General features: G+C 38.9%; 1 long non-coding RNA gene and 101 other non-coding genes across 102 annotated transcripts; 101 read left to right on the forward strand and 1 right to left on the reverse strand.

Annotated features, from left to right (window-relative positions):
- Positions 1-18952: 18952 nt before the first annotated feature.
- On the forward strand, positions 18953-19071 carry LOC141327757 (5S ribosomal RNA). Its single transcript, XR_012355033.1, has one exon. It is a non-coding gene; the product is annotated as a 5S ribosomal RNA (ribosomal RNA).
- Positions 19072-19155: 84 nt separating this feature from the next.
- On the forward strand, positions 19156-19274 carry LOC141327758 (5S ribosomal RNA). The gene has a single exon (XR_012355034.1). It is a non-coding gene; the product is annotated as a 5S ribosomal RNA (ribosomal RNA).
- A 753-nt stretch (positions 19275-20027) lies between these two features.
- Positions 20028-20146, forward strand: LOC141326778 (5S ribosomal RNA). Its single transcript, XR_012354128.1, has one exon. It is a non-coding gene; the product is annotated as a 5S ribosomal RNA (ribosomal RNA).
- An 84-nt stretch (positions 20147-20230) lies between these two features.
- Positions 20231-20349, forward strand: LOC141327759 (5S ribosomal RNA). The gene has a single exon (XR_012355035.1). It is a non-coding gene; the product is annotated as a 5S ribosomal RNA (ribosomal RNA).
- A 753-nt stretch (positions 20350-21102) lies between these two features.
- On the forward strand, positions 21103-21221 carry LOC141327760 (5S ribosomal RNA). Its single transcript, XR_012355036.1, has one exon. It is a non-coding gene; the product is annotated as a 5S ribosomal RNA (ribosomal RNA).
- A 753-nt stretch (positions 21222-21974) lies between these two features.
- On the forward strand, positions 21975-22093 carry LOC141326800 (5S ribosomal RNA). Its single transcript, XR_012354149.1, has one exon. It is a non-coding gene; the product is annotated as a 5S ribosomal RNA (ribosomal RNA).
- A 753-nt stretch (positions 22094-22846) lies between these two features.
- LOC141327761 (5S ribosomal RNA) lies at positions 22847-22965 on the forward strand. Its single transcript, XR_012355037.1, has one exon. It is a non-coding gene; the product is annotated as a 5S ribosomal RNA (ribosomal RNA).
- Positions 22966-23049: 84 nt separating this feature from the next.
- Positions 23050-23168, forward strand: LOC141327762 (5S ribosomal RNA). The gene has a single exon (XR_012355038.1). It is a non-coding gene; the product is annotated as a 5S ribosomal RNA (ribosomal RNA).
- A 754-nt stretch (positions 23169-23922) lies between these two features.
- Positions 23923-24041, forward strand: LOC141327763 (5S ribosomal RNA). Its single transcript, XR_012355039.1, has one exon. It is a non-coding gene; the product is annotated as a 5S ribosomal RNA (ribosomal RNA).
- Positions 24042-24125: 84 nt separating this feature from the next.
- On the forward strand, positions 24126-24244 carry LOC141327764 (5S ribosomal RNA). The gene has a single exon (XR_012355040.1). It is a non-coding gene; the product is annotated as a 5S ribosomal RNA (ribosomal RNA).
- A 753-nt stretch (positions 24245-24997) lies between these two features.
- On the forward strand, positions 24998-25116 carry LOC141327765 (5S ribosomal RNA). Its single transcript, XR_012355041.1, has one exon. It is a non-coding gene; the product is annotated as a 5S ribosomal RNA (ribosomal RNA).
- Positions 25117-25870: 754 nt separating this feature from the next.
- Positions 25871-25989, forward strand: LOC141327767 (5S ribosomal RNA). Its single transcript, XR_012355043.1, has one exon. It is a non-coding gene; the product is annotated as a 5S ribosomal RNA (ribosomal RNA).
- A 754-nt stretch (positions 25990-26743) lies between these two features.
- Positions 26744-26862, forward strand: LOC141327768 (5S ribosomal RNA). Its single transcript, XR_012355044.1, has one exon. It is a non-coding gene; the product is annotated as a 5S ribosomal RNA (ribosomal RNA).
- An 84-nt stretch (positions 26863-26946) lies between these two features.
- Positions 26947-27065, forward strand: LOC141327769 (5S ribosomal RNA). Its single transcript, XR_012355045.1, has one exon. It is a non-coding gene; the product is annotated as a 5S ribosomal RNA (ribosomal RNA).
- A 753-nt stretch (positions 27066-27818) lies between these two features.
- LOC141327770 (5S ribosomal RNA) lies at positions 27819-27937 on the forward strand. The gene has a single exon (XR_012355046.1). It is a non-coding gene; the product is annotated as a 5S ribosomal RNA (ribosomal RNA).
- Positions 27938-28690: 753 nt separating this feature from the next.
- LOC141327771 (5S ribosomal RNA) lies at positions 28691-28809 on the forward strand. Its single transcript, XR_012355047.1, has one exon. It is a non-coding gene; the product is annotated as a 5S ribosomal RNA (ribosomal RNA).
- Positions 28810-29562: 753 nt separating this feature from the next.
- Positions 29563-29681, forward strand: LOC141326858 (5S ribosomal RNA). The gene has a single exon (XR_012354204.1). It is a non-coding gene; the product is annotated as a 5S ribosomal RNA (ribosomal RNA).
- Positions 29682-29765: 84 nt separating this feature from the next.
- On the forward strand, positions 29766-29884 carry LOC141326801 (5S ribosomal RNA). Its single transcript, XR_012354150.1, has one exon. It is a non-coding gene; the product is annotated as a 5S ribosomal RNA (ribosomal RNA).
- Positions 29885-30637: 753 nt separating this feature from the next.
- On the forward strand, positions 30638-30756 carry LOC141327772 (5S ribosomal RNA). The gene has a single exon (XR_012355048.1). It is a non-coding gene; the product is annotated as a 5S ribosomal RNA (ribosomal RNA).
- An 84-nt stretch (positions 30757-30840) lies between these two features.
- On the forward strand, positions 30841-30959 carry LOC141327773 (5S ribosomal RNA). The gene has a single exon (XR_012355049.1). It is a non-coding gene; the product is annotated as a 5S ribosomal RNA (ribosomal RNA).
- A 753-nt stretch (positions 30960-31712) lies between these two features.
- On the forward strand, positions 31713-31831 carry LOC141326646 (5S ribosomal RNA). The gene has a single exon (XR_012354001.1). It is a non-coding gene; the product is annotated as a 5S ribosomal RNA (ribosomal RNA).
- An 84-nt stretch (positions 31832-31915) lies between these two features.
- LOC141327774 (5S ribosomal RNA) lies at positions 31916-32034 on the forward strand. The gene has a single exon (XR_012355050.1). It is a non-coding gene; the product is annotated as a 5S ribosomal RNA (ribosomal RNA).
- A 753-nt stretch (positions 32035-32787) lies between these two features.
- Positions 32788-32906, forward strand: LOC141327775 (5S ribosomal RNA). Its single transcript, XR_012355051.1, has one exon. It is a non-coding gene; the product is annotated as a 5S ribosomal RNA (ribosomal RNA).
- Positions 32907-32990: 84 nt separating this feature from the next.
- Positions 32991-33109, forward strand: LOC141326667 (5S ribosomal RNA). The gene has a single exon (XR_012354022.1). It is a non-coding gene; the product is annotated as a 5S ribosomal RNA (ribosomal RNA).
- A 6635-nt stretch (positions 33110-39744) lies between these two features.
- LOC141327776 (5S ribosomal RNA) lies at positions 39745-39863 on the forward strand. The gene has a single exon (XR_012355052.1). It is a non-coding gene; the product is annotated as a 5S ribosomal RNA (ribosomal RNA).
- A 1422-nt stretch (positions 39864-41285) lies between these two features.
- LOC141326891 (5S ribosomal RNA) lies at positions 41286-41404 on the forward strand. Its single transcript, XR_012354236.1, has one exon. It is a non-coding gene; the product is annotated as a 5S ribosomal RNA (ribosomal RNA).
- An 84-nt stretch (positions 41405-41488) lies between these two features.
- Positions 41489-41607, forward strand: LOC141327778 (5S ribosomal RNA). Its single transcript, XR_012355054.1, has one exon. It is a non-coding gene; the product is annotated as a 5S ribosomal RNA (ribosomal RNA).
- Positions 41608-42360: 753 nt separating this feature from the next.
- On the forward strand, positions 42361-42479 carry LOC141326647 (5S ribosomal RNA). The gene has a single exon (XR_012354002.1). It is a non-coding gene; the product is annotated as a 5S ribosomal RNA (ribosomal RNA).
- An 84-nt stretch (positions 42480-42563) lies between these two features.
- Positions 42564-42682, forward strand: LOC141326803 (5S ribosomal RNA). Its single transcript, XR_012354152.1, has one exon. It is a non-coding gene; the product is annotated as a 5S ribosomal RNA (ribosomal RNA).
- A 753-nt stretch (positions 42683-43435) lies between these two features.
- LOC141327779 (5S ribosomal RNA) lies at positions 43436-43554 on the forward strand. The gene has a single exon (XR_012355055.1). It is a non-coding gene; the product is annotated as a 5S ribosomal RNA (ribosomal RNA).
- Positions 43555-43638: 84 nt separating this feature from the next.
- LOC141327780 (5S ribosomal RNA) lies at positions 43639-43757 on the forward strand. The gene has a single exon (XR_012355056.1). It is a non-coding gene; the product is annotated as a 5S ribosomal RNA (ribosomal RNA).
- Positions 43758-44510: 753 nt separating this feature from the next.
- LOC141326648 (5S ribosomal RNA) lies at positions 44511-44629 on the forward strand. Its single transcript, XR_012354003.1, has one exon. It is a non-coding gene; the product is annotated as a 5S ribosomal RNA (ribosomal RNA).
- Positions 44630-44713: 84 nt separating this feature from the next.
- On the forward strand, positions 44714-44832 carry LOC141326806 (5S ribosomal RNA). Its single transcript, XR_012354153.1, has one exon. It is a non-coding gene; the product is annotated as a 5S ribosomal RNA (ribosomal RNA).
- Positions 44833-45585: 753 nt separating this feature from the next.
- LOC141326889 (5S ribosomal RNA) lies at positions 45586-45704 on the forward strand. The gene has a single exon (XR_012354234.1). It is a non-coding gene; the product is annotated as a 5S ribosomal RNA (ribosomal RNA).
- Positions 45705-45788: 84 nt separating this feature from the next.
- Positions 45789-45907, forward strand: LOC141327782 (5S ribosomal RNA). The gene has a single exon (XR_012355057.1). It is a non-coding gene; the product is annotated as a 5S ribosomal RNA (ribosomal RNA).
- Positions 45908-46660: 753 nt separating this feature from the next.
- LOC141326780 (5S ribosomal RNA) lies at positions 46661-46779 on the forward strand. The gene has a single exon (XR_012354130.1). It is a non-coding gene; the product is annotated as a 5S ribosomal RNA (ribosomal RNA).
- An 84-nt stretch (positions 46780-46863) lies between these two features.
- Positions 46864-46982, forward strand: LOC141327783 (5S ribosomal RNA). The gene has a single exon (XR_012355058.1). It is a non-coding gene; the product is annotated as a 5S ribosomal RNA (ribosomal RNA).
- Positions 46983-47735: 753 nt separating this feature from the next.
- Positions 47736-47854, forward strand: LOC141326807 (5S ribosomal RNA). The gene has a single exon (XR_012354154.1). It is a non-coding gene; the product is annotated as a 5S ribosomal RNA (ribosomal RNA).
- Positions 47855-48607: 753 nt separating this feature from the next.
- On the forward strand, positions 48608-48726 carry LOC141327784 (5S ribosomal RNA). Its single transcript, XR_012355059.1, has one exon. It is a non-coding gene; the product is annotated as a 5S ribosomal RNA (ribosomal RNA).
- Positions 48727-48810: 84 nt separating this feature from the next.
- On the forward strand, positions 48811-48929 carry LOC141327785 (5S ribosomal RNA). Its single transcript, XR_012355060.1, has one exon. It is a non-coding gene; the product is annotated as a 5S ribosomal RNA (ribosomal RNA).
- Positions 48930-49683: 754 nt separating this feature from the next.
- LOC141327786 (5S ribosomal RNA) lies at positions 49684-49802 on the forward strand. The gene has a single exon (XR_012355061.1). It is a non-coding gene; the product is annotated as a 5S ribosomal RNA (ribosomal RNA).
- An 84-nt stretch (positions 49803-49886) lies between these two features.
- Positions 49887-50005, forward strand: LOC141327787 (5S ribosomal RNA). The gene has a single exon (XR_012355062.1). It is a non-coding gene; the product is annotated as a 5S ribosomal RNA (ribosomal RNA).
- A 753-nt stretch (positions 50006-50758) lies between these two features.
- Positions 50759-50877, forward strand: LOC141327788 (5S ribosomal RNA). The gene has a single exon (XR_012355063.1). It is a non-coding gene; the product is annotated as a 5S ribosomal RNA (ribosomal RNA).
- A 754-nt stretch (positions 50878-51631) lies between these two features.
- Positions 51632-51750, forward strand: LOC141327790 (5S ribosomal RNA). Its single transcript, XR_012355065.1, has one exon. It is a non-coding gene; the product is annotated as a 5S ribosomal RNA (ribosomal RNA).
- Positions 51751-52503: 753 nt separating this feature from the next.
- Positions 52504-52622, forward strand: LOC141327791 (5S ribosomal RNA). The gene has a single exon (XR_012355066.1). It is a non-coding gene; the product is annotated as a 5S ribosomal RNA (ribosomal RNA).
- Positions 52623-53375: 753 nt separating this feature from the next.
- LOC141327792 (5S ribosomal RNA) lies at positions 53376-53494 on the forward strand. Its single transcript, XR_012355067.1, has one exon. It is a non-coding gene; the product is annotated as a 5S ribosomal RNA (ribosomal RNA).
- Positions 53495-54248: 754 nt separating this feature from the next.
- Positions 54249-54367, forward strand: LOC141327793 (5S ribosomal RNA). Its single transcript, XR_012355068.1, has one exon. It is a non-coding gene; the product is annotated as a 5S ribosomal RNA (ribosomal RNA).
- An 84-nt stretch (positions 54368-54451) lies between these two features.
- LOC141327794 (5S ribosomal RNA) lies at positions 54452-54570 on the forward strand. The gene has a single exon (XR_012355069.1). It is a non-coding gene; the product is annotated as a 5S ribosomal RNA (ribosomal RNA).
- A 753-nt stretch (positions 54571-55323) lies between these two features.
- On the forward strand, positions 55324-55442 carry LOC141327795 (5S ribosomal RNA). Its single transcript, XR_012355070.1, has one exon. It is a non-coding gene; the product is annotated as a 5S ribosomal RNA (ribosomal RNA).
- A 6635-nt stretch (positions 55443-62077) lies between these two features.
- Positions 62078-62196, forward strand: LOC141327796 (5S ribosomal RNA). Its single transcript, XR_012355071.1, has one exon. It is a non-coding gene; the product is annotated as a 5S ribosomal RNA (ribosomal RNA).
- A 1422-nt stretch (positions 62197-63618) lies between these two features.
- On the forward strand, positions 63619-63737 carry LOC141326892 (5S ribosomal RNA). Its single transcript, XR_012354237.1, has one exon. It is a non-coding gene; the product is annotated as a 5S ribosomal RNA (ribosomal RNA).
- An 84-nt stretch (positions 63738-63821) lies between these two features.
- LOC141327797 (5S ribosomal RNA) lies at positions 63822-63940 on the forward strand. The gene has a single exon (XR_012355072.1). It is a non-coding gene; the product is annotated as a 5S ribosomal RNA (ribosomal RNA).
- A 753-nt stretch (positions 63941-64693) lies between these two features.
- Positions 64694-64812, forward strand: LOC141326650 (5S ribosomal RNA). Its single transcript, XR_012354006.1, has one exon. It is a non-coding gene; the product is annotated as a 5S ribosomal RNA (ribosomal RNA).
- Positions 64813-64896: 84 nt separating this feature from the next.
- On the forward strand, positions 64897-65015 carry LOC141326808 (5S ribosomal RNA). Its single transcript, XR_012354155.1, has one exon. It is a non-coding gene; the product is annotated as a 5S ribosomal RNA (ribosomal RNA).
- A 753-nt stretch (positions 65016-65768) lies between these two features.
- LOC141327798 (5S ribosomal RNA) lies at positions 65769-65887 on the forward strand. Its single transcript, XR_012355073.1, has one exon. It is a non-coding gene; the product is annotated as a 5S ribosomal RNA (ribosomal RNA).
- Positions 65888-65971: 84 nt separating this feature from the next.
- Positions 65972-66090, forward strand: LOC141327799 (5S ribosomal RNA). Its single transcript, XR_012355074.1, has one exon. It is a non-coding gene; the product is annotated as a 5S ribosomal RNA (ribosomal RNA).
- Positions 66091-66843: 753 nt separating this feature from the next.
- LOC141326651 (5S ribosomal RNA) lies at positions 66844-66962 on the forward strand. The gene has a single exon (XR_012354007.1). It is a non-coding gene; the product is annotated as a 5S ribosomal RNA (ribosomal RNA).
- Positions 66963-67046: 84 nt separating this feature from the next.
- LOC141327801 (5S ribosomal RNA) lies at positions 67047-67165 on the forward strand. Its single transcript, XR_012355076.1, has one exon. It is a non-coding gene; the product is annotated as a 5S ribosomal RNA (ribosomal RNA).
- Positions 67166-67918: 753 nt separating this feature from the next.
- On the forward strand, positions 67919-68037 carry LOC141327802 (5S ribosomal RNA). The gene has a single exon (XR_012355077.1). It is a non-coding gene; the product is annotated as a 5S ribosomal RNA (ribosomal RNA).
- An 84-nt stretch (positions 68038-68121) lies between these two features.
- Positions 68122-68240, forward strand: LOC141326668 (5S ribosomal RNA). Its single transcript, XR_012354023.1, has one exon. It is a non-coding gene; the product is annotated as a 5S ribosomal RNA (ribosomal RNA).
- A 6635-nt stretch (positions 68241-74875) lies between these two features.
- Positions 74876-74994, forward strand: LOC141327803 (5S ribosomal RNA). The gene has a single exon (XR_012355078.1). It is a non-coding gene; the product is annotated as a 5S ribosomal RNA (ribosomal RNA).
- A 1422-nt stretch (positions 74995-76416) lies between these two features.
- On the forward strand, positions 76417-76535 carry LOC141326893 (5S ribosomal RNA). The gene has a single exon (XR_012354238.1). It is a non-coding gene; the product is annotated as a 5S ribosomal RNA (ribosomal RNA).
- An 84-nt stretch (positions 76536-76619) lies between these two features.
- On the forward strand, positions 76620-76738 carry LOC141327804 (5S ribosomal RNA). Its single transcript, XR_012355079.1, has one exon. It is a non-coding gene; the product is annotated as a 5S ribosomal RNA (ribosomal RNA).
- Positions 76739-77491: 753 nt separating this feature from the next.
- On the forward strand, positions 77492-77610 carry LOC141326652 (5S ribosomal RNA). Its single transcript, XR_012354008.1, has one exon. It is a non-coding gene; the product is annotated as a 5S ribosomal RNA (ribosomal RNA).
- Positions 77611-77694: 84 nt separating this feature from the next.
- Positions 77695-77813, forward strand: LOC141326809 (5S ribosomal RNA). The gene has a single exon (XR_012354156.1). It is a non-coding gene; the product is annotated as a 5S ribosomal RNA (ribosomal RNA).
- A 753-nt stretch (positions 77814-78566) lies between these two features.
- LOC141327805 (5S ribosomal RNA) lies at positions 78567-78685 on the forward strand. Its single transcript, XR_012355080.1, has one exon. It is a non-coding gene; the product is annotated as a 5S ribosomal RNA (ribosomal RNA).
- Positions 78686-79438: 753 nt separating this feature from the next.
- LOC141326810 (5S ribosomal RNA) lies at positions 79439-79557 on the forward strand. The gene has a single exon (XR_012354157.1). It is a non-coding gene; the product is annotated as a 5S ribosomal RNA (ribosomal RNA).
- A 753-nt stretch (positions 79558-80310) lies between these two features.
- On the forward strand, positions 80311-80429 carry LOC141327806 (5S ribosomal RNA). Its single transcript, XR_012355081.1, has one exon. It is a non-coding gene; the product is annotated as a 5S ribosomal RNA (ribosomal RNA).
- An 84-nt stretch (positions 80430-80513) lies between these two features.
- On the forward strand, positions 80514-80632 carry LOC141327807 (5S ribosomal RNA). Its single transcript, XR_012355082.1, has one exon. It is a non-coding gene; the product is annotated as a 5S ribosomal RNA (ribosomal RNA).
- Positions 80633-81386: 754 nt separating this feature from the next.
- Positions 81387-81505, forward strand: LOC141327808 (5S ribosomal RNA). The gene has a single exon (XR_012355083.1). It is a non-coding gene; the product is annotated as a 5S ribosomal RNA (ribosomal RNA).
- Positions 81506-81589: 84 nt separating this feature from the next.
- Positions 81590-81708, forward strand: LOC141327809 (5S ribosomal RNA). Its single transcript, XR_012355084.1, has one exon. It is a non-coding gene; the product is annotated as a 5S ribosomal RNA (ribosomal RNA).
- Positions 81709-82461: 753 nt separating this feature from the next.
- Positions 82462-82580, forward strand: LOC141327810 (5S ribosomal RNA). Its single transcript, XR_012355085.1, has one exon. It is a non-coding gene; the product is annotated as a 5S ribosomal RNA (ribosomal RNA).
- Positions 82581-83334: 754 nt separating this feature from the next.
- LOC141327814 (5S ribosomal RNA) lies at positions 83335-83453 on the forward strand. Its single transcript, XR_012355087.1, has one exon. It is a non-coding gene; the product is annotated as a 5S ribosomal RNA (ribosomal RNA).
- A 753-nt stretch (positions 83454-84206) lies between these two features.
- LOC141327815 (5S ribosomal RNA) lies at positions 84207-84325 on the forward strand. Its single transcript, XR_012355088.1, has one exon. It is a non-coding gene; the product is annotated as a 5S ribosomal RNA (ribosomal RNA).
- Positions 84326-85078: 753 nt separating this feature from the next.
- Positions 85079-85197, forward strand: LOC141327816 (5S ribosomal RNA). The gene has a single exon (XR_012355089.1). It is a non-coding gene; the product is annotated as a 5S ribosomal RNA (ribosomal RNA).
- Positions 85198-85951: 754 nt separating this feature from the next.
- Positions 85952-86070, forward strand: LOC141327817 (5S ribosomal RNA). The gene has a single exon (XR_012355090.1). It is a non-coding gene; the product is annotated as a 5S ribosomal RNA (ribosomal RNA).
- An 84-nt stretch (positions 86071-86154) lies between these two features.
- LOC141327818 (5S ribosomal RNA) lies at positions 86155-86273 on the forward strand. Its single transcript, XR_012355091.1, has one exon. It is a non-coding gene; the product is annotated as a 5S ribosomal RNA (ribosomal RNA).
- A 753-nt stretch (positions 86274-87026) lies between these two features.
- On the forward strand, positions 87027-87145 carry LOC141327819 (5S ribosomal RNA). The gene has a single exon (XR_012355092.1). It is a non-coding gene; the product is annotated as a 5S ribosomal RNA (ribosomal RNA).
- Positions 87146-87899: 754 nt separating this feature from the next.
- LOC141327820 (5S ribosomal RNA) lies at positions 87900-88018 on the forward strand. The gene has a single exon (XR_012355093.1). It is a non-coding gene; the product is annotated as a 5S ribosomal RNA (ribosomal RNA).
- Positions 88019-88771: 753 nt separating this feature from the next.
- Positions 88772-88890, forward strand: LOC141327821 (5S ribosomal RNA). The gene has a single exon (XR_012355094.1). It is a non-coding gene; the product is annotated as a 5S ribosomal RNA (ribosomal RNA).
- Positions 88891-89643: 753 nt separating this feature from the next.
- Positions 89644-89762, forward strand: LOC141326653 (5S ribosomal RNA). Its single transcript, XR_012354009.1, has one exon. It is a non-coding gene; the product is annotated as a 5S ribosomal RNA (ribosomal RNA).
- An 84-nt stretch (positions 89763-89846) lies between these two features.
- On the forward strand, positions 89847-89965 carry LOC141326811 (5S ribosomal RNA). Its single transcript, XR_012354158.1, has one exon. It is a non-coding gene; the product is annotated as a 5S ribosomal RNA (ribosomal RNA).
- A 753-nt stretch (positions 89966-90718) lies between these two features.
- On the forward strand, positions 90719-90837 carry LOC141327822 (5S ribosomal RNA). The gene has a single exon (XR_012355095.1). It is a non-coding gene; the product is annotated as a 5S ribosomal RNA (ribosomal RNA).
- An 84-nt stretch (positions 90838-90921) lies between these two features.
- On the forward strand, positions 90922-91040 carry LOC141327823 (5S ribosomal RNA). The gene has a single exon (XR_012355096.1). It is a non-coding gene; the product is annotated as a 5S ribosomal RNA (ribosomal RNA).
- A 753-nt stretch (positions 91041-91793) lies between these two features.
- On the forward strand, positions 91794-91912 carry LOC141326654 (5S ribosomal RNA). The gene has a single exon (XR_012354010.1). It is a non-coding gene; the product is annotated as a 5S ribosomal RNA (ribosomal RNA).
- An 84-nt stretch (positions 91913-91996) lies between these two features.
- Positions 91997-92115, forward strand: LOC141327825 (5S ribosomal RNA). Its single transcript, XR_012355098.1, has one exon. It is a non-coding gene; the product is annotated as a 5S ribosomal RNA (ribosomal RNA).
- Positions 92116-92868: 753 nt separating this feature from the next.
- On the forward strand, positions 92869-92987 carry LOC141327826 (5S ribosomal RNA). The gene has a single exon (XR_012355099.1). It is a non-coding gene; the product is annotated as a 5S ribosomal RNA (ribosomal RNA).
- Positions 92988-93741: 754 nt separating this feature from the next.
- LOC141327827 (5S ribosomal RNA) lies at positions 93742-93860 on the forward strand. Its single transcript, XR_012355100.1, has one exon. It is a non-coding gene; the product is annotated as a 5S ribosomal RNA (ribosomal RNA).
- An 84-nt stretch (positions 93861-93944) lies between these two features.
- LOC141327828 (5S ribosomal RNA) lies at positions 93945-94063 on the forward strand. Its single transcript, XR_012355101.1, has one exon. It is a non-coding gene; the product is annotated as a 5S ribosomal RNA (ribosomal RNA).
- Positions 94064-94816: 753 nt separating this feature from the next.
- On the forward strand, positions 94817-94935 carry LOC141327829 (5S ribosomal RNA). The gene has a single exon (XR_012355102.1). It is a non-coding gene; the product is annotated as a 5S ribosomal RNA (ribosomal RNA).
- A 754-nt stretch (positions 94936-95689) lies between these two features.
- LOC141327831 (5S ribosomal RNA) lies at positions 95690-95808 on the forward strand. The gene has a single exon (XR_012355104.1). It is a non-coding gene; the product is annotated as a 5S ribosomal RNA (ribosomal RNA).
- A 753-nt stretch (positions 95809-96561) lies between these two features.
- LOC141327832 (5S ribosomal RNA) lies at positions 96562-96680 on the forward strand. The gene has a single exon (XR_012355105.1). It is a non-coding gene; the product is annotated as a 5S ribosomal RNA (ribosomal RNA).
- Positions 96681-97433: 753 nt separating this feature from the next.
- Positions 97434-97552, forward strand: LOC141326656 (5S ribosomal RNA). The gene has a single exon (XR_012354011.1). It is a non-coding gene; the product is annotated as a 5S ribosomal RNA (ribosomal RNA).
- Positions 97553-97636: 84 nt separating this feature from the next.
- On the forward strand, positions 97637-97755 carry LOC141326812 (5S ribosomal RNA). Its single transcript, XR_012354159.1, has one exon. It is a non-coding gene; the product is annotated as a 5S ribosomal RNA (ribosomal RNA).
- A 753-nt stretch (positions 97756-98508) lies between these two features.
- LOC141327833 (5S ribosomal RNA) lies at positions 98509-98627 on the forward strand. Its single transcript, XR_012355106.1, has one exon. It is a non-coding gene; the product is annotated as a 5S ribosomal RNA (ribosomal RNA).
- Positions 98628-98711: 84 nt separating this feature from the next.
- Positions 98712-98830, forward strand: LOC141327834 (5S ribosomal RNA). Its single transcript, XR_012355107.1, has one exon. It is a non-coding gene; the product is annotated as a 5S ribosomal RNA (ribosomal RNA).
- A 753-nt stretch (positions 98831-99583) lies between these two features.
- On the forward strand, positions 99584-99702 carry LOC141326657 (5S ribosomal RNA). The gene has a single exon (XR_012354012.1). It is a non-coding gene; the product is annotated as a 5S ribosomal RNA (ribosomal RNA).
- Positions 99703-99786: 84 nt separating this feature from the next.
- LOC141327835 (5S ribosomal RNA) lies at positions 99787-99905 on the forward strand. The gene has a single exon (XR_012355108.1). It is a non-coding gene; the product is annotated as a 5S ribosomal RNA (ribosomal RNA).
- A 753-nt stretch (positions 99906-100658) lies between these two features.
- LOC141327837 (5S ribosomal RNA) lies at positions 100659-100777 on the forward strand. Its single transcript, XR_012355110.1, has one exon. It is a non-coding gene; the product is annotated as a 5S ribosomal RNA (ribosomal RNA).
- An 84-nt stretch (positions 100778-100861) lies between these two features.
- LOC141326669 (5S ribosomal RNA) lies at positions 100862-100980 on the forward strand. Its single transcript, XR_012354024.1, has one exon. It is a non-coding gene; the product is annotated as a 5S ribosomal RNA (ribosomal RNA).
- A 753-nt stretch (positions 100981-101733) lies between these two features.
- Positions 101734-101852, forward strand: LOC141327838 (5S ribosomal RNA). The gene has a single exon (XR_012355111.1). It is a non-coding gene; the product is annotated as a 5S ribosomal RNA (ribosomal RNA).
- A 30427-nt stretch (positions 101853-132279) lies between these two features.
- Positions 132280-133389, reverse strand: LOC141325608 (uncharacterized). Its single transcript, XR_012353786.1, has 3 exons — positions 133248-133389; positions 132992-133084; positions 132280-132784 (listed from the first exon to the last, which is right to left on the reverse strand). It is a non-coding gene; the product is annotated as an uncharacterized lncRNA (long non-coding RNA).
- Between the last annotated feature and the right edge of the window lie 1985 nt (positions 133390-135374).

The following is a 135374-nucleotide window of genomic DNA, read 5'->3' on the forward strand; positions in this document are numbered from 1 at the left end:
ACATGAATTGCAAACACTCATGCGATATGAGGTGGTTTAAACGGCTTAATAATCATTCAGAGAGCTTGGCATTTTATTTTTGAATATACAAAAATGACCAAGGGCCGGACCTCGGTGACCTCATAGCTGGCTACGGCCGTGCCTGGAAACGCGTTACAAATGAGCTAATAATTTTTTTTAAACAATTTTCTTGTTTGGTAATACTATAGCGAAATAAGCCCCTTCAAGACCATCCGCTTCACATTCTGACCACACGGCTTAATCTGCGATAAAAACCTGTTGACTTAATTATTCCTTACCTAATATGCATAGCCTATTATAGGCTATTTTCACTCAAACAAAAGAGAACTAAAAACAATAGACAATTTTAACTACAAGTTTTAATTAGGCTACAATAACTTAAACCTAAACATACCTTTGCACATGAAACAGCAGGTGCTCGTCGCATCAGAAAGGGCTCTGCTTATGACGTCTGCTTCGCGGGCATTTCACGGTGTATGCGTCACCGTTGCATTTGCGCACACAATTTGAATTCATGTTTTTGGTCTGCCAAATTGATATAATAAAGAGAACGATAAAAATACCGTTATTAACCGGTTAATTTGGAATTTCTGTTTCTGTTTCTGTTCAGAACGATTAAAATTGATTTTGTTTTCGTTTTTGTTCCTGTTCCTGTTTAATGTCATTTGTTTTCGTTTTTCGTTTTCGTTCCTTGAACCGGTTCAGAGCCCTGATAAATTTCAACATTTTAAACCAACAGCAAATGAAGATTTGCATGTTTGAGAGGTAACTCGTCTTTTTCATACCATTTATACAATTTAAGATACACTTTATTTGATTGATTTGTGTAAGAGGAGAAATATAAACTGTAGGTTGGAGTGTTAATTTATTTTATGTATTATTATTAGTAGTACAATTTTCTCTAGATTTCTTTTTGCGTTTTTTGTGCTTTACATTATGGTGGCGCGCTGCCCATGCAGTTAAAAAAAAAAAATAAAAAAATAAAGGAAAGGAAACCATTTACATTTGGCCTTATGTCTATGTAAGTACTATAGCCTACCCTAGTATTAGCCTATATCCTAATGTTGAAAATAATGTAGACAAATAAACAGAAGGCTAATTTTTCAAAACAATAAAGATTTTATTATATGACTGACAACGAATACAAAAGTATCACAAGTGCTAAGGACTAAGATATCAGGATTAAATGATATCTGTTTAAAAAACTGTTTAAAATGAAAAATATGATTTTATTGCATGTCGCGGTGTTATGTGTTGAGACACGGTGTAAGACAAAGAAACAGGTAAGACAACTCTAGATCAGAGCAACCCCCTTCCCCTGGTTTGCATTTGTATAGCTCCTCTCCAGTAATCATTTACATATAAAAGCTACACCGAGGCCAAGGTGACATGAATCATGGGGGGTGTCAGGTGCTAAGCCTTCCACATCAATTTTTGGCAGTTCCCGACAATTAGACAATTTAGACAGTTTGCAAGAATATTTAGTATCACTGGTGTGGAAATGCTGTTAGATGCCGGTGGAGTAAACGGGAGTTGAGAAAGTTGAAAGTGAGGGACAGACGCATCCTCCACTGAGATGGCAGATCCAGCTATTTTAGTCTACTTTGAATTTAGAGTTAATAAGGTAGTAAGTTGCATTGTCTGATAAAAAAAAAAAAAAAAAATATCAGAACTATCAGCACAGTATATAACACTAATCTGGGTGCGTTTCCCGTACAACGACATAACTCGCTGGTTAACCTCCATAGTACGATGCATCGTTGTGGAAACAAACTCAGAGTGTTTCCCGAACACGGTCGCATCTCCGTTGTTTGAACCACATTAGTTCAACAACTTAGGGCGGTTGTTAATGGCGTCACCGAGTAATAACTTCTGCTATTTAACTGATTAGGGTCTCTCCAAAATGCAAATATTTCAAATATTTTTGTTCCCTGTCATTTCGCTTTATTTGATGTTGGATTCATTGCACGTTCTCTCTTACGTCACACTCCGGGGTTCCCTCAGGCATTTGTGCACATGTGCACTATTCATAAACAACGCTTATAAAGGACGCACAAAAATACATAGAGTAAAACGCATTTATTTTTAGATAAAATTGAGGATATAGATTGTACTGCTTGTTAGCTTGCAAACTGTGACCAAGAACATAATTTATTAAGCCCAAATTTGTGTTACTAAGAAGCAACAATGCTTCTAACCACAGGTCAAGAGCTGTAGTTCCAACCAAGTAAGTTTGTGACGCTGTTTGCGAATGTTCGTTTGAACTATGGTGTTGGGAAACACCCAATCGTTGAACTATGTTGGTAACGACGGAACTTGCGACCATAGTTGGCTAACGATGCTTTTGGGAAACGCACCCCTGGTTGCACAATAGAAAGAAATATGCAAACACTAGCCATGAGCCGTGTCAATTTCAACACAAAAGTTTAAAGATCACTCTTATTTTTATATGTGATATATATGTTATTTTTCAGTTATCTTAAAAGTAGTAGTTAATGAGGCCATCAGCAGCAATATAAGGAGCGAAATGTTTATGAATAGCCGAATGGGGGTGGACCGGTCTTTCTTTGAAAATGCTATTGTAACAGAAACTGCTGCCCCATACATTAGGGAAAACATCGGAGCACATCACCGTTTTTACCAGGACAATGACCCGAAGCACTCTGCTGCAGGCAGACTCATTGAACAGGGTATAAACTGGGTTAAGACTCCCGCCGAATCCCACGACATAAATCCCATTGCAATGGTGTGGAATGCTCTGATAGATTATATTCGAAAAGTAGCAAAACCAACTACAAAGTCTGATTTAATTGATGCCATAAATAAATTCTAGTTCGAGGAACTTACTGTTATAGCCCGGTGCTGGTTAGACGAGACGAGAGTCAAACTTAAATGATAGATACTTTTAATCTTGATTTTCAAGGAACAAGACAGGGGTTTTCCACACACTTGCTACATTTAATGACCGACAAAGACAAAACTCAAAAGACAGACTTATAAAGCCGAACTAATCAAGAAACACAGGTGATACAGATAATGAATAGACAAGGACTAATCACAGGGCTAAACCAAATCATTACAAACAGAGGGGGGAAGACAGAGGGAGAAACCAAATGACAAACAGTGTAAAACAAAGGCAAAAGGCAAGAAACATAAGGCTACATATGACATTACCTCCCCCTCCCGGTAGGCGCGTCCTGCGGGCGCCCTGGAGGCCGTTACGGGGCAGGACCTTGCTGGGTTGGGAAGGCCTCCAGGGCGGAACAGGAAGCCATGGCGGGTCAGGCGGCCACGGCCGGACAGGCAGTTCAAGTGGCCATGGCGGATCAGGCGGCCACGGCCGGACAGGCAGTTCAAGTGGCCATGGCGGATCAGGGGGCCACGGCCGGACAGGCAGTTCAAGTGGCCATGGCGGGTCAGGCGGCCACGGCCGGACAGGCAGTTCCAGTGGCCATGGCGGGTCAGGCGGCCACGGCCGGACAGGCAGTTCCAGTGGCCATGGCGGGTCAGGCGGCCACGGCCGAACAGGCAGTTCCAGTGGCCATGGCGGGTCAGGCGGCCACGGCCGGACAGGCAGTTCCAGTGGCCATGGCGGGATCAGGAGTTCAGGTAGCCATGGCCGGGTCAGGAGTTCATGGAACCATGGCTGGGCAGCCCCCGTGGCCTTGGCCTCAGTCCTTGGCCAGGCCACGTGGACTCGGGGTATGTAGCCCCCCCCCCAAAATTTTCTTGGGGAGATTCAGCAGTTCATAGGGGGGATACTCTGGACGGCTGGACGGAACCAGCTGAGACTCTGGACGGCAGGACGAGACCAGCTGAGACTCTGGACGGCGCTCTGGAGGAGCGGGCTCAGGACGGCGCTCCTGAGGAGCGGGCTCTGGACGGCGCTCTTGAGGAGCGGGCTCTGGACGGCGCTCTTGAGGAGCGGGCTCTGGACGGCGCTCTTGAGGAGCGGGCTCTGGACGGCTGGACGACCCCAGCGGGGATTCAGGAAGGCTGGGCGTCTCCAGCGAAGACACAGAATGAGTTAGCTCTGGGCGAGCGGTCACTGGCGGGCACTCTGGCGGCGCAGTCACTGGCGGGCGCTCTGGCGGCGCAGTCACTGGAGGGCGCTCTGGCGGCGCAGTCACTGGAGGGCGCTCTGGCGGCGCAGTCACTGGAGGGCGCTCTGGCGGCGCAGTCACTGGAAAGCGCTCTGGAAGGCGGGGCAGGATCAGCGGAGGATCAGGAAGGCTGGGTGGAACCAGCGGGAACTCAGGACGGTAGGAAATTACTTCTCCAAACCAGTCTATTAAATCCGCTTCCACATTGTCTATAACGTCGACCATCTTGGCCGAGATATCGGGAGCGCTGGCCATCCTGACGGCGGTGTCCGGGGTAGCGGTCACCTCGACCGGAAGATCAGGATCTGTGGCCAGCGGTGTTAGGCTGAGGAAGCCTATGGAGCTCTGGATGGTTGCCGGATGTTGAGGGCGAGGCAGGCGGTCTGAACGGTTGGACCGGTATGTAGAGGCACTTGGCGTTGGGTGAGCCGGTGCGCGGTACTGTGTTTCTGAGGGGGTTGGACTTCGGATCGGATCGTTATTTTCTATTGGCTCCACCTCGAAAAAGGAGCCATTTAAACAGAGAATAATATTCACCAACTCGACAAACGAAAGATCATGGACAGAGAGATCACAACCAATTGTATCCTCATCCAACCCCAACAGAAACACAATGCCAATGGAGGCGTCGGGCCAGCTCACCCGATGATAAAGCTCAAGAAAATCCTCCACATTCCGTTCCAACTCCCGACCGCTCTGCCTCAAGCTCCACAGGCGTTCCTCAGTGCTGCAGTTTAGGTCGGTCATCTTGTTATAGCCCGGTGCTGGTTAGACGAGACGAGAGTCAAACTTAAATGATAGATACTTTTAATCTTGATTTTCAAGGAACAAGACAGGGGTTTTCCACACACTTGCTACATTTAATGACCGACAAAGACAAAACTCAAAAGACAGACTTATAAAGCCGAACTAATCAAGAAACACAGGTGATACAGATAATGAATAGACAAGAGATGCGTTCGACTTCATGCGGCGCTGCGCAGACCGATCGGCGGCTGACTTGAAGTAGTGCATGCCGGTTAGAAATTTTGTCCGACTTGAACCGGCGCCGACGCCACGTGACGTTCACGTGTGGCATCAAAGTAACGCGAGAGCGTTTCGAGAACAGCCGGCTTGCTCAGCCAGCGCAACATTTCAGAAGGGACTGCGCCAGGCTGTGATGACGTCACAGCTTCTCATGATTGGCCACATTCACCACATGACGATAATCATGCGTGTTTCGTGCATAACAAATCAATTTGCATGCCATTTCGTAAATAGTTTACGATCTTTTGACTGCAGTACATTTTTTCCCTTAAATGTTTTATATTGGATTTGTGCATAAGTTTATTATTGTACTTTTTTCATACAGACCACTTATAGTATTCAGCTGCACATTTAAGTAATATTTTTTATGGAATAACTAAAATGTCACAGACATTTAATCTAATGTGGTCAACATTAATTGATGCTGAAATCTGTAGTTGCTGCTTTACTTGCATGTGCTGCATTTCTTCCAACAAAAAAGGTATTTCTATAGCTTCCAGTTAATCTGCAATAAAGTAGGCAAACGCCACGTGATCTGCCATGTTTGAGGGAGCAACGAGATCTCCAATTTGTCCGACTTCACGGCTCCGTTTTCAGCTCCTCCCCGACTGCTTTCGGCTAATCTCGCCGATCGGTCTGCGCAGCGCAGCATGAGCTCGAACACACCTAAGGACTAATCACAGGGCTAAACCAAATCATTACAAACAGAGGGGGGAAGACAGAGGGAGAAACCAAATGACAAACAGTGTAAAACAAAGGCAAAAGGCAAAAAACATAAGGCTACATATGACACTTACAGCAGTGGCATAAACACGAGTTTAATGCATAAACAAACCTACGTGACCATAGTAACCCAGGATTATCAGAGATAGGTTTATTAATATTTTATTTTGAGTTAAGAAATTATTATATTAATTGTTATAGAAATTAATACAATATTAAATAATTATATAGGCGATGCTGTATATGCCAATGCTGTCTGTGTGCGATTTAGACAGCATTCACAAGTGTATCATGAATAAATATTACCTACTTCAAATTAAATAGAAGAAACAAGAAACATTTCATGCATCCCACACAGTCTTGTCCTTTAACTTAACCTCTTTTTTTCCGTATTATTCGTTTATATTCGTTATTTTCACCTTCATTTTGATCTCTTTACATAACATTCTGGGCTGCATTTCCCGATAACGATTAATCTTAGCGCTTAAGAGCGTTTTCTACGAGTCATTTTGCGAACATTCGTTATTGTTTCACGTGCGTTTCCCAAAAGTGCACTTAACACAATTGCAAATTGCAATTAATAGACAAATCATTGAAGAGTGAATTATTCACGTAGTTTCATTTGGAAATAATTTAATCTTCACATAAAATAGGCCTACATTCCTTCTATTAACTGAAAGTCTTTTTTCTGTGTTTGTATTATAATTATCATTATTATTACTATTACTAATATTATTTTTATTAGCCTGTTATTTTTGTATATATTTTTATTTTCGTTTATATTCGTTTCCCCCCCTTAATTTGGCTCTCTAACGTTCATGTAAATGATTCTGTAAATGCTTGACATATGCTATGAGACAGATTTTCCTGGAATGTAGTTTAAAGGTTCAATTGAACATATTTTATTTTGTTTCGTCTAATTAATAGACTAGACTATATAAATACTAAACTGTTTTACTGAGGAATGAATCATTCATGTAGTCTCATTTGTAAATGAAAACATGCTCATTTATCGTCACACACGGGCATAAATACAATCAAAAACTTTATTGGCATAATTGTCAGGCGTTAAAAATAAATAGCCCTAACCAGTTATTTAAATAATAATAACCTAATAATAATAATAATAATAATAATAACTAGAGATAATAGAGATAGAGATAGAGAACTCTACTTTTTTCTTTATTGTGAATCGCTTAACCTAAATAACTTTCTGTATATGCTATTTGCCATATATTTAGCAAATATTGTAAACGACAATTATGCCAATAAAGTTTTGACTTTATGATTGTATTAATGCCCCTGTGTGACCATAAACGATTTACAAATGGAACGTGAATGATTCACTCGACAATGAAACACTATATAGGTTTTAATTAGACAAAAAAAAAAATGAATATATATATATATGTTAAATTCAACCTATAAACTGCATTCCAGTAAAAAGTAAAAATCCCAGCCATATAGGATAATCAAAGCTTTAATGGCATGTCAGTATTTATCATTTAGATTCAGAATGTTAAGAGATCGAAATTAAGGGGGAAATAATGAATATAAACGAATAATAAATTTATTACAGAAAAAAAAGAGGATCAATTAATGGATAAGACTTTAGGATGCATAAAATGTTTCTTGCAGGGCTATTTAATTTGAAGTACTTTATGTAATATTTATTCTTGATAAACTTTTGAATGCTGTCTACATCGCGCACAGACAGCATTCGCATATACAGCATTGCCTATTGTTAATATAATAACTTAATATTGCATTCATTTCTATAACAATTAATTTAATCATTTCTTAACTCAAAATAAAAAATATTAATAAACCTATCTCTGATAATCCTGGGTTATGGTCACGCAGGTTTGTTTATGCATTAAACATAAGGATATTGTTACCTCGACAAAATGATCTTGTGGCCACGACATAATATGACGTTCCCACGAGTTAATATGGCATTCCCAAGAATTAATATCTCGTGGCAACGACAAAAAGTAATATGACGTTCCCACGAGTTCATATGTCGTGGCCACGACAAACATAAGAGAACTGAAGGTATCCCCTCCAGGTTACTGTACAAAAGAGTCTTTGCAGCGATGTTTGCTGCCGCTCCAGTTCAGTGTGTTACATGACTGCCCCCTACTGATCATGTCTTTCCTGTGTCAGAGCATTTTCTAGGATCCCTCACAATACACCAGCGTCACGCGTGACCACTTTACTTCCCGCGCGCATTTTAAATGGCCAGATCTGTAACTAGCACATCATTTACTGAAACTTAAGCTTAATCATTAAATTCTGTGCTTTAAATGTCCAGTCTGTAGGATGAAGGTTGTAGATTGCAGCCAACTCCCCTCACATCTCCCGTTCCAAATTGTAGTAGAACTACTGTGGCAGACTAGAAAAAGTGAGCAGTCCTATCTAGAGCCAGTGTTTGTTTGTCTGTTGTGGGCTACCTTAGGAACATGGCGGCTTTCGTGAAAGGGGACCATATTTAGATAAGAAACTGCCCATTCCAAAGTAATTAAAGCACAGCATTCTTATTTTCAGGATTGTATGTTATCCCCTAAATGTTACTCAATGGATCTCTGAGTTTCCCGTTTGTAAATCTAAATTGAAATTTTCACATACTTCAATTATCTTTTTTAACATTCATCAAAAAAAATTTTGGGGTGCAGTATATATATATTTTGTATTTATTGAAGAGTGCTGTCTCAAACCTCTACACCTGTACCTCCTGTCCTTCTAGACAGCAGCAAGCTTCGCCACCGCCTTCGAAGGAAGACAAAAGGCAGAAGACAAAAGGCTCCTTCTTCAAGAGATAGATAAATACAATGATCTTGTACTAGACTCTGCCACTAACATTGATGTAGCTGTGGTGGAGCATTCCCTGACTGGAGAGAGCACTGTGTCTCAAATATGGCCATGGGAGGTTCATAGCAATGGTAGGTCAGTTTTTGACATTAGATGCTTAACAAAAAATTTTTAAGTTCTACTTTATAGAGTACACTGAACGAAGACATGCATGTAACGTATTGAGTGTTGTAATTTTAGTTTGATTTTGAAAAGTACATGTTTGTAGTTACAAAACATTTCAAAGCTATTATGCTCATAAATAGATTGTCTCATGAATACATATAACTGTTTTTGATTCTTAGCAAACATTTCAATGAAGAAAAACTGCATGACCAAGTGATGTTGACAACGAGACTGCAAGAGGAAAAAACATTTTGGTGTTTGAGATGGCACAACACTGCACGTGGTTGTAGAGCCTGGCAGTGGTTATACAAGATAATAAAAGCTCATAGTGGGCGGGATTCGGCCGTCACCATCTTGGTATCATGTCGTTCCTGGATAATCAAAAAATTGCCCTGCTGAAAAAAAAAAATAGATAAAACCAGCCTAGGCTAGTTGGCTGGTCAGCAGGCTGGTTTCAGAGGGGTTTTGGACACTTTTCCAGGCTGGTCAGGCTTGGAAACCACCAGCTAAAACAGCTATTTCCAGTTTAAACCAGCTGAGACCAGCCTAGTCTGGTTTTTGCTGGTTTTACATACATTCTAATTCATAAACATCTTAAAGACATCTAATAGATAGGAAACGTCTAATAGACATATTGCAGATGAGCAAACTACGTCTTACAGATGTAAATGCAGACGTCAAATAGACATCTCTGAGATGTACGTGTGGTATCAGGGTAACGACTTAAATTTAAAAACTTATTTTGGGGTATTTATTTATTTATTTTTTAAAGTATGACATAGGCTGTTTTTTATTATTTAAAATTAACTAGTACTACAATGTGTGGGACAGCAAATGTTCTTTAGTTCATGCAGGCTAATTTGTTACATAAGATCATACAGTCTATAGCGAGCACATGCATTCATTTTTTCTCATATAAACTATATATATTTGAATTGATTGTTGGTTTAATTTTTATCTTTATTTTAGGAGTAGAAATGGCATCACCAAGTATCTCAGCCATTTTAAGCATGCCAGCTTACCTTAACAAGACCTTTGAATCCTGGGGCATTTCAGTGTTTAATGTACATTAGAGCTCATCACTTCAAAATGAAGTACCAATAAACATGGCAATGAAAACGGTGTGCTTAAAAATCAGTGGATGGAAAACTATGTATTTGTTCTTCATGAAAGAATCACCAAGAATGTGTGCCTCTGTGCTCAAGTTGCAGCAAAGAAAACTACATTAAATCTTCCGAACTTTGAAACAAACACTTGACGAAATAAAACTTTGAGGTATTCCTAACATAAAGCACACCATAGCTTTGTAAATTATAAAAAAATAACATTTAAAAATAAACAACACATCATAAAGTTTCTTAGAAAGGTGATACTGTTAATATTATTATTTTACAATTAGACGGTGGGCCGAGTGGAGATTTCGTGTTTTCAAACGATCTGTGGTGAGGGATAACCCAGTTTTTTATATGTAACCGCTACGCTTTTCAACAAAGTAAATAAAAATTGTTGCCACTCACACACTTTGTCCATTACTATAATATCGATAACTTTCTCCAGGTTATTTTCCCGGCGAATAGAGCAAGCAACTACGTGCGGGGTCCGACCTGCATGACGTATTTGATGCCTTCATCCAATAGCGTGCATGGAAAGTGTCGGTGTTGGTGACGCGTTTCTGAACACACTGGCGCGCTTCGCGCCCAGGATTTAAGATTGTGTTATTTAAGATGAGAAATATTTTACCTAATTTTGCTACATATTCAGTTTGACACAAAATGAGTACGTAGAGGTAACGTTATGGTAACACTTTACAATACGTGTGCACAAATAAGCATTAATTCATGTTTAATTAATGCACAGATAATCACAAGTTAATGAAGAACTAAACAATTTATTAATGATTACTACATCAGTAACTAATGAACATTATATATGATTCATAGATTAAGTAATCAATACATTGTTATTAGTTAATTGTGCCATAATGTATTAATTCCCTAATAACTTATTTTATCAACTAATAGTGCAAATTCATGTGTTAGTTACTACAGTGGTCAAAGCTATGTACTTCAACTTCCAGTTGTCTGCTTTAATTACTCATTAGCTAATGATTTGCAGAGATATCATAATGTTATGACTTTACTTATTGAGGCACAAAACTATTAGCTAATTGTTAAGTAATATGTCATTGTGGTTATGATATAGAATTAGTCAGTTATGCGCCTTAATGTGTTGAAGCCATGCATTTAAACTTCCAGTTGTCTGCTTTAATTAATCATTAGCTAATGATTTGCAAAGATATCATTATGTTATGACTTTACTTACTGGGGCACAAAAATATTAACTAATTGTTAAGTAATATAGTTATAGCTAATGATTAATTAAAGCAGACAACTGGAAGTTTAAATGCATGACTTGAACCCATTTTGCTAATTAACACATGAATTTACACTATTAGTTAATAAAATTGGTTATTAGGGAATTAATACATTATGACACACTTAATTAATAACAATTTATTTATTACTTAATCTATGAATCATATAGAATGTTCATTAGTTACTGATGTAGTAATCATTAATAAATTGTTTAGTTCTTCATTAACTTGTGATTATCAGTGCATTAATTAAACATAAATTAATGCACATGTGTGCACACGTATTGTAAAGTGTTACCAACGTTATCCATTTGTACTGTTTTTATTTTATGTAATCACCTTTTGTCATACGAGGTCCTGTCATTTCTTTGTAATCTTTAATAAATACATCCTTCTGATTTAACACATTTGACAATGGTATTGCTTGGAAACGAGACAGACAATGCTCTTTTTCCCGCCCATGTTTACTTGGAAGAAATGGCAAAACATGAAGTGCTGTATGCATATATTTGAGGGAAGTGGTGGACCCACCATTCCCTTCACAGACATAAGTTGGGAGAAATGTATTAAATCAGTGTTTCTGTGGAAAGACCTTGAGGGCAGAGAAGGTATCATTGCAGAAGAGGCAGTACAGGCGTACAAGTTACAAAGCCATGAACCTACAAACCAGTTAGTCAAACCAGCTAACACTGGCTACCACAAGGAGTGCTACAGCCATTTCACAAATATCACGAAGATAAAACGAGCACAAAGGAGAAGAGAGAAGGCAGTATTAGTTGAAGAAACTGCAAAGGAAGGTTGGTATTATATTGTATAGACAGGTGGTGCAGTATTAGACATACAGTACAGGTCTAAAGTTTGGAAACATAACTATTTTTAATGTTTTTGAAAGAAGTTTCTTCTGCTCATCAAGCCTGCATTTATTTGTAAAAAAAAATACAGAAAAAATGTAACATTGTTATATATTATTAATATTACAATTTAAAATGATTGATTTTCAATTTATTATACTTTAAATTATTTCTGTGATTTAAAGCTGAATTTTTAGGATTATTATCACATGATCATTTAGAAATCATTCTAATATGATTCATTATCAAAGTTGGGAACAGTTCTGCTGCTATAAAATCAATACTTTTATTCAGCAAGGATGTGTTCAATTGATAAAAAGTGATACTAAAGATTTATATTATTAGAATTTTTTTATTTATTATTTTGAATAAATGCAGTTTCTTTTTAACCTTTTATTTATCAAATATATTAGGCAGCAGAACTGTTTCCAACACTCATAATAAATCAGAATATTATAATGTTTTGTAAAGGATCATGTGATAGACTGGATGTCACATGTGACACTGAAGACTGGAGTAATGATGCTGAAAATTCAGCTTTGCATCACAGAAATAACTTTTTAAAGTATATTCAAATAGAAAACTATTCTAATAATATTTCACACTATTACTGTTTTTTCTGTATTTTTGATCAAATATATGCAGGCTTGATGAGCAGAAGAGACTTCTTTCAAAAACATTAAAAATAGTAATGTTTCCAAACTTTTGACCTGTACTGTACAGTGCAGTATGGACAGTAGTATACAGTTAAGATAGTATGGTTTACAATAATATAAATTAAATATATTATATATAAGAGCAAAATAGATATACAGTATGAACAACATATACAGATATGTGCAGTGTAGTTGCAGTAACAATATAAGATTAGTACAAAAAACTACACAAAATTTGTTGGCAAACTTTTACATTGGCTTGAAAAGGCCTAGCCCGAAAGTAAAATATGATAGTAAATATTAAATAGATATTAAATATGATATTCTACAACGGCTATGGCTACTACTAGTTCGCCAACTGAAACGTTACCGTACTAAAACGACACTAACGAGACGCTTACACACGTTTGAACAACACAGTGTACAAAACAAACATTTTATATAGATATCATATTCTAATTAAATGAATACTTCCAATCACACAAAGAATGTCCTTGACGATGATCAATGCGCTGCTGCTCGTGTCTGATAGCTAAATCATCCGTGTAACAGCTGTTCTAAATAAACTACATCTGATTGGTTAATAATAATCCCGTGTCAATATCTTGCCGCGCTATTGGCTCAACTGATATAGTAGGCAACCGCGTTTGCCTGCATATTTACGGGTCGCGAATTATGATTTCGTGGAAAATGTGCAATAAATGGGAGTGGCAACACTTTTCATATCGTTTAGAATAAAACAACTGTCCCAACTTTACAAATCCAGGTTCTCCCTCCATGGGGATCATCCATTTCGAAAAGTAAAGCAGATACGGACCCTCGGCCCACCGTCTAATAACAAGTCAGTATCTAATCTCAGTCTCACTGTACATTTTCAGTATGCAAACGTCCTAAGCATGTGAACGGTTATTTGTTTAATGTTGGGAATTCCCTGTGCTTATTAAAATGTAGTCTATCTACATTACAGTCACATATATCAGATGAACATGATAAACATTGGACATTAACAAATGTTTACAAAGTGCTCGTTCAGAAATCTGAATCAAGATTTATGCTTTGTATACACTTTGTACAGTTATTCACTGTTTATGTTATTGTGTTATAGTGTTTTTTATTCGTGCAGTAGGCTAACTGCATGTTTCAACAATAATTTCTTTAACGGTGTTCATTTTGAAGCAGGTAATGATTTGTTCGTTAAATTAATCATTAATTGACCATATGCACGGATTATAATTTCAGTAATTTCCGGTCAACTGTTTTGTGCTCTAATAGGAGTGTACTTTGCTCATTTTCTCCACATAATCCATTCACAATCGAAGAGAAGTTTTGTTTGTGAGGACCAAATGTCCATGTATACCGTTTCAAGAATGGCAAACGCAAGTTTTAAAAAATAGGCAAGTTAAACCTGCTGAATATGCACAAGTCCTTGCTATGATCGACAGTAATAACCAGATAAACGTCTGACAAGCTGAAGTCAAAAAAGAGCTGTGCATTAAATGATTCAGACTTAATTCAGAATAACACACCTACAGCAGGAACAAGTTTGTATTGGTTGAATATAGGCTATTTAATAGCTTTTACAGTTCAAGATAAAACTTAAAAGATGTAGTTATTAAATTATATAAAATATTTCAAATTCATATAGATTCATATTGAGTGCATTATTTAATTCTTAAACCATTAATATTTAACTTATTTAATTTGTAGTGAACTATATACTTTATATACAAATAATTCACCCTAATAGGCTGTTTGTGTCTGAGCTTATTTATTTATGTATTTATTTTAATGACTTTCTGCGCTTGCTATACTATATACTTCAGTGCGGTGAAAGTACTACAATTGATTATACTAGTCATTTGATAATAAATCGAAAAGCAAGGGAGAAAAAAGTAAAAAAAACTTGAAAAAACTAGGGAGTTGAAATGGCAGCTTCAGCCAGTGAGTGATCCTCTGCTGCCATCTTCTGGTTATATGAGTTATTTCATGTCATTTTCATTTTAAAAAGACGTTGTTTTCTGTGAAAAGACTTTTTTTTCTGCGTGTTATTGTTATGAATGAATAGTTAATCTTTGAAGTGAATTTTATTGCACAGCTGTAGAGTTTAAAAATAATACAGGCTTTAAAATATTTCTAAATTTTAAAAACTAAAATCAGTTACTGATTATCAAAAATATGATTAAGATGTCCTTGAAGAGAAGTATCGCTAGCTAGCTAACATTAGCCTAAGCACGTTATGATAGTGTTCAGCTGTCAGCATTTAAATGTACAACTATGCAGGTACTCTCCTGGAATTGCCAGACTCTGCATTTAAATGATATGTTGTTAAATAATATGAAACTAAATGTTCATGTCGCTATCATTATTTACTATGTTGCAATTATTATTTTTCTCAGTTTCTGATAAGAACGAGGCAGTGGAGGAGTCTGAAGAGTGTCCACCTGTATATAACACATAAAATGAGTTTCAGCTAAAGTTTACGAGCTGCTTATCATTATGCGGAAGTTCGAAAGAATGCTCCGTGCATGAGGTCAATTTAACATATATACATTACATTTTACTCACATGGAAACGGTAATGTTAGTAAATCATTAGAATTTGAGTAATCTTTAAGAGTCTGGAATAGATGTTGCTCAATCAGGCACATTAAAAAATACACATCATAACCCTTAGGAATAACGCTGACTACATACAGTATGGACTTAATAACATAAAGCCTCATTTAAAAGATTTGAATTTCAATACAATGAGTAATATAGTAAAAGAGGCTTGTGTCGTATTATTTATTGTATATTCGAATCAATACCAGATATATGGTTATGGTTATTATTTCCTGAATAATTAGGTACATAAGGAAATATATTTTATGTTAGATCAATTACCTGTGTCTGCAAGTGCACAACAATTCGGGCAGGATAAGCAATAAAGACCATAAACATTCCAGATAACATCTTAAGTAAAAAATGAATGTACATACACATATCCTAAAAATGAATCCTGTGTGAATGATAAGCTTTAAATCGGATAATTTTAAAGTCCCCCTGAAATCAAAATTAGAGTTTTTTTTTTTACTTTTAGTATGAATTTATTAGCCTTAGGGTTATCTATAAGCTGTGCTTCAAATCAACGACAAAATTCGCGTTTACAAGATATGGGCATTCAAAACTTACAGTCTCGTCACTTCCGCCAATATGAATGAACGATTTTGATGATATCATCATGCACTTCAGCTTCTCATCAAACGTTCTGTCCAATCAAATGCTCTCTAGAGTCCGTAGTGTCCCGCCCCCTACACAATAAATAGACGCTGAATCTGTGGCTGAGACTGTTCACTTGTTCACAGTGTAAGTGTTTTCTGTTTGGTGAATGGCATGTATTGCGCAATGTAGGCAATAGAGAACGATTCAGACAGTGTGAATGTGCTTTCCATTGGGGAAAATAAGGTCTGGTTTCACTTTGTGTCACGTGAACCGCAGCAGTGCGCAAAGTCTACTCCGGGCTTGGCTCCGGTCCAGAGACTCAATAACACGGAGCAGATCATATGCGCTCATATGTGCGATCTGAATGTATTAAACTACACAGCCTCAGCATGATTATGATCACTATTTTGTTTTAGCAAGTTTCATATTGAATCTGTGGGGTAATTTATTAGTCTTTGGCTGTCATAAGCTTACAAATGCGGCTTTACTGAGCTCAACAGCTCTGGCCTGAGCAGATATTAATGGAACGCTATTGGCTTTTCAAAATAAGTGGGCGGGGCTGGGCAATATGTTTCTGTTTCAGTTAAAAGAGATATAGAATAAGCATAGAATAATGCTGCGTGTTTCAAGGCACTTCAGTGGACCTTTAAGTCAGTGGTTTGCATGTGAGACAATGGTGCTCTCTGCTGGTAGGGAATAGTAAGATGGCGGAACGAACACTTCCGGTGGCTTCATGGCATTATATAGATCAGATATAGTGATTTGACCCCTTTGCAAAACATGACTTAGTACTTGGTGGCAAAACCCTTGTTGGCAGTTACAGAAGTCAGACATTTCTTGTAGACGGTCACCAGGTTTGCACACATCTCAGGAGGGATTTTCTCCCACTCCTCTTTGCAGATCCTCTCCACATCATTAAGATTTCGAGGCTGACGTTTGGCGACTCGAACCTTCAGCTCCCTCCACAGATTTTCTATGGGATTAAGGTCTAGAGACTGGCTAGGCCACTCCACTCTCATTTTAATGTGCTTCTTCTTGAGCCACTCCTTTGTTTCCTTGGCCCATGTGTTTTGGGTCATTGTCAAGCTAGAATACCCATCCATGACCCATTTTCAATGCCCTGGCTGAGGGAAGGAGGTTCTCACCCAAGATTTGACGGTACATGGCCTCGTCCATTGTTCTTTTGATGCAGTGCAGTTGTCCTGTCCCCTAGCAGAAAAACACCCCCAAAGCATAATGTTTCCAGCTCCATGTTTGACGTGGGGATGATGTTGTTGGAGTCATAGGCAGCATTCCTCTTCCTCCAAACACAGCGAGTTGAGTTGATGCCAAAGAGCTTGATTTTGGTCTCATCTGACCACAACACTTTCACCCAGTTCTCTTCTGAATCATTCTGATGTTCATTGGCAAACTTCAAATGGGCCTGTTGAGATCCTCCTGTGTAGTTTTGGGCTGATTCCTCACCGTTTTCATGATCATTTAAACTCCACGAGGTGAGATCTTGCATGGAGTCCCAGACCGAGGGAGATTGACAGTTATTTCGTGTTTCTTCCATTTCTTCCATCTTCCATTCTTCCAACTGTTGTCACCTTCTCACCAAGCTGCTTGGCGATGGTCTTGTAGCCCATTTCAGCCTTGTGTAGGTCTACAATCTTGTCCCTGACATCCTTGGACATCTCTTTGGTCTTGGCCATGGTGGAGAGTTTGGAATCTGATTGATTGATTGCTTCTGTGGACAGGTGTCTTTTATACAGGTAACAAACTGAGATTAGGAGCAGTCCGTTTAAGAGAGTGCTCCTAATCTCAGCTCGTGACCTGTATAAAAGACACCTGGGAGCCAGAAACTTTTTTGAAATGCATTTTTCTGGATATTTTGTTGCTGTTGTTGTTTGTTATTCTGTCTCTCGCTGCTCAAATAAACCTACCATTAAAATTATAGACTGATAATTTCTTTGTCAGTGGACAAACATATAAAATCATACAGATTAGCAGGGGATCAAACATTATCCTCACTGTATGCTGCAAAATCACAGTACAGACTGTTCCTCTCTCAAATTTTCATTTTATTTATTTGATGGTGTGGTGGGAGAGATATTTTTTTAAATAAAGTTATTTTTTTATTTATTTTTAGTAATATGTCATTGGCTATAAATAAATCAATGCTTTCAGTTAAATAGTTTGTCTTGTTTACATTTTATATTTTCATTCTCTTATTCAAGGTTCATATCAAATGGCTATTTTATTGACACACAGTTGATGTCAGCGTGAAACAGCTGAATTAAACTTACTACTTGAGAACAACAGTACAACAGTAACACAGTATCAGTTTCACTTTGGCTTAAAGTGGCTAAAGTCATAAACAGTCTTGAAGAAGTTAATAAAAAATAGATGACTAACTTGCAAGACTAGAAGCCTTTATGCAACCAACTACAGATTATTACAAGCGGTGCTTAGATTTAAATTTTTTTTTGATTTTTGATTTTGAGTGATTGATTTAAATTGTAGTCAGTCATCGTTTACAGATACTATAAAATAAATAAATAAAACTAAATTCTCTAACAATAAATTTGAATAAAATTCAAAATTAAGTTCTTAAAAGACTTCTCTTATAAAAGTTTATTTTAAAGGTCACATATTTTACACATTCCTGGAGGTTCATTTTAGTTGTTGATGTCCTTAAGAATATACATTTGCAGTATAAGTGCCAAAATCCATCTCAGTATATTTTTACAGCTCCTTTCTTAGGAGCTCTATCAAGTGAAACTTGTAAATAAACCAAATCTATTTAAACCAATCTTCTTTTATGTCTCATTCTTTTAACCACTAGTCATCTCTCACAGTTAAATCTGACCCCATTTTAGTCTTGTAACTCGGCTGATAAGGCCGATTGTTACACTTGGATGGGAGACCGCCTGGGAATACCAGGTGCTGTAAGCTTTTGCCTTTTCTTCACTATTTATATAATATGCTGGCTTTTACGGAGGCTGATCTTTAAATAGCCCACTTTTTAGGAGCAGCCCTCGCTTACGGCCATACCGCGCTGAGAGCGCCCGATCTCGTCTGATCTCGGAAGCTAAGCAGCGTCGGGCCTGCTTAGTACTTGGATGGGAGACCGCCTGGGAATACCAGGTGCTGTAAGCTTTTGCCTTTTCTTCACTATTTATATAATATGCTGGCTTTTACGGAGGCTGATCTTTAAATGGCCCACTTTTTGGAGCAGCCCTCGCTTACGGCCATACCGCGCTGAGAGCGCCCGATCTCGTCTGATCTCGGAAGCTAAGCAGCGTCGGGCCTGCTTAGTACTTGGATGGGAGACCGCCTGGGAATACCAGGTGCTGTAAGCTTTTGCCTTTTCTTCACTATTTATATAATATGCTGGCTTTTAGAAAGACGTGTTTTACCGCTCTATTTATTACAATCATTTAAATGTATTATAGAGTTTTAAGTGTTTTACATGTTTTTTAGGCCATTTTATTACTCTTAACATTTTAAGTGAGTGTGTGTCTTTAAAAAATGGATGGTTGGCCTGCCATGTGACTAGACACATGACAGGAAGCAGGAAGTACAACTGTATAAGAGAGCAGCATGACAAACAAAGGACAGTCACCAAACTGTTGGATTGAGGAGTTGCTAATTTTAGAGCTCACCTTTCCATTCACCACCTGCAAACTTTGGATTACACTTTCTGTGGATTGTATATACACCGTTGGACACTCACATTGGACTTATCAACACACTGGGATTCTTGGACTGTTTTTAGGGTATGGACAAATTAACTGTATTCTTTTAACAGCGTTTACCTCGTTTTATCGTGTTGTTTTAAAGTCTTTTATGTGAACCTTGTAAATAAACCAAATCTATTTAAACCAATCTTCTTTTATGTCTCATTCTTTTAACCACTAGTCATCTCTCACAGTTAAATCTGACCCCATTTTAGTCTTGTAACTCAGCTGATAAGGCCGATTGTTACACTTGGATAGGAGACCGCCTGGGAATACCAGGTGCTGTAAGCTTTTGCCTTTTCTTCACTATTTATATAATATGCTGGCTTTTACGGAGGCTGATCTTTAAATAGCCCACTTTTTGGAGCAGCCCTCGCTTACGGCCATACCGCGCTGAGAGCGCCCGATCTCGTCTGATCTCGGAAGCTAAGCAGCATCGGGCCTGCTTAGTACTTGGATGGGAGACCGCCTGGGAATACCAGGTGCTGTAAGCTTCTGCCTTTTCTTCACTATTTATATAATATGCTGGCTTTTACGGAGGCTGATCTTTAAATGGCCCACTTTTTGGAGCAGTCCTCGCTTACGGCCATACCGCGCTGAGAGCGCCCGATCTCGTCTGATCTCGGAAGCTAAGCAGCGTCGGGCCTGCTTAGTACTTGGATGGGAGACCGCCTGGGAATACCAGGTGCTGTAAGCTTTTGCCTTTTCTTCACTATTTATATAATATGCTGGCTTTTAGAAAGACGTGTTTTACCGCTCTATTTATTACAATCATTTAAATGTATTATAGAGTTTTAAGTGTTTTACATGTTTTTTAGGCCATTTTATTACTCTTAACATTTTAAGTGAGTGTGTGTCTTTAAAAAATGGATGGTTGGCCTGCCATGTGACTAGACACATGACAGGAAGCAGGAAGTACAACTGTATAAGAGAGCAGCATGACAAACAAAGGACAGTCACCAAACTGTTGGATTGAGGAGTTGCTAATTTTAGAGCTCACCTTTCCATTCACCACCTGCAAACTTTGGATTACACTTTCTGTGGATTGTATATACACCGGTGGACACTCACATTGGACTTATCAACACACTGGGATTCTTGGACTGTTTTTAGGGTATGGACAAATGAACTGTATTCTTTTAACAGCGTTTACCTCGTTTTATCGTGTTGTTTTAAAGTCTTTTATGTGAACCTTGTAAATAAACCAAATCTATTTAAACCAATCTTCTTTTATGTCTCATTCTTTTAACCACTAGTCATCTCTCACAGTTAAATCTGACCCCATTTTAGTCTTGTAACTCGGCTGATAAGGCCGATTGTTACACTTGGATGGGAGACCGCCTGGGAATACCAGGTGCTGTAAGCTTTTGCCTTTTCTTCACTATTTATATAATATGCTGGCTTTTACGGAGGCTGATCTTTAAATAGCCCACTTTTTGGAGCAGCCCTCGCTTACGGCCATACCGCGCTGAGAGCGCCCGATCTCGTCTGATCTCGGAAGCTAAGCAGCGTCGGGCCTGCTTAGTACTTGGATGGGAGACCGCCTGGGAATACCAGGTGCTGTAAGCTTTTGCCTTTTCTTCACTATTTATATAATATGCTGGCTTTTAGAAAGACGTGTTTTACCGCTCTATTTATTACAATCATTTAAATGTATTATAGAGTTTTAAGTGTTTTACATGTTTTTTAGGCCATTTTATTACTCTTAACATTTTAAGTGAGTGTGTGTCTTTAAAAAATGGATGGTTGGCCTGCCATGTGACTAGACACATGACAGGAAGCAGGAAGTACAACTGTATAAGAGAGCAGCATGACAAACAAAGGACAGTCACCAAACTGTTGGATTGAGGAGTTGCTAATTTTAGAGCTCACCTTTCCATTCACCACCTGCAAACTTTGGATTACACTTTCTGTGGATTGTATATACACCGGTGGACACTCACATTGGACTTATCAACACACTGGGATTCTTGGACTGTTTTTAGGGTATGGACAAATGAACTGTATTCTTTTAACAGCGTTTACCTCGTTTTATCGTGTTGTTTTAAAGTCTTTTATGTGAACCTTGTAAATAAACCAAATCTATTTAAACCAATCTTCTTTTATGTCTCATTCTTTTAACCACTAGTCATCTCTCACAGTTAAATCTGACCCCATTTTAGTCTTGTAACTCGGCTGATAAGGCCGATTGTTACACTTGGATGGGAGACCGCCTGGGAATACCAGGTGCTGTAAGCTTTTGCCTTTTCTTCACTATTTATATAATATTCTGGCTTTTACGGAGGCTGATCTTTAAATAGCCCACTTTTTGGAGCAGCCCTCGCTTACGGCCATACCGCGCTGAGAGCGCCCGATCTCGTCTGATCTCGGAAGCTAAGCAGCGTCGGGCCTACTTAGTACTTGGATGGGAGACCGCCTGGGAATACCAGGTGCTGTAAGCATTTGCCTTTTCTTCACTATTTATATAATATGCTGGCTTTTAGAAAGACGTGTTTTACCGCTCTATTTATTACAATCATTTAAATGTATTATAGAGTTTTAAGTGTTTTACATGTTTTTTAGGCCATTTTATTACTCTTAACATTTTAAGTGAGTGTGTGTCTTTAAAAAATGGATGGTTGGCCTGCCATGTGACTAGACACATGACAGGAAGCAGGAAGTACAACTGTATAAGAGAGCAGCATGACAAACAAAGGACAGTCACCAAACTGTTGGATTGAGGAGTTGCTAATTTTAGAGCTCACCTTTCCATTCACCACCTGCAAACTTTGGATTACACTTTCTGTGGATTGTATATACACCGGTGGACACTCACATTGGACTTATCAACACACTGGGATTCTTGGACTGTTTTTAGGGTATGGACAAATGAACTGTATTCTTTTAACAGCGTTTACCTCGTTTTATCGTGTTGTTTTAAAGTCTTTTATGTGAACCTTGTAAATAAACCAAATCTATTTAAACCAATCTTCTTTTATGTCTCATTCTTTTAACCACTAGTCATCTCTCACAGTTAAATCTGACCCCATTTTAGTCTTGTAACTCGGCTGATAAGGCCGATTGTTACACTTGGATGGGAGACCGCCTGGGAATACCAGGTGCTGTAAGCTTTTGCCTTTTCTTCACTATTTATATAATATGCTGGCTTTTACGGAGGCTGATCTTTAAATGGCCCACTTTTTGGAGCAGCCCTCGCTTACGGCCATACCGCGCTGAGAGCGCCCGATCTCGTCTGATCTCGGAAGCTAAGCAGCGTCGGGCCTGCTTAGTACTTGGATGGGAGACCGCCTGGGAATACCAGGTGCTGTAAGCTTCTGCCTTTTCTTCACTATTTATATAATATGCTGGCTTTTACGGAGGCTGATCTTTAAATGGCCCACTTTTTGGAGCAGCCCTCGCTTACGGCCATACCGCGCTGAGAGCGCCCGATCTCGTCTGATCTCGGAAGCTAAGCAGCGTCGGGCCTGCTTAGTACTTGGATGGGAGACCGCCTGGGAATACCAGGTGCTGTAAGCTTTTGCCTTTTCTTCACTATTTATATAATATGCTGGCTTTTAGAAAGACGTGTTTTACCGCTCTATTTATTACAATCATTTAAATGTATTATAGAGTTTTAAGTGTTTTACATGTTTTTTAGGCCATTTTATTACTCTTAACATTTTAAGTGAGTGTGTGTCTTTAAAAAATGGATGGTTGGCCTGCCATGTGACTAGACACATGACAGGAAGCAGGAAGTACAACTGTATAAGAGAGCAGCATGACAAACAAAGGACAGTCACCAAACTGTTGGATTGAGGAGTTGCTAATTTTAGAGCTCACCTTTCCATTCACCACCTGCAAACTTTGGATTACACTTTCTGTGGATTGTATATACACCGGTGGACACTCACATTGGACTTATCAACACACTGGGATTCTTGGACTGTTTTTAGGGTATGGACAAATGAACTGTATTCTTTTAACAGCGTTTACCTCGTTTTATCGTGTTGTTTTAAAGTCTTTTATGTGAACCTTGTAAATAAACCAAATCTATTTAAACCAATCTTCTTTTATGTCTCATTCTTTTAACCACTAGTCATCTCTCACAGTTAAATCTGACCCCATTTTAGTCTTGTAACTCGGCTGATAAGGCCGATTGTTACACTTGGATGGGAGACCGCCTGGGAATACCAGGTGCTGTAAGCTTTTGCCTTTTCTTCACTATTTATATAATATGCTGGCTTTTACGGAGGCTGATCTTTAAATAGCCCACTTTTTAGGAGCAGCCCTCGCTTACGGCCATACCGCGCTGAGAGCGCCCGATCTCGTCTGATCTCGGAAGCTAAGCAGCGTCGGGCCTGCTTAGTACTTGGATGGGAGACCGCCTGGGAATACCAGGTGCTGTAAGCTTTTGCCTTTTCTTCACTATTTATATAATATGCTGGCTTTTACGGAGGCTGATCTTTAAATGGCCCACTTTTTGGAGCAGCCCTCGCTTACGGCCATACCGCGCTGAGAGCGCCCGATCTCGTCTGATCTCGGAAGCTAAGCAGCGTCGGGCCTGCTTAGTACTTGGATGGGAGACCGCCTGGGAATACCAGGTGCTGTAAGCTTTTGCCTTTTCTTCACTATTTATATAATATGCTGGCTTTTAGAAAGACGTGTTTTACCGCTCTATTTATTACAATCATTTAAATGTATTATAGAGTTTTAAGTGTTTTACATGTTTTTTAGGCCATTTTATTACTCTTAACATTTTAAGTGAGTGTGTGTCTTTAAAAAATGGATGGTTGGCCTGCCATGTGACTAGACACATGACAGGAAGCAGGAAGTACAACTGTATAAGAGAGCAGCATGACAAACAAAGGACAGTCACCAAACTGTTGGATTGAGGAGTTGCTAATTTTAGAGCTCACCTTTCCATTCACCACCTGCAAACTTTGGATTACACTTTCTGTGGATTGTATATACACCGTTGGACACTCACATTGGACTTATCAACACACTGGGATTCTTGGACTGTTTTTAGGGTATGGACAAATTAACTGTATTCTTTTAACAGCATTTACCTCGTTTTATCGTGTTGTTTTAAAGTCTTTTATGTGAACCTTGTAAATAAACCAAATCTATTTAAACCAATCTTCTTTTATGTCTCATTCTTTTAACCACTAGTCATCTCTCACAGTTAAATCTGACCCCATTTTAGTCTTGTAACTCGGCTGATAAGGCCGATTGTTACACTTGGATGGGAGACCGCCTGGGAATACCAGGTGCTGTAAGCTTTTGCCTTTTCTTCACTATTTATATAATATGCTGGCTTTTACGGAGGCTGATCTTTAAATAGCCCACTTTTTGGAGCAGCCCTCGCTTACGGCCATACCGCGCTGAGAGCGCCCGATCTCGTCTGATCTCGGAAGCTAAGCAGCGTCGGGCCTGCTTAGTACTTGGATGGGAGACCGCCTGGGAATACCAGGTGCTGTAAGCTTTTGCCTTTTCTTCACTATTTATATAATATGCTGGCTTTTAGAAAGACGTGTTTTACCGCTCTATTTATTACAATCATTTAAATGTATTATAGAGTTTTAAGTGTTTTACATGTTTTTTAGGCCATTTTATTACTCTTAACATTTTAAGTGAGTGTGTGTCTTTAAAAAATGGATGGTTGGCCTGCCATGTGACTAGACACATGACAGGAAGCAGGAAGTACAACTGTATAAGAGAGCAGCATGACAAACAAAGGACAGTCACCAAACTGTTGGATTGAGGAGTTGCTAATTTTAGAGCTCACCTTTCCATTCACCACCTGCAAACTTTGGATTACACTTTCTGTGGATTGTATATACACCGGTGGACACTCACATTGGACTTATCAACACACTGGGATTCTTGGACTGTTTTTAGGGTATGGACAAATGAACTGTATTCTTTTAACAGCGTTTACCTCGTTTTATCGTGTTGTTTTAAAGTCTTTTATGTGAACCTTGTAAATAAACCAAATCTATTTAAACCAATCTTCTTTTATGTCTCATTCTTTTAACCACTAGTCATCTCTCACAGTTAAATCTGACCCCATTTTAGTCTTGTAACTCGGCTGATAAGGCCGATTGTTACACTTGGATGGGAGACCGCCTGGGAATACCAGGTGCTGTAAGCTTTTGCCTTTTCTTCACTATTTATATAATATGCTGGCTTTTACGGAGGCTGATCTTTAAATAGCCCACTTTTTAGGAGCAGCCCTCGCTTACGGCCATACCGCGCTGAGAGCGCCCGATCTCGTCTGATCTCGGAAGCTAAGCAGCGTCGGGCCTGCTTAGTACTTGGATGGGAGACCGCCTGGGAATACCAGGTGCTGTAAGCTTTTGCCTTTTCTTCACTATTTATATAATATGCTGGCTTTTAGAAAGACGTGTTTTACCGCTCTATTTATTACAATCATTTAAATGTATTATAGAGTTTTAAGTGTTTTACATGTTTTTTAGGCCATTTTATTACTCTTAACATTTTAAGTGAGTGTGTGTCTTTAAAAAATGGATGGTTGGCCTGCCATGTGACTAGACACATGACAGGAAGCAGGAAGTACAACTGTATAAGAGAGCAGCATGACAAACAAAGGACAGTCACCAAACTGTTGGATTGAGGAGTTGCTAATTTTAGAGCTCACCTTTCCATTCACCACCTGCAAACTTTGGATTACACTTTCTGTGGATTGTATATACACCGGTGGACACTCACATTGGACTTATCAACACACTGGGATTCTTGGACTGTTTTTAGGGTATGGACAAATGAACTGTATTCTTTTAACAGCGTTTACCTCGTTTTATCGTGTTGTTTTAAAGTCTTTTATGTGAACCTTGTAAATAAACCAAATCTATTTAAACCAATCTTCTTTTATGTCTCATTCTTTTAACCACTAGTCATCTCTCACAGTTAAATCTGACCCCATTTTAGTCTTGTAACTCGGCTGATAAGGCCGATTGTTACACTTGGATGGGAGACCGCCTGGGAATACCAGGTGCTGTAAGCTTTTGCCTTTTCTTCACTATTTATATAATATGCTGGCTTTTACGGAGGCTGATCTTTAAATAGCCCACTTTTTAGGAGCAGCCCTCGCTTACGGCCATACCGCGCTGAGAGCGCCCGATCTCGTCTGATCTCGGAAGCTAAGCAGCGTCGGGCCTGCTTAGTACTTGGATGGGAGACCGCCTGGGAATACCAGGTGCTGTAAGCTTTTGCCTTTTCTTCACTATTTATATAATATGCTGGCTTTTACGGAGGCTGATCTTTAAATGGCCCACTTTTTGGAGCAGCCCTCGCTTACGGCCATACCGCGCTGAGAGCGCCCGATCTCGTCTGATCTCGGAAGCTAAGCAGCGTCGGGCCTGCTTAGTACTTGGATGGGAGACCGCCTGGGAATACCAGGTGCTGTAAGCTTTTGCCTTTTCTTCACTATTTATATAATATGCTGGCTTTTAGAAAGACGTGTTTTACCGCTCTATTTATTACAATCATTTAAATGTATTATAGAGTTTTAAGTGTTTTACATGTTTTTTAGGCCATTTTATTACTCTTAACATTTTAAGTGAGTGTGTGTCTTTAAAAAATGGATGGTTGGCCTGCCATGTGACTAGACACATGACAGGAAGCAGGAAGTACAACTGTATAAGAGAGCAGCATGACAAACAAAGGACAGTCACCAAACTGTTGGATTGAGGAGTTGCTAATTTTAGAGCTCACCTTTCCATTCACCACCTGCAAACTTTGGATTACACTTTCTGTGGATTGTATATACACCGTTGGACACTCACATTGGACTTATCAACACACTGGGATTCTTGGACTGTTTTTAGGGTATGGACAAATTAACTGTATTCTTTTAACAGCATTTACCTCGTTTTATCGTGTTGTTTTAAAGTCTTTTATGTGAACCTTGTAAATAAACCAAATCTATTTAAACCAATCTTCTTTTATGTCTCATTCTTTTAACCACTAGTCATCTCTCACAGTTAAATCTGACCCCATTTTAGTCTTGTAACTCGGCTGATAAGGCCGATTGTTACACTTGGATGGGAGACCGCCTGGGAATACCAGGTGCTGTAAGCTTTTGCCTTTTCTTCACTATTTATATAATATGCTGGCTTTTACGGAGGCTGATCTTTAAATAGCCCACTTTTTGGAGCAGCCCTCGCTTACGGCCATACCGCGCTGAGAGCGCCCGATCTCGTCTGATCTCGGAAGCTAAGCAGCGTCGGGCCTGCTTAGTACTTGGATGGGAGACCGCCTGGGAATACCAGGTGCTGTAAGCTTTTGCCTTTTCTTCACTATTTATATAATATGCTGGCTTTTAGAAAGACGTGTTTTACCGCTCTATTTATTACAATCATTTAAATGTATTATAGAGTTTTAAGTGTTTTACATGTTTTTTAGGCCATTTTATTACTCTTAACATTTTAAGTGAGTGTGTGTCTTTAAAAAATGGATGGTTGGCCTGCCATGTGACTAGACACATGACAGGAAGCAGGAAGTACAACTGTATAAGAGAGCAGCATGACAAACAAAGGACAGTCACCAAACTGTTGGATTGAGGAGTTGCTAATTTTAGAGCTCACCTTTCCATTCACCACCTGCAAACTTTGGATTACACTTTCTGTGGATTGTATATACACCGTTGGACACTCACATTGGACTTATCAACACACTGGGATTCTTGGACTGTTTTTAGGGTATGGACAAATTAACTGTATTCTTTTAACAGCATTTACCTCGTTTTATCGTGTTGTTTTAAAGTCTTTTATGTGAACCTTGTAAATAAACCAAATCTATTTAAACCAATCTTCTTTTATGTCTCATTCTTTTAACCACTAGTCATCTCTCACAGTTAAATCTGACCCCATTTTAGTCTTGTAACTCGGCTGATAAGGCCGATTGTTACACTTGGATGGGAGACCGCCTGGGAATACCAGGTGCTGTAAGCTTCTGCCTTTTCTTCACTATTTATATAATATGCTGGCTTTTACGGAGGCTGATCTTTAAATGGCCCACTTTTTGGAGCAGTCCTCGCTTACGGCCATACCGCGCTGAGAGCGCCCGATCTCGTCTGATCTCGGAAGCTAAGCAGCGTCGGGCCTGCTTAGTACTTGGATGGGAGACCGCCTGGGAATACCAGGTGCTGTAAGCTTTTGCCTTTTCTTCACTATTTATATAATATGCTGGCTTTTAGAAAGACGTGTTTTACCGCTCTATTTATTACAATCATTTAAATGTATTATAGAGTTTTAAGTGTTTTACATGTTTTTTAGGCCATTTTATTACTCTTAACATTTTAAGTGAGTGTGTGTCTTTAAAAAATGGATGGTTGGCCTGCCATGTGACTAGACACATGACAGGAAGCAGGAAGTACAACTGTATAAGAGAGCAGCATGACAAACAAAGGACAGTCACCAAACTGTTGGATTGAGGAGTTGCTAATTTTAGAGCTCACCTTTCCATTCACCACCTGCAAACTTTGGATTACACTTTCTGTGGATTGTATATACACCGGTGGACACTCACATTGGACTTATCAACACACTGGGATTCTTGGACTGTTTTTAGGGTATGGACAAATGAACTGTATTCTTTTAACAGCGTTTACCTCGTTTTATCGTGTTGTTTTAAAGTCTTTTATGTGAACCTTGTAAATAAACCAAATCTATTTAAACCAATCTTCTTTTATGTCTCATTCTTTTAACCACTAGTCATCTCTCACAGTTAAATCTGACCCCATTTTAGTCTTGTAACTCGGCTGATAAGGCCGATTGTTACACTTGGATGGGAGACCGCCTGGGAATACCAGGTGCTGTAAGCTTTTGCCTTTTCTTCACTATTTATATAATATGCTGGCTTTTACGGAGGCTGATCTTTAAATAGCCCACTTTTTGGAGCAGCCCTCGCTTACGGCCATACCGCGCTGAGAGCGCCCAATCTCGTCTGATCTCGGAAGCTAAGCAGCGTCGGGCCTGCTTAGTACTTGGATGGGAGACCGCCCGGGAATACCAGGTGCTGTAAGCTTTTGCCTTTTCTTCACTATTTATATAATATGCTGGCTTTTACGGAGGCTGATCTTTAAATAGCCCACTTTTTGGAGCAGCCCTCGCTTACGGCCATACCGCGCTGAGAGCGCCCGATCTCGTCTGATCTCGGAAGCTAAGCAGCGTCGGGCCTACTTAGTACTTGGATGGGAGACCGCCTGGGAATACCAGGTGCTGTAAGCATTTGCCTTTTCTTCACTATTTATATAATATGCTGGCTTTTAGAAAGACGTGTTTTACCGCTCTATTTATTACAATCATTTAAATGTATTATAGAGTTTTAAGTGTTTTACATGTTTTTTAGGCCATTTTATTACTCTTAACATTCTAAGTGAGTGTGTGTCTTTAAAAAATGGATGGTTGGCCTGCCATGTGACTAGACACATGACAGGAAGCAGGAAGTACAACTGTATAAGAGAGCAGCATGACAAACAAAGGACAGTCACCAAACTGTTGGATTGAGGAGTTGCTAATTTTAGAGCTCACCTTTCCATTCACCACCTGCAAACTTTGGATTACACTTTCTGTGGATTGTATATACACCGGTGGACACTCACATTGGACTTATCAACACACTGGGATTCTTGGACTGTTTTTAGGGTATGGACAAATGAACTGTATTCTTTTAACAGCGTTTACCTCGTTTTATCGTGTTGTTTTAAAGTCTTTTATGTGAACCTTGTAAATAAACCAAATCTATTTAAACCAATCTTCTTTTATGTCTCATTCTTTTAACCACTAGTCATCTCTCACAGTTAAATCTGACCCCATTTTAGTCTTGTAACTCGGCTGATAAGGCCGATTGTTACACTTGGATGGGAGACCGCCTGGGAATACCAGGTGCTGTAAGCTTTTGCCTTTTCTTCACTATTTATATAATATGCTGGCTTTTACGGAGGCTGATCTTTAAATGGCCCACTTTTTGGAGCAGCCCTCGCTTACGGCCATACCGCGCTGAGAGCGCCCGATCTCGTCTGATCTCGGAAGCTAAGCAGCGTCGGGCCTGCTTAGTACTTGGATGGGAGACCGCCTGGGAATACCAGGTGCTGTAAGCTTCTGCCTTTTCTTCACTATTTATATAATATGCTGGCTTTTACGGAGGCTGATCTTTAAATGGCCCACTTTTTGGAGCAGCCCTCGCTTACGGCCATACCGCGCTGAGAGCGCCCGATCTCGTCTGATCTCGGAAGCTAAGCAGCGTCGGGCCTGCTTAGTACTTGGATGGGAGACCGCCTGGGAATACCAGGTGCTGTAAGCTTTTGCCTTTTCTTCACTATTTATATAATATGCTGGCTTTTAGAAAGACGTGTTTTACCGCTCTATTTATTACAATCATTTAAATGTATTATAGAGTTTTAAGTGTTTTACATGTTTTTTAGGCCATTTTATTACTCTTAACATTTTAAGTGAGTGTGTGTCTTTAAAAAATGTATGGTTGGCCTGCCATGTGACTAGACACATGACAGGAAGCAGGAAGTACAACTGTATAAGAGAGCAGCATGACAAACAAAGGACAGTCACCAAACTGTTGGATTGAGGAGTTGCTAATTTTAGAGCTCACCTTTCCATTCACCACCTGCAAACTTTGGATTACACTTTCTGTGGATTGTATATACACCGGTGGACACTCACATTGGACTTATCAACACACTGGGATTCTTGGACTGTTTTTAGGGTATGGACAAATGAACTGTATTCTTTTAACAGCGTTTACCTCGTTTTATCGTGTTGTTTTAAAGTCTTTTATGTGAACCTTGTAAATAAACCAAATCTATTTAAACCAATCTTCTTTTATGTCTCATTCTTTTAACCACTAGTCATCTCTCACAGTTAAATCTGACCCCATTTTAGTCTTGTAACTCGGCTGATAAGGCCGATTGTTACACTTGGATGGGAGACCGCCTGGGAATACCAGGTGCTGTAAGCTTTTGCCTTTTCTTCACTATTTATATAATATGCTGGCTTTTACGGAGGCTGATCTTTAAATAGCCCACTTTTTGGAGCAGCCCTCGCTTACGGCCATACCGCGCTGAGAGCGCCCGATCTCGTCTGATCTCGGAAGCTAAGCAGCGTCGGGCCTGCTTAGTACTTGGATGGGAGACCGCCCGGGAATACCAGGTGCTGTAAGCTTTTGCCTTTTCTTCACTATTTATATAATATGCTGGCTTTTACGGAGGCTAATCTTTAAATAGCCCACTTTTTGGAGCAGCCCTCGCTTACGGCCATACCGCGCTGAGAGCGCCCGATCTCGTCTGATCTCGGAAGCTAAGCAGCGTCGGGCCTGCTTAGTACTTGGATGGGAGACCGCCTGGGAATACCAGGTGCTGTAAGCTTTTGCCTTTTCTTCACTATTTATATAATATGCTGGCTTTTAGAAAGACGTGTTTTACCGCTCTATTTATTACAATCATTTAAATGTATTATAGAGTATTAAGTGTTTTACATGTTTTTTAGGCCATTTTATTACTCTTAACATTTTAAGTGAGTGTGTGTCTTTAAAAAATGGATGGTTGGCCTGCCATGTGACTAGACACATGACAGGAAGCAGGAAGTACAACTGTATAAGAGAGCAGCATGACAAACAAAGGACAGTCACCAAACTGTTGGATTGAGGAGTTGCTAATTTTAGAGCTCACCTTTCAATTCACCACCTGCAAACTTTGGATTATACTTTCTGTGGATTGTATATACACCGGTGGACACTCACATTGGACTTATCAACACACTGGGATTCTTGGACTGTTTTTAGGGTATGGACAAATTAACTGTATCCTTTTAACAGCGTTTACCTCGTTTTATCGTGTTGTTTTAAAGTCTTTTATGTGAACCTTGTAAATAAACCAAATCTATTTAAACCAATCTTCTTTTATGTCTCATTCTTTTAACCACTAGTCATCTCTCACAGTTAAATCTGACCCCATTTTAGTCTTGTAACTCGGCTGATAAGGCCGATTGTTACACTTGGATGGGAGACCGCCTGTGAATACCAGGTGCTGTAAGCTTTTGCCTTTTCTTCACTATTTATATAATATGCTGGCTTTTACGGAGGCTGATCTTTAAATAGCCCACTTTTTGGAGCAGCCCTCGCTTACGGCCATACCGCGCTGAGAGCGCCCGATCTCGTCTGATCTCGGAAGCTAAGCAGCGTCGGGCCTGCTTAGTACTTGGATGGGAGACCGCCTGGGAATACCAGGTGCTGTAAGCTTCTGCCTTTTCTTCACTATTTATATAATATGCTGGCTTTTACGGAGGCTGATCTTTAAATGGCCCACTTTTTGGAGCAGCCCTCGCTTACGGCCATACCGCGCTGAGAGCGCCCGATCTCTTCTGATCTCGGAAGCTAAGCAGCGTCGGGCCTGCTTAGTACTTGGATGGGAGACCGCCTGGGAATACCAGGTGCTGTAAGCTTTTGCCTTTTCTTCACTATTTATATAATATGCTGGCTTTTAGAAAGACGTGTTTTACCGCTCTATTTATTACAATCATTTAAATGTATTATAGAGTTTTAAGTGTTTTACATGTTTTTTAGGCCATTTTATTACTCTTAACATTTTAAGTGAGTGTGTGTCTTTAAAAAATGGATGGTTGGCCTGCCATGTGACTAGACACATGACAGGAAGCAGGAAGTACAACTGTATAAGAGAGCAGCATGACAAACAAAGGACAGTCACCAAACTGTTGGATTGAGGAGTTGCTAATTTTAGAGCTCACCTTTCCATTCACCACCTGCAAACTTTGGATTACACTTTCTGTGGATTGTATATACACCGTTGGACACTCACATTGGACTTATCAACACACTGGGATTCTTGGACTGTTTTTAGGGTATGGACAAATTAACTGTATTCTTTTAACAGCATTTACCTCGTTTTATCGTGTTGTTTTAAAGTCTTTTATGTGAACCTTGTAAATAAACCAAATCTATTTAAACCAATCTTCTTTTATGTCTCATTCTTTTAACCACTAGTCATCTCTCACAGTTAAATCTGACCCCATTTTAGTCTTGTAACTCGGCTGATAAGGCCGATTGTTACACTTGGATGGGAGACCGCCTGGGAATACCAGGTGCTGTAAGCTTTTGCCTTTTCTTCACTATTTATATAATATGCTGGCTTTTACGGAGGCTGATCTTTAAATAGCCCACTTTTTGGAGCAGCCCTCGCTTACGGCCATACCCCCACCTGAGGCGCTAGAGAGCAAACAGGAAGTGAGTTGGCAGTTTGTAGTGTGCAGTAGGTGAGATAGGCTCACCGTTTTTCTGGGTGTTTTTTCACATTTATTTTGTTTGTTTTTTAGTTAGAAGAAGTTTTTTTTGAGGAAGGTTTTTTTTTAACCCCAAACAGGTCTTTCTGTTTGGGGTTTGAGACAACCAAAATATGGATTTAATGGACAAAGAACACGGACTGGTAAAACAACATGAGATGGGAAATGCGGAACCAGGATTTGTTGCAGACATAACTGAAAGGAATATAAATGAAAGACATGGAGAAAACAATAATGAAACGTGGGCGACGGTGGTTTCAAGGAGGAAACAAGAAAGAAAAACAACTGGACAAGAACGGAAAGGAGATCTACAATCAACTGAAGGTATTGGAATTGAGAAAGAAGTTGGAGAAAAAAGAAATGTTTTATCTCAACGACAACAAATGATACAGAAATTAAGCAAACAAACAAGGTATCAGAGGGAATACAAGAAAGAAGCAACATTAACAATGACTGTTAAAGATATAGAAAATATAACAATACTAATGATAATTAAAGCAGTTGAAGAGAAAGTTGGAATGGGAAAATTGATCGGACTGAGAAGAAAAAATAATTATGATTTTGAAATGACTATGGAAAGTGAGATGGACTGTGATTTGCTGTTGAATGGAATAATGATAAACGGACAAGAATGTGAGATAAGGAAATTGTGTGCAACAGAAAGAATGGTGTCTTTCTTGAGTCTGCCCAGCTATATAGAAGATGAGGAAATCAGTCAAAAACTAATCAATTGGGGTGTAACTCCCATTCTACCACTAAGAAGAAGATATCATCCCGGGACAACGGTGGCAGACGGAACACGATTTTTGAGGGTAAAGTTTCCACAAGAGGTGACGTCTTTACCATACAACACAAGCTTCAGGACTGAAGAAGGAGTGCAGTACTTCAGAGTGATTCACGATAATCAAGTGAAGACATGCAGGATCTGTGTAAGTCCGGAGCATGAAAAAAAGGACTGCCCACAATTCACATGCAGAAATTGTCTTGAGCAGGGGCATTATGCGCGAGACTGTAAAGTCCCGCGGTGCCAAGGCTGCCAAAAGACAATGTTAAGATGCAGATGCGAGATAGAAGACGAGGAAAATGAAGATCCAGGAATGGAAATACAAGAGGTAATGGGAGTTACAACAATTGAGAGGTTAAATGACTCACAAAGGCAGACGCAAGGAGAGGACGAGAAACAAGATGACGAGGAAGAGGAGAACAACAACATAGATGAGAATAAAGAAAAGAAGGAAGATGAAGAACAAGGAATGGAGATGGGAGGAGGAGCGAACAAAGAGGATATAAATTTGATTAAAGAAGGATTTTCTAAGGAACAGGACGATGTGGACACTAATGAACTGGACTACGAAAAAGGACAAGAAAAAGAAAAAGCTGAGGATAAGGGAATAAAGACACTGACTGAGGTAAGAGGAGCAGACAATGGGGGGGAAATTCGTGGAATGGAAAACAAAGGAAAAGAAAGACTGAATAGATGTGTAAAAACAAGAAAAGATGGCTTAGACATTCAACAGGTTCTTAAAAGGCAGAAGATAAGAAGAGAAGAGCAAAAGGAAAGACTGGAGAGGAGGAAAGCTGAAATGGGTGAAGTAAAAAATACTTTTTTGAAAGACAATGAAACGGATTGAATGGTGGTTTTTGGTTTTTCCAATCTTTTCTTTAATGAGCTCTATATCAATTGTATCGCTGAATGCTAGAGGATTATCCAAATGTCAAAAGTTTGAAAGATTAATGTGTCTGACCAAAAAATGTGATGTGCTATGTTTACAAGAAACGAAATGGGAAGATAAAATAAGTGATGAAATTAGAAAATTATGGAACGGAGAAATATATAGTAACTGTGATATGGAAAGGAAGAGAGGGGTAGCTATCTTAATAAGAAAAGGAGTATTTGAAGAAGTAAATATAGATTATAAAGACACAAAGGGAAGAATAATAATTGTTAAATTTGTGTGTAATGGAAAAGAAATGAAAGTGTGTAATATACATGCACCAAATGATGAAAGAGATAAATTTAATTTTTACAGGGATATGAATGAGTTAATAGAAAAACATGACAACATTATGGTGTTAGGGGATTTTAACACTGTAATACAGAGAATTGATGTAGATGATTCAATGGGATTTAGAAGAGATAGAGGGAGGAATGAACTACATAACATAATGGAGAAATATAATATGGTGGATGTGTGGAGAGAGAGGAATGGTATGAAAAGAGAATATTCAAGAAGACAAATTGTTGACAGAGTTCTAAAGCAAAGTAGAATAGACTTATTTTTATGTAAGAAAAAGGAAGCATATTATGTCACTAAGGCGTCTTACAAAAATTATAGTGAGAGTGATCATGATTTTTTATGGATATTGATGAATTTTAATGAGGCTGATAAAGGACCAGGGGTGTGGATATTAAATGCAGAACTTCTAAAAAATGAAATATACAGAATGGAAATAGAAAGTATAATAATTAATAGTGTAAATGAGGAAATGTATGAAATGGAAAAAGGGTTTTGGTGGGACATTCTAAAAAAAAGAATAAAAAAATTCTCAATGGAATATTCAAACAAATGGCAAAAAGTCAAAAAGATGAAAGAAAATAAGATCAAAAAAGAGTGGGATGAAGAAATGAGGAAAGTAAATGAGCATGATGAAAATATTGATAAGATAATAGAATTACAGGAAGAATTAAAGAAAATAGAAGAAGAGAAGTGTAAAGGAGCAATAATAAGAAGTAGGGCGAAAGACATTGTAGAAGGAGAAAGAAGTACGAAATATTTTTATGAATTAGAAAAAACAAGACAGAGAGCAGATATAATAAAAAGTATTAAAACAGAAGATGCGAGGATTGTAGAAGATAAAACAGGAATTTTGGAAGAAGTCAGAGAATTCTATAAGCATTTATTTACCAAAAATGAGATAGTTTTAGAAGATGAGGAATTTGTATTAAGTAAAATACAGGTTAAAGTTAATGAGGGAGACAAAGAAATGTGTGAGAGTGAGATTACGGAATTAGAAATAGGAATTGCAATTGATCAACTGAAAAATGGTAAAAGTCCAGGAATAGATGGATTAACAGCTGAATTTTATAAGGTTTTTAAAGATGTGTTATGTCCAATTTTAAATGAAATATTTATAGATAATTTTAAAAAAGGGAATTTATCGAATAGTATGAAGAAAGGTATGGTGAAAATAATTTACAAGAAAAAAGGTGATAAGAGAGACCTGAAAAACTACAGACCACTAAGCATGTTGAATACAGATTATAAAATATTAGCCAAAATTTTAGCCAATCGATTGAAAATAGTAGTACCAAATATAATTACTACAAATCAAGCATATGCTGTTCTAAAAAGAGATATTACTGATGTCATTAACAATATAAGAGATATGATATGGTACATGAAGGAGGAGAAAGAAACAGGATATATAATAAGTGTGGATTTAGAAAAGGCTTTTGATAGAGTTGAACACAAATACTTGATACATGTGATGGAGAGATTTGGTTTTGGGGAGAATTTTTTAAAATGGATAAAATGTTTATATACAGATATAAGTAGTTGTGTAAAAGTGAATGGTTTTTTAACTAAAGATTTTAAAATAACGAGATCAATCAGACAAGGGTGTCCTATGTCAGCATTATTATACACTTTAGTATCTGAAGCTTTAGGACTGGCAGTAGACCAGGAAAAGAACATAAAAGGAATACGCATAAAAGGAGAAGAATCAGAACAAAAAATATTTCAATATGCAGATGACACGACATTGTTTGTAAAAGATATTAAAAGTATGGATAAAGCAATGGAAGTTTTAGAAAGATATTGTAAAGGAACAGGGGCAAAAGTTAATAAAGAAAAAACTACATACATGAAAATTGGATTACCGAATGATCTGCTGAATAAAATGCAATTTAAGGAAGAAAAGAAGAGTATGAAAATTTTAGGTATAAGGGTTGGAGAAAATGAAAATGAAATAAGAGAAGTGGTATGGGAGGAGGTTTTAAAAGGAATGGAGAAGAGATTAAATTTCTGGAAATTAAGAGGATTATTTTTAAAAGGGAAGGTTTTAGTTATTAATTCTTTGTTTTTATCAAAAATGTGGTATGTATTGGGTTCTGTGAGTTTGCCTATATGGGTGTATAAAAAAATCAAATCTATTGTTTTAAACTTTTTATGGGAGGGGAAACCATCGAAAATTGCTTATGACACTCTAATTGGAAAGGTGGAGGAAGGAGGGTTGGGACTAATAGATCCATTAATAAGAATGAAAAGTATAAGAATAAAAACTGTTAATAAATACTGGAAACATGGGAAATATGCGTGGAAGGGTGTAATGAACTATTTTTTAAATAAATGTGGAAAAATGGGAGATGATGTTTTATGGATGAAGCTAAAAGAAAACATGATGAACGGAATACCAGAGTTTTATAAAGAGGTTGTAAAAGCATGGGGTGATTTTAGAAAGCATGTTGTTTGTACGTCTTTTACCAGGGAAGAGATTTTAAGACAACCATTGTTTTTAAATAATCAAATTAAAAAGGGAAATGATACCATTTTTTATAAAAAATGGTTTTATGCGGGGATAAAGCAAATAAAAGATATTTTGTATGAAGTGATACCTGGTTTTGTACCGGTGCAAGTAATAAGAGACGCAATTGTAGAAAATTATGACAATGAAACTAAAACAGTCTTAGAAAAACAATACAAACAAATGAAAGAAGTAATACCGGAAGAATGGATAAATATTATAGAAGGTACAGAAGAAACAAAAGGTAATGATGGAATGATGATTGATTTTAAAAGTAATGACAAACAGCATGCTTTTAAAGATGGTATTTTAAAGATGTTTTATTCTTGTTTATGTGAAGATGTTTTTATCACACCAAAAGCAGAAGGATATTGGCAAAGATTGTACCCAAGTATGGAAACTAAGAAAATATGGAAAAATCTAAGAGCTTGGTGGAAAAGTCCAATTTTAGAAAACTTTGATTATATTTTAAGACATAATTGTTTATTAAGTGAAATGAGACTGTGTAAATTTGGAATGGCAAGTGATGCAATATGCAAGGTATGTAATAGGGAAGATGAAGGATTGATACATATTTTTTTTAAATGCACAGGGTTAAAATGTTTTATAAAAAAATTAAAAGAAATGACAAGTAAATTGGGAGTAGAACAAAGATGTATTGATGAAGAATGGGAAACAATGTTTTTATTTGGTTCTAAAGGTAATTTTAAGAATGTGTGTTTTTTAAATTTGATATTAACCATTGCTAGATTTGTAATTTGGAGCAGAAGGAATTTTGTCAAACAAAAGAAAACAAAAATACCTGTGTGCAAACTTTTTAAGGTGAAGATGTGTTTTATTTTAAATGTTTTGTTTGATTACTGTAATATGAATGAAGAGAAAGATGTTTTTGTCAAAATTTTTGTAAATGATAACCCATTTATTGAAATGACATGGTTTCGATTTAATGTATTGTTGCCAGAATGTGATTCAGACTGTTTTTAAAATGTATTAACATGTTTTAAATAAATAAATAAATTAAAGAAAAAAAAAAAAAAAAAAAAAAAAAAAAAAAAAAAAAAAAAAAAAAAAAAAAGAGCGCCCGATCTCGTCTGATCTCGGAAGCTAAGCAGCATCGGGCCTGCTTAGTACTTGGATGGGAGACCGCCTGGGAATACCAGGTGCTGTAAGCTTCTGCCTTTTCTTCACTATTTATATAATATGCTGGCTTTTACGGAGGCTGATCTTTAAATGGCCCACTTTTTGGAGCAGTCCTCGCTTACGGCCATACCGCGCTGAGAGCGCCCGATCTCGTCTGATCTCGGAAGCTAAGCAGCGTCGGGCCTGCTTAGTACTTGGATGGGAGACCGCCTGGGAATACCAGGTGCTGTAAGCTTTTGCCTTTTCTTCACTATTTATATAATATGCTGGCTTTTAGAAAGACGTGTTTTACCGCTCTATTTATTACAATCATTTAAATGTATTATAGAGTTTTAAGTGTTTTACATGTTTTTTAGGCCATTTTATTACTCTTAACATTTTAAGTGAGTGTGTGTCTTTAAAAAATGGATGGTTGGCCTGCCATGTGACTAGACACATGACAGGAAGCAGGAAGTACAACTGTATAAGAGAGCAGCATGACAAACAAAGGACAGTCACCAAACTGTTGGATTGAGGAGTTGCTAATTTTAGAGCTCACCTTTCCATTCACCACCTGCAAACTTTGGATTACACTTTCTGTGGATTGTATATACACCGGTGGACACTCACATTGGACTTATCAACACACTGGGATTCTTGGACTGTTTTTAGGGTATGGACAAATGAACTGTATTCTTTTAACAGCGTTTACCTCGTTTTATCGTGTTGTTTTAAAGTCTTTTATGTGAACCTTGTAAATAAACCAAATCTATTTAAACCAATCTTCTTTTATGTCTCATTCTTTTAACCACTAGTCATCTCTCACAGTTAAATCTGACCCCATTTTAGTCTTGTAACTCGGCTGATAAGGCCGATTGTTACACTTGGATGGGAGACCGCCTGGGAATACCAGGTGCTGTAAGCTTTTGCCTTTTCTTCACTATTTATATAATATGCTGGCTTTTAGAAAGACGTGTTTTACCGCTCTATTTATTACAATCATTTAAATGTATTATAGAGTTTTAAGTGTTTTACATGTTTTTTAGGCCATTTTATTACTCTTAACATTTTAAGTGAGTGTGTGTCTTTAAAAAATGGATGGTTGGCCTGCCATGTGACTAGACACATGACAGGAAGCAGGAAGTACAACTGTATAAGAGAGCAGCATGACAAACAAAGGACAGTCACCAAACTGTTGGATTGAGGAGTTGCTAATTTTAGAGCTCACCTTTCCATTCACCACCTGCAAACTTTGGATTACACTTTCTGTGGATTGTATATACACCGTTGGACACTCACATTGGACTTATCAACACACTGGGATTCTTGGACTGTTTTTAGGGTATGGACAAATTAACTGTATTCTTTTAACAGCGTTTACCTCGTTTTATCGTGTTGTTTTAAAGTCTTTTATGTGAACCTTGTAAATAAACCAAATCTATTTAAACCAATCTTCTTTTATGTCTCATTCTTTTAACCACTAGTCATCTCTCACAGTTAAATCTGACCCCATTTTAGTCTTGTAACTCAGCTGATAAGGCCGATTGTTACACTTGGATAGGAGACCGCCTGGGAATACCAGGTGCTGTAAGCTTTTGCCTTTTCTTCACTATTTATATAATATGCTGGCTTTTACGGAGGCTGATCTTTAAATAGCCCACTTTTTGGAGCAGCCCTCGCTTACGGCCATACCGCGCTGAGAGCGCCCGATCTCGTCTGATCTCGGAAGCTAAGCAGCATCGGGACTGCTTAGTACTTGGATGGGAGACCGCCTGGGAATACCAGGTGCTGTAAGCTTCTGCCTTTTCTTCACTATTTATATAATATGCTGGCTTTTACGGAGGCTGATCTTTAAATGGCCCACTTTTTGGAGCAGTCCTCGCTTACGGCCATACCGCGCTGAGAGCGCCCGATCTCGTCTGATCTCGGAAGCTAAGCAGCGTCGGGCCTGCTTAGTACTTGGATGGGAGACCGCCTGGGAATACCAGGTGCTGTAAGCTTTTGCCTTTTCTTCACTATTTATATAATATGCTGGCTTTTAGAAAGACGTGTTTTACCGCTCTATTTATTACAATCATTTAAATGTATTATAGAGTTTTAAGTGTTTTACATGTTTTTTAGGCCATTTTATTACTCTTAACATTTTAAGTGAGTGTGTGTCTTTAAAAAATGGATGGTTGGCCTGCCATGTGACTAGACACATGACAGGAAGCAGGAAGTACAACTGTATAAGAGAGCAGCATGACAAACAAAGGACAGTCACCAAACTGTTGGATTGAGGAGTTGCTAATTTTAGAGCTCACCTTTCCATTCACCACCTGCAAACTTTGGATTACACTTTCTGTGGATTGTATATACACCGGTGGACACTCACATTGGACTTATCAACACACTGGGATTCTTGGACTGTTTTTAGGGTATGGACAAATGAACTGTATTCTTTTAACAGCGTTTACCTCGTTTTATCGTGTTGTTTTAAAGTCTTTTATGTGAACCTTGTAAATAAACCAAATCTATTTAAACCAATCTTCTTTTATGTCTCATTCTTTTAACCACTAGTCATCTCTCACAGTTAAATCTGACCCCATTTTAGTCTTGTAACTCGGCTGATAAGGCCGATTGTTACACTTGGATGGGAGACCGCCTGGGAATACCAGGTGCTGTAAGCTTTTGCCTTTTCTTCACTATTTATATAATATGCTGGCTTTTACGGAGGCTGATCTTTAAATAGCCCACTTTTTGGAGCAGCCCTCGCTTACGGCCATACCGCGCTGAGAGCGCCCGATCTCGTCTGATCTCGGAAGCTAAGCAGCGTCGGGCCTGCTTAGTACTTGGATGGGAGACCGCCCGGGAATACCAGGTGCTGTAAGCTTTTGCCTTTTCTTCACTATTTATATAATATGCTGGCTTTTACGGAGGCTGATCTTTAAATAGCCCACTTTTTGGAGCAGCCCTCGCTTACGGCCATACCGCGCTGAGAGCGCCCGATCTCGTCTGATCTCGGAAGCTAAGCAGCGTCGGGCCTACTTAGTACTTGGATGGGAGACCGCCTGGGAATACCAGGTGCTGTAAGCATTTGCCTTTTCTTCACTATTTATATAATATGCTGGCTTTTAGAAAGACGTGTTTTACCGCTCTATTTATTACAATCATTTAAATGTATTATAGAGTTTTAAGTGTTTTACATGTTTTTTAGGCCATTTTATTACTCTTAACATTTTAAGTGAGTGTGTGTCTTTAAAAAATGGATGGTTGGCCTGCCATGTGACTAGACACATGACAGGAAGCAGGAAGTACAACTGTATAAGAGAGCAGCATGACAAACAAAGGACAGTCACCAAACTGTTGGATTGAGGAGTTGCTAATTTTAGAGCTCACCTTTCCATTCACCACCTGCAAACTTTGGATTACACTTTCTGTGGATTGTATATACACCGGTGGACACTCACATTGGACTTATCAACACACTGGGATTCTTGGACTGTTTTTAGGGTATGGACAAATGAACTGTATTCTTTTAACAGCGTTTACCTCGTTTTATCGTGTTGTTTTAAAGTCTTTTATGTGAACCTTGTAAATAAACCAAATCTATTTAAACCAATCTTCTTTTATGTCTCATTCTTTTAACCACTAGTCATCTCTCACAGTTAAATCTGACCCCATTTTAGTCTTGTAACTCGGCTGATAAGGCCGATTGTTACACTTGGATGGGAGACCGCCTGGGAATACCAGGTGCTGTAAGCTTTTGCCTTTTCTTCACTATTTATATAATATGCTGGCTTTTACGGAGGCTGATCTTTAAATGGCCCACTTTTTGGAGCAGCCCTCGCTTACGGCCATACCGCGCTGAGAGCGCCCGATCTCGTCTGATCTCGGAAGCTAAGCAGCGTCGGGCCTGCTTAGTACTTGGATGGGAGACCGCCTGGGAATACCAGGTGCTGTAAGCTTCTGCCTTTTCTTCACTATTTATATAATATGCTGGCTTTTACGGAGGCTGATCTTTAAATGGCCCACTTTTTGGAGCAGCCCTCGCTTACGGCCATACCGCGCTGAGAGCGCCCGATCTCGTCTGATCTCGGAAGCTAAGCAGCGTCGGGCCTGCTTAGTACTTGGATGGGAGACCGCCTGGGAATACCAGGTGCTGTAAGCTTTTGCCTTTTCTTCACTATTTATATAATATGCTGGCTTTTAGAAAGACGTGTTTTACCGCTCTATTTATTACAATCATTTAAATGTATTATAGAGTTTTAAGTGTTTTACATGTTTTTTAGGCCATTTTATTACTCTTAACATTTTAAGTGAGTGTGTGTCTTTAAAAAATGTATGGTTGGCCTGCCATGTGACTAGACACATGACAGGAAGCAGGAAGTACAACTGTATAAGAGAGCAGCATGACAAACAAAGGACAGTCACCAAACTGTTGGATTGAGGAGTTGCTAATTTTAGAGCTCACCTTTCCATTCACCACCTGCAAACTTTGGATTACACTTTCTGTGGATTGTATATACACCGGTGGACACTCACATTGGACTTATCAACACACTGGGATTCTTGGACTGTTTTTAGGGTATGGACAAATGAACTGTATTCTTTTAACAGCGTTTACCTCGTTTTATCGTGTTGTTTTAAAGTCTTTTATGTGAACCTTGTAAATAAACCAAATCTATTTAAACCAATCTTCTTTTATGTCTCATTCTTTTAACCACTAGTCATCTCTCACAGTTAAATCTGACCCCATTTTAGTCTTGTAACTCGGCTGATAAGGCCGATTGTTACACTTGGATGGGAGACCGCCTGGGAATACCAGGTGCTGTAAGCTTTTGCCTTTTCTTCACTATTTATATAATATGCTGGCTTTTACGGAGGCTGATCTTTAAATAGCCCACTTTTTGGAGCAGCCCTCGCTTACGGCCATACCGCGCTGAGAGCGCCCGATCTCGTCTGATCTCGGAAGCTAAGCAGCGTCGGGCCTGCTTAGTACTTGGATGGGAGACCGCCCGGGAATACCAGGTGCTGTAAGCTTTTGCCTTTTCTTCACTATTTATATAATATGCTGGCTTTTACGGAGGCTGATCTTTAAATAGCCCACTTTTTGGAGCAGCCCTCGCTTACGGCCATACCGCGCTGAGAGCGCCCGATCTCGTCTGATCTCGGAAGCTAAGCAGCGTCGGGCCTACTTAGTACTTGGATGGGAGACCGCCTGGGAATACCAGGTGCTGTAAGCATTTGCCTTTTCTTCACTATTTATATAATATGCTGGCTTTTAGAAAGACGTGTTTTACCGCTCTATTTATTACAATCATTTAAATGTATTATAGAGTTTTAAGTGTTTTACATGTTTTTTAGGCCATTTTATTACTCTTAACATTTTAAGTGAGTGTGTGTCTTTAAAAAATGGATGGTTGGCCTGCCATGTGACTAGACACATGACAGGAAGCAGGAAGTACAACTGTATAAGAGAGCAGCATGACAAACAAAGGACAGTCACCAAACTGTTGGATTGAGGAGTTGCTAATTTTAGAGCTCACCTTTCCATTCACCACCTGCAAACTTTGGATTACACTTTCTGTGGATTGTATATACACCGTTGGACACTCACATTGGACTTATCAACACACTGGGATTCTTGGACTGTTTTTAGGGTATGGACAAATTAACTGTATTCTTTTAACAGCGTTTACCTCGTTTTATCGTGTTGTTTTAAAGTCTTTTATGTGAACCTTGTAAATAAACCAAATCTATTTAAACCAATCTTCTTTTATGTCTCATTCTTTTAACCACTAGTCATCTCTCACAGTTAAATCTGACCCCATTTTAGTCTTGTAACTCGGCTGATAAGGCCGATTGTTACACTTGGATGGGAGACCGCCTGGGAATACCAGGTGCTGTAAGCTTTTGCCTTTTCTTCACTATTTATATAATATGCTGGCTTTTACGGAGGCTGATCTTTAAATAGCCCACTTTTTGGAGCAGACCTCGCTTACGGCCATACCGCGCTGAGAGCACCCTATCTAGTCTGATCTCGGAAGCTAAGCAGCGTCGGGCCTGCTTAGTACTTGGATGGGAGACCGCCTGGGAATACCAGGTGCTGTAAGCTTTTGCCTTTTCTTCACTATTTATATAATATGCTGGCTTTTACGGAGGCTGATCTTTAAATGGCCCACTTTTTGGAGCAGCCCTCGCTTACGGCCATACCGCGCTGAGAGCGCCCGATCTCGTCTGATCTCGGAAGCTAAGCAGCGTCGGGCCTGCTTAGTACTTGGATGGGAGACCGCCTGGGAATACCAGGTGCTGTAAGCTTTTGCCTTTTCTTCACTATTTATATAATATGCTGGCTTTTAGAAAGACGTGTTTTACCGCTCTATTTATTACAATCATTTAAATGTATTATAGAGTTTTAAGTGTTTTACATGTTTTTTAGGCCATTTTATTACTCTTAACATTTTAAGTGAGTGTGTGTCTTTAAAAAATGGATGGTTGGCCTGCCATGTGACTAGACACATGACAGGAAGCAGGAAGTACAACTGTATAAGAGAGCAGCATGACAAACAAAGGACAGTCACCAAACTGTTGGATTGAGGAGTTGCTAATTTTAGAGCTCACCTTTCCATTCACCACCTGCAAACTTTGGATTACACTTTCTGTGGATTGTATATACACCGTTGGACACTCACATTGGACTTATCAACACACTGGGATTCTTGGACTGTTTTTAGGGTATGGACAAATTAACTGTATTCTTTTAACAGCGTTTACCTCGTTTTATCGTGTTGTTTTAAAGTCTTTTATGTGAACCTTGTAAATAAACCAAATCTATTTAAACCAATCTTCTTTTATGTCTCATTCTTTTAACCACTAGTCATCTCTCACAGTTAAATCTGACCCCATTTTAGTCTTGTAACTCAGCTGATAAGGCCGATTGTTACACTTGGATAGGAGACCGCCTGGGAATACCAGGTGCTGTAAGCTTTTGCCTTTTCTTCACTATTTATATAATATGCTGGCTTTTACGGAGGCTGATCTTTAAATAGCCCACTTTTTGGAGCAGCCCTCGCTTACGGCCATACCGCGCTGAGAGCGCCCGATCTCGTCTGATCTCGGAAGCTAAGCAGCATCGGGCCTGCTTAGTACTTGGATGGGAGACCGCCTGGGAATACCAGGTGCTGTAAGCTTCTGCCTTTTCTTCACTATTTATATAATATGCTGGCTTTTACGGAGGCTGATCTTTAAATGGCCCACTTTTTGGAGCAGTCCTCGCTTACGGCCATACCGCGCTGAGAGCGCCCGATCTCGTCTGATCTCGGAAGCTAAGCAGCGTCGGGCCTGCTTAGTACTTGGATGGGAGACCGCCTGGGAATACCAGGTGCTGTAAGCTTTTGCCTTTTCTTCACTATTTATATAATATGCTGGCTTTTAGAAAGACGTGTTTTACCGCTCTATTTATTACAATCATTTAAATGTATTATAGAGTTTTAAGTGTTTTACATGTTTTTTAGGCCATTTTATTACTCTTAACATTTTAAGTGAGTGTGTGTCTTTAAAAAATGGATGGTTGGCCTGCCATGTGACTAGACACATGACAGGAAGCAGGAAGTACAACTGTATAAGAGAGCAGCATGACAAACAAAGGACAGTCACCAAACTGTTGGATTGAGGAGTTGCTAATTTTAGAGCTCACCTTTCCATTCACCACCTGCAAACTTTGGATTACACTTTCTGTGGATTGTATATACACCGGTGGACACTCACATTGGACTTATCAACACACTGGGATTCTTGGACTGTTTTTAGGGTATGGACAAATGAACTGTATTCTTTTAACAGCGTTTACCTCGTTTTATCGTGTTGTTTTAAAGTCTTTTATGTGAACCTTGTAAATAAACCAAATCTATTTAAACCAATCTTCTTTTATGTCTCATTCTTTTAACCACTAGTCATCTCTCACAGTTAAATCTGACCCCATTTTAGTCTTGTAACTCGGCTGATAAGGCCGATTGTTACACTTGGATGGGAGACCGCCTGGGAATACCAGGTGCTGTAAGCTTTTGCCTTTTCTTCACTATTTATATAATATTCTGGCTTTTACGGAGGCTGATCTTTAAATAGCCCACTTTTTGGAGCAGCCCTCGCTTACGGCCATACCGCGCTGAGAGCGCCCGATCTCGTCTGATCTCGGAAGCTAAGCAGCGTCGGGCCTACTTAGTACTTGGATGGGAGACCGCCTGGGAATACCAGGTGCTGTAAGCATTTGCCTTTTCTTCACTATTTATATAATATGCTGGCTTTTAGAAAGACGTGTTTTACCGCTCTATTTATTACAATCATTTAAATGTATTATAGAGTTTTAAGTGTTTTACATGTTTTTTAGGCCATTTTATTACTCTTAACATTTTAAGTGAGTGTGTGTCTTTAAAAAATGGATGGTTGGCCTGCCATGTGACTAGACACATGACAGGAAGCAGGAAGTACAACTGTATAAGAGAGCAGCATGACAAACAAAGGACAGTCACCAAACTGTTGGATTGAGGAGTTGCTAATTTTAGAGCTCACCTTTCCATTCACCACCTGCAAACTTTGGATTACACTTTCTGTGGATTGTATATACACCGGTGGACACTCACATTGGACTTATCAACACACTGGGATTCTTGGACTGTTTTTAGGGTATGGACAAATGAACTGTATTCTTTTAACAGCGTTTACCTCGTTTTATCGTGTTGTTTTAAAGTCTTTTATGTGAACCTTGTAAATAAACCAAATCTATTTAAACCAATCTTCTTTTATGTCTCATTCTTTTAACCACTAGTCATCTCTCACAGTTAAATCTGACCCCATTTTAGTCTTGTAACTCGGCTGATAAGGCCGATTGTTACACTTGGATGGGAGACCGCCTGGGAATACCAGGTGCTGTAAGCTTTTGCCTTTTCTTCACTATTTATATAATATGCTGGCTTTTACGGAGGCTGATCTTTAAATGGCCCACTTTTTGGAGCAGCCCTCGCTTACGGCCATACCGCGCTGAGAGCGCCCGATCTCGTCTGATCTCGGAAGCTAAGCAGCGTCGGGCCTGCTTAGTACTTGGATGGGAGACCGCCTGGGAATACCAGGTGCTGTAAGCTTCTGCCTTTTCTTCACTATTTATATAATATGCTGGCTTTTACGGAGGCTGATCTTTAAATGGCCCACTTTTTGGAGCAGCCCTCGCTTACGGCCATACCGCGCTGAGAGCGCCCGATCTCGTCTGATCTCGGAAGCTAAGCAGCGTCGGGCCTGCTTAGTACTTGGATGGGAGACCGCCTGGGAATACCAGGTGCTGTAAGCTTTTGCCTTTTCTTCACTATTTATATAATATGCTGGCTTTTAGAAAGACGTGTTTTACCGCTCTATTTATTACAATCATTTAAATGTATTATAGAGTTTTAAGTGTTTTACATGTTTTTTAGGCCATTTTATTACTCTTAACATTTTAAGTGAGTGTGTGTCTTTAAAAAATGGATGGTTGGCCTGCCATGTGACTAGACACATGACAGGAAGCAGGAAGTACAACTGTATAAGAGAGCAGCATGACAAACAAAGGACAGTCACCAAACTGTTGGATTGAGGAGTTGCTAATTTTAGAGCTCACCTTTCCATTCACCACCTGCAAACTTTGGATTACACTTTCTGTGGATTGTATATACACCGGTGGACACTCACATTGGACTTATCAACACACTGGGATTCTTGGACTGTTTTTAGGGTATGGACAAATGAACTGTATTCTTTTAACAGCGTTTACCTCGTTTTATCGTGTTGTTTTAAAGTCTTTTATGTGAACCTTGTAAATAAACCAAATCTATTTAAACCAATCTTCTTTTATGTCTCATTCTTTTAACCACTAGTCATCTCTCACAGTTAAATCTGACCCCATTTTAGTCTTGTAACTCGGCTGATAAGGCCGATTGTTACACTTGGATGGGAGACCGCCTGGGAATACCAGGTGCTGTAAGCTTTTGCCTTTTCTTCACTATTTATATAATATGCTGGCTTTTACGGAGGCTGATCTTTAAATAGCCCACTTTTTAGGAGCAGCCCTCGCTTACGGCCATACCGCGCTGAGAGCGCCCGATCTCGTCTGATCTCGGAAGCTAAGCAGCGTCGGGCCTGCTTAGTACTTGGATGGGAGACCGCCTGGGAATACCAGGTGCTGTAAGCTTTTGCCTTTTCTTCACTATTTATATAATATGCTGGCTTTTACGGAGGCTGATCTTTAAATGGCCCACTTTTTGGAGCAGCCCTCGCTTACGGCCATACCGCGCTGAGAGCGCCCGATCTCGTCTGATCTCGGAAGCTAAGCAGCGTCGGGCCTGCTTAGTACTTGGATGGGAGACCGCCTGGGAATACCAGGTGCTGTAAGCTTTTGCCTTTTCTTCACTATTTATATAATATGCTGGCTTTTAGAAAGACGTGTTTTACCGCTCTATTTATTACAATCATTTAAATGTATTATAGAGTTTTAAGTGTTTTACATGTTTTTTAGGCCATTTTATTACTCTTAACATTTTAAGTGAGTGTGTGTCTTTAAAAAATGGATGGTTGGCCTGCCATGTGACTAGACACATGACAGGAAGCAGGAAGTACAACTGTATAAGAGAGCAGCATGACAAACAAAGGACAGTCACCAAACTGTTGGATTGAGGAGTTGCTAATTTTAGAGCTCACCTTTCCATTCACCACCTGCAAACTTTGGATTACACTTTCTGTGGATTGTATATACACCGTTGGACACTCACATTGGACTTATCAACACACTGGGATTCTTGGACTGTTTTTAGGGTATGGACAAATTAACTGTATTCTTTTAACAGCATTTACCTCGTTTTATCGTGTTGTTTTAAAGTCTTTTATGTGAACCTTGTAAATAAACCAAATCTATTTAAACCAATCTTCTTTTATGTCTCATTCTTTTAACCACTAGTCATCTCTCACAGTTAAATCTGACCCCATTTTAGTCTTGTAACTCGGCTGATAAGGCCGATTGTTACACTTGGATGGGAGACCGCCTGGGAATACCAGGTGCTGTAAGCTTTTGCCTTTTCTTCACTATTTATATAATATGCTGGCTTTTACGGAGGCTGATCTTTAAATAGCCCACTTTTTGGAGCAGCCCTCGCTTACGGCCATACCGCGCTGAGAGCGCCCGATCTCGTCTGATCTCGGAAGCTAAGCAGCGTCGGGCCTGCTTAGTACTTGGATGGGAGACCGCCTGGGAATACCAGGTGCTGTAAGCTTTTGCCTTTTCTTCACTATTTATATAATATGCTGGCTTTTAGAAAGACGTGTTTTACCGCTCTATTTATTACAATCATTTAAATGTATTATAGAGTTTTAAGTGTTTTACATGTTTTTTAGGCCATTTTATTACTCTTAACATTTTAAGTGAGTGTGTGTCTTTAAAAAATGGATGGTTGGCCTGCCATGTGACTAGACACATGACAGGAAGCAGGAAGTACAACTGTATAAGAGAGCAGCATGACAAACAAAGGACAGTCACCAAACTGTTGGATTGAGGAGTTGCTAATTTTAGAGCTCACCTTTCCATTCACCACCTGCAAACTTTGGATTACACTTTCTGTGGATTGTATATACACCGGTGGACACTCACATTGGACTTATCAACACACTGGGATTCTTGGACTGTTTTTAGGGTATGGACAAATGAACTGTATTCTTTTAACAGCGTTTACCTCGTTTTATCGTGTTGTTTTAAAGTCTTTTATGTGAACCTTGTAAATAAACCAAATCTATTTAAACCAATCTTCTTTTATGTCTCATTCTTTTAACCACTAGTCATCTCTCACAGTTAAATCTGACCCCATTTTAGTCTTGTAACTCGGCTGATAAGGCCGATTGTTACACTTGGATGGGAGACCGCCTGGGAATACCAGGTGCTGTAAGCTTTTGCCTTTTCTTCACTATTTATATAATATGCTGGCTTTTACGGAGGCTGATCTTTAAATAGCCCACTTTTTAGGAGCAGCCCTCGCTTACGGCCATACCGCGCTGAGAGCGCCCGATCTCGTCTGATCTCGGAAGCTAAGCAGCGTCGGGCCTGCTTAGTACTTGGATGGGAGACCGCCTGGGAATACCAGGTGCTGTAAGCTTTTGCCTTTTCTTCACTATTTATATAATATGCTGGCTTTTAGAAAGACGTGTTTTACCGCTCTATTTATTACAATCATTTAAATGTATTATAGAGTTTTAAGTGTTTTACATGTTTTTTAGGCCATTTTATTACTCTTAACATTTTAAGTGAGTGTGTGTCTTTAAAAAATGGATGGTTGGCCTGCCATGTGACTAGACACATGACAGGAAGCAGGAAGTACAACTGTATAAGAGAGCAGCATGACAAACAAAGGACAGTCACCAAACTGTTGGATTGAGGAGTTGCTAATTTTAGAGCTCACCTTTCCATTCACCACCTGCAAACTTTGGATTACACTTTCTGTGGATTGTATATACACCGTTGGACACTCACATTGGACTTATCAACACACTGGGATTCTTGGACTGTTTTTAGGGTATGGACAAATTAACTGTATTCTTTTAACAGCATTTACCTCGTTTTATCGTGTTGTTTTAAAGTCTTTTATGTGAACCTTGTAAATAAACCAAATCTATTTAAACCAATCTTCTTTTATGTCTCATTCTTTTAACCACTAGTCATCTCTCACAGTTAAATCTGACCCCATTTTAGTCTTGTAACTCGGCTGATAAGGCCGATTGTTACACTTGGATGGGAGACCGCCTGGGAATACCAGGTGCTGTAAGCTTCTGCCTTTTCTTCACTATTTATATAATATGCTGGCTTTTACGGAGGCTGATCTTTAAATGGCCCACTTTTTGGAGCAGTCCTCGCTTACGGCCATACCGCGCTGAGAGCGCCCGATCTCGTCTGATCTCGGAAGCTAAGCAGCGTCGGGCCTGCTTAGTACTTGGATGGGAGACCGCCTGGGAATACCAGGTGCTGTAAGCTTTTGCCTTTTCTTCACTATTTATATAATATGCTGGCTTTTAGAAAGACGTGTTTTACCGCTCTATTTATTACAATCATTTAAATGTATTATAGAGTTTTAAGTGTTTTACATGTTTTTTAGGCCATTTTATTACTCTTAACATTTTAAGTGAGTGTGTGTCTTTAAAAAATGGATGGTTGGCCTGCCATGTGACTAGACACATGACAGGAAGCAGGAAGTACAACTGTATAAGAGAGCAGCATGACAAACAAAGGACAGTCACCAAACTGTTGGATTGAGGAGTTGCTAATTTTAGAGCTCACCTTTCCATTCACCACCTGCAAACTTTGGATTACACTTTCTGTGGATTGTATATACACCGGTGGACACTCACATTGGACTTATCAACACACTGGGATTCTTGGACTGTTTTTAGGGTATGGACAAATGAACTGTATTCTTTTAACAGCGTTTACCTCGTTTTATCGTGTTGTTTTAAAGTCTTTTATGTGAACCTTGTAAATAAACCAAATCTATTTAAACCAATCTTCTTTTATGTCTCATTCTTTTAACCACTAGTCATCTCTCACAGTTAAATCTGACCCCATTTTAGTCTTGTAACTCGGCTGATAAGGCCGATTGTTACACTTGGATGGGAGACCGCCTGGGAATACCAGGTGCTGTAAGCTTTTGCCTTTTCTTCACTATTTATATAATATGCTGGCTTTTACGGAGGCTGATCTTTAAATAGCCCACTTTTTGGAGCAGCCCTCGCTTACGGCCATACCGCGCTGAGAGCGCCCGATCTCGTCTGATCTCGGAAGCTAAGCAGCGTCGGGCCTGCTTAGTACTTGGATGGGAGACCGCCTGGGAATACCAGGTGCTGTAAGCTTTTGCCTTTTCTTCACTATTTATATAATATGCTGGCTTTTAGAAAGACGTGTTTTACCGCTCTATTTATTACAATCATTTAAATGTATTATAGAGTTTTAAGTGTTTTACATGTTTTTTAGGCCATTTTATTACTCTTAACATTTTAAGTGAGTGTGTGTCTTTAAAAAATGGATGGTTGGCCTGCCATGTGACTAGACACATGACAGGAAGCAGGAAGTACAACTGTATAAGAGAGCAGCATGACAAACAAAGGACAGTCACCAAACTGTTGGATTGAGGAGTTGCTAATTTTAGAGCTCACCTTTCCATTCACCACCTGCAAACTTTGGATTACACTTTCTGTGGATTGTATATACACCGGTGGACAATCACATTGGACTTATCAACACACTGGGATTCTTGGACTGTTTTTAGGGTATGGACAAATGAACTGTATTCTTTTAACAGCGTTTACCTCGTTTTATCGTGTTGTTTTAAAGTCTTTTATGTGAACCTTGTAAATAAACCAAATCTATTTAAACCAATCTTCTTTTATGTCTCATTCTTTTAACCACTAGTCATCTCTCACAGTTAAATCTGACCCCATTTTAGTCTTGTAACTCGGCTGATAAGGCCGATTGTTACACTTGGATGGGAGACCGCCTGGGAATACCAGGTGCTGTAAGCTTTTGCCTTTTCTTCACTATTTATATAATATGCTGGCTTTTACGGAGGCTGATCTTTAAATAGCCCACTTTTTAGGAGCAGCCCTCGCTTACGGCCATACCGCGCTGAGAGCGCCCGATCTCGTCTGATCTCGGAAGCTAAGCAGCGTCGGGCCTGCTTAGTACTTGGATGGGAGACCGCCTGGGAATACCAGGTGCTGTAAGCTTTTGCCTTTTCTTCACTATTTATATAATATGCTGGCTTTTACGGAGGCTGATCTTTAAATGGCCCACTTTTTGGAGCAGCCCTCGCTTACGGCCATACCGCGCTGAGAGCGCCCGATCTCGTCTGATCTCGGAAGCTAAGCAGCGTCGGGCCTGCTTAGTACTTGGATGGGAGACCGCCTGGGAATACCAGGTGCTGTAAGCTTTTGCCTTTTCTTCACTATTTATATAATATGCTGGCTTTTAGAAAGACGTGTTTTACCGCTCTATTTATTACAATCATTTAAATGTATTATAGAGTTTTAAGTGTTTTACATGTTTTTTAGGCCATTTTATTACTCTTAACATTTTAAGTGAGTGTGTGTCTTTAAAAAATGGATGGTTGGCCTGCCATGTGACTAGACACATGACAGGAAGCAGGAAGTACAACTGTATAAGAGAGCAGCATGACAAACAAAGGACAGTCACCAAACTGTTGGATTGAGGAGTTGCTAATTTTAGAGCTCACCTTTCCATTCACCACCTGCAAACTTTGGATTACACTTTCTGTGGATTGTATATACACCGTTGGACACTCACATTGGACTTATCAACACACTGGGATTCTTGGACTGTTTTTAGGGTATGGACAAATTAACTGTATTCTTTTAACAGCATTTACCTCGTTTTATCGTGTTGTTTTAAAGTCTTTTATGTGAACCTTGTAAATAAACCAAATCTATTTAAACCAATCTTCTTTTATGTCTCATTCTTTTAACCACTAGTCATCTCTCACAGTTAAATCTGACCCCATTTTAGTCTTGTAACTCGGCTGATAAGGCCGATTGTTACACTTGGATGGGAGACCGCCTGGGAATACCAGGTGCTGTAAGCTTTTGCCTTTTCTTCACTATTTATATAATATGCTGGCTTTTACGGAGGCTGATCTTTAAATAGCCCACTTTTTGGAGCAGCCCTCGCTTACGGCCATACCGCGCTGAGAGCGCCCGATCTCGTCTGATCTCGGAAGCTAAGCAGCGTCGGGCCTGCTTAGTACTTGGATGGGAGACCGCCTGGGAATACCAGGTGCTGTAAGCTTTTGCCTTTTCTTCACTATTTATATAATATGCTGGCTTTTAGAAAGACGTGTTTTACCGCTCTATTTATTACAATCATTTAAATGTATTATAGAGTTTTAAGTGTTTTACATGTTTTTTAGGCCATTTTATTACTCTTAACATTTTAAGTGAGTGTGTGTCTTTAAAAAATGGATGGTTGGCCTGCCATGTGACTAGACACATGACAGGAAGCAGGAAGTACAACTGTATAAGAGAGCAGCATGACAAACAAAGGACAGTCACCAAACTGTTGGATTGAGGAGTTGCTAATTTTAGAGCTCACCTTTCCATTCACCACCTGCAAACTTTGGATTACACTTTCTGTGGATTGTATATACACCGTTGGACACTCACATTGGACTTATCAACACACTGGGATTCTTGGACTGTTTTTAGGGTATGGACAAATTAACTGTATTCTTTTAACAGCATTTACCTCGTTTTATCGTGTTGTTTTAAAGTCTTTTATGTGAACCTTGTAAATAAACCAAATCTATTTAAACCAATCTTCTTTTATGTCTCATTCTTTTAACCACTAGTCATCTCTCACAGTTAAATCTGACCCCATTTTAGTCTTGTAACTCGGCTGATAAGGCCGATTGTTACACTTGGATGGGAGACCGCCTGGGAATACCAGGTGCTGTAAGCTTTTGCCTTTTCTTCACTATTTATATAATATGCTGGCTTTTACGGAGGCTGATCTTTAAATAGCCCACTTTTTGGAGCAGCCCTCGCTTACGGCCATACCCCCACCTGAGGCGCTAGAGAGCAAACAGGAAGTGAGTTGGCAGTTTGTAGTGTGCAGTAGGTGAGATAGGCTCACCGTTTTTCTGGGTGTTTTTTCACATTTATTTTGTTTGTTTTTTAGTTAGAAGAAGTTTTTTTTGAGGAAGGTTTTTTTTTAACCCCAAACAGGTCTTTCTGTTTGGGGTTTGAGACAACCAAAATATGGATTTAATGGACAAAGAACACGGACTGGTAAAACAACATGAGATGGGAAATGCGGAACCAGGATTTGTTGCAGACATAACTGAAAGGAATATAAATGAAAGACATGGAGAAAACAATAATGAAACGTGGGCGACGGTGGTTTCAAGGAGGAAACAAGAAAGAAAAACAACTGGACAAGAACGGAAAGGAGATCTACAATCAACTGAAGGTATTGGAATTGAGAAAGAAGTTGGAGAAAAAAGAAATGTTTTATCTCAACGACAACAAATGATACAGAAATTAAGCAAACAAACAAGGTATCAGAGGGAATACAAGAAAGAAGCAACATTAACAATGACTGTTAAAGATATAGAAAATATAACAATACTAATGATAATTAAAGCAGTTGAAGAGAAAGTTGGAATGGGAAAATTGATCGGACTGAGAAGAAAAAATAATTATGATTTTGAAATGACTATGGAAAGTGAGATGGACTGTGATTTGCTGTTGAATGGAATAATGATAAACGGACAAGAATGTGAGATAAGGAAATTGTGTGCAACAGAAAGAATGGTGTCTTTCTTGAGTCTGCCCAGCTATATAGAAGATGAGGAAATCAGTCAAAAACTAATCAATTGGGGTGTAACTCCCATTCTACCACTAAGAAGAAGATATCATCCCGGGACAACGGTGGCAGACGGAACACGATTTTTGAGGGTAAAGTTTCCACAAGAGGTGACGTCTTTACCATACAACACAAGCTTCAGGACTGAAGAAGGAGTGCAGTACTTCAGAGTGATTCACGATAATCAAGTGAAGACATGCAGGATCTGTGTAAGTCCGGAGCATGAAAAAAAGGACTGCCCACAATTCACATGCAGAAATTGTCTTGAGCAGGGGCATTATGCGCGAGACTGTAAAGTCCCGCGGTGCCAAGGCTGCCAAAAGACAATGTTAAGATGCAGATGCGAGATAGAAGACGAGGAAAATGAAGATCCAGGAATGGAAATACAAGAGGTAATGGGAGTTACAACAATTGAGAGGTTAAATGACTCACAAAGGCAGACGCAAGGAGAGGACGAGAAACAAGATGACGAGGAAGAGGAGAACAACAACATAGATGAGAATAAAGAAAAGAAGGAAGATGAAGAACAAGGAATGGAGATGGGAGGAGGAGCGAACAAAGAGGATATAAATTTGATTAAAGAAGGATTTTCTAAGGAACAGGACGATGTGGACACTAATGAACTGGACTACGAAAAAGGACAAGAAAAAGAAAAAGCTGAGGATAAGGGAATAAAGACACTGACTGAGGTAAGAGGAGCAGACAATGGGGGGGAAATTCGTGGAATGGAAAACAAAGGAAAAGAAAGACTGAATAGATGTGTAAAAACAAGAAAAGATGGCTTAGACATTCAACAGGTTCTTAAAAGGCAGAAGATAAGAAGAGAAGAGCAAAAGGAAAGACTGGAGAGGAGGAAAGCTGAAATGGGTGAAGTAAAAAATACTTTTTTGAAAGACAATGAAACGGATTGAATGGTGGTTTTTGGTTTTTCCAATCTTTTCTTTAATGAGCTCTATATCAATTGTATCGCTGAATGCTAGAGGATTATCCAAATGTCAAAAGTTTGAAAGATTAATGTGTCTGACCAAAAAATGTGATGTGCTATGTTTACAAGAAACGAAATGGGAAGATAAAATAAGTGATGAAATTAGAAAATTATGGAACGGAGAAATATATAGTAACTGTGATATGGAAAGGAAGAGAGGGGTAGCTATCTTAATAAGAAAAGGAGTATTTGAAGAAGTAAATATAGATTATAAAGACACAAAGGGAAGAATAATAATTGTTAAATTTGTGTGTAATGGAAAAGAAATGAAAGTGTGTAATATACATGCACCAAATGATGAAAGAGATAAATTTAATTTTTACAGGGATATGAATGAGTTAATAGAAAAACATGACAACATTATGGTGTTAGGGGATTTTAACACTGTAATACAGAGAATTGATGTAGATGATTCAATGGGATTTAGAAGAGATAGAGGGAGGAATGAACTACATAACATAATGGAGAAATATAATATGGTGGATGTGTGGAGAGAGAGGAATGGTATGAAAAGAGAATATTCAAGAAGACAAATTGTTGACAGAGTTCTAAAGCAAAGTAGAATAGACTTATTTTTATGTAAGAAAAAGGAAGCATATTATGTCACTAAGGCGTCTTACAAAAATTATAGTGAGAGTGATCATGATTTTTTATGGATATTGATGAATTTTAATGAGGCTGATAAAGGACCAGGGGTGTGGATATTAAATGCAGAACTTCTAAAAAATGAAATATACAGAATGGAAATAGAAAGTATAATAATTAATAGTGTAAATGAGGAAATGTATGAAATGGAAAAAGGGTTTTGGTGGGACATTCTAAAAAAAAGAATAAAAAAATTCTCAATGGAATATTCAAACAAATGGCAAAAAGTCAAAAAGATGAAAGAAAATAAGATCAAAAAAGAGTGGGATGAAGAAATGAGGAAAGTAAATGAGCATGATGAAAATATTGATAAGATAATAGAATTACAGGAAGAATTAAAGAAAATAGAAGAAGAGAAGTGTAAAGGAGCAATAATAAGAAGTAGGGCGAAAGACATTGTAGAAGGAGAAAGAAGTACGAAATATTTTTATGAATTAGAAAAAACAAGACAGAGAGCAGATATAATAAAAAGTATTAAAACAGAAGATGCGAGGATTGTAGAAGATAAAACAGGAATTTTGGAAGAAGTCAGAGAATTCTATAAGCATTTATTTACCAAAAATGAGATAGTTTTAGAAGATGAGGAATTTGTATTAAGTAAAATACAGGTTAAAGTTAATGAGGGAGACAAAGAAATGTGTGAGAGTGAGATTACGGAATTAGAAATAGGAATTGCAATTGATCAACTGAAAAATGGTAAAAGTCCAGGAATAGATGGATTAACAGCTGAATTTTATAAGGTTTTTAAAGATGTGTTATGTCCAATTTTAAATGAAATATTTATAGATAATTTTAAAAAAGGGAATTTATCGAATAGTATGAAGAAAGGTATGGTGAAAATAATTTACAAGAAAAAAGGTGATAAGAGAGACCTGAAAAACTACAGACCACTAAGCATGTTGAATACAGATTATAAAATATTAGCCAAAATTTTAGCCAATCGATTGAAAATAGTAGTACCAAATATAATTACTACAAATCAAGCATATGCTGTTCTAAAAAGAGATATTACTGATGTCATTAACAATATAAGAGATATGATATGGTACATGAAGGAGGAGAAAGAAACAGGATATATAATAAGTGTGGATTTAGAAAAGGCTTTTGATAGAGTTGAACACAAATACTTGATACATGTGATGGAGAGATTTGGTTTTGGGGAGAATTTTTTAAAATGGATAAAATGTTTATATACAGATATAAGTAGTTGTGTAAAAGTGAATGGTTTTTTAACTAAAGATTTTAAAATAACGAGATCAATCAGACAAGGGTGTCCTATGTCAGCATTATTATACACTTTAGTATCTGAAGCTTTAGGACTGGCAGTAGACCAGGAAAAGAACATAAAAGGAATACGCATAAAAGGAGAAGAATCAGAACAAAAAATATTTCAATATGCAGATGACACGACATTGTTTGTAAAAGATATTAAAAGTATGGATAAAGCAATGGAAGTTTTAGAAAGATATTGTAAAGGAACAGGGGCAAAAGTTAATAAAGAAAAAACTACATACATGAAAATTGGATTACCGAATGATCTGCTGAATAAAATGCAATTTAAGGAAGAAAAGAAGAGTATGAAAATTTTAGGTATAAGGGTTGGAGAAAATGAAAATGAAATAAGAGAAGTGGTATGGGAGGAGGTTTTAAAAGGAATGGAGAAGAGATTAAATTTCTGGAAATTAAGAGGATTATTTTTAAAAGGGAAGGTTTTAGTTATTAATTCTTTGTTTTTATCAAAAATGTGGTATGTATTGGGTTCTGTGAGTTTGCCTATATGGGTGTATAAAAAAATCAAATCTATTGTTTTAAACTTTTTATGGGAGGGGAAACCATCGAAAATTGCTTATGACACTCTAATTGGAAAGGTGGAGGAAGGAGGGTTGGGACTAATAGATCCATTAATAAGAATGAAAAGTATAAGAATAAAAACTGTTAATAAATACTGGAAACATGGGAAATATGCGTGGAAGGGTGTAATGAACTATTTTTTAAATAAATGTGGAAAAATGGGAGATGATGTTTTATGGATGAAGCTAAAAGAAAACATGATGAACGGAATACCAGAGTTTTATAAAGAGGTTGTAAAAGCATGGGGTGATTTTAGAAAGCATGTTGTTTGTACGTCTTTTACCAGGGAAGAGATTTTAAGACAACCATTGTTTTTAAATAATCAAATTAAAAAGGGAAATGATACCATTTTTTATAAAAAATGGTTTTATGCGGGGATAAAGCAAATAAAAGATATTTTGTATGAAGTGATACCTGGTTTTGTACCGGTGCAAGTAATAAGAGACGCAATTGTAGAAAATTATGACAATGAAACTAAAACAGTCTTAGAAAAACAATACAAACAAATGAAAGAAGTAATACCGGAAGAATGGATAAATATTATAGAAGGTACAGAAGAAACAAAAGGTAATGATGGAATGATGATTGATTTTAAAAGTAATGACAAACAGCATGCTTTTAAAGATGGTATTTTAAAGATGTTTTATTCTTGTTTATGTGAAGATGTTTTTATCACACCAAAAGCAGAAGGATATTGGCAAAGATTGTACCCAAGTATGGAAACTAAGAAAATATGGAAAAATCTAAGAGCTTGGTGGAAAAGTCCAATTTTAGAAAACTTTGATTATATTTTAAGACATAATTGTTTATTAAGTGAAATGAGACTGTGTAAATTTGGAATGGCAAGTGATGCAATATGCAAGGTATGTAATAGGGAAGATGAAGGATTGATACATATTTTTTTTAAATGCACAGGGTTAAAATGTTTTATAAAAAAATTAAAAGAAATGACAAGTAAATTGGGAGTAGAACAAAGATGTATTGATGAAGAATGGGAAACAATGTTTTTATTTGGTTCTAAAGGTAATTTTAAGAATGTGTGTTTTTTAAATTTGATATTAACCATTGCTAGATTTGTAATTTGGAGCAGAAGGAATTTTGTCAAACAAAAGAAAACAAAAATACCTGTGTGCAAACTTTTTAAGGTGAAGATGTGTTTTATTTTAAATGTTTTGTTTGATTACTGTAATATGAATGAAGAGAAAGATGTTTTTGTCAAAATTTTTGTAAATGATAACCCATTTATTGAAATGACATGGTTTCGATTTAATGTATTGTTGCCAGAATGTGATTCAGACTGTTTTTAAAATGTATTAACATGTTTTAAATAAATAAATAAATTAAAGAAAAAAAAAAAAAAAAAAAAAAAAAAAAAAAAAAAAAAAAAAAAAAAAAAAAGAGCGCCCGATCTCGTCTGATCTCGGAAGCTAAGCAGCATCGGGCCTGCTTAGTACTTGGATGGGAGACCGCCTGGGAATACCAGGTGCTGTAAGCTTCTGCCTTTTCTTCACTATTTATATAATATGCTGGCTTTTACGGAGGCTGATCTTTAAATGGCCCACTTTTTGGAGCAGTCCTCGCTTACGGCCATACCGCGCTGAGAGCGCCCGATCTCGTCTGATCTCGGAAGCTAAGCAGCGTCGGGCCTGCTTAGTACTTGGATGGGAGACCGCCTGGGAATACCAGGTGCTGTAAGCTTTTGCCTTTTCTTCACTATTTATATAATATGCTGGCTTTTAGAAAGACGTGTTTTACCGCTCTATTTATTACAATCATTTAAATGTATTATAGAGTTTTAAGTGTTTTACATGTTTTTTAGGCCATTTTATTACTCTTAACATTTTAAGTGAGTGTGTGTCTTTAAAAAATGGATGGTTGGCCTGCCATGTGACTAGACACATGACAGGAAGCAGGAAGTACAACTGTATAAGAGAGCAGCATGACAAACAAAGGACAGTCACCAAACTGTTGGATTGAGGAGTTGCTAATTTTAGAGCTCACCTTTCCATTCACCACCTGCAAACTTTGGATTACACTTTCTGTGGATTGTATATACACCGGTGGACACTCACATTGGACTTATCAACACACTGGGATTCTTGGACTGTTTTTAGGGTATGGACAAATGAACTGTATTCTTTTAACAGCGTTTACCTCGTTTTATCGTGTTGTTTTAAAGTCTTTTATGTGAACCTTGTAAATAAACCAAATCTATTTAAACCAATCTTCTTTTATGTCTCATTCTTTTAACCACTAGTCATCTCTCACAGTTAAATCTGACCCCATTTTAGTCTTGTAACTCGGCTGATAAGGCCGATTGTTACACTTGGATGGGAGACCGCCTGGGAATACCAGGTGCTGTAAGCTTTTGCCTTTTCTTCACTATTTATATAATATGCTGGCTTTTAGAAAGACGTGTTTTACCGCTCTATTTATTACAATCATTTAAATGTATTATAGAGTTTTAAGTGTTTTACATGTTTTTTAGGCCATTTTATTACTCTTAACATTTTAAGTGAGTGTGTGTCTTTAAAAAATGGATGGTTGGCCTGCCATGTGACTAGACACATGACAGGAAGCAGGAAGTACAACTGTATAAGAGAGCAGCATGACAAACAAAGGACAGTCACCAAACTGTTGGATTGAGGAGTTGCTAATTTTAGAGCTCACCTTTCCATTCACCACCTGCAAACTTTGGATTACACTTTCTGTGGATTGTATATACACCGTTGGACACTCACATTGGACTTATCAACACACTGGGATTCTTGGACTGTTTTTAGGGTATGGACAAATTAACTGTATTCTTTTAACAGCGTTTACCTCGTTTTATCGTGTTGTTTTAAAGTCTTTTATGTGAACCTTGTAAATAAACCAAATCTATTTAAACCAATCTTCTTTTATGTCTCATTCTTTTAACCACTAGTCATCTCTCACAGTTAAATCTGACCCCATTTTAGTCTTGTAACTCAGCTGATAAGGCCGATTGTTACACTTGGATAGGAGACCGCCTGGGAATACCAGGTGCTGTAAGCTTTTGCCTTTTCTTCACTATTTATATAATATGCTGGCTTTTACGGAGGCTGATCTTTAAATAGCCCACTTTTTGGAGCAGCCCTCGCTTACGGCCATACCGCGCTGAGAGCGCCCGATCTCGTCTGATCTCGGAAGCTAAGCAGCATCGGGACTGCTTAGTACTTGGATGGGAGACCGCCTGGGAATACCAGGTGCTGTAAGCTTCTGCCTTTTCTTCACTATTTATATAATATGCTGGCTTTTACGGAGGCTGATCTTTAAATGGCCCACTTTTTGGAGCAGTCCTCGCTTACGGCCATACCGCGCTGAGAGCGCCCGATCTCGTCTGATCTCGGAAGCTAAGCAGCGTCGGGCCTGCTTAGTACTTGGATGGGAGACCGCCTGGGAATACCAGGTGCTGTAAGCTTTTGCCTTTTCTTCACTATTTATATAATATGCTGGCTTTTAGAAAGACGTGTTTTACCGCTCTATTTATTACAATCATTTAAATGTATTATAGAGTTTTAAGTGTTTTACATGTTTTTTAGGCCATTTTATTACTCTTAACATTTTAAGTGAGTGTGTGTCTTTAAAAAATGGATGGTTGGCCTGCCATGTGACTAGACACATGACAGGAAGCAGGAAGTACAACTGTATAAGAGAGCAGCATGACAAACAAAGGACAGTCACCAAACTGTTGGATTGAGGAGTTGCTAATTTTAGAGCTCACCTTTCCATTCACCACCTGCAAACTTTGGATTACACTTTCTGTGGATTGTATATACACCGGTGGACACTCACATTGGACTTATCAACACACTGGGATTCTTGGACTGTTTTTAGGGTATGGACAAATGAACTGTATTCTTTTAACAGCGTTTACCTCGTTTTATCGTGTTGTTTTAAAGTCTTTTATGTGAACCTTGTAAATAAACCAAATCTATTTAAACCAATCTTCTTTTATGTCTCATTCTTTTAACCACTAGTCATCTCTCACAGTTAAATCTGACCCCATTTTAGTCTTGTAACTCGGCTGATAAGGCCGATTGTTACACTTGGATGGGAGACCGCCTGGGAATACCAGGTGCTGTAAGCTTTTGCCTTTTCTTCACTATTTATATAATATGCTGGCTTTTACGGAGGCTGATCTTTAAATAGCCCACTTTTTGGAGCAGCCCTCGCTTACGGCCATACCGCGCTGAGAGCGCCCGATCTCGTCTGATCTCGGAAGCTAAGCAGCGTCGGGCCTGCTTAGTACTTGGATGGGAGACCGCCCGGGAATACCAGGTGCTGTAAGCTTTTGCCTTTTCTTCACTATTTATATAATATGCTGGCTTTTACGGAGGCTGATCTTTAAATAGCCCACTTTTTGGAGCAGCCCTCGCTTACGGCCATACCGCGCTGAGAGCGCCCGATCTCGTCTGATCTCGGAAGCTAAGCAGCGTCGGGCCTACTTAGTACTTGGATGGGAGACCGCCTGGGAATACCAGGTGCTGTAAGCATTTGCCTTTTCTTCACTATTTATATAATATGCTGGCTTTTAGAAAGACGTGTTTTACCGCTCTATTTATTACAATCATTTAAATGTATTATAGAGTTTTAAGTGTTTTACATGTTTTTTAGGCCATTTTATTACTCTTAACATTTTAAGTGAGTGTGTGTCTTTAAAAAATGGATGGTTGGCCTGCCATGTGACTAGACACATGACAGGAAGCAGGAAGTACAACTGTATAAGAGAGCAGCATGACAAACAAAGGACAGTCACCAAACTGTTGGATTGAGGAGTTGCTAATTTTAGAGCTCACCTTTCCATTCACCACCTGCAAACTTTGGATTACACTTTCTGTGGATTGTATATACACCGGTGGACACTCACATTGGACTTATCAACACACTGGGATTCTTGGACTGTTTTTAGGGTATGGACAAATGAACTGTATTCTTTTAACAGCGTTTACCTCGTTTTATCGTGTTGTTTTAAAGTCTTTTATGTGAACCTTGTAAATAAACCAAATCTATTTAAACCAATCTTCTTTTATGTCTCATTCTTTTAACCACTAGTCATCTCTCACAGTTAAATCTGACCCCATTTTAGTCTTGTAACTCGGCTGATAAGGCCGATTGTTACACTTGGATGGGAGACCGCCTGGGAATACCAGGTGCTGTAAGCTTTTGCCTTTTCTTCACTATTTATATAATATGCTGGCTTTTACGGAGGCTGATCTTTAAATGGCCCACTTTTTGGAGCAGCCCTCGCTTACGGCCATACCGCGCTGAGAGCGCCCGATCTCGTCTGATCTCGGAAGCTAAGCAGCGTCGGGCCTGCTTAGTACTTGGATGGGAGACCGCCTGGGAATACCAGGTGCTGTAAGCTTCTGCCTTTTCTTCACTATTTATATAATATGCTGGCTTTTACGGAGGCTGATCTTTAAATGGCCCACTTTTTGGAGCAGCCCTCGCTTACGGCCATACCGCGCTGAGAGCGCCCGATCTCGTCTGATCTCGGAAGCTAAGCAGCGTCGGGCCTGCTTAGTACTTGGATGGGAGACCGCCTGGGAATACCAGGTGCTGTAAGCTTTTGCCTTTTCTTCACTATTTATATAATATGCTGGCTTTTAGAAAGACGTGTTTTACCGCTCTATTTATTACAATCATTTAAATGTATTATAGAGTTTTAAGTGTTTTACATGTTTTTTAGGCCATTTTATTACTCTTAACATTTTAAGTGAGTGTGTGTCTTTAAAAAATGTATGGTTGGCCTGCCATGTGACTAGACACATGACAGGAAGCAGGAAGTACAACTGTATAAGAGAGCAGCATGACAAACAAAGGACAGTCACCAAACTGTTGGATTGAGGAGTTGCTAATTTTAGAGCTCACCTTTCCATTCACCACCTGCAAACTTTGGATTACACTTTCTGTGGATTGTATATACACCGGTGGACACTCACATTGGACTTATCAACACACTGGGATTCTTGGACTGTTTTTAGGGTATGGACAAATGAACTGTATTCTTTTAACAGCGTTTACCTCGTTTTATCGTGTTGTTTTAAAGTCTTTTATGTGAACCTTGTAAATAAACCAAATCTATTTAAACCAATCTTCTTTTATGTCTCATTCTTTTAACCACTAGTCATCTCTCACAGTTAAATCTGACCCCATTTTAGTCTTGTAACTCGGCTGATAAGGCCGATTGTTACACTTGGATGGGAGACCGCCTGGGAATACCAGGTGCTGTAAGCTTTTGCCTTTTCTTCACTATTTATATAATATGCTGGCTTTTACGGAGGCTGATCTTTAAATAGCCCACTTTTTGGAGCAGCCCTCGCTTACGGCCATACCGCGCTGAGAGCGCCCGATCTCGTCTGATCTCGGAAGCTAAGCAGCGTCGGGCCTGCTTAGTACTTGGATGGGAGACCGCCCGGGAATACCAGGTGCTGTAAGCTTTTGCCTTTTCTTCACTATTTATATAATATGCTGGCTTTTACGGAGGCTAATCTTTAAATAGCCCACTTTTTGGAGCAGCCCTCGCTTACGGCCATACCGCGCTGAGAGCGCCCGATCTCGTCTGATCTCGGAAGCTAAGCAGCGTCGGGCCTGCTTAGTACTTGGATGGGAGACCGCCTGGGAATACCAGGTGCTGTAAGCTTTTGCCTTTTCTTCACTATTTATATAATATGCTGGCTTTTAGAAAGACGTGTTTTACCGCTCTATTTATTACAATCATTTAAATGTATTATAGAGTATTAAGTGTTTTACATGTTTTTTAGGCCATTTTATTACTCTTAACATTTTAAGTGAGTGTGTGTCTTTAAAAAATGGATGGTTGGCCTGCCATGTGACTAGACACATGACAGGAAGCAGGAAGTACAACTGTATAAGAGAGCAGCATGACAAACAAAGGACAGTCACCAAACTGTTGGATTGAGGAGTTGCTAATTTTAGAGCTCACCTTTCAATTCACCACCTGCAAACTTTGGATTATACTTTCTGTGGATTGTATATACACCGGTGGACACTCACATTGGACTTATCAACACACTGGGATTCTTGGACTGTTTTTAGGGTATGGACAAATTAACTGTATCCTTTTAACAGCGTTTACCTCGTTTTATCGTGTTGTTTTAAAGTCTTTTATGTGAACCTTGTAAATAAACCAAATCTATTTAAACCAATCTTCTTTTATGTCTCATTCTTTTAACCACTAGTCATCTCTCACAGTTAAATCTGACCCCATTTTAGTCTTGTAACTCGGCTGATAAGGCCGATTGTTACACTTGGATGGGAGACCGCCTGTGAATACCAGGTGCTGTAAGCTTTTGCCTTTTCTTCACTATTTATATAATATGCTGGCTTTTACGGAGGCTGATCTTTAAATAGCCCACTTTTTGGAGCAGCCCTCGCTTACGGCCATACCGCGCTGAGAGCGCCCGATCTCGTCTGATCTCGGAAGCTAAGCAGCGTCGGGCCTGCTTAGTACTTGGATGGGAGACCGCCTGGGAATACCAGGTGCTGTAAGCTTCTGCCTTTTCTTCACTATTTATATAATATGCTGGCTTTTACGGAGGCTGATCTTTAAATGGCCCACTTTTTGGAGCAGCCCTCGCTTACGGCCATACCGCGCTGAGAGCGCCCGATCTCTTCTGATCTCGGAAGCTAAGCAGCGTCGGGCCTGCTTAGTACTTGGATGGGAGACCGCCTGGGAATACCAGGTGCTGTAAGCTTTTGCCTTTTCTTCACTATTTATATAATATGCTGGCTTTTAGAAAGACGTGTTTTACCGCTCTATTTATTACAATCATTTAAATGTATTATAGAGTTTTAAGTGTTTTACATGTTTTTTAGGCCATTTTATTACTCTTAACATTTTAAGTGAGTGTGTGTCTTTAAAAAATGGATGGTTGGCCTGCCATGTGACTAGACACATGACAGGAAGCAGGAAGTACAACTGTATAAGAGAGCAGCATGACAAACAAAGGACAGTCACCAAACTGTTGGATTGAGGAGTTGCTAATTTTAGAGCTCACCTTTCCATTCACCACCTGCAAACTTTGGATTACACTTTCTGTGGATTGTATATACACCGTTGGACACTCACATTGGACTTATCAACACACTGGGATTCTTGGACTGTTTTTAGGGTATGGACAAATTAACTGTATTCTTTTAACAGCATTTACCTCGTTTTATCGTGTTGTTTTAAAGTCTTTTATGTGAACCTTGTAAATAAACCAAATCTATTTAAACCAATCTTCTTTTATGTCTCATTCTTTTAACCACTAGTCATCTCTCACAGTTAAATCTGACCCCATTTTAGTCTTGTAACTCGGCTGATAAGGCCGATTGTTACACTTGGATGGGAGACCGCCTGGGAATACCAGGTGCTGTAAGCTTTTGCCTTTTCTTCACTATTTATATAATATGCTGGCTTTTACGGAGGCTGATCTTTAAATAGCCCACTTTTTGGAGCAGCCCTCGCTTACGGCCATACCCCCACCTGAGGCGCTAGAGAGCAAACAGGAAGTGAGTTGGCAGTTTGTAGTGTGCAGTAGGTGAGATAGGCTCACCGTTTTTCTGGGTGTTTTTTCACATTTATTTTGTTTGTTTTTTAGTTAGAAGAAGTTTTTTTTGAGGAAGGTTTTTTTTTAACCCCAAACAGGTCTTTCTGTTTGGGGTTTGAGACAACCAAAATATGGATTTAATGGACAAAGAACACGGACTGGTAAAACAACATGAGATGGGAAATGCGGAACCAGGATTTGTTGCAGACATAACTGAAAGGAATATAAATGAAAGACATGGAGAAAACAATAATGAAACGTGGGCGACGGTGGTTTCAAGGAGGAAACAAGAAAGAAAAACAACTGGACAAGAACGGAAAGGAGATCTACAATCAACTGAAGGTATTGGAATTGAGAAAGAAGTTGGAGAAAAAAGAAATGTTTTATCTCAACGACAACAAATGATACAGAAATTAAGCAAACAAACAAGGTATCAGAGGGAATACAAGAAAGAAGCAACATTAACAATGACTGTTAAAGATATAGAAAATATAACAATACTAATGATAATTAAAGCAGTTGAAGAGAAAGTTGGAATGGGAAAATTGATCGGACTGAGAAGAAAAAATAATTATGATTTTGAAATGACTATGGAAAGTGAGATGGACTGTGATTTGCTGTTGAATGGAATAATGATAAACGGACAAGAATGTGAGATAAGGAAATTGTGTGCAACAGAAAGAATGGTGTCTTTCTTGAGTCTGCCCAGCTATATAGAAGATGAGGAAATCAGTCAAAAACTAATCAATTGGGGTGTAACTCCCATTCTACCACTAAGAAGAAGATATCATCCCGGGACAACGGTGGCAGACGGAACACGATTTTTGAGGGTAAAGTTTCCACAAGAGGTGACGTCTTTACCATACAACACAAGCTTCAGGACTGAAGAAGGAGTGCAGTACTTCAGAGTGATTCACGATAATCAAGTGAAGACATGCAGGATCTGTGTAAGTCCGGAGCATGAAAAAAAGGACTGCCCACAATTCACATGCAGAAATTGTCTTGAGCAGGGGCATTATGCGCGAGACTGTAAAGTCCCGCGGTGCCAAGGCTGCCAAAAGACAATGTTAAGATGCAGATGCGAGATAGAAGACGAGGAAAATGAAGATCCAGGAATGGAAATACAAGAGGTAATGGGAGTTACAACAATTGAGAGGTTAAATGACTCACAAAGGCAGACGCAAGGAGAGGACGAGAAACAAGATGACGAGGAAGAGGAGAACAACAACATAGATGAGAATAAAGAAAAGAAGGAAGATGAAGAACAAGGAATGGAGATGGGAGGAGGAGCGAACAAAGAGGATATAAATTTGATTAAAGAAGGATTTTCTAAGGAACAGGACGATGTGGACACTAATGAACTGGACTACGAAAAAGGACAAGAAAAAGAAAAAGCTGAGGATAAGGGAATAAAGACACTGACTGAGGTAAGAGGAGCAGACAATGGGGGGGAAATTCGTGGAATGGAAAACAAAGGAAAAGAAAGACTGAATAGATGTGTAAAAACAAGAAAAGATGGCTTAGACATTCAACAGGTTCTTAAAAGGCAGAAGATAAGAAGAGAAGAGCAAAAGGAAAGACTGGAGAGGAGGAAAGCTGAAATGGGTGAAGTAAAAAATACTTTTTTGAAAGACAATGAAACGGATTGAATGGTGGTTTTTGGTTTTTCCAATCTTTTCTTTAATGAGCTCTATATCAATTGTATCGCTGAATGCTAGAGGATTATCCAAATGTCAAAAGTTTGAAAGATTAATGTGTCTGACCAAAAAATGTGATGTGCTATGTTTACAAGAAACGAAATGGGAAGATAAAATAAGTGATGAAATTAGAAAATTATGGAACGGAGAAATATATAGTAACTGTGATATGGAAAGGAAGAGAGGGGTAGCTATCTTAATAAGAAAAGGAGTATTTGAAGAAGTAAATATAGATTATAAAGACACAAAGGGAAGAATAATAATTGTTAAATTTGTGTGTAATGGAAAAGAAATGAAAGTGTGTAATATACATGCACCAAATGATGAAAGAGATAAATTTAATTTTTACAGGGATATGAATGAGTTAATAGAAAAACATGACAACATTATGGTGTTAGGGGATTTTAACACTGTAATACAGAGAATTGATGTAGATGATTCAATGGGATTTAGAAGAGATAGAGGGAGGAATGAACTACATAACATAATGGAGAAATATAATATGGTGGATGTGTGGAGAGAGAGGAATGGTATGAAAAGAGAATATTCAAGAAGACAAATTGTTGACAGAGTTCTAAAGCAAAGTAGAATAGACTTATTTTTATGTAAGAAAAAGGAAGCATATTATGTCACTAAGGCGTCTTACAAAAATTATAGTGAGAGTGATCATGATTTTTTATGGATATTGATGAATTTTAATGAGGCTGATAAAGGACCAGGGGTGTGGATATTAAATGCAGAACTTCTAAAAAATGAAATATACAGAATGGAAATAGAAAGTATAATAATTAATAGTGTAAATGAGGAAATGTATGAAATGGAAAAAGGGTTTTGGTGGGACATTCTAAAAAAAAGAATAAAAAAATTCTCAATGGAATATTCAAACAAATGGCAAAAAGTCAAAAAGATGAAAGAAAATAAGATCAAAAAAGAGTGGGATGAAGAAATGAGGAAAGTAAATGAGCATGATGAAAATATTGATAAGATAATAGAATTACAGGAAGAATTAAAGAAAATAGAAGAAGAGAAGTGTAAAGGAGCAATAATAAGAAGTAGGGCGAAAGACATTGTAGAAGGAGAAAGAAGTACGAAATATTTTTATGAATTAGAAAAAACAAGACAGAGAGCAGATATAATAAAAAGTATTAAAACAGAAGATGCGAGGATTGTAGAAGATAAAACAGGAATTTTGGAAGAAGTCAGAGAATTCTATAAGCATTTATTTACCAAAAATGAGATAGTTTTAGAAGATGAGGAATTTGTATTAAGTAAAATACAGGTTAAAGTTAATGAGGGAGACAAAGAAATGTGTGAGAGTGAGATTACGGAATTAGAAATAGGAATTGCAATTGATCAACTGAAAAATGGTAAAAGTCCAGGAATAGATGGATTAACAGCTGAATTTTATAAGGTTTTTAAAGATGTGTTATGTCCAATTTTAAATGAAATATTTATAGATAATTTTAAAAAAGGGAATTTATCGAATAGTATGAAGAAAGGTATGGTGAAAATAATTTACAAGAAAAAAGGTGATAAGAGAGACCTGAAAAACTACAGACCACTAAGCATGTTGAATACAGATTATAAAATATTAGCCAAAATTTTAGCCAATCGATTGAAAATAGTAGTACCAAATATAATTACTACAAATCAAGCATATGCTGTTCTAAAAAGAGATATTACTGATGTCATTAACAATATAAGAGATATGATATGGTACATGAAGGAGGAGAAAGAAACAGGATATATAATAAGTGTGGATTTAGAAAAGGCTTTTGATAGAGTTGAACACAAATACTTGATACATGTGATGGAGAGATTTGGTTTTGGGGAGAATTTTTTAAAATGGATAAAATGTTTATATACAGATATAAGTAGTTGTGTAAAAGTGAATGGTTTTTTAACTAAAGATTTTAAAATAACGAGATCAATCAGACAAGGGTGTCCTATGTCAGCATTATTATACACTTTAGTATCTGAAGCTTTAGGACTGGCAGTAGACCAGGAAAAGAACATAAAAGGAATACGCATAAAAGGAGAAGAATCAGAACAAAAAATATTTCAATATGCAGATGACACGACATTGTTTGTAAAAGATATTAAAAGTATGGATAAAGCAATGGAAGTTTTAGAAAGATATTGTAAAGGAACAGGGGCAAAAGTTAATAAAGAAAAAACTACATACATGAAAATTGGATTACCGAATGATCTGCTGAATAAAATGCAATTTAAGGAAGAAAAGAAGAGTATGAAAATTTTAGGTATAAGGGTTGGAGAAAATGAAAATGAAATAAGAGAAGTGGTATGGGAGGAGGTTTTAAAAGGAATGGAGAAGAGATTAAATTTCTGGAAATTAAGAGGATTATTTTTAAAAGGGAAGGTTTTAGTTATTAATTCTTTGTTTTTATCAAAAATGTGGTATGTATTGGGTTCTGTGAGTTTGCCTATATGGGTGTATAAAAAAATCAAATCTATTGTTTTAAACTTTTTATGGGAGGGGAAACCATCGAAAATTGCTTATGACACTCTAATTGGAAAGGTGGAGGAAGGAGGGTTGGGACTAATAGATCCATTAATAAGAATGAAAAGTATAAGAATAAAAACTGTTAATAAATACTGGAAACATGGGAAATATGCGTGGAAGGGTGTAATGAACTATTTTTTAAATAAATGTGGAAAAATGGGAGATGATGTTTTATGGATGAAGCTAAAAGAAAACATGATGAACGGAATACCAGAGTTTTATAAAGAGGTTGTAAAAGCATGGGGTGATTTTAGAAAGCATGTTGTTTGTACGTCTTTTACCAGGGAAGAGATTTTAAGACAACCATTGTTTTTAAATAATCAAATTAAAAAGGGAAATGATACCATTTTTTATAAAAAATGGTTTTATGCGGGGATAAAGCAAATAAAAGATATTTTGTATGAAGTGATACCTGGTTTTGTACCGGTGCAAGTAATAAGAGACGCAATTGTAGAAAATTATGACAATGAAACTAAAACAGTCTTAGAAAAACAATACAAACAAATGAAAGAAGTAATACCGGAAGAATGGATAAATATTATAGAAGGTACAGAAGAAACAAAAGGTAATGATGGAATGATGATTGATTTTAAAAGTAATGACAAACAGCATGCTTTTAAAGATGGTATTTTAAAGATGTTTTATTCTTGTTTATGTGAAGATGTTTTTATCACACCAAAAGCAGAAGGATATTGGCAAAGATTGTACCCAAGTATGGAAACTAAGAAAATATGGAAAAATCTAAGAGCTTGGTGGAAAAGTCCAATTTTAGAAAACTTTGATTATATTTTAAGACATAATTGTTTATTAAGTGAAATGAGACTGTGTAAATTTGGAATGGCAAGTGATGCAATATGCAAGGTATGTAATAGGGAAGATGAAGGATTGATACATATTTTTTTTAAATGCACAGGGTTAAAATGTTTTATAAAAAAATTAAAAGAAATGACAAGTAAATTGGGAGTAGAACAAAGATGTATTGATGAAGAATGGGAAACAATGTTTTTATTTGGTTCTAAAGGTAATTTTAAGAATGTGTGTTTTTTAAATTTGATATTAACCATTGCTAGATTTGTAATTTGGAGCAGAAGGAATTTTGTCAAACAAAAGAAAACAAAAATACCTGTGTGCAAACTTTTTAAGGTGAAGATGTGTTTTATTTTAAATGTTTTGTTTGATTACTGTAATATGAATGAAGAGAAAGATGTTTTTGTCAAAATTTTTGTAAATGATAACCCATTTATTGAAATGACATGGTTTCGATTTAATGTATTGTTGCCAGAATGTGATTCAGACTGTTTTTAAAATGTATTAACATGTTTTAAATAAATAAATAAATTAAAGAAAAAAAAAAAAAAAAAAAAAAAAAAAAAAAAAAAAAAAAAAAAAAAAAAAAGAGCGCCCGATCTCGTCTGATCTCGGAAGCTAAGCAGCATCGGGCCTGCTTAGTACTTGGATGGGAGACCGCCTGGGAATACCAGGTGCTGTAAGCTTCTGCCTTTTCTTCACTATTTATATAATATGCTGGCTTTTACGGAGGCTGATCTTTAAATGGCCCACTTTTTGGAGCAGTCCTCGCTTACGGCCATACCGCGCTGAGAGCGCCCGATCTCGTCTGATCTCGGAAGCTAAGCAGCGTCGGGCCTGCTTAGTACTTGGATGGGAGACCGCCTGGGAATACCAGGTGCTGTAAGCTTTTGCCTTTTCTTCACTATTTATATAATATGCTGGCTTTTAGAAAGACGTGTTTTACCGCTCTATTTATTACAATCATTTAAATGTATTATAGAGTTTTAAGTGTTTTACATGTTTTTTAGGCCATTTTATTACTCTTAACATTTTAAGTGAGTGTGTGTCTTTAAAAAATGGATGGTTGGCCTGCCATGTGACTAGACACATGACAGGAAGCAGGAAGTACAACTGTATAAGAGAGCAGCATGACAAACAAAGGACAGTCACCAAACTGTTGGATTGAGGAGTTGCTAATTTTAGAGCTCACCTTTCCATTCACCACCTGCAAACTTTGGATTACACTTTCTGTGGATTGTATATACACCGGTGGACACTCACATTGGACTTATCAACACACTGGGATTCTTGGACTGTTTTTAGGGTATGGACAAATGAACTGTATTCTTTTAACAGCGTTTACCTCGTTTTATCGTGTTGTTTTAAAGTCTTTTATGTGAACCTTGTAAATAAACCAAATCTATTTAAACCAATCTTCTTTTATGTCTCATTCTTTTAACCACTAGTCATCTCTCACAGTTAAATCTGACCCCATTTTAGTCTTGTAACTCGGCTGATAAGGCCGATTGTTACACTTGGATGGGAGACCGCCTGGGAATACCAGGTGCTGTAAGCTTTTGCCTTTTCTTCACTATTTATATAATATGCTGGCTTTTAGAAAGACGTGTTTTACCGCTCTATTTATTACAATCATTTAAATGTATTATAGAGTTTTAAGTGTTTTACATGTTTTTTAGGCCATTTTATTACTCTTAACATTTTAAGTGAGTGTGTGTCTTTAAAAAATGGATGGTTGGCCTGCCATGTGACTAGACACATGACAGGAAGCAGGAAGTACAACTGTATAAGAGAGCAGCATGACAAACAAAGGACAGTCACCAAACTGTTGGATTGAGGAGTTGCTAATTTTAGAGCTCACCTTTCCATTCACCACCTGCAAACTTTGGATTACACTTTCTGTGGATTGTATATACACCGTTGGACACTCACATTGGACTTATCAACACACTGGGATTCTTGGACTGTTTTTAGGGTATGGACAAATTAACTGTATTCTTTTAACAGCGTTTACCTCGTTTTATCGTGTTGTTTTAAAGTCTTTTATGTGAACCTTGTAAATAAACCAAATCTATTTAAACCAATCTTCTTTTATGTCTCATTCTTTTAACCACTAGTCATCTCTCACAGTTAAATCTGACCCCATTTTAGTCTTGTAACTCAGCTGATAAGGCCGATTGTTACACTTGGATAGGAGACCGCCTGGGAATACCAGGTGCTGTAAGCTTTTGCCTTTTCTTCACTATTTATATAATATGCTGGCTTTTACGGAGGCTGATCTTTAAATAGCCCACTTTTTGGAGCAGCCCTCGCTTACGGCCATACCGCGCTGAGAGCGCCCGATCTCGTCTGATCTCGGAAGCTAAGCAGCATCGGGACTGCTTAGTACTTGGATGGGAGACCGCCTGGGAATACCAGGTGCTGTAAGCTTCTGCCTTTTCTTCACTATTTATATAATATGCTGGCTTTTACGGAGGCTGATCTTTAAATGGCCCACTTTTTGGAGCAGTCCTCGCTTACGGCCATACCGCGCTGAGAGCGCCCGATCTCGTCTGATCTCGGAAGCTAAGCAGCGTCGGGCCTGCTTAGTACTTGGATGGGAGACCGCCTGGGAATACCAGGTGCTGTAAGCTTTTGCCTTTTCTTCACTATTTATATAATATGCTGGCTTTTAGAAAGACGTGTTTTACCGCTCTATTTATTACAATCATTTAAATGTATTATAGAGTTTTAAGTGTTTTACATGTTTTTTAGGCCATTTTATTACTCTTAACATTTTAAGTGAGTGTGTGTCTTTAAAAAATGGATGGTTGGCCTGCCATGTGACTAGACACATGACAGGAAGCAGGAAGTACAACTGTATAAGAGAGCAGCATGACAAACAAAGGACAGTCACCAAACTGTTGGATTGAGGAGTTGCTAATTTTAGAGCTCACCTTTCCATTCACCACCTGCAAACTTTGGATTACACTTTCTGTGGATTGTATATACACCGGTGGACACTCACATTGGACTTATCAACACACTGGGATTCTTGGACTGTTTTTAGGGTATGGACAAATGAACTGTATTCTTTTAACAGCGTTTACCTCGTTTTATCGTGTTGTTTTAAAGTCTTTTATGTGAACCTTGTAAATAAACCAAATCTATTTAAACCAATCTTCTTTTATGTCTCATTCTTTTAACCACTAGTCATCTCTCACAGTTAAATCTGACCCCATTTTAGTCTTGTAACTCGGCTGATAAGGCCGATTGTTACACTTGGATGGGAGACCGCCTGGGAATACCAGGTGCTGTAAGCTTTTGCCTTTTCTTCACTATTTATATAATATGCTGGCTTTTACGGAGGCTGATCTTTAAATAGCCCACTTTTTGGAGCAGCCCTCGCTTACGGCCATACCGCGCTGAGAGCGCCCGATCTCGTCTGATCTCGGAAGCTAAGCAGCGTCGGGCCTGCTTAGTACTTGGATGGGAGACCGCCCGGGAATACCAGGTGCTGTAAGCTTTTGCCTTTTCTTCACTATTTATATAATATGCTGGCTTTTACGGAGGCTGATCTTTAAATAGCCCACTTTTTGGAGCAGCCCTCGCTTACGGCCATACCGCGCTGAGAGCGCCCGATCTCGTCTGATCTCGGAAGCTAAGCAGCGTCGGGCCTACTTAGTACTTGGATGGGAGACCGCCTGGGAATACCAGGTGCTGTAAGCATTTGCCTTTTCTTCACTATTTATATAATATGCTGGCTTTTAGAAAGACGTGTTTTACCGCTCTATTTATTACAATCATTTAAATGTATTATAGAGTTTTAAGTGTTTTACATGTTTTTTAGGCCATTTTATTACTCTTAACATTTTAAGTGAGTGTGTGTCTTTAAAAAATGGATGGTTGGCCTGCCATGTGACTAGACACATGACAGGAAGCAGGAAGTACAACTGTATAAGAGAGCAGCATGACAAACAAAGGACAGTCACCAAACTGTTGGATTGAGGAGTTGCTAATTTTAGAGCTCACCTTTCCATTCACCACCTGCAAACTTTGGATTACACTTTCTGTGGATTGTATATACACCGGTGGACACTCACATTGGACTTATCAACACACTGGGATTCTTGGACTGTTTTTAGGGTATGGACAAATGAACTGTATTCTTTTAACAGCGTTTACCTCGTTTTATCGTGTTGTTTTAAAGTCTTTTATGTGAACCTTGTAAATAAACCAAATCTATTTAAACCAATCTTCTTTTATGTCTCATTCTTTTAACCACTAGTCATCTCTCACAGTTAAATCTGACCCCATTTTAGTCTTGTAACTCGGCTGATAAGGCCGATTGTTACACTTGGATGGGAGACCGCCTGGGAATACCAGGTGCTGTAAGCTTTTGCCTTTTCTTCACTATTTATATAATATGCTGGCTTTTACGGAGGCTGATCTTTAAATAGCCCACTTTTTGGAGCAGCCCTCGCTTACGGCCATACCGCGCTGAGAGCGCCCGATCTCGTCTGATCTCGGAAGCTAAGCAGCGTCGGGCCTGCTTAGTACTTGGATGGGAGACCGCCTGGGAATACCAGGTGCTGTAAGCTTCTGCCTTTTCTTCACTATTTATATAATATGCTGGCTTTTAGAAAGACGTGTTTTACCGCTCTATTTATTACAATCATTTAAATGTATTATAGAGTTTTAAGTGTTTTACATGTTTTTTAGGCCATTTTATTACTCTTAACATTTTAAGTGAGTGTGTGTCTTTAAAAAATGGATGGTTGGCCTGCCATGTGACTAGACACATGACAGGAAGCAGGAAGTACAACTGTATAAGAGAGCAGCATGACAAACAAAGGACAGTCACCAAACTGTTGGATTGAGGAGTTGCTAATTTTAGAGCTCACCTTTCCATTCACCACCTGCAAACTTTGGATTACACTTTCTGTGGATTGTATATACACCGGTGGACACTCACATTGGACTTATCAACACACTGGGATTCTTGGACTGTTTTTAGGGTATGGACAAATGAACTGTATTCTTTTAACAGCGTTTACCTCGTTTTATCGTGTTGTTTTAAAGTCTTTTATGTGAACCTTGTAAATAAACCAAATCTATTTAAACCAATCTTCTTTTATGTCTCATTCTTTTAACCACTAGTCATCTCTCACAGTTAAATCTGACCCCATTTTAGTCTTGTAACTCGGCTGATAAGGCCGATTGTTACACTTGGATGGGAGACCGCCTGGGAATACCAGGTGCTGTAAGCTTTTGCCTTTTCTTCACTATTTATATAATATTCTGGCTTTTACGGAGGCTGATCTTTAAATAGCCCACTTTTTGGAGCAGCCCTCGCTTACGGCCATACCGCGCTGAGAGCGCCCGATCTCGTCTGATCTCGGAAGCTAAGCAGCGTCGGGCCTACTTAGTACTTGGATGGGAGACCGCCTGGGAATACCAGGTGCTGTAAGCATTTGCCTTTTCTTCACTATTTATATAATATGCTGGCTTTTAGAAAGACGTGTTTTACCGCTCTATTTATTACAATCATTTAAATGTATTATAGAGTTTTAAGTGTTTTACATGTTTTTTAGGCCATTTTATTACTCTTAACATTTTAAGTGAGTGTGTGTCTTTAAAAAATGGATGGTTGGCCTGCCATGTGACTAGACACATGACAGGAAGCAGGAAGTACAACTGTATAAGAGAGCAGCATGACAAACAAAGGACAGTCACCAAACTGTTGGATTGAGGAGTTGCTAATTTTAGAGCTCACCTTTCCATTCACCACCTGCAAACTTTGGATTACACTTTCTGTGGATTGTATATACACCGGTGGACACTCACATTGGACTTATCAACACACTGGGATTCTTGGACTGTTTTTAGGGTATGGACAAATGAACTGTATTCTTTTAACAGCGTTTACCTCGTTTTATCGTGTTGTTTTAAAGTCTTTTATGTGAACCTTGTAAATAAACCAAATCTATTTAAACCAATCTTCTTTTATGTCTCATTCTTTTAACCACTAGTCATCTCTCACAGTTAAATCTGACCCCATTTTAGTCTTGTAACTCGGCTGATAAGGCCGATTGTTACACTTGGATGGGAGACCGCCTGGGAATACCAGGTGCTGTAAGCTTTTGCCTTTTCTTCACTATTTATATAATATGCTGGCTTTTACGGAGGCTGATCTTTAAATGGCCCACTTTTTGGAGCAGCCCTCGCTTACGGCCATACCGCGCTGAGAGCGCCCGATCTCGTCTGATCTCGGAAGCTAAGCAGCGTCGGGCCTGCTTAGTACTTGGATGGGAGACCGCCTGGGAATACCAGGTGCTGTAAGCTTCTGCCTTTTCTTCACTATTTATATAATATGCTGGCTTTTACGGAGGCTGATCTTTAAATGGCCCACTTTTTGGAGCAGCCCTCGCTTACGGCCATACCGCGCTGAGAGCGCCCGATCTCGTCTGATCTCGGAAGCTAAGCAGCGTCGGGCCTGCTTAGTACTTGGATGGGAGACCGCCTGGGAATACCAGGTGCTGTAAGCTTTTGCCTTTTCTTCACTATTTATATAATATGCTGGCTTTTAGAAAGACGTGTTTTACCGCTCTATTTATTACAATCATTTAAATGTATTATAGAGTTTTAAGTGTTTTACATGTTTTTTAGGCCATTTTATTACTCTTAACATTTTAAGTGAGTGTGTGTCTTTAAAAAATGGATGGTTGGCCTGCCATGTGACTAGACACATGACAGGAAGCAGGAAGTACAACTGTATAAGAGAGCAGCATGACAAACAAAGGACAGTCACCAAACTGTTGGATTGAGGAGTTGCTAATTTTAGAGCTCACCTTTCCATTCACCACCTGCAAACTTTGGATTACACTTTCTGTGGATTGTATATACACCGGTGGACACTCACATTGGACTTATCAACACACTGGGATTCTTGGACTGTTTTTAGGGTATGGACAAATGAACTGTATTCTTTTAACAGCGTTTACCTCGTTTTATCGTGTTGTTTTAAAGTCTTTTATGTGAACCTTGTAAATAAACCAAATCTATTTAAACCAATCTTCTTTTATGTCTCATTCTTTTAACCACTAGTCATCTCTCACAGTTAAATCTGACCCCATTTTAGTCTTGTAACTCGGCTGATAAGGCCGATTGTTACACTTGGATGGGAGACCGCCTGGGAATACCAGGTGCTGTAAGCTTTTGCCTTTTCTTCACTATTTATATAATATGCTGGCTTTTACGGAGGCTGATCTTTAAATAGCCCACTTTTTAGGAGCAGCCCTCGCTTACGGCCATACCGCGCTGAGAGCGCCCGATCTCGTCTGATCTCGGAAGCTAAGCAGCGTCGGGCCTGCTTAGTACTTGGATGGGAGACCGCCTGGGAATACCAGGTGCTGTAAGCTTTTGCCTTTTCTTCACTATTTATATAATATGCTGGCTTTTACGGAGGCTGATCTTTAAATGGCCCACTTTTTGGAGCAGCCCTCGCTTACGGCCATACCGCGCTGAGAGCGCCCGATCTCGTCTGATCTCGGAAGCTAAGCAGCGTCGGGCCTGCTTAGTACTTGGATGGGAGACCGCCTGGGAATACCAGGTGCTGTAAGCTTTTGCCTTTTCTTCACTATTTATATAATATGCTGGCTTTTAGAAAGACGTGTTTTACCGCTCTATTTATTACAATCATTTAAATGTATTATAGAGTTTTAAGTGTTTTACATGTTTTTTAGGCCATTTTATTACTCTTAACATTTTAAGTGAGTGTGTGTCTTTAAAAAATGGATGGTTGGCCTGCCATGTGACTAGACACATGACAGGAAGCAGGAAGTACAACTGTATAAGAGAGCAGCATGACAAACAAAGGACAGTCACCAAACTGTTGGATTGAGGAGTTGCTAATTTTAGAGCTCACCTTTCCATTCACCACCTGCAAACTTTGGATTACACTTTCTGTGGATTGTATATACACCGTTGGACACTCACATTGGACTTATCAACACACTGGGATTCTTGGACTGTTTTTAGGGTATGGACAAATTAACTGTATTCTTTTAACAGCATTTACCTCGTTTTATCGTGTTGTTTTAAAGTCTTTTATGTGAACCTTGTAAATAAACCAAATCTATTTAAACCAATCTTCTTTTATGTCTCATTCTTTTAACCACTAGTCATCTCTCACAGTTAAATCTGACCCCATTTTAGTCTTGTAACTCGGCTGATAAGGCCGATTGTTACACTTGGATGGGAGACCGCCTGGGAATACCAGGTGCTGTAAGCTTTTGCCTTTTCTTCACTATTTATATAATATGCTGGCTTTTACGGAGGCTGATCTTTAAATAGCCCACTTTTTGGAGCAGCCCTCGCTTACGGCCATACCGCGCTGAGAGCGCCCGATCTCGTCTGATCTCGGAAGCTAAGCAGCGTCGGGCCTGCTTAGTACTTGGATGGGAGACCGCCTGGGAATACCAGGTGCTGTAAGCTTTTGCCTTTTCTTCACTATTTATATAATATGCTGGCTTTTAGAAAGACGTGTTTTACCGCTCTATTTATTACAATCATTTAAATGTATTATAGAGTTTTAAGTGTTTTACATGTTTTTTAGGCCATTTTATTACTCTTAACATTTTAAGTGAGTGTGTGTCTTTAAAAAATGGATGGTTGGCCTGCCATGTGACTAGACACATGACAGGAAGCAGGAAGTACAACTGTATAAGAGAGCAGCATGACAAACAAAGGACAGTCACCAAACTGTTGGATTGAGGAGTTGCTAATTTTAGAGCTCACCTTTCCATTCACCACCTGCAAACTTTGGATTACACTTTCTGTGGATTGTATATACACCGGTGGACACTCACATTGGACTTATCAACACACTGGGATTCTTGGACTGTTTTTAGGGTATGGACAAATGAACTGTATTCTTTTAACAGCGTTTACCTCGTTTTATCGTGTTGTTTTAAAGTCTTTTATGTGAACCTTGTAAATAAACCAAATCTATTTAAACCAATCTTCTTTTATGTCTCATTCTTTTAACCACTAGTCATCTCTCACAGTTAAATCTGACCCCATTTTAGTCTTGTAACTCGGCTGATAAGGCCGATTGTTACACTTGGATGGGAGACCGCCTGGGAATACCAGGTGCTGTAAGCTTTTGCCTTTTCTTCACTATTTATATAATATGCTGGCTTTTACGGAGGCTGATCTTTAAATAGCCCACTTTTTAGGAGCAGCCCTCGCTTACGGCCATACCGCGCTGAGAGCGCCCGATCTCGTCTGATCTCGGAAGCTAAGCAGCGTCGGGCCTGCTTAGTACTTGGATGGGAGACCGCCTGGGAATACCAGGTGCTGTAAGCTTTTGCCTTTTCTTCACTATTTATATAATATGCTGGCTTTTAGAAAGACGTGTTTTACCGCTCTATTTATTACAATCATTTAAATGTATTATAGAGTTTTAAGTGTTTTACATGTTTTTTAGGCCATTTTATTACTCTTAACATTTTAAGTGAGTGTGTGTCTTTAAAAAATGGATGGTTGGCCTGCCATGTGACTAGACACATGACAGGAAGCAGGAAGTACAACTGTATAAGAGAGCAGCATGACAAACAAAGGACAGTCACCAAACTGTTGGATTGAGGAGTTGCTAATTTTAGAGCTCACCTTTCCATTCACCACCTGCAAACTTTGGATTACACTTTCTGTGGATTGTATATACACCGTTGGACACTCACATTGGACTTATCAACACACTGGGATTCTTGGACTGTTTTTAGGGTATGGACAAATTAACTGTATTCTTTTAACAGCATTTACCTCGTTTTATCGTGTTGTTTTAAAGTCTTTTATGTGAACCTTGTAAATAAACCAAATCTATTTAAACCAATCTTCTTTTATGTCTCATTCTTTTAACCACTAGTCATCTCTCACAGTTAAATCTGACCCCATTTTAGTCTTGTAACTCGGCTGATAAGGCCGATTGTTACACTTGGATGGGAGACCGCCTGGGAATACCAGGTGCTGTAAGCTTCTGCCTTTTCTTCACTATTTATATAATATGCTGGCTTTTACGGAGGCTGATCTTTAAATGGCCCACTTTTTGGAGCAGTCCTCGCTTACGGCCATACCGCGCTGAGAGCGCCCGATCTCGTCTGATCTCGGAAGCTAAGCAGCGTCGGGCCTGCTTAGTACTTGGATGGGAGACCGCCTGGGAATACCAGGTGCTGTAAGCTTTTGCCTTTTCTTCACTATTTATATAATATGCTGGCTTTTAGAAAGACGTGTTTTACCGCTCTATTTATTACAATCATTTAAATGTATTATAGAGTTTTAAGTGTTTTACATGTTTTTTAGGCCATTTTATTACTCTTAACATTTTAAGTGAGTGTGTGTCTTTAAAAAATGGATGGTTGGCCTGCCATGTGACTAGACACATGACAGGAAGCAGGAAGTACAACTGTATAAGAGAGCAGCATGACAAACAAAGGACAGTCACCAAACTGTTGGATTGAGGAGTTGCTAATTTTAGAGCTCACCTTTCCATTCACCACCTGCAAACTTTGGATTACACTTTCTGTGGATTGTATATACACCGGTGGACACTCACATTGGACTTATCAACACACTGGGATTCTTGGACTGTTTTTAGGGTATGGACAAATGAACTGTATTCTTTTAACAGCGTTTACCTCGTTTTATCGTGTTGTTTTAAAGTCTTTTATGTGAACCTTGTAAATAAACCAAATCTATTTAAACCAATCTTCTTTTATGTCTCATTCTTTTAACCACTAGTCATCTCTCACAGTTAAATCTGACCCCATTTTAGTCTTGTAACTCGGCTGATAAGGCCGATTGTTACACTTGGATGGGAGACCGCCTGGGAATACCAGGTGCTGTAAGCTTTTGCCTTTTCTTCACTATTTATATAATATGCTGGCTTTTACGGAGGCTGATCTTTAAATAGCCCACTTTTTGGAGCAGCCCTCGCTTACGGCCATACCGCGCTGAGAGCGCCCGATCTCGTCTGATCTCGGAAGCTAAGCAGCGTCGGGCCTGCTTAGTACTTGGATGGGAGACCGCCTGGGAATACCAGGTGCTGTAAGCTTTTGCCTTTTCTTCACTATTTATATAATATGCTGGCTTTTAGAAAGACGTGTTTTACCGCTCTATTTATTACAATCATTTAAATGTATTATAGAGTTTTAAGTGTTTTACATGTTTTTTAGGCCATTTTATTACTCTTAACATTTTAAGTGAGTGTGTGTCTTTAAAAAATGGATGGTTGGCCTGCCATGTGACTAGACACATGACAGGAAGCAGGAAGTACAACTGTATAAGAGAGCAGCATGACAAACAAAGGACAGTCACCAAACTGTTGGATTGAGGAGTTGCTAATTTTAGAGCTCACCTTTCCATTCACCACCTGCAAACTTTGGATTACACTTTCTGTGGATTGTATATACACCGGTGGACAATCACATTGGACTTATCAACACACTGGGATTCTTGGACTGTTTTTAGGGTATGGACAAATGAACTGTATTCTTTTAACAGCGTTTACCTCGTTTTATCGTGTTGTTTTAAAGTCTTTTATGTGAACCTTGTAAATAAACCAAATCTATTTAAACCAATCTTCTTTTATGTCTCATTCTTTTAACCACTAGTCATCTCTCACAGTTAAATCTGACCCCATTTTAGTCTTGTAACTCGGCTGATAAGGCCGATTGTTACACTTGGATGGGAGACCGCCTGGGAATACCAGGTGCTGTAAGCTTTTGCCTTTTCTTCACTATTTATATAATATGCTGGCTTTTACGGAGGCTGATCTTTAAATAGCCCACTTTTTAGGAGCAGCCCTCGCTTACGGCCATACCGCGCTGAGAGCGCCCGATCTCGTCTGATCTCGGAAGCTAAGCAGCGTCGGGCCTGCTTAGTACTTGGATGGGAGACCGCCTGGGAATACCAGGTGCTGTAAGCTTTTGCCTTTTCTTCACTATTTATATAATATGCTGGCTTTTACGGAGGCTGATCTTTAAATGGCCCACTTTTTGGAGCAGCCCTCGCTTACGGCCATACCGCGCTGAGAGCGCCCGATCTCGTCTGATCTCGGAAGCTAAGCAGCGTCGGGCCTGCTTAGTACTTGGATGGGAGACCGCCTGGGAATACCAGGTGCTGTAAGCTTTTGCCTTTTCTTCACTATTTATATAATATGCTGGCTTTTAGAAAGACGTGTTTTACCGCTCTATTTATTACAATCATTTAAATGTATTATAGAGTTTTAAGTGTTTTACATGTTTTTTAGGCCATTTTATTACTCTTAACATTTTAAGTGAGTGTGTGTCTTTAAAAAATGGATGGTTGGCCTGCCATGTGACTAGACACATGACAGGAAGCAGGAAGTACAACTGTATAAGAGAGCAGCATGACAAACAAAGGACAGTCACCAAACTGTTGGATTGAGGAGTTGCTAATTTTAGAGCTCACCTTTCCATTCACCACCTGCAAACTTTGGATTACACTTTCTGTGGATTGTATATACACCGTTGGACACTCACATTGGACTTATCAACACACTGGGATTCTTGGACTGTTTTTAGGGTATGGACAAATTAACTGTATTCTTTTAACAGCATTTACCTCGTTTTATCGTGTTGTTTTAAAGTCTTTTATGTGAACCTTGTAAATAAACCAAATCTATTTAAACCAATCTTCTTTTATGTCTCATTCTTTTAACCACTAGTCATCTCTCACAGTTAAATCTGACCCCATTTTAGTCTTGTAACTCGGCTGATAAGGCCGATTGTTACACTTGGATGGGAGACCGCCTGGGAATACCAGGTGCTGTAAGCTTTTGCCTTTTCTTCACTATTTATATAATATGCTGGCTTTTACGGAGGCTGATCTTTAAATAGCCCACTTTTTGGAGCAGCCCTCGCTTACGGCCATACCGCGCTGAGAGCGCCCGATCTCGTCTGATCTCGGAAGCTAAGCAGCGTCGGGCCTGCTTAGTACTTGGATGGGAGACCGCCTGGGAATACCAGGTGCTGTAAGCTTTTGCCTTTTCTTCACTATTTATATAATATGCTGGCTTTTAGAAAGACGTGTTTTACCGCTCTATTTATTACAATCATTTAAATGTATTATAGAGTTTTAAGTGTTTTACATGTTTTTTAGGCCATTTTATTACTCTTAACATTTTAAGTGAGTGTGTGTCTTTAAAAAATGGATGGTTGGCCTGCCATGTGACTAGACACATGACAGGAAGCAGGAAGTACAACTGTATAAGAGAGCAGCATGACAAACAAAGGACAGTCACCAAACTGTTGGATTGAGGAGTTGCTAATTTTAGAGCTCACCTTTCCATTCACCACCTGCAAACTTTGGATTACACTTTCTGTGGATTGTATATACACCGGTGGACACTCACATTGGACTTATCAACACACTGGGATTCTTGGACTGTTTTTAGGGTATGGACAAATGAACTGTATTCTTTTAACAGCGTTTACCTCGTTTTATCGTGTTGTTTTAAAGTCTTTTATGTGAACCTTGTAAATAAACCAAATCTATTTAAACCAATCTTCTTTTATGTCTCATTCTTTTAACCACTAGTCATCTCTCACAGTTAAATCTGACCCCATTTTAGTCTTGTAACTCGGCTGATAAGGCCGATTGTTACACTTGGATGGGAGACCGCCTGGGAATACCAGGTGCTGTAAGCTTTTGCCTTTTCTTCACTATTTATATAATATGCTGGCTTTTACGGAGGCTGATCTTTAAATAGCCCACTTTTTAGGAGCAGCCCTCGCTTACGGCCATACCGCGCTGAGAGCGCCCGATCTCGTCTGATCTCGGAAGCTAAGCAGCGTCGGGCCTGCTTAGTACTTGGATGGGAGACCGCCTGGGAATACCAGGTGCTGTAAGCTTTTGCCTTTTCTTCACTATTTATATAATATGCTGGCTTTTAGAAAGACGTGTTTTACCGCTCTATTTATTACAATCATTTAAATGTATTATAGAGTTTTAAGTGTTTTACATGTTTTTTAGGCCATTTTATTACTCTTAACATTTTAAGTGAGTGTGTGTCTTTAAAAAATGGATGGTTGGCCTGCCATGTGACTAGACACATGACAGGAAGCAGGAAGTACAACTGTATAAGAGAGCAGCATGACAAACAAAGGACAGTCACCAAACTGTTGGATTGAGGAGTTGCTAATTTTAGAGCTCACCTTTCCATTCACCACCTGCAAACTTTGGATTACACTTTCTGTGGATTGTATATACACCGTTGGACACTCACATTGGACTTATCAACACACTGGGATTCTTGGACTGTTTTTAGGGTATGGACAAATTAACTGTATTCTTTTAACAGCATTTACCTCGTTTTATCGTGTTGTTTTAAAGTCTTTTATGTGAACCTTGTAAATAAACCAAATCTATTTAAACCAATCTTCTTTTATGTCTCATTCTTTTAACCACTAGTCATCTCTCACAGTTAAATCTGACCCCATTTTAGTCTTGTAACTCGGCTGATAAGGCCGATTGTTACACTTGGATGGGAGACCGCCTGGGAATACCAGGTGCTGTAAGCTTCTGCCTTTTCTTCACTATTTATATAATATGCTGGCTTTTACGGAGGCTGATCTTTAAATGGCCCACTTTTTGGAGCAGTCCTCGCTTACGGCCATACCGCGCTGAGAGCGCCCGATCTCGTCTGATCTCGGAAGCTAAGCAGCGTCGGGCCTGCTTAGTACTTGGATGGGAGACCGCCTGGGAATACCAGGTGCTGTAAGCTTTTGCCTTTTCTTCACTATTTATATAATATGCTGGCTTTTAGAAAGACGTGTTTTACCGCTCTATTTATTACAATCATTTAAATGTATTATAGAGTTTTAAGTGTTTTACATGTTTTTTAGGCCATTTTATTACTCTTAACATTTTAAGTGAGTGTGTGTCTTTAAAAAATGGATGGTTGGCCTGCCATGTGACTAGACACATGACAGGAAGCAGGAAGTACAACTGTATAAGAGAGCAGCATGACAAACAAAGGACAGTCACCAAACTGTTGGATTGAGGAGTTGCTAATTTTAGAGCTCACCTTTCCATTCACCACCTGCAAACTTTGGATTACACTTTCTGTGGATTGTATATACACCGGTGGACACTCACATTGGACTTATCAACACACTGGGATTCTTGGACTGTTTTTAGGGTATGGACAAATGAACTGTATTCTTTTAACAGCGTTTACCTCGTTTTATCGTGTTGTTTTAAAGTCTTTTATGTGAACCTTGTAAATAAACCAAATCTATTTAAACCAATCTTCTTTTATGTCTCATTCTTTTAACCACTAGTCATCTCTCACAGTTAAATCTGACCCCATTTTAGTCTTGTAACTCGGCTGATAAGGCCGATTGTTACACTTGGATGGGAGACCGCCTGGGAATACCAGGTGCTGTAAGCTTTTGCCTTTTCTTCACTATTTATATAATATGCTGGCTTTTACGGAGGCTGATCTTTAAATAGCCCACTTTTTGGAGCAGCCCTCGCTTACGGCCATACCGCGCTGAGAGCGCCCGATCTCGTCTGATCTCGGAAGCTAAGCAGCGTCGGGCCTGCTTAGTACTTGGATGGGAGACCGCCCGGGAATACCAGGTGCTGTAAGCTTTTGCCTTTTCTTCACTATTTATATAATATGCTGGCTTTTACGGAGGCTGATCTTTAAATAGCCCACTTTTTGGAGCAGCCCTCGCTTACGGCCATACCGCGCTGAGAGCGCCCGATCTCGTCTGATCTCGGAAGCTAAGCAGCGTCGGGCCTACTTAGTACTTGGATGGGAGACCGCCTGGGAATACCAGGTGCTGTAAGCATTTGCCTTTTCTTCACTATTTATATAATATGCTGGCTTTTAGAAAGACGTGTTTTACCGCTCTATTTATTACAATCATTTAAATGTATTATAGAGTTTTAAGTGTTTTACATGTTTTTTAGGCCATTTTATTACTCTTAACATTCTAAGTGAGTGTGTGTCTTTAAAAAATGGATGGTTGGCCTGCCATGTGACTAGACACATGACAGGAAGCAGGAAGTACAACTGTATAAGAGAGCAGCATGACAAACAAAGGACAGTCACCAAACTGTTGGATTGAGGAGTTGCTAATTTTAGAGCTCACCTTTCCATTCACCACCTGCAAACTTTGGATTACACTTTCTGTGGATTGTATATACACCGGTGGACACTCACATTGGACTTATCAACACACTGGGATTCTTGGACTGTTTTTAGGGTATGGACAAATGAACTGTATTCTTTTAACAGCGTTTACCTCGTTTTATCGTGTTGTTTTAAAGTCTTTTATGTGAACCTTGTAAATAAACCAAATCTATTTAAACCAATCTTCTTTTATGTCTCATTCTTTTAACCACTAGTCATCTCTCACAGTTAAATCTGACCCCATTTTAGTCTTGTAACTCGGCTGATAAGGCCGATTGTTACACTTGGATGGGAGACCGCCTGGGAATACCAGGTGCTGTAAGCTTTTGCCTTTTCTTCACTATTTATATAATATGCTGGCTTTTACGGAGGCTGATCTTTAAATGGCCCACTTTTTGGAGCAGCCCTCGCTTACGGCCATACCGCGCTGAGAGCGCCCGATCTCGTCTGATCTCGGAAGCTAAGCAGCGTCGGGCCTGCTTAGTACTTGGATGGGAGACCGCCTGGGAATACCAGGTGCTGTAAGCTTCTGCCTTTTCTTCACTATTTATATAATATGCTGGCTTTTACGGAGGCTGATCTTTAAATGGCCCACTTTTTGGAGCAGCCCTCGCTTACGGCCATACCGCGCTGAGAGCGCCCGATCTCGTCTGATCTCGGAAGCTAAGCAGCGTCGGGCCTGCTTAGTACTTGGATGGGAGACCGCCTGGGAATACCAGGTGCTGTAAGCTTTTGCCTTTTCTTCACTATTTATATAATATGCTGGCTTTTAGAAAGACGTGTTTTACCGCTCTATTTATTACAATCATTTAAATGTATTATAGAGTTTTAAGTGTTTTACATGTTTTTTAGGCCATTTTATTACTCTTAACATTTTAAGTGAGTGTGTGTCTTTAAAAAATGTATGGTTGGCCTGCCATGTGACTAGACACATGACAGGAAGCAGGAAGTACAACTGTATAAGAGAGCAGCATGACAAACAAAGGACAGTCACCAAACTGTTGGATTGAGGAGTTGCTAATTTTAGAGCTCACCTTTCCATTCACCACCTGCAAACTTTGGATTACACTTTCTGTGGATTGTATATACACCGGTGGACACTCACATTGGACTTATCAACACACTGGGATTCTTGGACTGTTTTTAGGGTATGGACAAATGAACTGTATTCTTTTAACAGCGTTTACCTCGTTTTATCGTGTTGTTTTAAAGTCTTTTATGTGAACCTTGTAAATAAACCAAATCTATTTAAACCAATCTTCTTTTATGTCTCATTCTTTTAACCACTAGTCATCTCTCACAGTTAAATCTGACCCCATTTTAGTCTTGTAACTCGGCTGATAAGGCCGATTGTTACACTTGGATGGGAGACCGCCTGGGAATACCAGGTGCTGTAAGCTTTTGCCTTTTCTTCACTATTTATATAATATGCTGGCTTTTACGGAGGCTGATCTTTAAATAGCCCACTTTTTGGAGCAGCCCTCGCTTACGGCCATACCGCGCTGAGAGCGCCCGATCTCGTCTGATCTCGGAAGCTAAGCAGCGTCGGGCCTGCTTAGTACTTGGATGGGAGACCGCCCGGGAATACCAGGTGCTGTAAGCTTTTGCCTTTTCTTCACTATTTATATAATATGCTGGCTTTTACGGAGGCTAATCTTTAAATAGCCCACTTTTTGGAGCAGTCCTCGCTTACGGCCATACCGCGCTGAGAGCGCCCGATCTCGTCTGATCTCGGAAGCTAAGCAGCGTCGGGCCTGCTTAGTACTTGGATGGGAGACCGCCTGGGAATACCAGGTGCTGTAAGCTTTTGCCTTTTCTTCACTATTTATATAATATGCTGGCTTTTAGAAAGACGTGTTTTACCGCTCTATTTATTACAATCATTTAAATGTATTATAGAGTTTTAAGTGTTTTACATGTTTTTTAGGCCATTTTATTACTCTTAACATTTTAAGTGAGTGTGTGTCTTTAAAAAATGGATGGTTGGCCTGCCATGTGACTAGACACATGACAGGAAGCAGGAAGTACAACTGTATAAGAGAGCAGCATGACAAACAAAGGACAGTCACCAAACTGTTGGATTGAGGAGTTGCTAATTTTAGAGCTCACCTTTCCATTCACCACCTGCAAACTTTGGATTACACTTTCTGTGGATTGTATATACACCGGTGGACACTCACATTGGACTTATCAACACACTGGGATTCTTGGACTGTTTTTAGGGTATGGACAAATGAACTGTATTCTTTTAACAGCGTTTACCTCGTTTTATCGTGTTGTTTTAAAGTCTTTTATGTGAACCTTGTAAATAAACCAAATCTATTTAAACCAATCTTCTTTTATGTCTCATTCTTTTAACCACTAGTCATCTCTCACAGTTAAATCTGACCCCATTTTAGTCTTGTAACTCGGCTGATAAGGCCGATTGTTACACTTGGATGGGAGACCGCCTGGGAATACCAGGTGCTGTAAGCTTTTGCCTTTTCTTCACTATTTATATAATATGCTGGCTTTTACGGAGGCTGATCTTTAAATAGCCCACTTTTTGGAGCAGCCCTCGCTTACGGCCATACCGCGCTGAGAGCGCCCGATCTCGTCTGATCTCGGAAGCTAAGCAGCGTCGGGCCTGCTTAGTACTTGGATGGGAGACCGCCTGGGAATACCAGGTGCTGTAAGCTTTTGCCTTTTCTTCACTATTTATATAATATGCTGGCTTTTAGAAAGACGTGTTTTACCGCTCTATTTATTACAATCATTTAAATGTATTATAGAGTTTTAAGTGTTTTACATGTTTTTTAGGCCATTTTATTACTCTTAACATTTTAAGTGAGTGTGTGTCTTTAAAAAATGGATGGTTGGCCTGCCATGTGACTAGACACATGACAGGAAGCAGGAAGTACAACTGTATAAGAGAGCAGCATGACAAACAAAGGACAGTCACCAAACTGTTGGATTGAGGAGTTGCTAATTTTAGAGCTCACCTTTCCATTCACCACCTGCAAACTTTGGATTACACTTTCTGTGGATTGTATATACACCGGTGGACAATCACATTGGACTTATCAACACACTGGGATTCTTGGACTGTTTTTAGGGTATGGACAAATGAACTGTATTCTTTTAACAGCGTTTACCTCGTTTTATCGTGTTGTTTTAAAGTCTTTTATGTGAACCTTGTAAATAAACCAAATCTATTTAAACCAATCTTCTTTTATGTCTCATTCTTTTAACCACTAGTCATCTCTCACAGTTAAATCTGACCCCATTTTAGTCTTGTAACTCGGCTGATAAGGCCGATTGTTACACTTGGATGGGAGACCGCCTGGGAATACCAGGTGCTGTAAGCTTTTGCCTTTTCTTCACTATTTATATAATATGCTGGCTTTTACGGAGGCTGATCTTTAAATAGCCCACTTTTTAGGAGCAGCCCTCGCTTACGGCCATACCGCGCTGAGAGCGCCCGATCTCGTCTGATCTCGGAAGCTAAGCAGCGTCGGGCCTGCTTAGTACTTGGATGGGAGACCGCCTGGGAATACCAGGTGCTGTAAGCTTTTGCCTTTTCTTCACTATTTATATAATATGCTGGCTTTTACGGAGGCTGATCTTTAAATGGCCCACTTTTTGGAGCAGCCCTCGCTTACGGCCATACCGCGCTGAGAGCGCCCGATCTCGTCTGATCTCGGAAGCTAAGCAGCGTCGGGCCTGCTTAGTACTTGGATGGGAGACCGCCTGGGAATACCAGGTGCTGTAAGCTTTTGCCTTTTCTTCACTATTTATATAATATGCTGGCTTTTAGAAAGACGTGTTTTACCGCTCTATTTATTACAATCATTTAAATGTATTATAGAGTTTTAAGTGTTTTACATGTTTTTTAGGCCATTTTATTACTCTTAACATTTTAAGTGAGTGTGTGTCTTTAAAAAATGGATGGTTGGCCTGCCATGTGACTAGACACATGACAGGAAGCAGGAAGTACAACTGTATAAGAGAGCAGCATGACAAACAAAGGACAGTCACCAAACTGTTGGATTGAGGAGTTGCTAATTTTAGAGCTCACCTTTCCATTCACCACCTGCAAACTTTGGATTACACTTTCTGTGGATTGTATATACACCGTTGGACACTCACATTGGACTTATCAACACACTGGGATTCTTGGACTGTTTTTAGGGTATGGACAAATTAACTGTATTCTTTTAACAGCATTTACCTCGTTTTATCGTGTTGTTTTAAAGTCTTTTATGTGAACCTTGTAAATAAACCAAATCTATTTAAACCAATCTTCTTTTATGTCTCATTCTTTTAACCACTAGTCATCTCTCACAGTTAAATCTGACCCCATTTTAGTCTTGTAACTCGGCTGATAAGGCCGATTGTTACACTTGGATGGGAGACCGCCTGGGAATACCAGGTGCTGTAAGCTTTTGCCTTTTCTTCACTATTTATATAATATGCTGGCTTTTACGGAGGCTGATCTTTAAATAGCCCACTTTTTGGAGCAGCCCTCGCTTACGGCCATACCGCGCTGAGAGCGCCCGATCTCGTCTGATCTCGGAAGCTAAGCAGCGTCGGGCCTGCTTAGTACTTGGATGGGAGACCGCCTGGGAATACCAGGTGCTGTAAGCTTTTGCCTTTTCTTCACTATTTATATAATATGCTGGCTTTTAGAAAGACGTGTTTTACCGCTCTATTTATTACAATCATTTAAATGTATTATAGAGTTTTAAGTGTTTTACATGTTTTTTAGGCCATTTTATTACTCTTAACATTTTAAGTGAGTGTGTGTCTTTAAAAAATGGATGGTTGGCCTGCCATGTGACTAGACACATGACAGGAAGCAGGAAGTACAACTGTATAAGAGAGCAGCATGACAAACAAAGGACAGTCACCAAACTGTTGGATTGAGGAGTTGCTAATTTTAGAGCTCACCTTTCCATTCACCACCTGCAAACTTTGGATTACACTTTCTGTGGATTGTATATACACCGGTGGACACTCACATTGGACTTATCAACACACTGGGATTCTTGGACTGTTTTTAGGGTATGGACAAATGAACTGTATTCTTTTAACAGCGTTTACCTCGTTTTATCGTGTTGTTTTAAAGTCTTTTATGTGAACCTTGTAAATAAACCAAATCTATTTAAACCAATCTTCTTTTATGTCTCATTCTTTTAACCACTAGTCATCTCTCACAGTTAAATCTGACCCCATTTTAGTCTTGTAACTCGGCTGATAAGGCCGATTGTTACACTTGGATGGGAGACCGCCTGGGAATACCAGGTGCTGTAAGCTTTTGCCTTTTCTTCACTATTTATATAATATGCTGGCTTTTACGGAGGCTGATCTTTAAATAGCCCACTTTTTAGGAGCAGCCCTCGCTTACGGCCATACCGCGCTGAGAGCGCCCGATCTCGTCTGATCTCGGAAGCTAAGCAGCGTCGGGCCTGCTTAGTACTTGGATGGGAGACCGCCTGGGAATACCAGGTGCTGTAAGCTTTTGCCTTTTCTTCACTATTTATATAATATGCTGGCTTTTAGAAAGACGTGTTTTACCGCTCTATTTATTACAATCATTTAAATGTATTATAGAGTTTTAAGTGTTTTACATGTTTTTTAGGCCATTTTATTACTCTTAACATTTTAAGTGAGTGTGTGTCTTTAAAAAATGGATGGTTGGCCTGCCATGTGACTAGACACATGACAGGAAGCAGGAAGTACAACTGTATAAGAGAGCAGCATGACAAACAAAGGACAGTCACCAAACTGTTGGATTGAGGAGTTGCTAATTTTAGAGCTCACCTTTCCATTCACCACCTGCAAACTTTGGATTACACTTTCTGTGGATTGTATATACACCGTTGGACACTCACATTGGACTTATCAACACACTGGGATTCTTGGACTGTTTTTAGGGTATGGACAAATTAACTGTATTCTTTTAACAGCATTTACCTCGTTTTATCGTGTTGTTTTAAAGTCTTTTATGTGAACCTTGTAAATAAACCAAATCTATTTAAACCAATCTTCTTTTATGTCTCATTCTTTTAACCACTAGTCATCTCTCACAGTTAAATCTGACCCCATTTTAGTCTTGTAACTCGGCTGATAAGGCCGATTGTTACACTTGGATGGGAGACCGCCTGGGAATACCAGGTGCTGTAAGCTTCTGCCTTTTCTTCACTATTTATATAATATGCTGGCTTTTACGGAGGCTGATCTTTAAATGGCCCACTTTTTGGAGCAGTCCTCGCTTACGGCCATACCGCGCTGAGAGCGCCCGATCTCGTCTGATCTCGGAAGCTAAGCAGCGTCGGGCCTGCTTAGTACTTGGATGGGAGACCGCCTGGGAATACCAGGTGCTGTAAGCTTTTGCCTTTTCTTCACTATTTATATAATATGCTGGCTTTTAGAAAGACGTGTTTTACCGCTCTATTTATTACAATCATTTAAATGTATTATAGAGTTTTAAGTGTTTTACATGTTTTTTAGGCCATTTTATTACTCTTAACATTTTAAGTGAGTGTGTGTCTTTAAAAAATGGATGGTTGGCCTGCCATGTGACTAGACACATGACAGGAAGCAGGAAGTACAACTGTATAAGAGAGCAGCATGACAAACAAAGGACAGTCACCAAACTGTTGGATTGAGGAGTTGCTAATTTTAGAGCTCACCTTTCCATTCACCACCTGCAAACTTTGGATTACACTTTCTGTGGATTGTATATACACCGGTGGACACTCACATTGGACTTATCAACACACTGGGATTCTTGGACTGTTTTTAGGGTATGGACAAATGAACTGTATTCTTTTAACAGCGTTTACCTCGTTTTATCGTGTTGTTTTAAAGTCTTTTATGTGAACCTTGTAAATAAACCAAATCTATTTAAACCAATCTTCTTTTATGTCTCATTCTTTTAACCACTAGTCATCTCTCACAGTTAAATCTGACCCCATTTTAGTCTTGTAACTCGGCTGATAAGGCCGATTGTTACACTTGGATGGGAGACCGCCTGGGAATACCAGGTGCTGTAAGCTTTTGCCTTTTCTTCACTATTTATATAATATGCTGGCTTTTACGGAGGCTGATCTTTAAATAGCCCACTTTTTGGAGCAGCCCTCGCTTACGGCCATACCGCGCTGAGAGCGCCCGATCTCGTCTGATCTCGGAAGCTAAGCAGCGTCGGGCCTGCTTAGTACTTGGATGGGAGACCGCCCGGGAATACCAGGTGCTGTAAGCTTTTGCCTTTTCTTCACTATTTATATAATATGCTGGCTTTTACGGAGGCTGATCTTTAAATAGCCCACTTTTTGGAGCAGCCCTCGCTTACGGCCATACCGCGCTGAGAGCGCCCGATCTCGTCTGATCTCGGAAGCTAAGCAGCGTCGGGCCTACTTAGTACTTGGATGGGAGACCGCCTGGGAATACCAGGTGCTGTAAGCATTTGCCTTTTCTTCACTATTTATATAATATGCTGGCTTTTAGAAAGACGTGTTTTACCGCTCTATTTATTACAATCATTTAAATGTATTATAGAGTTTTAAGTGTTTTACATGTTTTTTAGGCCATTTTATTACTCTTAACATTCTAAGTGAGTGTGTGTCTTTAAAAAATGGATGGTTGGCCTGCCATGTGACTAGACACATGACAGGAAGCAGGAAGTACAACTGTATAAGAGAGCAGCATGACAAACAAAGGACAGTCACCAAACTGTTGGATTGAGGAGTTGCTAATTTTAGAGCTCACCTTTCCATTCACCACCTGCAAACTTTGGATTACACTTTCTGTGGATTGTATATACACCGGTGGACACTCACATTGGACTTATCAACACACTGGGATTCTTGGACTGTTTTTAGGGTATGGACAAATGAACTGTATTCTTTTAACAGCGTTTACCTCGTTTTATCGTGTTGTTTTAAAGTATTTTATGTGAACCTTGTAAATAAACCAAATCTATTTAAACCAATCTTCTTTTATGTCTCATTCTTTTAACCACTAGTCATCTCTCACAGTTAAATCTGACCCCATTTTAGTCTTGTAACTCGGCTGATAAGGCCGATTGTTACACTTGGATGGGAGACCGCCTGGGAATACCAGGTGCTGTAAGCTTTTGCCTTTTCTTCACTATTTATATAATATGCTGGCTTTTACGGAGGCTGATCTTTAAATGGCCCACTTTTTGGAGCAGCCCTCGCTTACGGCCATACCGCGCTGAGAGCGCCCGATCTCGTCTGATCTCGGAAGCTAAGCAGCGTCGGGCCTGCTTAGTACTTGGATGGGAGACCGCCTGGGAATACCAGGTGCTGTAAGCTTCTGCCTTTTCTTCACTATTTATATAATATGCTGGCTTTTACGGAGGCTGATCTTTAAATGGCCCACTTTTTGGAGCAGCCCTCGCTTACGGCCATACCGCGCTGAGAGCGCCCGATCTCGTCTGATCTCGGAAGCTAAGCAGCGTCGGGCCTGCTTAGTACTTGGATGGGAGACCGCCTGGGAATACCAGGTGCTGTAAGCTTTTGCCTTTTCTTCACTATTTATATAATATGCTGGCTTTTAGAAAGACGTGTTTTACCGCTCTATTTATTACAATCATTTAAATGTATTATAGAGTTTTAAGTGTTTTACATGTTTTTTAGGCCATTTTATTACTCTTAACATTTTAAGTGAGTGTGTGTCTTTAAAAAATGTATGGTTGGCCTGCCATGTGACTAGACACATGACAGGAAGCAGGAAGTACAACTGTATAAGAGAGCAGCATGACAAACAAAGGACAGTCACCAAACTGTTGGATTGAGGAGTTGCTAATTTTAGAGCTCACCTTTCCATTCACCACCTGCAAACTTTGGATTACACTTTCTGTGGATTGTATATACACCGGTGGACACTCACATTGGACTTATCAACACACTGGGATTCTTGGACTGTTTTTAGGGTATGGACAAATGAACTGTATTCTTTTAACAGCGTTTACCTCGTTTTATCGTGTTGTTTTAAAGTCTTTTATGTGAACCTTGTAAATAAACCAAATCTATTTAAACCAATCTTCTTTTATGTCTCATTCTTTTAACCACTAGTCATCTCTCACAGTTAAATCTGACCCCATTTTAGTCTTGTAACTCGGCTGATAAGGCCGATTGTTACACTTGGATGGGAGACCGCCTGGGAATACCAGGTGCTGTAAGCTTTTGCCTTTTCTTCACTATTTATATAATATGCTGGCTTTTACGGAGGCTGATCTTTAAATAGCCCACTTTTTGGAGCAGCCCTCGCTTACGGCCATACCGCGCTGAGAGCGCCCGATCTCGTCTGATCTCGGAAGCTAAGCAGCGTCGGGCCTGCTTAGTACTTGGATGGGAGACCGCCCGGGAATACCAGGTGCTGTAAGCTTTTGCCTTTTCTTCACTATTTATATAATATGCTGGCTTTTACGGAGGCTAATCTTTAAATAGCCCACTTTTTGGAGCAGCCCTCGCTTACGGCCATACCGCGCTGAGAGCGCCCGATCTCGTCTGATCTCGGAAGCTAAGCAGCGTCGGGCCTGCTTAGTACTTGGATGGGAGACCGCCTGGGAATACCAGGTGCTGTAAGCTTTTGCCTTTTCTTCACTATTTATATAATATGCTGGCTTTTAGAAAGACGTGTTTTACCGCTCTATTTATTACAATCATTTAAATGTATTATAGAGTATTAAGTGTTTTACATGTTTTTTAGGCCATTTTATTACTCTTAACATTTTAAGTGAGTGTGTGTCTTTAAAAAATGGATGGTTGGCCTGCCATGTGACTAGACACATGACAGGAAGCAGGAAGTACAACTGTATAAGAGAGCAGCATGACAAACAAAGGACAGTCACCAAACTGTTGGATTGAGGAGTTGCTAATTTTAGAGCTCACCTTTCAATTCACCACCTGCAAACTTTGGATTATACTTTCTGTGGATTGTATATACACCGGTGGACACTCACATTGGACTTATCAACACACTGGGATTCTTGGACTGTTTTTAGGGTATGGACAAATTAACTGTATCCTTTTAACAGCGTTTACCTCGTTTTATCGTGTTGTTTTAAAGTCTTTTATGTGAACCTTGTAAATAAACCAAATCTATTTAAACCAATCTTCTTTTATGTCTCATTCTTTTAACCACTAGTCATCTCTCACAGTTAAATCTGACCCCATTTTAGTCTTGTAACTCGGCTGATAAGGCCGATTGTTACACTTGGATGGGAGACCGCCTGTGAATACCAGGTGCTGTAAGCTTTTGCCTTTTCTTCACTATTTATATAATATGCTGGCTTTTACGGAGGCTGATCTTTAAATAGCCCACTTTTTGGAGCAGCCCTCGCTTACGGCCATACCGCGCTGAGAGCGCCCGATCTCGTCTGATCTCGGAAGCTAAGCAGCGTCGGGCCTGCTTAGTACTTGGATGGGAGACCGCCTGGGAATACCAGGTGCTGTAAGCTTCTGCCTTTTCTTCACTATTTATATAATATGCTGGCTTTTACGGAGGCTGATCTTTAAATGGCCCACTTTTTGGAGCAGCCCTCGCTTACGGCCATACCGCGCTGAGAGCGCCCGATCTCTTCTGATCTCGGAAGCTAAGCAGCGTCGGGCCTGCTTAGTACTTGGATGGGAGACCGCCTGGGAATACCAGGTGCTGTAAGCTTTTGCCTTTTCTTCACTATTTATATAATATGCTGGCTTTTAGAAAGACGTGTTTTACCGCTCTATTTATTACAATCATTTAAATGTATTATAGAGTTTTAAGTGTTTTACATGTTTTTTAGGCCATTTTATTACTCTTAACATTTTAAGTGAGTGTGTGTCTTTAAAAAATGGATGGTTGGCCTGCCATGTGACTAGACACATGACAGGAAGCAGGAAGTACAACTGTATAAGAGAGCAGCATGACAAACAAAGGACAGTCACCAAACTGTTGGATTGAGGAGTTGCTAATTTTAGAGCTCACCTTTCCATTCACCACCTGCAAACTTTGGATTACACTTTCTGTGGATTGTATATACACCGGTGGACACTCACATTGGACTTATCAACACACTGGGATTCTTGGACTGTTTTTAGGGTATGGACAAATGAACTGTATTCTTTTAACAGCGTTTACCTCGTTTTATCGTGTTGTTTTAAAGTCTTTTATGTGAACCTTGTAAATAAACCAAATCTATTTAAACCAATCTTCTTTTATGTCTCATTCTTTTAACCACTAGTCATCTCTCACAGTTAAATCTGACCCCATTTTAGTCTTGTAACTCGGCTGATAAGGCCGATTGTTACACTTGGATGGGAGACCGCCTGGGAATACCAGGTGCTGTAAGCTTTTGCCTTTTCTTCACTATTTATATAATATGCTGGCTTTTACGGAGGCTGATCTTTAAATAGCCCACTTTTTGGAGCAGCCCTCGCTTACGGCCATACCGCGCTGAGAGCGCCCGATCTCGTCTGATCTCGGAAGCTAAGCAGCGTCGGGCCTGCTTAGTACTTGGATGGGAGACCGCCTGGGAATACCAGGTGCTGTAAGCTTTTGCCTTTTCTTCACTATTTATATAATATGCTGGCTTTTAGAAAGACGTGTTTTACCGCTCTATTTATTACAATCATTTAAATGTATTATAGAGTTTTAAGTGTTTTACATGTTTTTTAGGCCATTTTATTACTCTTAACATTTTAAGTGAGTGTGTGTCTTTAAAAAATGGATGGTTGGCCTGCCATGTGACTAGACACATGACAGGAAGCAGGAAGTACAACTGTATAAGAGAGCAGCATGACAAACAAAGGACAGTCACCAAACTGTTGGATTGAGGAGTTGCTAATTTTAGAGCTCACCTTTCCATTCACCACCTGCAAACTTTGGATTACACTTTCTGTGGATTGTATATACACCGGTGGACAATCACATTGGACTTATCAACACACTGGGATTCTTGGACTGTTTTTAGGGTATGGACAAATGAACTGTATTCTTTTAACAGCGTTTACCTCGTTTTATCGTGTTGTTTTAAAGTCTTTTATGTGAACCTTGTAAATAAACCAAATCTATTTAAACCAATCTTCTTTTATGTCTCATTCTTTTAACCACTAGTCATCTCTCACAGTTAAATCTGACCCCATTTTAGTCTTGTAACTCGGCTGATAAGGCCGATTGTTACACTTGGATAGGAGACCGCCTGGGAATACCAGGTGCTGTAAGCTTTTGCCTTTTCTTCACTATTTATATAATATGCTGGCTTTTACGGAGGCTGATCTTTAAATAGCCCACTTTTTGGAGCAGCCGGTAAGCTCCAAATGTTGTTTCCATTTACCACTGAGATCACTGAGACCTGACTAACTATGTGTCAATATGTGCCCCTCTTTATCTCTTTCTTTCATTTATTGTCTCTCCTTTAGGAAACCGTGAGCTCCTGATCGTTCTTAAAGTTTCTATAGTGTTTTTATGCATTTGTTGATGTTTTTATTTTTTGAATAATAAATTTAATAAACGTTTCTCGTACAGTATTTACATGGTGTCATTCTTACTTGGGGGTGGGGGTGAAAGTGAGTGGCATGTGTGTGTGTGATATTTGTGGAAAGAACATTTAAAAAAAAAAAAAACTGGAGGAAATCATGAATAATACATTTTTGTAGTTTTTAAGGAACCAATTAATTACATGAACAGTTACACCTATCCAAGTAGGCTATACTTCAGCAAACAAGGTAATATTGCTTAAATTTCGTTATTAAATAAATAGGTCTGTATTTCATATACATTTCCATTTGGAATCCAGACTCGGGCCAGTGCCTGCTAACTGTACAATGTATGCCGGCATGATTGCGGCCCGATGCCGGCAGTTTCGGTTCAGTTTCGGCAGCCGGACACGGGCCAGTACCGGCTATCTGTATAATCTCTGCTGGCGCGATTGCGGCCCGATGCCGGCAGTGTCGGCTCAGTTTCGGCACCCGGACTCGGGCCAGTGTATTCGGGCCGATTCTGGCGCGTCATTCATTACCGGAATTCACAAGAGTCCGGCAGCCGGATCCGGGCCGAGTCATTTCTTCCGGCTTGCCGGATTTGGGCCGGTACTGGGCCAGATATTTTTGGCTACCTGGGTACTGAACTAGGAGCTGATTGAGACACACAGATATTTAGTTTGCATTGATTTTTCTATTAATTATTCTCAACTTAAACAGGAAAAAGTGTTCAAAAACACAGAAAAACTCCTGGAGAATCAACAGATTTCCATGTGACACTACAGTATTATAAAGATGGTGTTTATTAAAGAGGAGAGTGAAGACATGAAGATTGAAGAAACATTCAGAGTCAAACATGAAGATACTGAGAGACAAACAAAGATGGCATTAATTAAAGAGGAGAGTGAAGACATGGACAATGAAGAAGCGTTTAGAGTCAAACATGAAGATACTGAGGAACAAACAGGTTGGTTTTTATTCTCAAAGCTGAAATTAATTGTATTCATGAATAATGTCACAGGAGTGTAGAAATGTTGAGACGTTCGACAGAAGTGTTGATCCCATGACAAACACTAACACAAGATCTTGCTTTCACACTGTGCATTTGTTATTATGACATCATGAATTAAGGTTACAACAATAATATGGAATTAACCTAAACAATATGTGTGTGTGAATGTATAATATATATATATATACCCAGGTGAAAAAAATATATACTTAAATGCAATGAAAATACACTTGAATACCCGCAAACACATTTTTAGTACATTGTTATTTTTTGTGTTAAAAAAGTGTGATGTTTATGCACTATAAATACACTAATTAAAAGTATGTTTATACTTCAGTAGGACTTAAGTACACTTGAAAAAAGTATACTAAATACCAGTAATACTTAAATAAATTTTTAGTGTACTAAAATAAAGATTACTACAGAAAAAACATGCAAAAGAGTTTTATTAGTGTGCTTTTCAAAAGTGTGCTTTAAATGCTTTAAACATTAGTTGATTATTAGTAGACTGTTTACATACTAATCCCAAGTTTAAAATAAGTTAATATATAAAAAATCTATTAGTAATGTATTGTAGTAGAAGTACATTTTCTCAAAAGTTGTACTAAAGTACACTTAATAAAAATGCATTATTAGCACTAACACTTAAACTGATTTTGAGTGTGGTAATTCTCCCAGGTTAAAAAAAAAAGTGCACTAAAATACACTTTATTTAAGTAAACTTAGTACACTTTTCAGTAATGTACTAAAAGTGCGTACTAAAAATAGTATTAAGTATATGTTAAGATAAACTTAATACCATCTAAGTGTACTCAACTGTGCTATTTTGAGACACCATGAAATTGAACTAAAATGTGCTTTTAACATACTATATCTGTATTTAAAAATATATATTTAGTTACAACTAGAAATACACTTGAACCCTACTTTTGAACATTTATAAATATATTTATGACTAATTTAAAGTATAGCAATAATATATTAAAAGAATATACAAAGTGTGAAAAAAGTGTGCTAAAATACAATTTAAGTACACTTAGTGCACTTCCCGAATGTACTTAAAGTGCTCTATTTTCGGCCACTAATTTTGTACTCAATATACTAAAAGTTATTCTTAAGTATATGTTAAGATAAACTTAAGATCATCTAAGTGTACTCAACTGTGCTATTTTGAGACACCATGAAGATGAACTGAAATGTGCTTTTAACATACTATCTCAGCATTTCCAAAAAATGTATTTTGTTACCACTTCTAATAGGATTGAAACATATTTCATAAACCTTTAAATATACTAATTATACATAAAAAATAAACTTACTGATTATTTAAAATACATGAATAATATATAACAAATGTATACAAAGCGTATTTATAATGTATTGCCCACATATTTTTATTACAAAAAAAATACACTTGTTGATTATTTAAAATACATGAAAAATATATAATAAATGTATACAAAGCGTATTTATAATGTATTGCCCACATAGGACTGTTTGTCTTGGTTTTTCCCAGTGTTTCCCCCATTGGACTGTCTGTTTGGTTTCTCCCATGCCCTTTTTTGGTCTTCCTGCTCATTAGTGTGATCCCCTCCACCTGTTGTTGTAATTATCTCCCCTTTATAAGTTTGTTTGATTTCCTTGTTTCTTTGTCCGGCTACAAGCGTTACACCTATGTTCCTTCGTTGTGTGCGCGTCTTCTCCCGCCATTCCTGTCTATTGTTACTCTGCCTGAGGATTTATTGAAGACTTTTTATTGAAGACGTTATTTTTTGCTTTCCTACACTTTTCGTGACAACTTATTTATAATGTATTGCCCATACATTTTTATTCATTATAATACACTTATTAATTAATTAAAATATATCAATTATATATAATAAATTTATACAAAGCGTAATTATAATGTCTTGCCCACATATTTTTATTAATAAAAAATACATTATAAATACGCTATGTATACATTTATTATATATTATTCATGTATTTTAAATAATCATCAAGTGTATTTTTTATTAATGAATATATGTGGCCAATACATTATAAATACGCTTTGTATACATTTTTTATATATTATTCATGTATTTTAAATAATTAATAAGTGTATTTTTTATTAATAAAAACATGTGGGCAATACATTATAAATACGCCTTGTATACATTTGTTATATATTATTATTGTATTTTAAATAATCAGTAGGTTTATTTTTTATGTATAATTAGTATATTTAAAGGTTTCTGAAATATGTTTCAATTGTATTATAAGTGGTAACAAAATACATTTTTGGAAATGCTGAGATAGTATGTTAAAAGCACATTTTAGTTCATCTTCATGGTGTCTCAAAATAGCACAGTTGAGTACACTTAGATGATCTTAAGTTTATCTTAAGGAGTACTTAAGAATAACTTTTAGTATATTAAGTACAAAATCAGTGCCCGAAAATAGAGCACTTTAAGTACATTAGGGAAGTGCACTAAGTGTACTTAAATTGTATTTTAGCACACTTTTTTCACAATTTGTATATTATTTTAATATATTATTGTTATACTTTAAATTAGTCATAAATATATTTATAAATGTTTAAAATTAGGGTTTAAGTGTATTTCTAGTTGTAACTAAATATATATTTTTAAATACAGATATAGTATGTTAAAAGCACATTTTAGTTCAATTTCATGGTGTTTCAAAATAGCACAGTTGAGTACACTTAGATGGTATTAAGTTTATCTTAACATATACTTAATACTATCTTTTAGTACAATAAGTACAAAATTAGTGTGCGAAAATAGAGCACTTTTAGTACATTACTGAAAAGTGTACTAAGTATACTTAAATAAAGTGTGTTTTAGTGCACTTTTTTTTTTACCTGGGTATATTCTGTAACATTAATCCCAATATTTGCTTCTAAGATTAAAACCATTTATTTCTAGCACTTTGGCTAATTATGCAAAAGTAAGAAAATTTTGCTGCCGTAATATGGACACAGCAGGCGCAGTTGGTCACGTTGTGCTGTGTGATATTACTGCGTCTGCTTCGGCCATGTTACGGCAGCAAACTTCCTTTGGAATGGGAATGTAGTTCCTAATCTTATCGGCCTAGAAAATCGAAGCTTTACATTTTTCGCCGGTATTAGAACACAATATAACTACAGAAGAGTCGAGTTTTAAATAGGATAAATATCGAAACTCATTGGTCATTTTTGAACGCGATACTACTGGTCTAACAGGATTCAATGATCTATGCAAAGATATGCTAAAAGTGATATCGCCAGAACAGGAAAACGGCTGAATGGATTTCAAAATGGTAAAACTCAACTTATTAACTCGGGGGGAGTTGGAGAATGAGCCTATTTCCCAAAAAAAGTGGAGTGTTCCTTTAACACAAATTAATAATCATTGTATTCTATTTTTTCATGTTTTTGTTTTTTATATACTGCGCGTAAGGTTCATGGGCATTGCCAAAATGTTCTTTTCCATTTTTAGTGTATCTCTGTGGCAGAATTACTGCGCTACATACTTACCTGGCATATATACTACATAGTTTTGTTTCAGTTTCATGTGGTCGTAGATAATTCTTGAGACGAGGAGGAAAAAGATTGGATAGGGAAAGCTCTGACTTTGGGTTGATGTAGCCAAACTTTTTATTTGGACACAAGGATGATTGATTCAGTTGTCCAAATGACAAGCACTAGAGCCCTGCATTTGAGCCCGAGTTTTTTTTGCCCCTAGGGCCGGGCTTCGGGCCAATTTTCACGTCATAACTTGCACGCATATCGGGCTTCGGGCCTGCTTTAGAAAAAAACTTAAAAAAAAAAAGTTTAATGAGATTTAATGCGTGCGTCCCCGGAAGCGCCAGTGATGCCTAACTGGCGCATAGCAGAGTATGAGTGGAACGCGGAGTGGAGCGGTGTGATTTTGAATGGAGGAAGGAGCGGATTTTTTTAAAAGTCGGAGCGTCATGGTTTTCACTCTCTTCAAGAGCGCTCCACCACCGCTCCATCATGAGTACAATTCATGCCAATGGTCCATAATATAACTGCACATTAAGCAGGAAATCATATGTTAAACATGTTTAGCTAGAGATGGATCACTCAAATCAGAAATAATGTGATCTGTAGGTAAAATAACTGACGAAAACGTATTATTTTCATTACAAACTTTGCACTGGATAAAGCAGCAATACTCTTTTAATGCTGACAATTATTAGCTGTGGTCGGAACAAATATTGCACACTATGTTTGAAACTCTCCTGTTATTTTATTTTATTATATTTTATGAACAGGACTGTTACATTTCAAACATACTTATTTATTTATTTTGACGCGGAGCAGTGTTTCTGATATCAGTGAGCGAGGAGTGGAGCTGGAGCGGAGCGATAATTAAATGCAAGGAGCGCAGGGGGAAATTGTTGCCGCTCCACTCCGCTTACATACTTTGCGCAGTACAGAGATTTTCAGCCACGTGGTAAAGTAGTGTTTTTGAAGTTTTCTATATTATTATTTATTCTTTATACATTTGTTCATTATTCGTTTACTTTACCACTGCGACTTTGTATGTTCCGGTTTTGCGCAGCAGAGCTGCCTGCCCAGTTTGAAATGCCTTTGTTCTGAGATGGTGATAATAAACTTTAAATCTAACATTGTGATATATTGATGTTTGTTTTATATCTGTGGATTGCATTGTAGACTAGTCAAGTGTTGATTTGATATATAGGTTAAATTGAGTAAACTCACTGTGGACCACATACCTCTTGGATATCGATGTCACTTAAAAAACTAAAACTTACATTTAAAAAACAAACAAACAAACAAACAAAAAACTCCAAACATTTCTCTAAATTGTTCTGATAAAAAAAACGAAACGAAAAAACAAACTTTCTATTAAATACGAATCTGGTCTATTTTAATGGCTGTAACAGTATAAGCTGTTTGGCGGAAAAAAAGACGGGCTTCGGGTCGGACTCGGGCCAAAAATTTTGATAAGCTGTCGGACACGGGCCGGGCTACAGCCTGTGCGTTTCGGGCCAGGGCCGGGCTAGGGCTTAGATTTAAGGCCCGTGCAGGGCTCTAACAAGCACATAACAAGTCTTAATGTTGAGCTCTGGGGGCTGTTTCAAAAAAGACGCTCAGAAAACCTGGAATTAAATCCAACACTGACCTGAAATAATCTAACACATCAATCAGGGTTAAAGTTGAACCATAAATTACCTTTTAGGTTAGGTTATTAGTGACTCACTAATTTGATCCAGGTTCAGTAAGTCAAGATAATTTGATGTGCATGCTTATTCTTCAGCAGTCCTTAATGTCAGTGCTCCGGCTGCATGTTCCTGTTGTGTGTGTGCACTTTGATGGATTAAATGCAGAGCACAATTCACCATACTTGGCAGTTGGTACGTCACTTCGCTTTCACTTTTTCACTTTCAATTGGTGCAAAAATATTGCCTGTTTTCTTTTAAAGGAAGTTTATTTTAGTTAATTTTTATATTATGTTGCCAGAGGTGTAATTATAATATTACTAATGTTTTTGACCAAAAACATTTAAAATTGAGAGATTTAAATTTTTTTAATAAGATTTTTGAGAGTTTTTGGTTGAGTGGGGAGTTTGCTGCCTTTCTTCTTGGTCTCTCTCAAAATTTGTTGAATTTTATTCCCTGGGAGACATAACAATGGTATATAATAATTGAGATCATTCTTTATAGATTTCCTAGATTTAATTGTATAACAGCCAACTTACACTCTGTGGGACACTGGCTGGCCAAGATCATGTTTGGACACTCTGGTATAGGATCTAGCATACATGCATTACATATCTACATGTTTTGATGTTAATTGCTTTGTGTCATTAAACTGGGGTTAACTTTTATATTTTTGTATTTCCACCTTAGACCGAACAGCGCTGAAAGAGGAGAGGGAAGCCGTGGCCTAATGGTTAGAGATTCGGACTTGTAACCCAAAGGTTGCAGGTTCGAGTCTCAGGTCCGGCAGGGATTGTAGGTGGGGGAGTGAATGTACAGCACCCTCTCCACCCTCAATACCACGACTGAGGTGAGTCCCTTGAGCAAGGCACCGATCCCCCAACTGCTCCCCGGGCGCCGCAGCAATGGCTGCCCACTGCTCCGGGTGTGTGTTCACGGTGTGTGTGTGTTCACTACTGTGTGTGTGCACTTGGATGGGTTAAATGCAGAGCACAAATTCCTTGTATGGGTCACCATACTTGGCCTCACTCACCCCCTTTCCCTTTTAAAATTTGGGGGCAGCCGTGGCCTAATGGTTAGAGATTCGGACTTGTAACCCAAAGGTTGCAGGTTCGAGTCTCAGGTCCGGCAGGGATTGTAGGTGGGGGGAGTGAATGTACAGCACTCTCTCCACCCTCAATACCACGACTGAGGTGAGTCCCTTGAGCAAGGCACCGATCCCCCAACTGCTCCCCGGGCGCCGCAGCAATGGCTGCCCACTGCTCCGGGTGTGTGTTCACGGTGTGTGTGTGTTCACTACTGTGTGTGTGCACTTGGATGGGTTAAATGCAGAGCACAAATTCCTTGTATGGGTCACCATACTTGGCCTCACTCACCCCCTTTCCCCCTTTAAGGAAGTACTAAATGAACCGGGAGAGAAAGATCAGTTTGAGAACCTTGATGATTTCGTATCTGGAAAAAAATATTTTTGTTCCTTAGAGTCTGAAAAGCCTTCTAAACAAAAAAGAGCTCAAAAGACAGAAACTATGAGTATTTTCACTTGCTGTCAGTGTGGAAAGAGTTTCAAACAACAAGGACACCTTAAAAGGCACATGATAATTCACACTGAAGATAAGCCTTACACATGCAGACAGTGTGGAAAAAGTTTCACTCGTAAAGGATGCCTTAAAAGGCACATGAGATTTCACACTGGAGAGAAGCCTTACTCATGCAAACAGTGTGGAAAAAGTTTCAAAGAACAAGGACACCTTAAAAGGCACATGAGAATTCACACTGGAGAGAAGCCTTACTCATGCAAACAGTGTGGAAAGACTTTCCAACAAGGACACCTTAAAAAAAAGCCTCCTCAAATATTAACTAAATAGAACTGAACTATATATTACAATTATTTAATTGAATAAAAGTTACGTGTTTGGTCACATTTGACTGCCAAAAAGTATGGGAATATATTAATTATGTCTCTTTATCACTGCCCAGAATAAAATGCGATTGTAAAGCGTATTCAGAGAAGTTATCAATACACCATCAATGCACATTATGTGTTAATAATTACTCGAAATTGCTGCAAATATAGTAAAACTGCTGTCTATCCTACTTAAACCCATTCAAACACATTGACAGCGCGGAGTTGTTTGGAACTATTGGGCGCTCCACGAACCACGTGACCGCGCGGCGCCGAGATCAAAGCGTGTCGTAACCACTGATCTATAATAGAGAACATTATATAGATCAGTGGTCGTAACTCTCTTTCTCTATGGCTCTGGGTATATCTAAAAAAAAAAACAAGATGCTGCAGCCAATGAGCAGCCTCAACCTCGCTCCACGGACAGTTTTTTATGTTTTATCAGACAATAACTATTTAAGATTTTGCTTCAGTATAATTTTCGGGACAATTAGAGCGGGATTCGGGACAGCAGCTTAGATTTCGGGACTGTCCCGAATTTTTCGGGACGTCTGGTCACCCTATTCATGGGTCTATGACAAACGGTGTAGGACGAGTTACACGCCGAAGTACCTTTGGGCCTGCGTGAACATTCTGCCAATGAAAGTCTATGGGATATTTTTGCCCACTTTTTCGTGCGCTGTTTGAACATCGTATCTCCAATTGCTCCGAAAACTCATAGCACACCTCTCCTCAATAAGCCGCAACATTTGACACCTCATTCATGGGTCTACGGCAAACGGTGCCGGACAAATCATGCACCGAAGTTCCTATGGGCCTGTGTGTGTGTGTGTGTGTGTGTGTGTGTGTGTGTGAGAAAGTGACAGTTGAGATTCAAATTCACAGACATTCTGCCATAGTAAATCAATGGCATTTTTTAGCCTGCTTTTTTCTCCGCTGTACGATAATTGTACACCCGATCACTTAGAAAGGCAAACTTTAACTATGACTTTTCTGAGCCAAACTTTAAGCTAAACTGCTTATATTTTCAGTGATTTTCATTTAGCTGTCAATAAATAAATGAATGAATGAAAGAATGAAAGAATAAATGAATGAATGAATAAATAAATAGTTTTAAATGTAAAAAATATTTAGAAATCCGGATATTTCTCCTATATAAATCTCTGGTCCACAGGAATGCAAAGGTAACTGTGGTAATCAAGATTTGTTTTGCCTTGAAAAGTGCATTGTTATTTTTGTTGCTTAGCAACGTTCTTTAAGGGTTTACCAGACAGAAAAAAAAGCCTCTCATACATTTTTGCTTCATTACTGATTGAGCACTTGCTGGGATCATGACACGAGGTAAGTTGTTGTCTTGATCATCAGTTCATCACATATTTGTCAGTTTATTGTCAATATATTAATAGTTTTCTTTAAATATTTTAGAGAAAGTAGTACTGATTGTTGGCCACAGTTTTGTAAAGTGGGCTGAAAAGAGAGCTGAGGCCGCCTGGGAGCCTAACTTGGGTCTGCGGAGCACCAGTGTAAAGTGGCATGGAAAAGGAGGGATGAGATGGAGCCAGCTACTGCCTGCCGTCCTCTCAACAAGCCAGAGACCAGACATCCTGGTGATCCATGCTGGGGGGAATGACTTGGGTGTACTAAGGAGTCTGGATCTCCTAAGTTCCATGAGGAAGGACATTTCTGCACTGCAGAAAATCACCGGGGCCAAGGTGATTTTCTCCGACATCACCGAGAGGTGTGTCTGGCGGTGGGGAAAAGGCCGGAGTATTAATAAAGTGAGGGAGTTTGTAAACAGTGCCATGAAAAAGTTCATGGCTGAGACTGGTGGTGGATTCATTGACAACCACATTATAACATGGAAGAGAGGTGGACTGTTCAGGTGGGATGGGGTTCATCTGTCTGATGAGGCAAATGACATGTTTTTGAAAAACATTGCAAGTGCTATAAGCAAATAAATTTTAAAGTAATTTATCTACAAAACTTGTTTGTCATTCTTTCTCAGTGAGTTGCATTTGAGGGGTTCCATATTAAAACTTTTTCTTTTCTTATGAATCATTAACCTGAAAAATATAAGTTGACTTTATTATGTATTATATTCCTGAAATGGCCTGCGATTCATGACATTTAAACAAATTACAGCAAATTCAGGGTGACTTTTATTTTTATTTTGAAATCGCGATGCATATTTTGAAGTATTCTTCTATGTTGGCATGGCATAGATGATTTACGTAACAAATCTTGAGATTACACACACACACACACACACACACACACACACACACTTTTTTCCGAGATGATTGTTAAGCATTCTAAACTCACAGCATATGCAGAGGAAGAGTTTTTGGACCGAGCTGCTGAGATAGAGACGTGCTCTAAGCTTGTACAGAATTTGCAAATAAGTATAGATCTTTTTTACACTTTTATTTAAAATAGCAGGATTTTCTGCTATTAATAAAACTTGAAAAAGACGAGACCACAGAAGCTGACGTTCAACTCCCATTTTTGTGCTGTTGACCAACATTGGTGGGCGGAGTTAGTATGAATAGACACTCCGTTTTCGGTTTTCATTTTGTGTATAATTAATAAAAAGTAAATAAATGCATTAATAAATAGTTTTAACACAATATTTTAGAGAAAATTGTACTCAGTCACAGCTATATCAAATGGGCTGAGAGGACAGCTAAGGTCACCTGGAAACCAAACCTGGGTCTTCTGAATAGTCCAGAGACTTGGGAAGGAAGGCATGAGATAGAGCCAGCTTCTAGATGTCATGCTCTCAACCTTTCAGCACTCCAATGAGGACTTTTAAGCAATTTCAGCACCAATACCACAATACTAAAGGCCGGAAGATGAAAAAAGCCAGGCATCAGGCATCCATCAACAACGCCATGGCAAAACACATGTAGTGTTTATCAATAATAAAGATATAACAGAGAAGAAAAGTGAACTGTCCAGGTTGGATGGGGTTCAATTTTCAGAGATTGTAAATTTTATATATATATATAGAGAGAGAGAGAGAAAGAGAGAGAGAGAGAAGTGCTATTAGTCCATACATAAAAAAATACCATATAGTAGTCAACATCTGAAGGGGATCAAAAAAGGTCATCAAAGTGGTTCTAAGACAAGGATAATTCTTTATGCTTTTAGGACAAATTTATTGAAAGGTTTTGATCCACTTCAAATGTTGACTACTGTATATCTACAAAATTATGTTTGTCATTCGTTTTCAGTGAGGTGGATATATGATTAAATAAATGTGCATCAATAAAAAAAAAAAAACCCTAACAAACATTGCAATATTGCAGATTTGACTCACCACAAAAGTTTGTGAACAGGCTCCATAGTTAAAGTGATTCAATAAAATCACGTAGAAATGTTTGTCTGTTATGTATTGAGCACAAAGTGAAAGTAAAGCAGACATTTGTTATCAGATGAGACATAGGCAGGTTATAAAAAAATTTAATGATGCTGAATTTAGAACTACAAACCTACATAACACTTGTATTATTTCTGCCACAGAAAGACAGACTAAAATAGTACGAGTAGTACTGTACTAGCATGCAGTTCAACATATGAGTGTCATAAGCAGTTGTAGTATTTCAGCGAGAATCAGACAATTTAAGAGAGTCTATTAGAAGTTAGAACACTTCTACAGACGTACATTCCAAGAGGCCCATCATAAATCTGACGTTTCATAGCTGGCGCCAGAACGCCAGCCTGAAGCAGACCTAACTAACCAAGAACTTGCAAAATTAACACAAAGACACTTCTTCATAATCAAATCCTTCGAATAAGGAGATTGTCAAATTTGGAGCAAGTAACCAAGATTAATGGTCAAAGAGATGCACATTTTGAACATCACATGATTAAAGTCATTAGCGATATGGTTGGTTTTCCCCCACACACAGGACACAACGGAAATTCCTTCCCTAAACTTTTGACCTCCCAGCTTAGAGAACAGACCCTCACAGAAGGGCACAGAAAACTGTCTATTGATGTACATATGCACCCAAAATTATGCTTAAAGGACTCATGAGCAACTCATCATTTCTCTGCATAATTTCCTATTCATATATGTAACCCATACATTTGTCTATTATGTTTTAATCACTCATTGTGTATGTCCCTTTTGATAACTCTTGAATAGTTTAATGGTTTATATTGATGTTTGATATGTCCGAGTTGGAAATCGCATTCTCAAAATGTTCCTGTAATTCAATTCTTTGCGAAATGTATTATAGTCTTGTTATAGAAATCATGTCCAAATTTATCTCTGCAAAGAGCGGGAATTTGGGATCACGGGACTAATAAGATAACATTGTGATTTGTGGTTTGGAAGGTGAAACCAGCAGCCCACCGGAGTTCAGCCAATGTTCTAATTGGTCAAGACATCATTTTGGGAGGTGTCCAAAGGCTGAGTTTAAAAACTCAAGGACACCCTCAAATCTTCTTCTCTTGCAACTTTTCTTACTCCTGACAACGCTCTTCACGTGCTTCGCGCCGCGGCGTCTCGACGCCGCCTGGCCTGAATGCCAGCCTCCTCATCTAAAGGAAACATGAGGAGATCATTCCACTTCTGTTTTTTTCTTTAATCCTTTTTTTTATTTCTTTCCGTTGAGAGTTTCGTGTCTAGTTAAGTTTGTGCAAGCCGCGACCGACTTAAACGTCTTCGCGGACCTGAACTTTAACAGCGCACGCACATCTCTCATATCCAGCCAACGCCCAAGAAGACATCACATTGACCGACCACCAACCAATCAGCAACCTCGGGAAAGCCCCCTTTTTGAAGCGACGCAACCAAAGGAATTCCCAAAGGCAATGCGCAAGTAACCTCTAGAATCTTACTGAACTGGTGCATTTTGATATAAAGTTTAATAACCTCTTTGAGAGACTCAATACGAGGGTTAATTAAGTGATTGATGGTTGTTCAGGTCTAAGCAAATGCACATTGCTATAACTTGGGACTTCATATTTTCATTCCTTTAAACTCATTCTTTCCTCATGTTCTCTTTCTGCAACCTGTGTGAATGCGTGTTTATGTTAGATTAGTTTGTATGTGTTAGGTTTATCTAATAAATTCATATTTTTATTAAGTATCTTGTGTTTCGTGCTTACAACCCAGATAGCAAAAATCATCTGGCCCAGATCTGGCCCAGACCTATCGCAAGTTCTGGGCCAGATCCGTGCAACGGACTCGGGCCGGTTTTGTACGGCACAACGGGCCAATACCGGCACGGATCCGTTTTTCCGCATCTGGACCAGAACTGGGCCAGCCCCGGGCCAGATGTGAATTCCTTTATGGTGATTTGGCCCAAATGTGGGCCGAATCTGGTCCAGTACCAAGCCGGATCTGGGCCAGTATCATTCCGGATCTGGGCCAATACCATGTTGGATCTGGTTCAGTACCATGCTGGATCTGGGCCAGTACGATGCCAGATATGGGCCAGTACCATGCCGGATCTGGGCCAGCTCATTTTTTTTATATACAAATAGACCTACACACACACACACACACACACACACAAATTGTATACAAAACTACAATTCAAATACAATTTGTTTATTTGTATAGCGCTTTTCACAATACATATATCAATGCAGCTTTACAGAAAAAGCATGTTTTGTTGTTACTTGATAAGACAAATCATACAAGTAAATAATGACTTTATTTAAAGCAGTGACTACAAAGCATCTTATATCATGCAGAATTATCTTACTGTCTTATGCCACCTTTTTGTTGAGCTGTAAAATGAAGCTCTAAATCAACAAAAAGTTTAAAAGTACTGATTTAGATGTATAGACAATTATTTTACTGAACAATAATAAAAAAATACATTGCGAAAAAAGATTTTCTTACTTAGTATTTTTGTGTTGCTTTCTAGTAAAAAGATCTACAAATTCTTGAATCAAGATGAATTTACAAGTAAAACAACTTAAGATATGTTTTTTTTCTAAAAAATTTTATCAATTGTTTTAGTTTTTTTTCTTAAAGCAAATGAAAATATCTGCCAATGGGGCAAAGAATAATCATTTAACCTTTGAATTAATATTATTTTTCTTACCCCATTGTCAGACATTTTTACTTGTGTTAAACAAAAATTTATTCTTTTTTTGTTAGAAAACAAGACTTAATATCTTAAGTGATTTTACTTGTCAGGTGAAAGCATCTTAATTTAAGAATGTTTAGATATTTATACTAGAAAACAAGACAAAACACAGCAGCGTATTCATAATAAAACAACTGAATTACTACACAAAACAAGAGCAAAAGATGGGCCACTTTGCATTTTTTCTTTCATTTTGATCTTTTTTGCACAAAAAAAAAAATTTAACGTTTATTTAAAACACTATTCCAAGTAGTACATGTCTCTAATTCTAGTGCTTACTGTACAAAACATTCGCAAAGATTAAAACAAATCCTACACAATGGGAATGAGAAGAAACTGAATAATTACCACAGGGAAAGTTCTTACTACAAATGTGTTGTCAGAATCGTGTGCTTGAGTTGGTTCTAGTTGTAATAGTCTTATTCAATGTCGCTTTTAAGGTAAATGCGAGCCCTCCATCTGACTCCAGACATTTCTTTCCTTTTCGTTGTCTCTAAAAATAAGATTAAAATTGGGAAAAAAAAAGCGTGTCCACCGAACCTGTCACTGTATCAGTAGTCAGGCTAGTGAAAGTTTTGTACCAAAACAATTTCTCACACAAATGCTCTGTATATTCAAATATAATTTGAGGTCGTGCAAATTAAACCAAAAGGGTCGCAATTTTGAGCCCTGTTTTCGCAAAATGAGTTATGCTCGTCTCCTGTCCTGGAAAATATAATTGGCTGAATCGTATAAATGCTGAAATTAAGATCGTGTGGGGGGTCGAATCGAGATCGCGATCTTTTAACGATTAATTGTGCAGCTCTACAAAGTTGTTAATATATGTAAAAGATTTCTCAGAGTTTATTTGTCAGCAAAACTCTGCTGCATGGCGCAAAACACACTATTTTATCATTTTGTTGATGCAAAAAAGTGTTTTTGTCAAAACTCATTTCATTATTTCATCCTGCAGTTGCTTATAAGTAAAAAAGGATTTATAGGTAAACATAACTAATTTACAAATTTACAGATATTAGAAACACTGCAATAATACAAAGCAGGTTGTAAATTCATACCCTTAAAGGCAATGTAAGGATAATATTTTACAGTTTTGTATGTCCATGTACAGTTGGCATCATCTGAAGTCTTGTTGAGTGTTGCCGTCTTCTGAAGTCTTCAAAAGTAAGGCTGGATCCGATCTAGAACTGGCATAACCTCTGGTAACCTTGGGATGGGCATCCAGAGAAAGAAACAGGAAAGCAAAAGGAGAAAGATTAGCATAGCAGCTGTTCATATTATTTCAGACAAAGGATGATTTATTTAAATTACATATAACTGTAGTGCAATGTTATGAGATGTGTTATGTGAATGCTTGGCTAAAAATGTGTATTTTAAATTAATTTAAACAAAAAGATTGTACCTGACCCCCGGACATTATCAGGAAGACTATTTTAAAATTAAGGAATAGAATTTAAAAAAAAAATTGCTACTTATACTTTAGTGGACTTATATCCTCACTATAACCAATAGTCCAGAGACTATTAATAGAGTTTTGTAACCTCATTACAGGCCAAGTACTATAGCTGCTGTTGCCCCTATTTGTGCTTATTGTGATCTGGTTTAATCACAATAAGAATTTTTATAGAACCCTTGGTAAATATATTATGTGCCCTCAGCATTCAGGGAACAGACACAGTCTCTACAGAATGGACTACATATGCCACAGTATCATTTAATGGGGTTAGTTCACCCAAAAATGAAAATTCTGTCATTAATTCCTCACTCTCATGCCATTCCAAAACCATAAGACCTTTGTTCATTTTCAAAACACAAATTAAGGTGTTTTGAATGAAATCTGAGAGCTTTCTGACCCTTCATAGACAGCAAGGGCCCTACCATGGTCAAGACACAGAAGGGTAGTAAAATTATTAAAATAGTCCATGTGACATCAGCGATTCAACCTTCACTTTATAATGCTACGAGAATACAAATTTAGTTTCCTTTGTGCACAAAATTACTCTCATTTCATTTTCATTTCATAAAATTGTTGAAAAGTTGAATCACAGATGTCACATGAACAATTTCAACAATGTCATTAATACCCTTCTCTGTCTTGACCGTGGTGGTACCCTTGCTGTCTATGCAGGGTCAGAAAGCTCTTGGATTTTATCAAAACAACATGGGCGTGATTAATTAATGACAGAATTTTCATTTTTAGGTGAACAAGCCCTGTAAGTGTGAGGTACATCATAACTGTAATGTGCACTACCTTTCAAAAGTTTACGTCTTTGAAATAAGTCGCTTCTGCTCACCAAGGCTGCATTTATTTGATCAAAAATGAAGTAAAAACAATAATATTGTAAAATATTATTACAATTTAACAAAAGATTTTTATATGAATATATTGTGAAATTAAATTTATTTTTATCAAAGCTGCATTTTCAGCATCATTACTCCAGTCTTCAGTGTGACATGATCCTTCAGAAATCATTCTAATATGCTGATTTGCTGCTCAAAAAACATTTTTAATTTCTAATTATTAATGTCTCATCATTATCAATTATCAAAAGTTAAAGGAAACATTTCTGTTTCAAATAAATGCTGTAAATTAAAAAATAACTTTATTCATCAAAAAATCCTCCAGCGTTAAGTCAAACGCATGATTAATGATTTCTGAAGGATCATGTGACTCTGAGGACTGGAGTAAAGATACTGAAAATGTAGCTTTGCATCACAGAAATAAATTACTTCTATATATAGAAAACAATCATTTTAAATTATATTAATTTCACGATATTACTGTTTAATTGTATTATTTATCAAAATACACAAAGTTGAGGTGGGCAGAAGAGACTTTATGTCACGGTTGAGTAAGGGAGGTCAGGGTCCAAATGCAGGGAAATAATATTTATTAATTAAACAAACAAACAAACAAACAAACAAAGCAAAAGGCCAACACGGCACACACGACTGGATCTGGGCAGGATTAACATAAAACTTGAAAACAGAGACAGGAAACAAACCATACGGAAGACATAAGACAATGCAGACCTGAAAACGGAATGAAGTGTGAGTGTTCTTATACAGAGTCCAGATAGTGAACAGCTGTGTGTGAATCAGTGGTAATGACAAAACAGACGTGATGAATCAGAGTGCAGTGCAAACAGCGACCTCAGGTGGCTGAGGGAAAACCCACAGCCCCGATCATGACAGTACCCCCTCTCTAGGGAACGGCTACCAGACGTTCCCAAAACAAAATTTCTGGAGGGAGGAGGAACGGTGGAAGGTGCATAAGGGGGAGGGATGGCGGGCAAGGCCCGTGCAGCGGAGGGACGTGAGCGGACACCGCCGCCAGATGAACGTGAGCTGGCCTCGCCGCCAGAGGAACGTGAGCTGGCCTCGCTGCCAGAGGAACTTCAGCGGTCACCGCCACGTCCGGAACAGAGAGCGCGGTCACCGGCGAGTCAGGAACAGAGATAACGGTCACCGCCGCTTCCGGAACAGAAAAAGCGGTCAACGCCGCGTCCGGAGCAGAGAGAGCGGTCACCGCCGCGTCCGGTGCAGAGAGAGCGGTCACCGCCGCGTCCGGTGCAGAGAGAGCGGTCACCGCCGCGTCCGGTGCAGAGAGAGCGGTCAACGCCGCGTCCGGAGCAGAGAGAGCGGTCAACGCCGCGTCCGGAGCAGAGAGAGCGGTCACCGCCGCGTCCGGAGCAGAGAGAGCGGTCACCGCCGCGTCAGGAGCAGAGAGAGCGGTCACCGCCGCGTCCGGAGCAGAGAGAGCGGTCACCGCCGCGTCCGGAGCAGAGAGAGCGGTCACCGCCGCGTCCGGAGCAGAGAGAGCGGTCACCGCCGCGTCCGGAGCAGAGAGAGCGGTCACCGCCGCGTCCGGAGCAGAGAGAGCGGTCAACGCCGCGTCCGGAGCAGAGAGAGCGGTCACCGCCGCGTCCGGAACAGAGAGAGCGGCCACCGCCGCGTCCGGAGCAGAGAGAGCGGTCATCCCCCCCCCCACCGCAAAGCAGGGGCGCTTCCGCATAGCCTCGGCGATACGAGCATCCACCGCCAGGCAGGCGTAGATATATTCGAACCTTGCGGCCGACGCCGCCTCGAAAGACATCCCCTCCGTCTTGGGAGCAGAGGGAATGGTCGCCGCCCCCAAGCGGGGGAATGCCGCATCAAAAAAAAAATTCTTCCCCGCTGGACCCATTTGTGGTGTCTGCATTCTGTCACGGTTGAGTAAGGGAGGTCAGGGTCCAAATGCAGGGAAATAATATTTATTAATTAAACAAACAAACAAACAAACAAAGCAAAAGGCCAACACGGCACACACGACTGGATCTGGGCAGGATTAACATAAAACTTGAAAACAGAGACAGGAAACAAACCATACGGAAGACATAAGACAATGCAGACCTGAAAACGGAATGAAGTGTGAGTGTTCTTATACAGAGTCCAGATAGTGAACAGCTGTGTGTGAATCAGTGGTAATGACAAAACAGACGTGATGAATCAGAGTGCAGTGCAAACAGCGACCTCAGGTGGCTGAGGGAAAACCCACAGCCCCGATCATGACACTTTACCATAACAAAACTTACGAAACAGTAGTGTATGTTTGATATTTTACTTACTAGATCATTGGTTTAAAGCACTTTGGAGAAGAACGTTCACTCTGAGTCTGCTGATGTGCCACAGGCCATCATCATGGAAGAATCTAGGAACAAAACATGCAATTTGTCACAGAGATCACAATATTTAATATGCAGTTGCTGGTTTATTAGAAGGATAAACAAGTTAAAGTACAGGTACAATGCAGAAAAAAAAAAAAAGAAAAAAAAAATAATAATATATATATATATATATATATATATATATACCACATTTAGCTAACAGAATATGTTTTTAGTTTTAAGTAGAGTTACATTTAACTGTGAAAAGCTTCTTAAAATTACTATAATAAATAAACATTTAATTTTGCAAAAGAAATTAACAAACACATGGTTATATAGGTTAAATATATTGTGGGGGAAATGCATTAAGTTATTTTTATGAGCTTCTTCAGTTCACCTGTATTTCCTGCTTCTGTCAGCAGCTCTCTTAAGACATTTTGAAACTTTGGAGCTTCCCTTCCGTTGTGGAGGCTTTATTTCTGTCCCCCTGAAAGAATATATTTTGTCAGTATGTGTTTACCTTACAAGATCAAAAAGCATTTTCACTTGTTTTCAGCCATTTAGGTTCAATAAATGAGCCTACTTCCAATAACCCACAGACAAACTGTCAGCAAAAAAGCCAAAAGTTTCCTAAACAAGAGCTTAATCTCTAGAGTTAGCATACCTCGTCTGTGAGATGCTCACGGACTTTTTCGAAGACGATAAAACAATTCTACAAAGTAAATATTCAACAGAAACGTGTGAATTACAGTAAGGAACAGTTTTATGTAATAATTGTGTGATTTTAAGTACTAAACTTACCTAAAAGCAGCGACAACATCAGACTGAGTTTTTGTGTCTGGTGTCGTGCTGCCCATAGTGCTGCCGCCCCGTTTCCACGGCAACCTCTCCAAACTTTTAGACAATCAAAATATTAAAACACGTCAAAGTCACGCAGTATTTACAAAAGTAAACATCTAGAATTAAATCATTACATTATTAATCTAGTTTCATTCATTATCCAATAATGAATTTAAAACAGCAGATTTTTAGTTTAAAAAAGAACCGCAACAATAGCTGGCTCACCTCAGAGACGGAGACTTTCTGGCTGGCAGCCTGTAACAGTAAAAAAACACGATGAAAAACGTTAGTTAGGACAAAGTAGTGTAACACTACTGAAATAAAAACTAAAAACAAACTCTGAGCTAAGCTTTTTGCTGATCGGTGTCTAACGTTAGCTCGTCCCCTCAGAGAAACTGCTGGAAACACAGTAAAATAAAATCTCTTAACGTTAGCTAAACATGTTAACGTTATTTGGAAATGAGCCAAAGTCTCAAGTAGGGCTCACGGCAAAGTGTTGTTTTTACCTGTACTACAGTGCACCAAGCGCCTTACTAGTTATGAAGTGTCACAGAATTAACAAAATAATATATTTTTTCCAATTTAACTCAAGTGAAAACTTACCTGAAAGCCACGGATGTCGCCGGAGGAGTCGCCATCTCCCTGGTGGGTTGCTAAGAGACGAATAACAGTACAAGTTCAAACAGAAAAGCGCGGCAACGGCCTTCTGTCGTGAGTCGGACTCAGGGCTGACCTCTGATGAGCTGGCAAAAAGAGCACTGACCGAATTACACCCACCTAACGTTACGCCTGGCCGATCCTTTTTAGATCTTAGAGTTTATGAGGCCTACGTTCTGCTACGACGTACGTGCGCTGTCTGGGTAATGTTACTGTCTGTATCTATCTCGATCATCTTCTGAACTCAAAGGGAAAAAACCCAGCGTGCTCGTTTCCACGGACGCGGTCGGATCCGCTTTGTGACTGTTGTTCCCGCCCACTGAAACCCGGGCTGAATCCGTGTTACAGCACTGAAACGGATGTGGATTTTCCGGTTTGAAAACGGATCCGGCACGGAGTCAGCTGCTGTCTGGGCTCATTTCCACGGACGCGGCCCGGGTCCGCTCTGCGACTGTTGTTCCTGCCGACTGAAACCCGGGCTCGGGCCGAATCCGTGTTACAGCACTGAAACAGATGCGACTGTTATGCGGATTTGCCGGTTTGAAAACGGATCCGGCACGGAGTCAGCTGCTGTCTGGGAAGTTACTGCCTTAAACTGCTGATTTTGCTACTGTGCTAATATATAGTGTTTTCACTATATTCTGGATAGTAATATCCATTGCAGAGTTTCTGTTAGACGACTTGTGATGAATCGCGCGTCGACTCTGAAACAGCCGTAAAACAGCGATTCTGTTCAAATTCCCTATTGAATCATATTCGATTCCCTTTGAGCTAAATTATAAATTATTATGTAATTAATCCCTATTACAATCTTACATTAATTGGTGGAGAGAATGCGGGCAGTTTAATCTAAATTGTAAGCACAACCAAGTTATTTAATATTTTCTATTTCTGTGGATGAGAGCGTCTGAGTCTAGACTGTATGTGCGTGTGTGTGTGTGACGTAAGCAGCGCGGCCGCCCGCTTGAATGAATGAAACCTAGAGTGAATGCAGAGGACGGTAACTCGAGAACGTCTCTCTACTTTTTAAACTGTAGTAAGTGAGTTTAAAGTTAAGGTCTGAGATCGTACAATAAGGTCGAAATTGAGCGTGTCCCTCATTTTCTGTAATGCCTTATCTATAGTTGAATTAATGTCATTGCGTGTTCCAGTGCCATTCAATTGCTATATTCCCGGCAGGGAATCTCAGTCACCGTTAGCTGAACGGAGCTAAACTACAGTAAATAAAAGTGAAAATAAATCGACGGATAAAGAATAGTTTGAGCGTGTCCCTCAATCTATTTTTAAAGGCCTTATTATTCATAGTTTAATTGTCAATGCGTGTTCCATTGTCAAAGCAACTATGTAATTTGACTCCCCTGGTTAAACATTAGAAATAATGCTTGCCTGTTTGTGTCTGTTCACTGTTCACAGTGAAACAGTGCGATTTAAACGGGAGTGTTTTAAATCTTGATCAAGTAAAGTTTAACTCTAAACAACAGCGAATAAAATCTGTTGTGTCTACGTGCTCAGAGAAACTGGCACGGAGATTTATGATCCGCCGAGATCATTTATTATTTTGTTTCCTCATTTGCAGCGCCAAGCTGCCACTTAAATAAAGTTTAAATCCAACTCTGAACTAATATACACCTGTTGGTCTATTTTTCTGTCCTATGTCTCAATTTTCTAACTTTACCACTTTATATGCATTTTACTAGAAAGGGGAACATTACTTCACAATTATTAATTGTGACAAATTGAAATTTAATTCAAACATTAAATTTATTTGGACTCATTTGAATTTCCTCATCTGGTCATTTCATATGATCATTATTTCTAGTATTCTCTCTTTTAGGTCAATCATTTTAGGTACTAATAAGCCTTGAACTTTGAAAGTTAAGGGTAACTTATTTTACCTAATTAATTGATTTACCCCTATCAACAGATTCTATTCAGAATCACACTTACTCATTTCTTTAATTGCGTTTTTACCCCTATTTCTTCCTCTCTTGGTTATACAATTAACCTCCATTTTTTTTTATTTTTTTTTTATTTATTTTGTTTTATTTCCTCCTGCATTTAATTTCATTTTGATTACTTTGCCGTTTATTACTTTTAATTTCACTTTACCCTACCTTTCTCCTTTACCTCCTTGTATCCTAGCTTGGGAACGACACACCTGAGCTTTAATAGGAGACATTGTTATCCCTCACTACGAGTTCAAATAAATTAGAAAGACAACTCTCTTTCACTCAAATTTTATTGTTGTTTTATTAGTTGTGCAGCAACTATAAAACGACACTCTACTCGTAGTCGGGTATAACTGCCACGCAGCCTGTGAGTGGACCCAATCCACTCAATTTACTGAGTCTCCTTCCCTTCCCTTCTACCCAAGTCTCTCCTGTTTTCTTTCTTCTTTCCTCCTCACATTTGCAGGGACCTGTAAGAACCATCAATCGATTCTAAGTGAATGAAATGCAAAATCTTGTCAAAGAACAGTAATCATCCTTATGAATTTGATTGTAATCAAACCCTCTTTCGTTCTTCCTAACCTCCCTGAATTTGAAAACGCATTCCAAATTTTTGCATCTCATCCCATACTGAGATCAATTATTAGAGATAAGTGTTGAACACCCGTTGTTTTCGAAGCCTCCTTGGTAAGCGGTCCAACTGTAAGGTGTTCGGTGTCAATCCTGTCAGACTAAGAAAAGAGATACCAGCACTATTATTATATTCTCACGTCTCGAACCGAGATATAATAATATTGTTTACCTTTTTAACAAAATCTTGGTAAAATTCCTCCCATTGGAAAAGGGAATTGTTTTATTTCACTGACCTGTTTTCACCTTTTTCTCTTTTTTTCTTCTTCCTCATTAGAGTGACGAAGTCTTCACATCCCTAGTCTACCTAGACACCCTGAGACCAACACTATCTTCGCCACACTTCATTAGGGGTTCACAATCACTGACACAACACTTAGTTGTCCCACCACACATAGGCTTCTACTTCACACAGATCTGTGTCAGTCTCCCTTCTCCTCAGCGTGCAAACATGCCACAGACTGCAGACCCCCTTGCCCATGGGGAAGATGTGAACACTTGGCTGAGAGACATGACGGACAGCCTCACCCCCAAGACCTTTGAACTGTTATTATTCGTAATGAGAAGGTTCCTGACACAAGATTCAAGCCAGAATAACAACCACGAGGAGCTAGTCAAAATCACCAGCTCCCTAAGCGATGCCTTCACAACCCAGCTGAAACTGAGCGACAAGCACATCACCCATCTTCAAGAGGAGCTGTCACGTGCTCAACGCCGCATAGACAAGCTGGAAGTGAAAGTTCAAGATCAACTCAAAGCACCCAACGAGAGGGAGCAGGAAACAACGGAACAAGTTAAAAAGCTTCAAGCAGCCCTGGCAACAGCTCAACTTGACCAGCAACAAGCAAAAGCTGCCCAGAGAGACCTGGTAAATAGACTCCAGTATGCCGAACAGCTACTAGAGAAAGCCAATAACGACATCAGCAACAAGAATGCTGAAATCAGTGCCTTAGAAAACCACCTTGAAAGGTACAGCACTGACATAGACAATCTGACCCAACATCTAGACAATGCCAACAATGAGCTCTACGTGGTCAGAAAAGAGTTAAAATATGCTTATGAGCTGGAACTAGAGCCAAGAAGAGCGAAGCATATCTCAGCCTCACCACTGCGGAGCAGTGCTAAGTCTCACATCCAAGAACTGGCATCCAATGAAAGAAGCGAAGGGCCACCACCCGAAACCTCACTGGCCTTCGCCACACAGATCTTTCCTGTCACCGAAAGCAGAGACCCCATCCAAGCAGACCTTGGAGCTGCACATGGGTTGACCATCAAAGACCTCAACAAGCTGTCTAAAAGCATCAGCCAGTTTGACCCGAACTCCAAAGAGGGCCACGACATCCAGGCCCACCTGCAAGATATTAATTTTCATTTAGAAATGAGACCTCATGTGACTGACAGAGACAGGTTGTACCTCCTAAGAGCAACGTCAAGTGTCGAGGTACGAAACTTCATAGATCGACAACTCAGTCACACAAAGTCAAACTACCAGCTACTTTGTGAGGTCCTGATCAAAGAGTTTACAGACCCTGAGTCTGAATATGGACTGTTAACCGCCTTGGAGACCAAACAAGGTCGACAAGAGACGCCACAAGCCTACTATAACCGGCTCCGAAAAGCCTACTTCGGTGCACACAACAAACCTGACCTTGAAGAAGAGGTGAGCTTCAAAAGCCTTTTTCTGAAAAATCTGCACCCTGGAGTCAGTCGTCACCTCGGCGTCATGGCCTGTCCGCGCTCCATGACCATCCAACAGTTGCGCGATCTAACACAGAAGGCCTACACCAAGCAAAAGTTGACCTCAAAGAAAGGTAACAAAACCTCCACACTCTTGAACTCTGTAACCGAAGACTCAAGCCTTGCACTGGACGACACCCAGTGGCATCACAACACCCGAGTCTTCCATCAAGAGCAAAGAGAACGTGAGCCCCATGTCCACAACAGCTATCAGCCCAACCGCTGGGAAAAGCCATGGGACCAGCCACACTTCTCAAGAAGCCCAAAAGAAAGGATCAGCTGGAAACCTAACTGGACGTGCAAAGCCAAACGACCGGCTTGTCCAACAACAACTAGAGTGGGTAAGCAAAGACAGAACCCACATCAGCACCACTTAGACACCCACAGTGCTAAGTCTACACAAGAACAAGACTGTTCACCCTCAGAAGACATGGAACAAGTCATGAAACAACTGAAAGAGTTCCTTGAAAACCAGCTAGACACAAATGACTAGAAACAGAAGTCATGCTCGCTGTGACCAGCGACAGAACGGAAGGCCGACAATCACCTGGTACACCACCGCATCAGAGATGACAAGCACCTGTTCAACAACCGCCCAGAACAAACAAGTCTCTCACGGCCAACCGCTGATGAAAACTCTGAGGTACCAAAGAACATCACCTCAGTCACCCATCACTTACAAAGAAACTGTCAAATGAACTTCAACTCCATGAACCACATTCATGTCTGTGCAACAGCAACCACTAAAGCACAGAAGGTCAGAAAGTCTGCCACAACCAGAAGGCATCACAAGTGAAATGCAACATAGGAGACAAAGTTTTGCACCCAGCTTCACACAGCCATGCCAAACTACCTCTGACTGTCTGCTAAAGAACTTCCTGCCTTGCTGGACTGACCCCCATCTGAACACACCCTCATCCAAGCCAAGGATGCAGAGAGCATCTTCACCGACCTACAAGAAAAGGGGGAGCCAAAACAGACTGAAACAGATCTGACCATACATACACTACACAATTAACTTTCACACCCAGAGGTAACCACACCTACTGATAACACCTTTGACAAACATATTCTTCCCACGAGTAGAATATTCAAATCTCAGTTTAACATAGTTTTACAACATGCAACTAGCCTCACCCCAGGTAGAACACCTGACACTATGTTAAGGTACATGACACATCAGCTGCACCTGCCATCCTAGCTCAATAGTACTCGCAACCCTGACTAGGAAAACCCGCAGCTAATTTTCTTTGTTTTGTTTTTTTCCTCTTGCCTATCGCTTTCCTTCCCCTCTTGCTTTAGCAGGTGAAACTCCTAGCCACCCTACAAGGGTCAAAGGTCTGATATTAGGATTGACTTGCCACACCTAATATCCGCAAACCATTCTGAACTGAATGGGAGCCAGAGAGCTCCATGCAAGATAGGTCAACTCATTTTACCACAGATGATGTCACCATAAACTAAGGTGAACGTCTCTAAATTTAATACCTAAAATAAACAAACAAACTTAATCACAAAATTTGATCAAAGGATCATCATACAAAAACAAATTTGAACAACAATATCTAGGTGAATTCGACCATTTTCCAGGTACTACATGTACCTGAATAGCGTAATGCCATGCACCGGTACAGTAACTGTCCTGGAAGTGTTGTCTTGTTGTTTGCTGTGTTTGTGTCTGCTTCTTCTGCCTGTGTTTCTCCAGCGCTCGTCGATGTCTTCTGCCAACAACACATCACCGATCGAAAGGGGGATATGTAGTATTTCAGCGAGAATCAGACAATTTAAGAGAGTCTATTAGAAGTTAGAACACTTCTACAGACGTACATTCCAAGAGGCCCATCATAAATCTGACGTTTCATAGCTGGCGCCAGAACGCCAGCCTGAAGCAGACCTAACTAACCAAGAACTTGCAAAATTAACACAAAGACACTTCTTCATAATCAAATCCCTCGAATAAGGAGATTGTCAAATTTGGAGCAAGTAACCAAGATTAATGGTCAAAGAGATGCACATTTTGAACATCACATGATTAAAGTCATTAGCGATATGGTTGGTTTTCCCCCACACACAGGACACAACGGAAATTCCTTCCCTAAACTTTTGACCTCCCAGCTTAGAGAACAGACCCTCACAGAAGGGCACAGAAAACTGTCTATTGATGTACATATGCACCCAAAATTATGCTTAAAGGACTCATGAGCAACTCATCATTTCTCTGCATAATTTCCTATTCATATATGTAACCCATACATTTGTCTATTATGTTTTAATCACTCATTGTGTATGTCCCTTTTGATAACTCTTGAATAGTTTAATGGTTTATATTGATGTTTGATATGTCCGAGTTGGAAATCGCATTCTCAAAATGTTCCTGTAATTCAATTCTTTGCGAAATGTATTATAGTCTTGTTATAGAAATCATGTCCAAATTTATCTCTGCAAAGAGCGGGAATTTGGGATCACGGGACTAATAAGATAACATTGTGATTTGTGGTTTGGAAGGTGAAACCAGCAGCCCACCGGAGTTCAGCCAATGTTCTAATTGGTCAAGACATCATTTTGGGAGGTGTCCAAAGGCTGAGTTTAAAAACTCAAGGACACCCTCAAATCTTCTTCTCTTGCAACTTTTCTTACTCCTGACAACGCTCTTCACGTGCTTCGCGCCGCGGCGTCTCGACGCCGCCTGGCCTGAATGCCAGCCTCCTCATCTAAAGGAAACATGAGGAGATCATTCCACTTCTGTTTTTTTCTTTAATCCTTTTTTTTATTTCTTTCCGTTGAGAGTTTCGTGTCTAGTTAAGTTTGTGCAAGCCGCGACCGACTTAAACGTCTTCGCGGACCTGAACTTTAACAGCGCACGCACATCTCTCATATCCAGCCAACGCCCAAGAAGACATCACATTGACCGACCACCAACCAATCAGCAACCTCGGGAAAGCCCCCTTTTTGAAGCGACGCAACCAAAGGAATTCCCAAAGGCAATGCGCAAGTAACCTCTAGAATCTTACTGAACTGGTGCATTTTGATATAAAGTTTAATAACCTCTTTGAGAGACTCAATACGAGGGTTAATTAAGTGATTGATGGTTGTTCAGGTCTAAGCAAATGCACATTGCTATAACTTGGGACTTCATATTTTCATTCCTTTAAACTCATTCTTTCCTCATGTTCTCTTTCTGCAACCTGTGTGAATGCGTGTTTATGTTAGATTAGTTTGTATGTGTTAGGTTTATCTAATAAATTCATATTTTTATTAAGTATCTTGTGTTTCGTGCTTACAAGTTACTGCCTTAAACTGCTGATTTTGCTACTGTGCTAATATATAGTGTTTTCACTATATTCTGGATAGTAATATCCATTGCAGAGTTTCTGTTAGACGACTTGTGATGAATCGCGCGTCGACTCTGAAACAGCCGTAAAACAGCGATTCTGTTCAAATTCCCTATTGAATCATATTCGATTCCCTTTGAGCTAAATTATAAATTATTATGTAATTAATCCCTATTACAATCTTACACAGTGAATGATCTTCTGAGCTACAACAGCAATCCAGGAAGTGAAAACTCAAATGATTAATGATACCTTTCCAGATCAAGTAAGAGTGTGATTTTTTTTTTTTCAGGTTTAGATACTAAAGTTTGCTTATTGGATATTCAGACATATTGTGGTCTTGGATAAGTACACTTAGTTAATTTGCAGAATTATAATAAAACAAATAAATATTTACACTTAATGTGGTCTTCATTTAGAGAAATGTATAAACCTTATTTAAAAGTAAGTTCTTACCATCTCAATGTACCATTCAATAAAGACAAACAGGCTTGATTTGCCAATTCACCTAAAATGTTTATTAAAATTAAGAAAAGCACCTGTTGTGCCAAATCCTGTCCACCAATCCTGATCCCAGTCATGCATCTAGATCCTAAAGTGTTTTATTGGCTACCAGTAAACATTATTTCAGTGAAGTCATTTAAATATTATACCCTTATTGTATTACCACTATTAAATTTATAAAAGTGAAAACCGAAATATTACTGTTGCAATGCGACAATTGTACTGTATAATATAAAATATGAATATCACCATTTTACTTTACAGAATTATAAAATAAATTTATGTTACTCAATATATAATAAAATATAACTGTCACGTATCTGGTCTATCTCATCATGAACTCTTGCACACACATTCTGGACTTCAATCCCCATAAGCCACTGCACCAATCACTGCACACAGCTGCTCCTCGTTTCCCACTGAACTGATTGCTGCATACACCTGTTTATCATTTACCCACATGCATTTAAGCCACTCACACACACAGCCACCTTGCGAAGTCTTATCGTTCCATATGGTCGTAATTCTAAGCGTTTTTCTCTGTGTTGGATTATCTGTGTATGACTCTGGACTGTGTACCCCGTTGACGATTCCTGCTTCCTGCCATTGCGACCATTGCCTGTCTATCGAACTGTTTCCCGGATTACCTACGTTGTTCCTGTTGGTGATTATTCTGGCCTGTTGACGATTCTAAATAAATGCTGCAAATGGATCCGCACGTCTCAGTCTGACTCCTCCTTGTGACAATAACTAAGCTTTAAATTGTAAAACACTTATTTTAAACATCACTTAATTATTATTTTGAAATAAAACTTTGTTTATAATTATATATATATAGACAGTTACATATAAATTAATAAAGATATATACATATAGTCACATAAATGTAAATACATGCAGATGCTCAGATAGATACACATTATATTTTTACGTATTATATATATATATATATTTTTTTTTTTTTATATATATATATATACACTTATGCAGTGGTTTAAAGAATTGCAGCTGGTTTAGTTTTGATAATCGCCATAACATGGTTTATTTTTAATTTTTAATAATTGTGCAGTCCTATATTTAATTTAATACTAATTAATTATTTACACGATTTTAATCAACTCAAAAACCCCTGTTTTGGAAACCCTAGTTGGAAAGGACCAGAGAAAGAGACAGGATCTGGCACAACACCCCCAGTGAGCAAGCCAAAGGCGACAGTGGCAAGGAAAAAACTCCATAAAGTCAGGAGGTAAAAACCTTGAGAGGAACCCGACTCAACAAAGGGGGAAACCCATCCTCTTCTGGCATGGCGCAAACATTGCAAAAACACATTCATTTAACCTAATATATGGAATATTAATATATTTAGAAATTAAACCAATTATGTTGTATGGTCAAATAATTTCTAAACATATTAAAATTAACTGGTCTTCGGATTATTAGATGAAGGATCGCCCGCCATCTAGCCACTGGATCTGACTCTTCTTGCAGGCTGGATGTCCTGTGGTAGAGGAAGTATAACAGATGTGATACCGTTAGTAAATTTATTTGAATTGTTTTGACTCCACAAGACTTATGAAAAACAAAGTTTGAAAGACGGGTGTGATTTGTCTTGCAAGAGAACCATTTACACTTTAAAATTCTAAGCTCAGTATATAATAAAATGGACTGAAACACTAGATTTTACTAGAAGTATTTATGAACTTACATCAGTGCTTTAGTATGCATATTTCTCTGCTTCTTCTGTCTTCAGCATTGTCCTTTGCTCTGGTCTTCAGTGCCATCAACTACTGGTCCCATCCTGTAAATAATAAATGAATAATAGGATCATTATCATACACAAATACTAAAGTAGTAAATAAAAGTAAATTCACAACTTAACTTTACAGAAAGACACTACTTGTTTTTATTTAGTCACAAAACAATCTTCCAAACTTCAAAACCAATTCTAATCTTATGCTTACCACAGATGCCGGTATTCAGATGCTGTCATCATTAGTGTTGTAGCACACTCGATCTTCTCAGGCATTCTGACTTCAACTGCTGAAAAACATCAACATCAAAATGAGATTAGAATTAACATTTTCTTATAAATGTGGTTATGATGTGCAGCAGTACAGTGATTGAATCAAAATGTTTAAACACTTAGCTTTGGATGGTATATTGCAGAGTAGCATCCAGTCTTGGACATGACTGCTTTTGTCTCTTCCTGCAACTTTACAGAAGGGCACATATTAATGACAGAATAACAGTTCAATAACTGCATATAACACATTTAGTACAGATTGTCGAACAAATTAAAATTAAAACTTCTAATATAATCGGTCTTTGTCAGTCACGTGACTTTGTTGTGTGTGACGTCACATAGGCGCCATTTTGAAGGTATCGCTACTATAGAGAATAGTTCAGTGATTGCAAGACATTTGTTCCGATAAATTTTAGCTGCTATAAAAGTGAAGCTGGACAAGCGTAAGAAATCCGAGTGTATCCCATACCGGGATAAACTTAACAAAGATGCCAGGGAGCGTTATTTAAATAAACTAGCGTCCATTCACCATGTTGACCCATACGAGCTCACTGCAAAGAGTTGGAGTGCAGATCTCTCACTGCTGCCTCAAACTTCATACGTGGATATAGTAAACTATCTTGTTTACGGGATAAGCGCTTATACATGTGAACAATTTAAAAACTACAAATCTCTTGAAGCCCACGGACATTTCACCAATGGCTGGGTACGGGATTTGTTTACATTTCGACTGACGGACTGCGACAACACCATAGTGACAACAAAGGTAAGGTGTAATGTTACTCCAAAAGTTAAGACTGTTTCCATCAAATTGACATAAATAATGGACCAGTTTCACAGACAGGGCTTAATTTAAGCCAGGACTCGTCCTTAATTAAAGTAAGATATTTAAGCAGCTTTTATAAAAATGTTGTAGAAGAAAATATTACATGTAGAAATTTGGAATGATCTAATTTTAAGAATGTTAAATGATCTAATATCCCCTTTAATTAACTGAACAATCAGATTACTCAAACCAAAGACTAACATAATAAAACAATTTTCTCTGTTTTACAAATATTCAGCTCTGTTTATGTTTATGTTGTCTACAGGTCTTGCACTCACAACGCACCACTCCAGGCATGGGTCATCATTAGCTCTTCTGGGGCTATATCTTCAGGTCACTGCACATGTACGGCTGGAATAGCGGAAAAATGCACACATGTTGCAGCTTTGCTTTTCAAACTGGAGGCAGTAGTCAGATACAGGGAGACAACAACCGTAACTGGCCAACCTGCATACTGGATGATCCCAAGTAACATCACAAAGGTGGGACCAGAGGCAGGACACAGAATAGACTTTACCTTTTAATTGTCTTCTGGAAGGACTTCACTGAACACCTGTAAGTTCAAAACAGCAACAGAGGGTCCGTGGGAATCATATCTTAGACATCTGGATATGTATAATGGCGCCCTGAAGTTTGAATTTCAAAATGCAGTTTAAATGCAGCTTCAAAAGGCTCCAAATGATCCCAGCCGAGGAAAAAGGGTCTTATCTACCCTGCTGAAAAAACCAGCATATGCTGGTTAGGTATGTTTTGGTGCTGGGATGCTGGTTTTAGCTGGTTTATGCTGGTCCTTTGCTGGTTTATGCTGGTTTATGCTGGTCCTTAGCTGGTTAATGCTGGTCCTTAGCTGGTTTATGCAGCACCAAAACATACCTAACCAGCATATGCTGGTTTTTTCAGCAGGCGACCGAAACGATTGGTTATTTTTTTAAACAAATTGACAATTTATATACTTTTTAACCTCAAATGCTCGTTCACAACTGAATCTGCAGGTCCAACATTTTCATGTGATGCTGGATATGATGTAGGTAACATCTATACAGGAAAAATAGATGAACCTCATTGTCTGGATCCAGTTGTCCCTCAACCTCCAAATGTGTGAAGACTGTAAGGTCCAGGACATTTTCATACATTTGATGCTGTGAGGTAAGCCACCATAAAATTGAAATTAAAAACTTTTACATGCATGAGTACCCCAGGGAAGCTATCTCTGCAAATACATTTGCTAAAATATTAAAC

Source organism: Garra rufa, chromosome 2 (genome assembly GCF_049309525.1).
Source record: "Garra rufa chromosome 2, GarRuf1.0, whole genome shotgun sequence".
In the NCBI taxonomy this organism is placed as follows: Eukaryota; Metazoa; Chordata; class Actinopteri; order Cypriniformes; family Cyprinidae; genus Garra; species Garra rufa.